Source organism: Trichomycterus rosablanca, chromosome 6, assembly GCF_030014385.1.
Source record: "Trichomycterus rosablanca isolate fTriRos1 chromosome 6, fTriRos1.hap1, whole genome shotgun sequence".
NCBI lineage: Eukaryota > Metazoa > Chordata > Actinopteri > Siluriformes > Trichomycteridae > Trichomycterus > Trichomycterus rosablanca.
The window spans coordinates 6641070-6785248 of NC_085993.1; the positions used below are offsets into that span (position 1 = coordinate 6641070).

Consider the following 144179-nt stretch of genomic DNA (forward strand, 5'->3'; position numbering starts at 1 on the left):
CAAAGTTTTTCTTTGTATAATTGGGTTTGCTATCTCCCAAATTAAATTACAATCAGCAATCTGCATCAAATTATGTTAATAAGCCCCTCTTTAAGTGGATCATTATCTGTGAGGCTTTTTTCGTAATAAGGTCTGGATTCCTCTGCTCATCTTTGTAGTGTACTCTATCTAATTGAATTCATTCCATCAAAAGCATTGAGGAAAAAAAAAGTTTATAATAAATTAAGGCATTTCAGGGAAGAGTGGGATGATGTGCACACAGATTTTTAAAAAAAGAGAGAGAGAGACTGATTTATAAAAGCTCAAATAAAATTTTTATGTTTTAGTCTGAGTCTTTCTGTCATATTAATAAAGCTGTATATTTAAAATATATTTTAAAGTGACTCTGTTTAAAGGTTTGTCCTAATTTGTAGTCTAGTCTTTACCTCTACAAGTATGAAGACAAAGAAGGCTGGAAACACTGGAAAATGAGCCACCGGCCATCATGATCACTCATTAATCACCTCTTTCATGAACCAACGCCAGAGCTCGACCCCTCTCCCACCGGGCTCTCTGACATGATGTTTAAACAAAAGACACCAAAGACATGACCTAATCACATGACTTAACTTGTACCTTGTATTTTTAAACACCCAGTAACAACCAGTACATGTTTGAGAGTGTGTGTAACCCCTGAATGGAATATATATACAGTATACATATATACTGTATATATACATACATACATACACACACACACACACACACACACACACACACACATATATATATATATATATTTATTACACAGATCAGCCATAACATTAAAACCACCTCCTTGTTTCTACACTCACTGTCCATTTTATTAGTTCAACTTACCATATAGAAGCACTTTGTAGTTACTGACTGTAGTCCATCTGTTTCTCTACATACCTTTTTAGCCTGCTTTTACTCTGTTCTTCAATGGTCAGGACCCCCATAGGATCACTACAGAGCAGGTATTATTTAGGTGGTGGATCATTCTCAGCACTGCAGTGACACTGACATGGTGGTGGTGTGTTAGTGTGTGTTGTGCTGGTATGAAAGGATCAGACACAGCAGTGCTGCTGGAGTTTTTAAATACTGTGTCCACTCACTGTCCACTCTATTAGACACTCCTACCTAGTTGGTCCACCTTGTAGATGTAAAGTCAGAGACGATCACTCATCTATTGCTGCTGTTTGAGTTGGTCATCTTCTAGACCTTGATCAGTGGTCATAGGACACTGCCCACAGGGCGCTATTGGCTGGATATTTTTGGTTGGTGGACTATTCTCAGTCCAGCAGTGACAGTGAGGTGTTTAAAAACTCCAGCAGCGCTGCTGTGTTTAAACCACTCATACCAGCACAACACACACTAACACACCACCACCATGTCAGTGTCACTGCAGTGCTGAGAATGATCCACCTACCAAACAATACCTGCTCTTTGGTGGTCCTGGGAGAGTCCTGACCATTGAAGAACAGCATGAAAGGGGGCTAACAAAGCATGCAGAGAAACAGATGGACTACAGTCAGTAATTGTAGAACTACAAAGTGCTTCTATATGGTAAGTGGAGCTGATAAAATGGACAGTTGTTATGGCTGATTGGTGTATATATACTTGGTCAGGGTCAGGAAGAGTTTGGTTCCCCATGAAACACTGGCTACAAGGCAAGAATAGGCAGAACGGCAGAACCTGGATCTCAGCGGTTGTGGGCTACTGTAATAGACCATTGCACCACCCAAGCACAACACTACTACTACTAACAATAATAATATTACACAAGACAAATAAAACCCTCAAAGCTAAAAGGCCAAGCTGCTCGCCTATACCACAGTTCAGGTGTTCAGTATCTGCTGAACTGTGTGAGACAGTGTAGGCCTGGAATGTTGGTGAGTTTAGGACCTACCGATGAACAGCAGTGGAATCATCCATGCCAGAACCAAATCAATACTACATTACTGTTGCTCATCCATTGGGTGTGGTGTGTCGGAGCCAACCTGCAGAAAGTACCTTATCAAGTTCTCTCCAGCCTCTCCTTTGACCTGGAAACACGCTCACATCAATAGCCAGAGCCAAAAGATAGAAAGGCATGCGACTGCACCCATCGTGGAAACATCACAGAGAGCCAAGATGGCAGATCTGCTCTTCATCGATTTCTTACTTATCTTTTATAAAGAGCCCATCGCCACTGTGCGCTCACTGCTGTGACCGGCAATCTCACAGAGGAGCGCCATCATCCTGAAGGTTAACAATGAGAGCGCCCTTTGTCTCCATTATCCTCAGAGGGAGCAGTCAGAGTCCACTTTTAAAAATGATTCATTAAGATTTTGATCATCTTACGGCGATGTTAAACTTTGGTCTGCATGGACAGAGTAAGGAAATGCCATCAGAAAATTACATTCACAATGAAATTAGGCACCATCCAATCCCATGTGTTTCTATCAAAGCATTAAGATCTGATATGATTTTGGGTTAAAAAAATGTTTTTTTTTCTTTTCTCTCCCATCTCAATAAAGCAATCAAATTTCCTTGATGGTCTCGGGGAGCACTTAGCTTGGAAGAATACACTTCCAAATCAAAAAGCTTTCAATCATCTGAAATCACATTTGGATGAGCGGGTGCTCCCAGGTTTGGCGATTGTTCTGGATGTGATTGAACGTTTGAGTGACTCGCGTGCACATTGGCCATGTTGGGAGGAATTAGGGTTGAGTTTTTGTAAGGCCTGACGATTGTCTCTGACGGCTGGACAGTTTGTGTACTGAGTGGCATGTCAAACACATGACAGGACAAGATCGGGGCAGGACAGTTTTCATTACCACCCTAACTTGATAAGAATGAGGTGGAACCGACAGGGACAGAGATGTAGAACGGTGGCCTGCAGAGGGACAGAATCCCCTCAACAATCTATATATAGCATCCTCAGATCTCTCCACAGTTCTCCCCCCTACTTTTTGGGGAAAGTTTTCAACCGGCAAGTTTGGCGATTTTGGCTGCATCCACCCACCCACTTCTCAATTTTTACCATTGTAGCTGTCCTTGCTACTGAGAATTACCCTCATAGCACCTTTCCCTGGTGCCCAATTTGACCAGATCTAGAAAAGTTCAAAATTGTGCGAAGATTCTTCTATTTCAAAATTATTAAGACCACAGTGGTCCTGGGAACACTCAAAATCCTAGATATTGTTTATTTATTAATTTTTAAAAATGCATTTTCTCCCCTTTTTCTCCCTTTTAGCGCGTCCAATTGCCCGATTGCGTCATGCTTCCTCTCCACCAATGCTGATTCCTGCTCTGATTGAGGAGAGCAAAGCTTACCCATGCCCCCTCCGACATGTGGGCAGCAGCCGTATGCATTTAGTCACCTACACTTTGACGAGTGCAGTGCAGCTCAGCGTTGAGTACGGAGAGACACACCCTGACAGCACTCTTTTCCCGTCTCTGTGCAGGCGCCATCAATCAGCCAGCAGAGGTCGTAATTGCATTAGTTATGAGAGAGTCCCTATCCGGCTTTTATATATATCCCACCCCTATCTGAACAACAGGCCAATCGTTGTTCATGTGGCAGCTCAGCCCAGCCAGCAGGCAGAGCTGAGACTCGATACGATGTATTCGAGATCCCAGCTCTGGTTCCAGCGTGTGTTTTTATCGCTGCGCCACCTGAGCGGCCCAGATATTGTTTATTAACTAGACCTTGATATTGCCCATGTTAATGATCAAGTGTCTACATACTTCTGTCCTTATAGTGTAACTGCAGAATTAAATGAGCAACTATTAAACTGGCAAATTCCATCACTTTTCTACACAGTCACCTTCCACTTTTTAATGCCATCAGCAAAAATTTTTTTGATTGAGCACGTAGCCACTGATGCACTGCTGCTTTCACATCATCATCATCACATGGAAATCTTCTTCCCCTTAAAGCTTCTTTAAGCATCCAAGAAGATGGAAATCAGATGGTGCTAAATCCAGACTGTCAGTCTGTATAAGCTCTATCAGTCTTTCAGACACGACAGATTACTGCTCCTCCCACCCTTACTGTTTATAACCAAAACATAAAAGTGCGGACACTTTTTGAAGATCCCTCATATTTCCTGTACCAATGTAATGGCACCACATTGCAGGGTGATACTGCTTTTAAATGGTGAGGTCAGGCAATGATGTTGGACAGAAAAAGCTTTGTTCCAATGCGCCCCATAGATGTTTCGTAGGGTTGAGGTCAGGACTCTGTGCAGGCCAAAGGAATTCCTCCACAACAAACTCATCCAGCCATGTTTTTATTTATTTATTTTTTCATTTATTTATTAAATTTTTTGCATTTTCTCCCTTTTTCTCCTGATTTTTAGCGCTTCCAATTTTTACCCAATTGCGTTGTGCTTCCTCTCTACTGGTGCTGACCCCCGCCCCGATTGTGGAGAGCGAACTGACACCCGTCTCCTCTGACACGTGTGCAGTAGCCGACTGCATTTTTTCACCTGCACGAGTCAAGTTTATATGCAGACCAGCCCTGTGCATGGAGAGCCACACCCTGCTCAGCATTATTCCTCTACTCTGTGCAGACCCATCAACCAGCCAGCAGAGGTCATAATTGCATCAGTTATCAGGTCCCCGCTACGGCTCCCTCCTGGGTGAACAACAGCCAAACATTGTTCATATAGCCGCCCAGCCCAGCCGGATGGCAGAGCTGAGATTTGATACGATGTATTTGAAATCCCAGCTCTGATATGCTAGCGTATTTTACCGCTGCGCTACCTGAGCGGCCATGTTTTTATTTATTAATGCTGAATCAAGAACAGTTTTGCTAACACTGTTGGCACAAAACTTTATTGACTTAATATAAGTACATCATTTACTTAATTTAACTGATTTTACACACCTGGTAGCAAAGTGTGTAGCTGGAACTCTTGAACTCAAATAATTAGGAGGGGTGTCTACATACTTCACACCTCTTCTTAAATTGTTCACCCTTTGATTCTGTTTTGCATGTTACAGTGGGCAAAAGTGCAATCTCTTTTCTCATGGTTTTGATTCCTAGAAAACCACCCAGTCATGATGTATTCAGTAAAACAAACCAGATCTGACAGGTCACAGGTGTTGCTGTGAAGTAAATGTGTTATAAATGTCCTTTTATAGCCTGATATGTAAATGTTGTAATTGGAAACAACGATCTTGACACTAAACCTGCCGATGAGGTATTATTTTGGAAAACGTTTCTTTCTTTGCCTCACTAATCTAATGTATGTCCACCATTTTTCTAACAGATGTGTTTGAATATACACAAACAGGGCAATAAATAAGTGGAACGAATGTTAGGTGGATGTTAGGAAACAGAAATGATGTTAATGCACATGGACGCATAGAAGGCCGGTCTGAGATGATAACACCGAGTGAGCAGTACCAGACAGACAGACAGACAGATCTGCTCTCAGTGCTAAACCTTACGTCTATCTCTAATGCTCATACGGAAAAACATATGCTAATGGTTTCCAATCCCATTCTGCATGCTTTTCTGCTATAATGACTTTGAATTTGATGATGTAGAATTAAGTACAGAATAAATCTGCTGGGCTTAAAGAAGTCTGAAACGGGAAGGACTGAGACGTTGTCGCTGGTAGGAAATGTACCGTCTGTTTTTTTTTTTTAAGATTAAGGGTGGTGTGAGTGTGATTAGCATTATAAAGAGGTTCAGTGTGATTTTGACATCCATCCGCTTTGCTGACGTGAGAAGAAACGGCTACAGTTGGTCAGAAGTTTACAGACACTTGTAAGGAACACGTGTCTCATTGCAGTCCTGAGATTTTTATGGTTTGTACAATGTTTAGAATAGAATAGAACACCTTTATTTGTCATATATACATGTACAGATGTACAGTACAATGAAATTCATTCTTCACATATCCCAGCTTGTCTGGAAGCTGGGTTGAGAGCACATGGTCAGCCATTGTACGGCGCCCCTGGAGCAGAAAGGGTCAAGGGCCTTGCTCAAGGGCCCAACAGTGGCTGCATGGCAGAGCTAGGATTCAAACTCTCAACCTCTCAGTTGATAACCCAAAGCCCTACTCACTAGGCTACCACTGTCCCTAATGTTTCTTTTCAAGACAGAATTAAATAATTCTTTGTCCAGAAATAATTGAGTGAATTAGATTTTGTTCATAAGTTTATTGTAAATATATTTTTCTAAAAATATGACAAAATCTGCTGGGTCATAAATACACTGTAAGTCAAAAAAGGATCTTTGTAGATTTGCCCATTCTTGTTCCTCAGCCTTTGTCCCATTTTTCGGTTACGGGGTCGGCATTTCCGGCTTCTTCCCGTTAGGGGTCGCCGGCGGGATTAGGCACAGTTTTACGCCGGATGCCCTTCCTGACACGACCCTCCCTATTTATCCAAGCTTGGGACCGGCACTACAATGCACTGGTCTGTGCATCCCAGCGGCTAGGTAAGTATGGGACAATTCAGTGTCACCATTTAGCCTAGCGGCATGTCTTTGGACTGTGGGAGGAAACCGGAGCACCCGGAGGAAACCCACGCAGACAAGGAGAGAACATGCAAACTCCACACAGAAAAGACCCGGACCGCCCCACCGCCCCCATTTTTTAACATTTGTGAGGTCAGGCACTGATGTTGGACAAAAAGGCCTTGTTTTGAAATCAACAGTCCAATGCGTCCCATAGATGTTTTGTAGGGTTGAGGTCAGGGCTCTTTTTTTCATTTACTTAATATAAGCACAACATTTACTTATTATAACTGATTTTAACTGAATTTAACTTAATTTATGTTTACTGTTAATACATTATTCTGACAATATGACAAAATCTGCTGGGTCATAAATACACTGTGAGTCAAAAACAGATCTCTGTAGCTTTGCACATAACTGTGACAAATGTTTATCAGTTTTTAAATTCTTTATCACAATCATTGTAACTTGCAAATGCAAAATTTAATTATCTGTGGGGTTTTTTGTCATAAATTGACATTTTATTGATTTTAATATAAAAATATAATTGTGAAAATTTTCATTTCACAGAGTATTGTAGCTACATGCTAATAATCATTTATTTCATTGTCTTTCATTTTTCATTGTCTGTTTTACCACTGCTTTATGTTCTCCAGTTGAAGCTGTGGACACATACTGTATGAGATCTGAATAAAAGAATATCTAGGCCAGTGAAGGGTCAATAAAAGGTTTCCATGAAGAAACAAGCCAAAGAAGCTCACAGTGACTCCACCTCGAACGTTTTGAACACTTTACTCGAGTTACATTTGTGCATTCATTTACTACATAAACCTCTCTGTGTTCGCTCGGCCTCATTTCCATTCTCTTATCATTTTTATTTATGGGGACGCGAGGACAACTCAGATGTGAAAACATATTTCACAATTAAGGGAGTGAGGCTCATTAAGGCGAGGTTGAAGGCGATGGAGAGAAGCGAGGCATGCAAAGCAATCTCTCCTCTGATGAACATATATTCATAGGCGTCGATTTTTATAAACTAACCCCGCTGTGACTCTCTGACTCTCTGTGCCTCGACCTACAGGACCTAAACAGGAAGTGTAATCGCTCACATGTGCGTTAGTGATGCTGTATTAGTCTTGCTTCTTAAAAAGAAATATGTAAATATATAAAGTTTGCTTTTGGTAAACGAATACTTTTCTAAGGAGACATACTTAAAAATTTAACACAGAGGGTCGGGTCGTGTTTGCCAAAGTGCTGCATTTAGTTACATTAGAGTAGAGAAAAAAATCAGATTTTAAGTTCAAATCCACAACACAATAATGAGCAAAAAAATCCTGGGGTCTGAATACTTTGTAAATTTACTGTAAATAAAAAAATACTGCTATGTTCACTGTCCAGTCAGTGTAAAGCAAGAGTAATTTAATTTAAATTTCTGCAACTAGGTATTATGTGTCTTTTTTCCTATACGGCATAAGCTTGTTAGATGTCCCATTTCAAAAACAAATCATATTAAAATAGAGTCTCTATGTGATCTTTTTTGCCCACTATTCTGAGAAAGCTCCTCACAAGACTTTAAAATATGTCTGTGAGAATTTGTGCCCATTTAATTACAATATCACTAGCATGGCTGGTTCATTCTGTTACGAATCAAGCCTCCTTGTGCTCCTTGAGCCATGTCTACATGCCACGCCCCTCTCTCCAGGAGCACATGTTGAAGAATGTTTGTTTAGGCTGTCAAGCCTACACCTCCTCTCTTTTGATTGGACTGAAGGCAATGAACCACAGCTGCTCCTGAAGGTATTTAAGGGAGCAGTTGGGGGTCATTCGGTGAAGGCTATTTTGACTCCTTATGATTTTGGTTCGATGCTTATGTTGGTTTGGTTTGTCTTGTCTTGTCATGACTGTAATGCTTTTGGTATTGTCATGTTCTTGTTAGTTCATGTTCAGAAGTCTTGTTAAGTGTTAGTCTTGTTCGTGTTCTTTGTTAGCAAGTGTTAGCATTAGCATAGGATTCCTGTGAGTTAGTAATGCTGTATGCTGTATTAGTCTTGTTTCAAAAAAATGCCTCTGTTATTACATTTTCAGCATTTAGCAGACGCCTTTATCCAAAGCGACTTACATTATAGTTACAGTATACAGTCTGAGCAATTGAGGGTTAAGTGCCTTGCTCAAGGGCCCAGCAGCAGCAGCCTGGCAGTGGTGGGGCTTGAACCAACAACCTTCTGGTTACTAGTCCAGTACCTTAACCACTAGGCTACGGCTTGCCCTAAACATGAAATATCATTTACATTTTCGGCATTTAGCAGACGCTTTTATGCAAAGCAACTTACAGTTATGACTGAACATGATTTTAAGGTCCTTGCTCAGGGGCCCAACAGTGGCAACTTGGTGGTGGTGGGGCTTAAACCAGCAACCTTCTGACTACTAGTCTAGTACCTTAATCACTGAGCTATCACTGCTTTGGTTACATATTCATAACACTACATACACATAATTTTATATAATTAAATAAAAGGAGTCAAATTTGGCTTTTTTAGGCCGCTCAGGTGGTGCAGCGGTAAAACATGCTAGCACACCACAGCTGACATTTCGAACTCAACATTTCGAATCGCAGCTCTGCCATTTTATTTTATCATTTATATTTATTATTTATTTATTGTTTTATTTATTTTTATTTATTGTATTATATCTTTGCTTTGTTCTTCCTCGCTATGGCCACAGTGTGTTCTACCAGTGTTCTCCCCTGCAGGAGGGGCGGCACGGTGGCTAAGTGGGTAGCACTGTCGCCTCACAACAAGAAGGTCCTGGGTTCGATCCCCAGGTGGGGCGGTCCGGGTCCTTTCCGTGTGGAGTTTGCATGTTCTTCCCGTGTCTGTGTGGGTTTCCTCCGGGTACTCTGCTTTTTAAAAAAAACAACACTATGTACCCAAATGTATGTAAACACCTGATTATAAGCCCTCTTTCCACAAGATGTTGACTTATGTCTGTGGCATCTTGTGCTCATTTAAGCAAATAGCATTTGTACGTTGAGGCACTAATGCTTACCATAGAGGCTTGGCTCACAACCGATGCTCCAATTCATCCTAAAGGTGGGATCAGAAGGCTTTTTGTGCAGGCCATAGCTAAACAGACTTAAGAATAATCACTGTACTGTTCACGTCTTCTACCCAGCTACACTTTTACCCTGGACGACCTCTTACTTAGGACTTGTAGATCAACCATACAGGACACAGACCTGAAATTTCACTTCACACCTCCTTTGTCCTTTATAGATTCCTCCGAGTGTCTCATACTTTCAAGTCGGGCCAAGTCCTAATGCAGTGTGTTTAAAGCCGAGCTCGGAGCTTCACAGCAGAACAGGACGGAAAAGGAAGGTGTACAGTGAGAGCTGACAGATCCTCTTCCCCTCACTAAGCCTCCGAAAATAAATCTCCTGTCTCTCTGTTTGACTTTTTGATGAGAAAGTGGTGTGCAATAATGCAATCCTGAAAGGAACGGCACTTAGGAGCCTGAGAGGTAGATTAGCAATTTGTAGGAGCTACGTGGAGCCATAAATCGTCGACTAGAAGGCCGAGCTTGTCCTCGAATTAGGGGGGTTTGAGTTCCAGCATGCCAGTTTCAGCCTGAAAGGTAATATCCACATCGTCCTAAAAAATAACGGCACCCTAAATGCTGTTTCAGTGCTAAAAGATGGTTGAAGAACTGTGTATTTAGCAGCTCACTAGAAGTCTTTGTTCAGAAGTGTCTAACTTTCTCTTCCTCTCCTAGAGAGTGCTAATAATCATATCAAAGGTGTCGTGTCACTCAGCAGATTTAAGTAAGTGGAGCTTTTCCGAGCTGCATTTGCATGAGCAAGCTGCCTGGGCTGAAAGGCTAATGCTACGAAGCCCTACGACGACGTGATTTAATGTAATCTGTCATGTCATATGCTAATATTCAGCTGCTTGTGGTCCACTGTAAGTAAGGATGCAGTAAAAGGAGGGATGTGGATGAAATAGAAAGAGAGAGAGATCGTTTTTTTCAGCCATGATGTACCCGCTGTGTTCGGCCAGCTCAAATTGGTTCTGAGCAATAAGCGCAGGAGTGCAGTCACTTTGATAAGGTCATGTCTAGACATGTGTCTCTCTTTCAGCTTCTTACATTCTCTTTCTTTTCACTCCTTCACCCCCGTCCATTTCTCCTCAGTATTATATCGGCGGTTTCTACGGAGGCCACGAGATTCACGTCGCAACATAAAAGCCGCAGTTTAGAGAAATCACAATGAAACCTGTTAGAAATCACATTCAGACTGGACTGGTGTATCGGGGGGAAACCAGTGGGGTTCCAGCTTTTACAGATGCTTCTCTGGGATTTTATTTCTGTCGCAGTGGCTCAGTGGGTAGCACTATCGCCTCACAGCAAGAAGGTCCTGGGTTCGATCCCCAGGTGGGGTGGTCCGGGTCCTTTCTGTGTGGTGTTTGCATGTTCTTCCCGTGTCTGCGTGGGTTTCCTCCGGGAGCTCCGGTTTCCTCCCACAGTCCAAAAACATGCAAGTAAGGTGAATTGGAGATACAAAACTGTGTTTGATATTAAAACTTGTGAACTGATGAATCTTGTGTAATGAGTAATCATGAATGTAACCAAAGAGTGTAAAACATGACGTTAAAATCCTAATAAATAAATAAATATATCTGTCTGAATGAGCTTATTTAATATTCAATAATCTTTTTGTAATAATCTTGCTGAAGTTGGCAGTTGTAGCCTAGCGGTTAAGGTACAGGACTAATAATTAGAAGGTCGCTGGTCCCACCACTGCCAGATTGCTGCTGTTGGACTCTTGAGCAAGGCCTGGAAGAGTCTCTCAACCATTCTTTTCTTCTGAGGGGTAGAACTTCATTCATCTCCTCTTTCTTAATATAAATAAAAAAAGACACACAGGTTCTCCAAGTTTCAGATAAAGTGTAACTGTGATTAACAAAACTGAATAAATAATTGTTATTATCTCATTATCATTTATCATTTACAAACTATAGTAATTTAAAACAGGGGTGTAAGAAAGGCAAGGGTATTGGCACTGAGGCTCACAGCATCAAGGGACAATTAAACCACCCACATCTTTATTGGTCGTACCTTAGTATGTAGGCACATTTTCACTACTGTGACTGTTGGGGTTCATCTTGTCCTGTCCTAAACATCCGCCTCTGTCACATCAACCACCTTCTCCTGCCTGCTGAACCTTTATTCCTCTTTTGCACATGCCCAAAACAACTTTGTCTCCAAGACATCCTACCTGAACTATTCCTCTAACAAACTAGTTTCTAATCCTGTCTATCTCTGACTGACTATCATCTTTGCCACCTCAGCCCAACAGTGGCAAACTGGGTAGTGGTGGGGTTTGAATCAGCAACCTGTTGATTACTAGTCCGGTACCCTAACCACTGAGCTACCACTTCCATTGTACATGAAAAGTGTTACAAGTTTGTTCTTTTACAAAGAGACACTATATGGATACAAATATGTGGATCATGGGCACTTATGTGGAGTTGTAATGGTCTTCACTCTTTTTGGAGGTTTAAACTGGTCAAACCATGCCCTTATGGACCTCGCTTTTGCACAGGGGCACAAATAATAGAACAGAAAAAGTGACTTCCCCAGACTAGTTTATTTTATATAATTGATTTTATACACCTAAATGTTATGTTAGGTTGAGGAGAGTCTGAAGGGATCGGCACCAATCCACAGCAGGGCTTTGACCACCCCCCCTTCCCGACAAACCCTATCATGTCATGTTACCATTATGCAACATGAAAATAAAAAAATCAAGATAATTAATTCATTCATTTATCTTCATTCATCTATCAGAGTCACTGTTACCCACAAGGCAGTAATACATCCTAAACCTGCACCAATCCATCACAGGGCATCACACACACACACACACACACACACACTCACTCACTCACACACTTAGGTGATTTAAGAACGGTCAGTTTTCTACTCGCATGTTTTTGGAAGGTAGGAGGAACTCATGGTACACATGGGAGCACACAAGAAGAACATGTAAAACTCCTCACAGACAGTTACCGATTTGAGGAACCCAGGACCCTGAAGCCGTACTCCACCCATACCGTCTGCTGCACCACCACTGTCCTGTTTTGTATTATTGCTCATCACTGCCTGTACCAACTTCATAACAATGTGTAGACTGTCATGTATGTGGAGTGTGTGTGCGTTTGACCTGGATTTCAGCTCCTCAGCTACAATTACTCAGTATGTGACAGCAGAAGCCCCCTGCCCCTCCACAGTGTCTTCTGAGTCTTCTTGGCTCTTTAATCTTAATTATAAAGCTATCATTACGGTGTGGACATGTGGGTACCGGTGGCCCGGCTGTGGGCATCCATGCTTGGAATCAATCACGCCACGGGAAGGTTCAGCCGTGGAGATTCTTCTCTTTTCATTTATTCTCTTTTCAATTTTCCTAATTGCTGCTGTCTTTACATGCGTGTACTGCACACACGCACACACACACACACACTTACACACGCTTACACACACACATACACTATACTATTTTGTCCTGCATTTGATAAACAGTTGTAGTAAAATTATGAGGACACCTGACAGCCCTTTCCAACTGTAAGCATCCAAACTCTCTTTCTGCAACAGCGACACAAGATTTTGAAGTGTGTCTGTAGGAATTTCTGCCTATTCAACCATTTGTGAGACCAGGAACTGATGTTGGGCAAGAAGTCCTGGCTACAACAGCTCTGCGACAGAGCAACCTAAGAGCAACAACAACACAGCGGCACACTAGCACAAGCTTTAAGCTCACAGCATGTTATGTTAACCTGCTCTTGGTTGAAAAAGCCACTACTGAGTTACAAACTGCCTGTTGAAGCAATATCAGTACTGATTATCAAAAGTACACTGGTACACTGATCAACCATAACATTAAAACCACCTCCTTGTTTCTACACTCACTGTCCACTTTATCAGCTCCACTTATTATATAGAAGCACTTTGTAGTTCTACAGTTACTGACTGTAGTCCATCTGGTTCTCTGCATGCTTTGTTAGACCCTTTTCATGCTGTTTCTCAATGGTCAGGACTCTACCAGGACCACCACAGAGCAGGTATTATTTGGGTGGTGGATCATTCTCAGCACTGCAGTGACACTGACATGGTGGTGGTGTGTTAGTGTGTGTTGTGCTGGTATGAGTGGATAAGACACAGCAGCGCTGCTGGAGTTTTTAAACACCTCACTGTCCCTGCTGGACTGAGAATAGTCCACCAACCAAAAAATATCCAGCCAACAACGCCCTGTTGTGACCACTGATGAAGGTCTATAAGATGACCAACTCAAACAGCAGCAATAGATGAGCGATCGTCTCTGACTTTACATCTACAAGGTGGACCAACTAGGTAGGGGTGTCTAATAGAGTGGACAGTGAGCGGACACTGTATTTAAAAACTCCAGCAGCGCTGCTGTGTCTGATCCACTCATACCAGCACAACACACACTAACACACCACCACCATGTCAGTGTCACTGCAGTGCTGAGAATGATCCACCACCTAAATAATACCTGCTCTGTGGTGGTCCTGTGGAGGTCCTGACCATTGAAGAACAGGGTGAAAGGGGGCTAATAAAACAGATGGACTGCCGTCAGTAATTGTAGAACTACAAAGTGCTTCTATATGATAAGTGGAGCTGATAAAATGGACAGTGAGTGTAGAAACGGGGAGGTCTGTGTAGACACTCGGCCAGCCAACAGCACCACTGAGATTCAGACCCTGATCTGAGAGGTGGTGGGCTGGTTTAACAGACTGCTGTTTCACTTGAGTGCCCCTGTATTTTGATGCATCCAAGAAATTTTAGATAAACAACTGTACAGCAAGTCTAAGAGTCTCTCCTCTAGCTTTGATGTGAACGGTACGATCCAGCTGAGCGTTAGCGCTGTTAGTATTTGTTCCATCACGGCTTAATGATGTTTCCAGAAGAGAGCGGCCGCATGAAAGTGAAGGCAGATGATGCAGTTAAGCCCAACATAACGTAAAGCATTAGTGTCTCTGCACCAATTTAGGGAAGTAGAAGTTAAAAAAAACCCAGCGGAGCAGAAAGCGACAGAGAGCTATTCATCATTTAGCATTATGCTCTTTTAATTTAATTCACACACAAATCACTCTTCAGCGGCGTGACGGTAACGGCTAAAATCCACTTTCTCTGAGAGTGTCGCTTCTAACAGTGCTTTTACACCCTATTAGGATGTTTTCCAGTGCACATCAGAAAATGAAAACAGGCCCATTTAGAATCCAATGGTCCTAAAACTACAGACTTTTGTGACTTTTGTACTGGAATAAAACTTTTAACATTCTGTATTCAAAAATAATTCTTTAGTACTGGAAGCTTTTTAGTATTTTCTTTTATTCCCATACCCTTATTTATTTATTTATTTATTTTTTATCATTTTTTAACCCCTTTTTTCTCCCCCAATTTCCTCCCCTAGTCTAGTCGTGTCCAATTACCCTGATTGCGTCCTCTATACTGATTCGACCCTTCACCGCTGACTGAGGACACCTCTCAACTGACATACACCCTCTCCAGCACGTACAGTCAGTACAGACTGCATTTTTCATACACCGACGGGCACTGTGTACGGAGGGCCACACCCCCATCAGCATTATTCCTTAGCCCTGTGCAGGCAGCCAGCAGGGGCTGCACCAGTTGCACCAGTTATGAGGACCTATGATCCAAATTTTTTTACCCTTTAACCCTATGAACAACAGCCAATCATTGTTCATACTCCGCCCAGCCTGATTGGAAGGCTGAGATTCGATACGATGTATTCAAAACCCCAACTGTGGTGTGCTAGCGTACTTTACCGCTGCGCCACCTGAGGGGCTCCCATACTCTCACTGATATTCTCTTGCTACTTGCACCACCTGACTTAGAAGAGCCATAGAATATCGCTCGCCCCCTCTGACACTACGACTTTTTTTTCACAGAGTCGTATCACATATCGTCGCTGTGCGATGAAAAACACGTATCTCCAAAAACCCAACCTTTCAGGAAAAGGAAAAAACTTGTTCCCTGATAGTAACGGTGCAAACAAACTACAGATGGCGCAATTTAGATACAATTCAGCACACAAATAAAAATATATCTTTATCAGGTCATCAGTCCGTTGGTTTCAAATGTAAAATGGACTTACGTGTATTGTAGACAGCAAACAGGAACATATGCGGATTTCTTTTGGTGAATTCCAAAGAGCACGTCCAACTTCCTGCACATCCTGTTGTACGTTCTTGTAAATACTGCCGGTATGAATGCAGCAGGGTCTAATATTACTATACTAGACTATACCTGGTCAAAATCAGCACATTTAATCTAGCAGCCAATGAAGATACTTGTTAAACAGATTGCGTGATTTTTCATCTTTTCATTGGTCATTTTAATATTCGTTGCTATGGACAGACAGAGATTTATACCCACAATCAACACGTTAAGAAGTGAAAACTACTAAAAGTGGAGATACGTGTTTTTCATCGGACAGCGATGATATGGAGAATGTGGCACCTTCCATGAATCATCCACCACATGTGCAGATGCCTCGACCAGACAGCACAGGATGCATACTGGGCCTGAAACCTTTAGTTAAGATGGCATTAAAAAGTTGGTACGACGCTGGAAAAATGCATCGTTATTTGTTTGTGAAATTCTTTGTGAAAAAAAGTGCGGAAACTTTTTGAACATTACCAAAAATCGTATATATATATATATATATATATATATTTTATATTATATTTATATTATATTTTATTTTATTTTATATATATTTTATTATATATATTTTATTTTATTTTATTTTACGTCCTGAAACTAATTAGAACTTGAACTGAAACTTATGCCACTAAAAACATCAGGTACTGCATATGGAACTGTTTAGTACTTTGTCTAAATAATTCAGTACTTAAAGCTTTAGGACTGAAAGAGAAACCTTTAATTCTGGACCCAGAACACTTGAGACTGGATCTGAAACTGTGGCAGTTGTAGCCTAGTGGTTAAGGTACTGGACTAGTAATCAAAAGGTTGCTGGTTCAAGTGCCACCACTGCCAGGTTGCTGCTGTTAGGGCCTTGAGTAAGGCCCTTAACGCTCAAGTGCTCAGACTGTATACTGTCCCTGTACTGTAAGTCCTGAGAAGTAGGCTGTTCGAAATCCCAGATGCCTTAACATGCTCACTAGTAAGGTATCTTAAAATTTCAATGCTATTTCCGATGCTGCCTTAGCAGTGGAGGCAATCTCAGCATTCAGTGCAGCACAACTCACAGAAAAATAACAAATATGGTGGCTGGTGCGGAGTTATTTTCAAACGTAAATAAATTATCATTGATTTTTAATTTGTATTAACTTGCACAAGTGTGTTTATTTGCAAATTCGGGCTTGTCAGTTAATTTAACCGTTTTCGGTAGACTTAGGGAGATGTTAGTTGACATGCTAGCGCATTGTGCCACCTCATCCCATTGGTTTGAATGGCATGAGGCTAACTGTGTTAGGTTAGTTCGCGAAAACTGATGGAATCGCTGTCTAAGTAGCGCGTTCAAATAACCTGCCTTATAAGTCAATTATTAGAATCCTCTCTACTGAGGCAGCTGCCTATGTAGGCAGTAAGACAGCAAGGCAGCTCACTAGGTTTTCGAACACACCCAGTGTGTGTGCTTGACTGGCCTGCCTGCAGTCCAGATCTGTCTCCTGCTGCAAATGTATACCACATCATAAAGAAAACAATGAGATAATGCTGAATGGGGATGGGAATGGGGATCGGTATTTATTTTAACAAAATGCAATTTCACTGATGAGTAAACTATTGAGATTTTTTGTTTGTATTTTGGCAGTTAAAGGTTTAAGAAAATAACAAATCACAAATTTACTGCATTTTACAAAATGCCTCAACTTTTCTGGAACTGGGATTTGTACTTTATATGGTGGGAAATACAGATCTGCAGCTCATCTGAATTCTTTTCTTATCCAACATGGTTATTCCCTGCACTCTTTGATTGTGAGATCATGGAGCGGATCTAATTTGTGGTAAATCTTGGTTTCTAATCAAGAAGCTAAAATTTAGGAGCAGTGAGAACATCAGAACCACATTACAGTTACTGATCAAAGGCCTGTGTCGAGCTGGACTCACCAGACGCTCCAGTGACTCTGATCCCTGTGCCAACAGTCTTGCTTCAGCGTTAAGGCAGCTTTATGTTTGAATTTTATGTGCTAATTAATTGGGTGCTTTCTAATATATGTCGAGAGAACTGTAAACTATTTAGAGTGGCTAAAGGCTGAGAGATCTGCTCTAAAGTTCGGGTGATTTATGACGGCCGGCGTTGGTGTTCAGTAAGCGGGAGACAGCTGAGAGTGCACGCTCGCCACGCTGGAAGCACTCGCGCTCGGAAGAAGGATTAAAATAGTGTGTCTTGAAGTCTAAATATTTAATTTCTTAATAGAGGGTATTAATTTTAGAGGAGCTGTGAGGACATTAATGAGTCTGATGCAGCATGGCATGACTGTGATGTTAATGTGACAGACAAAGAGGACAATCTGTGATCTCCTTTATACAGTGTTGCTGTAACTTTGGATGGGGGCTGACTTTTTGCCCTGTACTGGGACCAAAATACAATATTAAACGCCCGTGACCTTTGATCCCTCCAAGGCACTGCAATCGAAATTTCATTTTCATGTTTTACCAATTCTTTATCCTGGTCAGGACTGTTGTGGGTCTGGTTTCCCCAAAATCACTGGGTGTAATCCAGTAATACACCCTGGACAAGACGCCAATCCACCGTGGGACCTCAGCCAACCCCCCAACCCCTTTACGACCCACAGAAATAGCCAATCATGTCTGTATGTGGATGCCTGACTGGATAATAGCACAGCTGAGACTATTCTGGGTATTTGGTACAGATATAGTGTAATTTACTGTGCACCACCCATGTTCCCCCCAATGAATGCTTACATATTCAATTATTATAATGTGATCAATTTGAAATAATAGAATGATCAAAAACAAAACAGTCACTATTTAATACCACTGAATGTACAAATCTGTATAACTCTCTGAGTAATTTTATTAATTTGATGTTTATTTCAAAGCATTTTGGCTGTTTTATAGGTGTGAAGAATCACTTGGCTTAGAGCTCCAAAAATTGGCTTGGATGACATAATTTTTATTTTAATTCGACACTGAACGTATCTGACAGCTTGACACTCTGTCGGTGGCACAAGCCAAACTATATATAAAATTCCATGTGAAATAAATATCACCTCCTGATTCCGACATTCAATCCAAGGCTGTTTAATTTTTATTATAATAAAGTTATAAAAAATTGCTTTTCCACTCTTTTCACACCTTTACTTCACTTATGAGGCGGTTCACAAGGTGGTTTCATCAGAAAATTTGAGTAAAAAAAAAAAATGTTATAGTTCAATAATATCAAGAATATATTTAAAATACCAAGAAATAATTTTAACATATTAACACTGATAACCCAGCAAAATCGTGGGTTCGTTTCCCGTAATGGCCATTCTGGGTAAAGCTGTGGGCTGTCAATCAAAATGTTGAGAGTTTAAATCCTGGTTCTGAGGAAGGCCCTTAACCCTGTCTGCTCCAGGGGCTCCGAACAATGGCTGACCCCTGCGCTCTGACCCCAGCTTCCAATTAAGCTGGGATATGTGGAAACAGAATTTAATTATACTGTATACTTGTATCTGTGTGTGTATATATATATACAGTGGGGGAAATAAGTATTTGATCCCCTGCTGATTTTGTAAGTTTACCCCCTTACAAAGACTTGAACAGTCTATAATTTTTATGGAAGGTTTATTTTAACAGAGAGAGACAGAATATCAACAAAAAAAGCATTAAATAAAAGTTATAAATTAATTTGTATTTAATTAAGGGAAATAAGTATTTGATCCCCTACCAACCAGCAAGAATTCTGACCCCCACAGTCAATGATCTCAAGGGAGCTGGGAGCCGAGAAATGCTGGATATGACCCCAAGAACACCATCCCCACTGAGCATTTCTCTGCCTCCAAACACGGCGAGTGGAGTTGATGCCAAAGAGCTCAATTTTGGTCTTATCTGACCATATCACATTCTCCCAAGCTTTCTCTGAATCATTCAGGTGTTCATTGGCAAACTTCAGACGGGCCTGTACATGAGCCTTCTTGAGCAAAGGGACTTTGTGGGCACTGCAGGATCTCAATCCATTACGGCGAAGTGTGTTACTAATGATTTTCTTGGTGACTGTGCTCCCAGCTCCCTTGAGATCATTGACAAGCTCCTCCCGTGTAATTCTGGACTGACCTCACCTTTCTCAGAATCATTCTTACCCCACCAGGTGAGATCTTGCATGGAGCTCCAGAGTGAGGGTGATTGACTGTGATCTTGTATTTCTTCCATTTTCGAATGATCGCACCAACAGTGGTCTCTTTCTCACCAAGCTTCTTACTGATGGTCTTGTAGCCCATTCCAGCCTTGTGCAGGTCTACAATCTTGTCCCTGACGTCCTTTGATAGCTCTTTGGTCTTGCCCATGATGGTGGAGAGATTTGAACAGAAGAAACTGATTCTGTGACAGGAGTCCTTTATACAGGGACAGGACTAATTTGTGTGCCTCATGGGCACATAACCGGTCTGTGGGGGTCAGAATTCTTGCTGGTTGGTAGGGGATCAAATACTTATTTCCCTTAATTAAATACAAATTAATTTATAACTTTTATTTAATGTTTTTTTTCTGGATTTTTTGTTGATATTCTGTATCTCTCTGTTAAAATAAACCTTCCATAAAAATTATAGACTGTTCAAGTCTTTGTAAGGGGGTAAACTTACAAAATCAGCATGGGATCAAATACTTATTTCCCCCACTGTATATATACAGTGTATCACAAAAGTGAGTACACCCCTCACATTTCTGCAGATATTTAAGTATATCTTTTCATGGGACAACACTGACAAGATGACACTTTGACACAATGAAAAGTAGTCTGTGTGCAGCTTATATAACAGTGTAAATTTATTCTTCCCTCAAAATAACTCAATATACAGCCATTAATGTTTAAACCACTGGCAACAAAAGTGAGTACACCCCTTAGTGAAAGTTCCTGAAGTGTCAATATTTTGTGTGGCCACCATTATTTCCCAGAACTGCCTTAACTCTCCTGGGCATGGAGTTTACCAGAGCTTCACAGGTTGCCACTGGAATGCTTTTCCACTCCTCCATGACGACATCACGGAGCTGGCGGATATTCGAGACTTTGCGCTCCTCCACCTTCCGCTTGAGGATGCCCCAAAGATGTTCTATTGGGTTTAGGTCTGGAGACATGCTTGGCCAGTCCATCACCTTTACCCTCAGCCTCTTCAATAAAGCAGTGGTCGTCTTAGAGGTGTGTTTGGGGTCATTATCATGCTGGAACACTGCCCTGCGACCCAGTTTCTGGAGGGAGGGGATCATGCTCTGCTTCAGTATTTCACAGTACATATTGGAGTTCATGTGTCCCTCAATGAAATGTAACTCCCCAACACCTGCTGCACTCATGCAGCCCCAGACCATGGCATTCCCACCACCATGCTTGACTGTAGGCATGACACACTTATCTTTGTACTCCTCACCTGATTGCCGCCACACATGCTTGAGACCATCTGAACCAAACAAATTAATCTTGGTCTCATCAGACCATAGGACATGGTTCCAGTAATCCATGTCCTTTGTTGACATGTCTTCAGCAAACTGTTTGCGGGCTTTCTTGTGTAGAGACTTCAGAAGAGGCTTCCTTCTGGGGTGACAGCCATGCAGACCAATTTGATGTAGTGTGCGGCGTATGGTCTGAGCACTGACAGGCTGACCCCCCACCTTTTCAATCTCTGCAGCAATGCTGACAGCACTCCTGCGCCTATCTTTCAAAGACAGCAGTTGGATGTGATGCTGAGCACGTGCACTCAGCTTCTTTGGACGACCAACGCGAGGTCTGTTCTGAGTGGACCCTGCTCTTTTAAAATGCTGGATGATCTTGGCCACTGTGCTGCAGCTCAGTTTCAGGGTGTTGGCAATCTTCTTGTAGCCTTGGCCATCTTCATGTAGCGCAACAATTCGTCTTTTAAGATCCTAAGAGAGTTCTTTGCCATGAGGTGCCATGTTGGAACTTTCAGTGACCAGTATGAGAGAGTGTGAGAGCTGTACTACTAAATTGAACACACCTGCTCCCTATGCACACCTGAGACCTAGTAACACTAACAAATCACATGACATTTTGGAGGGAAAATGACAGGCAGTGCTCAATTTGGACATTTAGGGGTGTAGTCTCTTAGGGGTGTACTCACTTTTGTTGCCGGTGGTTTAGACATTAATGGCTGTATATTGAGTTATTTTGAGGGAAGAATAAATTTACACTGTTATATAAGCTGCACACAGACTACTTTTCATTGTGTCAAAGTGTCATTTTGTCAGTGTTGTCCCATGAAAAGATATACTTAAATATCTGCAGAAATGTGAGGGGTGTACTCACTTTTGTGATACACTGTATATACAGTGTATCACAAAAGTGAGTACACCCCTCACATTTCTGCAAATATTTCATTATATCTTTTCATGGGACAACACTATAGACATGAAACTTGGATATAACTTAGAGTAGTCAGTGTACAGCTTGTATAGCAGTGTAGATTTACTGTCTTCTGAAAATAACTCAACACACAGCCATTAATGTCTAAATAGCTGGCAACATAAGTGAGTACACCCCACAGTGAACATGTCCAAATTGTGCCCATATGTGTCGTTGTCCCTCCCTGGTGTCATGTGTCAAGGTCCCAGGTGTAAATGGGGAGCAGGGCTGTTAAATTAGCTGTTTTGGGTACAATTCTCTCATACTGGCCACTGGATATTCAACATGGCACCTCATGGCAAAGAACTCTCTGAGGATGTGAGAAATAGAATTGTTGCTCTCCACAAAGATGGCCTGGGCTATAAGAAGATTGCTAACACCCTGAAACTGAGCTACAGCATGGTGGCCAAGGTCATACAGCGGTTTTCCAGGACAGGTTCCACTCGGAACAGGCTTCGCCAGGGTCGACCAAAGAAGTTGAGTCCACGTGTTCGGCGTCATATCCAGAGGTTGGCTTTAAAAAATAGACACATGAGTGCTGCCAGCATTGCTGCAGAGGTTGAAGACGTGGGAGGTCAGCCTGTCAGTGCTCAGACCATACGCCGCAAACTGCATCAACTCGGTCTGCATGGTCGTCATCCCAGAAGGAAGCTGACGCACAAGAAAGCCTGCAAACAGTTTGCTGAAGACAAGCAGTCCAAGAACATGGATTACTGGAATGCCCTGTGGTCTGACGAGACCAAGATAAACTTGTTTGGCTCAGATGGTGTCCAGCATGTGTGGCGGCGCCCTGGTGAGAAGTACCAAGACAACTGTATCTTGCCTACAGTCAAGCATGGTGGTGGTAGCATCATGGTCTTGGGCTGCATGAGTGTTGCTGGCACTGGGGAGCTGCAGTTCATTGAGGGAAACATGAATTCCAACATGTACTGTGACATTCTTAAACAGAGCATGATCCCCTCCCTTTGAAAAAGTTTTCCAACAGGATAACGACCCCAAACACAACCTCCAAGATGACAACGGCCTTGCTGAGGAAGCTGAAGGTAAAGGTGATGGACTAAACCCAATTGAGCACCTGTGGCGCATCCTCAAGTGGAAGGTGGAGGAGTTCAAGGTGTCTAACATCCACCAGCTCCGTGATGTCATCATGGAGGAGTGGAAGAGGATTCCAGTAGCAACCTGTGCAGCTCTGGTGAATTCCATGCCCAGGAGGGTTAAGGCAGTGCTGGATAATAATGGTGGTCACACAAAATATTGACACTTTGGGCACAATTTGGACATGTTCACTGTGGGGTGTACTCACTTATGTTGCCAGCCATTTAGACATTAATGGCTGTGTGTTGAGTTATTTTCAGAAGAAAGTAAATCTACACTGCTATACAAGCTGTACACTGACTACTCTAAGTTATATCCAAGTTTTATTTCTATAGTGTTGTCCCATGAAAAGATATAATAAAATATTTGCAGAAATGTGAGGGGTGTACTCACTTTTGTGATACACTGTATATATATTAGGGCTGTCAAACGATTAAAATTTTTAATCGCGATTAATCTCAGAATTTCATATAGTTAATCGCGATTAATCGCATTAAAAAAAAATCTGTGTAAATGTTATAGAAAACAAGGATTTTTAAGTGAAATGTTACAATTAAAATGGTGAACACATTTTATGCTAAATGTACTTATGTTAAAAACTGCTGGGACAAGAGAAAACTGTAAGGGAGTTTTATTCACTCACATACTAGGCAGTAAATGTCAGATTGTAGGTTAGAATTTCTCCATCAGCAAACATTGTAGATCAGCGGTGCTTTAGGTGGGATAAGGCGTAGTTATTGTATCAGACTTGTCTGTGGTTGTATCGTGACGATGGTTTGATGGACGTTTCTACACGAAGTGAGTGTGTTTTGACCCTTTGGGGCTTCCATAGTTCATGAACTAACGTGCTCGACTCAGCTTTCCGGTATTCGGTACAGAAGAAGAAGTTAATTAAGTGTAATAAAGTGTTCTGCTCCCGACAACTTGTGAATATAGCGTGTATTTATTTCTTTATTATGCAAGTGCATCACTACCACGATCGGTTACATTATGTTAACAAACCGCAAATGAAAAACGGTGGCAAGTCCGACATTAAAACGTTTGTTCTACCAGTCAAGTGTCAACATGAACTAGAATTTGCGTTAATGGCACTAATTTTTTTAATCGCGTTAAATTGAGGTCGCGTTAATGCGTTATTATCGCGTTAACTTCGACAGCCCTAATATATATATATATATATATATATATATATACTGTATATATATATACACACACATATACACACACACACCGATCAGGCATAACATTATAACCGCCTCCTTGTTTCTACATTCACTGTCCATGTTATCAGCTCCACTTACCATATAAAAGCACTTTGTAGTTCTACAATTACTGACTGTAGTCCATCAGCTTTACTTCATACTTTTAGCCTGCTTTCACCCTGTTCTTCGATGGTCAGGACCCCCACAGGACCACTATATAGTACAGAGCAGGTATTATTTGGGTGATGGATGTTTCTCAGCACTGCAGTGACACTGACATGGTGGTGGTGTGTTAGTGTGTGTTGTGCTGGTATGAGTGGATCAAACACTGCAATGCTGCTGGAGTTTTTAAACACCTCACTGTCACTGCTGGACTGAGAATAGTCCACCAACCAAATATATCCAGCCAACAGCGTCTCGTAGTGTCCTGTGACCACTGATGAAGGTCTAGAAGATGACCCATTTAAACAGCAGCAATAGATGAGCGATCGTCTCTGACTTTACATCTACAAGGTGGACCAACTAGGTAGGAGTGTCTAATAGAGTGAACAGTGAGTGGACACGGTATTTAAAAACTCCAGCAGCGCTGCTGTGTCTGATCCACTCATACCAGCACAGCACACACTAACACACCACCACCATGTCATTGTCACTGCAGTACTGAGAATGATCCACCACCTAAATAATACCTACTCTGTGGTGGTCTTGTGGGGGTCCTGACCATTGAAGAACAGTGTGAATGCAGGATAAAAAGTATGTAGATGGACTACAGTCAGTAATTGTAGAATTACAAAGTGCTTCTATATATATATATATAGGTAATGTGTTCCAGATCTTTGGCACATAAACAGAATGCTGCCTTTTTACATTCAACAAGACAGAGTCTTGACAGAATTCAACACCTGACGTCAAGGGTGTAGCTCATCGCCTTTATCTAATTATTTTATTGATGTTGTTCTATCATATGTTCTATTTACTATTTATTGATGTTTTTATTTATATATGTGCATCTTGCAGCTTATAATTCCAAACTGACATTTTACTAAACTGACTTTACTACAGAAAGCATTTCTTCTGTCACATCATATAGACTCACTATTGTATCTGACAATCATGATTTTTTCACAGCAAATTAGTCTTTTCATTAATAAATTATGACTGTTTAAATGAAAGGAATGAAGGCCACCTCTAGAACCATATCTAAAGCATTTCTAATTGTTTTTTTATTTCTTATAGTGAATGCCTGTTTACATATGTATACAAATTGGCACTCTTACGCCAACACACACTCACACAGTATCTTTTACAAATACAGTCAGGTAAACAAAATACCATTTAAAAACACACAATGCCTACTTTTAGCAGCATAAATTACTCACACACTCACTTTCTTAAACGCTTATCCAATTTGGGTAGCGTTGGGGGTGGGGGTGTTGCTGGAGCCTATCCCAGTTTTTCAATGGGCAAAGGGCACACAGTAACAATCTGGATGGGGCGCCAGTCCATTGTAGGGCAGACACACACACATACACACACCCATTCACCTACAGGGCAATTCAGTGTCTCCAATTAACACTGTGCAGAACTGTGGGAGGAAACCGGAGCTCCCAGAGGAAATCCACGCAGACAAGGGGAGAACATGCAAACACCACACAGAAAGGACCCGGACCACCCCGCCTGGGGATCGAACCCAGGACCTTCTTGCTGTGAGGCGACAGTGCTACCCACCGAGCCACCGTGCCACCCACAGTATAAAAAAATCAATAAAACAAAAGCGTACCATAAATCATGGCACTGAAATACAAAGAAAAGAAATACAAAAGCTTACCCTAGCCTGTGTTTCTCAAAATTAGAGCAAATTTATATCAATGTGTTTTTTTTTTATATAAGTATTATATAAAGAAACAAATATTAAATATTCCACTATAAAGAAATAAAAAAGTAGCTAAAAATTCAGCATTACAAATGGAACTGCAATAATAAAGCCCACCCATTTAGAGAGACGATATGATTGGCCAACTTTACTGCTATTTAAAACTGCTCTCTTATTGAACCAAAGTTATTGATCCTGTATATAGCTGGACCACCAATTACCAACCAGTAGTTTACTAATCACCAACCAACATTAAGTAGTAGTAGTAAATGTAAAAGTGGAAATAAAATTAGAACTAGACACTTATGATATTATATTATTATATATTATTTTTTGAACATCTTAGGCCCACTCTGAGGAATGAATGACAGCATTCCAGTAGGATCTGAATGTGTTCTGTTAAATCTGTAAATTACTAAATAATTACTAAATAATTAATTTTAGATTTCTAAAATATTTGCTCATCTCCTTGGCATCCTAGAAGGATAAGAATCTGTTTCCCATTTTGAGTTCTGCAGTCGGAAATTGTTTAAGCCTCACCCAACTCGACCTGTACTCCGGCCCAGCTGATGGCAGTAAAGTGCACAACTGTTCTCAGAAAGAGGAAGTTCTTCATGTTTCTCTAAAGTGTTTGGTTTACCACAGTTTAAGACCTAATTAATGCCTATTCCTGGGCCTAATTCTTGTGTGGAGTCCCTGGTTCATGTGGAAGAATGTTTGCTGAGTGTTCCTTGATCCCATCTCTCCACTTCAGGTAAATTCTTCAGAAAAACTACAGTTGGATCCACTTATTTCTCCAGAGTGTTGAGTTACAAAGAGCTGATAATAGAAGGTATGAGAGAGCTGAGTTAATCCTAAAACTTCAGCGCAAGGGTCAAGTGTTGATCATGAAAAGCTGTGTGAGAACAAGGCCTTCTTTTAGTCCTTGAGTGGAAAATCTTGCATTAATGTGCCTATAAAGTGGGATATTATGGTTTGTGAAGGATGTAAAGACACACATAGTTAGGTGATTAGTTCATGTGATTAGTAATTTGCAATGATAAATGAAGTCTTAGATGCTTTACATTTAAACCCTACATATGTAAAATAAAGAGTAAATTGATCAGCAACGCTTTTATGCAGGTATTTAAATCACTTTATGAGTAAACTTTTTAAGAAATAGAAAAACTAATTTACAATGAGAAAGAAATAACTTAAGCACAGCTTTATTAAATATTTCAGGAACAGTTATTGATATTATTTAAAATACCAAACAACCACAACTACATTGTCACACCATTGTTACAGCCACAAATTTATATATAAATATAGGTTTTGTGACTGGTGAACACTGGTGAAGTTTATATTTAGTTTAGTTTATAATACAATAAGTTAAAATTTATTATAAACTTAATAGAAGCCATGTTACATAAAGCCATGTGAAGAACGCAACAATGCAAAACAAAACCTGCGTCCGAAATTGCATACTTAAACAGTACGTACTAGATTCAAGGCAGTATACACTGATCGGCCGGTAAAGCAGTTTGCTCTACATGTAGGCAGTATGCACGCAACCTCGTTGAGTATTACGTCCGACATCTTACCAACGTCACATCTCCACAGTTATAACAATTTTAAAATCAGACAAAATGAATTCTGTCGTTCTCCACAAAGCTACTAATAATGTTATTCAGGGTTGTACTTAATCATAACATTTTTAATGTTTGTCTTACTCCGCTTTCCGCCATCTTTCTTCTTTGCTATGAACACCTTTGCAGCTCCAGCTGAATTATGGGATAGATTATTGGACTGTAAGTGTGCATCGTTTGCATACTCAAAAATGGCTGCCCAGGGAGTAGGTAATCCGGGTACTTTTCACGTACTGTTTAATGTATAGTACGTATTCTGACATACTAACCGTATGGAAGTATGCGATTTCGGACATAGCCAAAGTCCTGTTTCCTTCACCAGAGATCTGTTTTTTTATTTTTTATTTTAATTTTTATTGAGAAAAGTCTTTTAAAAAGAAAGAAAAGCAAGTACAGAATTCACTTGTAACAAATCCAGTGTGACAATTAATGTTTTAAATATTGTAAACCAAGATTACAAATTCTGTTACAAACCAAACACACAGTTGGGGTAAACTGTAACAAAAAAAATAAGACACCAGAATTTTTGACTTTCCCTTGTGATTAAATCACAGTTTTAAATATAAAAACTTTTTACAATGTGAATGGGGAGGCTTACTTTTAACTAGAAACAAGAAGAAGAGGGTGGAGGTGTCATTAAAGTCTAAACAAAGTCTGGTAGTTGGGGTAATCTATGTAATCTAGCCATTTAGACCAAATCTGGTCAAATTTGTCCTTCTGAATTCTTAAGGAATAAGTTAGCTTTTCCATAACAAGAATTGCATAAACAATATCAATCCACTCATGTATTTGAGGAGGTTCAGTGGACAACCATTTTCTGGTGATTACTTTCTTACTTGCAGCCAACAAAATCGACAGTAATTTCTTATCATTGTGACACATATCGACAGAGAGGTTTCCCAAATATAGAAAATCAAAGTCAAATGGTATGTTTATCTTGAATATAGTACAGACAGCCTGGTGGATAGCTTTCCAGTACCCAGACAGAATAGTACACTCCCAGGAAATGTGGAAATGACCTGCACCGTCAGAACCACACATTATCCAACACCTGGATTCTGAACCTTGATACCGTTTCTGTGCTGATGTAATAAAAAATCTAAGGATGTTTTTCCAGCAGAATTCTCTCTAGGTTAGGCAACTTGTTGTGGCCCACTGAAATTTACATATGCGTTCTGCAGGTTGGCCAATCCGGCGTGAGTAAAGAAACCCTTTCATTCACCTGGGACAGGTAAAGAATTGTGGCATTCTTTTGTTTCTTTTTTTTGTTTGCTCCGATGCTCGGAGGAACGAAACTCCCAAGGACGAAAGTTTCATCAGGCGTTGGTGAAAACAGGTGTGTAACGGTCCTCACGCGGCCGTGACAACAGTCCCTCGGTCTCGGGTACCAAGAACCGGATACTGACGAAAGTCTAACGGTTATAGCCGTCTTCAATCGGCTGTACTTTTAAACGCTAGCTCACAAATTGCAAAGCTAGGATACTGTAAGACATATATATAGTAGAAACACGCTGCACTGCTTAAAAGTTATCGGACTGACAACATACGGCAGATACAACCCAGCACTATAATAAGGTAATCTAGCTGAAAACCTAGGACTGGTGTTTCACTTTTAATTTATTCCGAAAATCTCGGAATAATCATATCTTTACCATCTCATTCCCGTTCTCTCTTCACACACACATCTCCACACTCCCGCGCGCACACCCCCTCTCTTCCTCCTCACCCGCCTCCCTCTCATCCAATCACAAAAAGGCTCTATCCGGCTGAACATTAACCCGTCCAATCAAATGAGAGAGTAAAGGTGATTGACATAAAAAGGTAATATAGGTTGTAATGAACACATGGAAAGTTAAGCTCTTCAATCTAACTTTACACAATAATTCAAAGATTTAAAACTTTATCAAAACCAAAATGACCAAACTGTTAAATAATTATCTATTTAGTCAAAACTTAGTAATAACCTACTAAAACTTATTACTTACAATTATCTATTCAAGGGGCTACACATGGATGGATAGATAGATAGATAGATAGAGATGATGCATAGACGGATAGACAGACAGATGGATAGATAGAACAATAGACATATAGACAGACAGATAGAACAATAGACGTATAGACAGACAGATGGACTGATTGATAAACAGACAGACCGAGAGATAGATAGATGGATAGACAGACAGACAGACAGACAGATAGATAGATAGACAGACAGACAGACAGACAGATAGACAGATTTTCTTCTTTTTATTTATTAACATTTACCATGGGTTTACAATTAAATAATACAATGTATGCTCAAAGTATGAGGCCAGACGGTTTGTTTGCATTGCATTTATACTGCAGTATATATACTGTACATTGCAGTGTTCTGACCCTCTCTTTTGTCACTTCAAAGTTGACGATAGTTTGCCATAATACAGCGTTATAAAGTTAAGATGCCTGCTGATAAGCTATCTGCCATTTATTTTATTTTAGCCTGCATGGCCACCCTTTGATTTTAAAGAAAACCCTCAGTGTAAACCCTACAGAGAGAATGGCTAAGCTAGCTGACCTTTCTGAAAGGTCGAGTCCTGTTCTGTTTTGTGGTCTCGCTCAGTCCCTTTGCCCCTGGACCAGATGAACTCTTCGTTTACAGACCGCAGGAGAAAGAAAGCTCCGGGTGAGTTTTAAACAGCAGGGTTTTTATAACAGCGGGGTTTTTATTAGCCTGTTCAGCAGCTAGATCACAATCCTGAATGTGTCTCAGTTCTTTTTTTTCCACTAACAACTGTCACAAAATTGGGTGCCGGTATGTAACTGCTCATTTATCTTCTCAGTGTATGATATCCTGTCATCTCCTCATTTGTCTGAGAGTGTTTCTAATCGAAGATAATCCCAGTCAAATCTTTTGATTGTGTGTTTGGATGCGATCCATCTCTGAAGAGCCGATTTAATGGGGTTCGTGGCACATGGCACAGAGTCATTTATCTAGTGAAATGACGGGGGATGCTTGTTTTAATAAGAGCGCTCTATTAAAAAAAAAAAAAAGAGGAAAAAGTGAAGCTCTGCATTTAATTAGCTTGGTGAAGACAGTACTTACCTTGTGATCGAGCGGTTTCCAGGAGATATTGATTGGAATTTTCTACAGAATTTTTCTTCTTCATTCTTTCCATGATTGGAAAAGTTTTTTTCCTGCAGTGACTTGAAAAAGTAACTATTTTTATTTTGTTTTATTTTATTTGATTGCACTTTGCAGACTGTGCAGACTAATAGAGCTCCTTTATACTCATCAAACTCATCAAAATGCACCTACAGGGACACTATAGGGTCTATAGAAGCACAACCTTGCAGAAACAGGTAAAGGCCTTTCCTAAACTCCGGAAATATGGAATTTATATTAATAAAACAAATATGTATTAACTAATAGAGTTACTTTTGTGCCCCTCACCCATTTCATTTATTGATCCTCAATAACTGGTCCTTGTTCACTGGTCTCTGCCAATTGGTCCTTGTTCATTGGTCCCTGTTCACTGGGCCTCGATCATTGGTCCTTGTTTATCGGTCCCCGTTTACTGGTCCTTGTTAATTGGTCCCCGTTCACTGGTCCCTGTTCATTGGTCCCTGTTCATTGGTCCCTGTTTACTGGTCCTTGTTCATTGGTCCCTGTTCACTGGTCCACATTCACTGGTTCCCGTTTACTGGTCCCCGTTCACTGGTCCCCGTTCACTGGTCCTTGTTCATTGGTCCCTGTTCATTGGTCCCTGTTCACTGGTCCCTGTTCATTGGTCCTAATTCACTGGTCCCTGTTCAATGGTCTCTGTTCACTGGTCCTTGTTCATTGGTCCCTGTTCACTGGTTCCTGTTCACCGGTCCCCTTTCACTGGCCCTTGTTCATTGGTCCCTGTTCACTGGCCCCTGTCCATTTGTCCTAATTCATTGGTCTCTGTTTATTGGTCCTAATTCATTGGTCCTCGTTCATTGGTCCCTGTTTACTGGTCCCTGTTCATTGGTCCTAATTCATTGTTCCCTGTTTATTGGTCCCTGTTCAATGGTCTCTGTTCATTGGTCCTAATTCATTGGTCCCTGTTTATTGGTCTCCATTCATTAATGTATGCACTTTATTGACAATGTTAAAATCCCACAATCATAAAAACTAAAAGAAAATCAGTGGGGATTCTGGAGTAAATGAAGTAAAAAAATATGTTTTGTTATATAAATGTATAATTTATAAGGGAGGTTATTAAAACTTAAAAAGAAATGATCAAGAAATGAAGCAGCTTATTTTTAGAGATGAGTACAGTATGATACGTTTCCTATATGATTTCCAGATTACACCGGAGCTTATTGCTCTGTTGCAGCTGTCCACATGAGGAGTGCTCATCCTACTCCTGTCCACCTAAATCAAATTTCACCTCATGTTTGGGGAGATGCAATCTGCCACATAACCTTGAAATTGGTTGAGGTACCATCACTCAAAACCCAACGTTTATCAAGAAGCCCCTCACACTGTACCACACTCAGAGTTTAGGATTGTGTTTGCTAAAATTTATTTTATTTACACACTAGATAATAATATAATAACAGGAAATTAGAAACACTTTTTGTTAGCTGAGTGACGATAGCCTGGATAAAATGAGGGTTGGATCAAGAAGGGCATCCGGCGTCAAACTGTGCTGAGTTAGGAATGCAGACCAGACCGATCTCTTGTGGCTAGACCTAAATACAAGAGCAGCTGAAATGACAATATAGGGAAAAAGCTAATGAGTATATAAAAGGTTGCACTGTGGTGTTCGAGGCTGGCACTGTGGCTCAGTAGGTTACGTGGGTGCCACACCGTCCTAAGGTCCTGTAGAACTGGGTTAAGATCTTACTTATTTCTCAAGGCACTTTTGTTTCCCATCACTTCCCAAACCCAAGCAGAAGGTCACTGTCATGCTTTATAATACACTAAATTGCCCAAGTATGCAATGAATGACTAGGTATTTCAGCCACACCCATTGCTAATCACACCCAGTGCTAATTTTGTTATAATATAAAATAATATATTATATAATATAAAATATATACAGTTGCTATCAAATTTGAGGCAGTTTGGAGAAGGTCCTTTCCCATGACATTATGATCACCTCCTTGTTTCTACACTCACTGTCCATTTTATCAGCTCCACTTACCATATAGAAGCACTTTGTAGATCTACAATTACTGACTGTAGTTCATCTGTTTCTCTGCATGCTTTGTTATCCCTCTTTCACCCTGTTCTTCAATGGTCAGGACCCCCACAGGACCACTACAGAGTAGGTATTATTTGGGTGGTGGATCATTCTCAGCACTGCAGTGACACTGACATGGTGGTGGTGTGTTAGTGTGTGTTGTGCTGGTATGAGTGGATCAGACACAGCAGCGCTGCTGGAGTTTTTAAACACCTACTGTAACTGTCACTGCCGGACTAAGAATAGTCCACCAACCAAAAATATCCAGCCAACAGCGCCCCGTGAGCAGCGTCCTGTGACCACTGATGAAGGTCAAGAAGATGACCAACTCAAACAGCAGCAATAGATGAGTGATCATCTCTGACTTTACATCTACAAGGTGGACCAACTAGGTAGGAGTGTCAGAGTGGACAGTGAGTGGACACGGTATTTAAAAACTCCAGCAGCGGTGCTGTGTCTGATCCACTCATACCAGCACAACACACACTAACACACCACCACAATATCAATGTGACTGCAGTGCTGAGAATGATCCACCACCTAAATAATACCTGCTCTGTGGTGGTCCTGTGGGGGTCCTGACCATTAAAGAACAGGATGAAAGCAGGCTAAAAAGGTATGTAGAGAAACAGATGGACTACAGTCAGTAATTGTAGAACTACAAAGTGCTTCTATATGGTACGTGGAGCTGATAAAATGGACAGTGAGTGTAGAAACCAGGAGATGGTTTTAATGTTATGGCTGATCTGTGTATTTTACCACTGCACCACTAAAGCACCCAAAACAAAAAAAGAAATAGTTAAAGACATTGAAGACCTGGGAAAAGTACCAACAATGGACAAGGTTTTGTTTTAGACTGAGCAGCACAGTCACTTGTTTTGCTTTCCGTGCATTCAGCGTGACTCATGATCAGATGCTTCATGTGTAGGCTTGACTTTATGAAAGTAGATATCTGATTGGTTCCTGCTTGGTCTTTTCCCTGCATAAACAAAACACTGCGACTGGCGTACATGCTTTAAAATGTGTGTCTAAGTTGATTAAAAAATAGTATTATGTTTTTTTCAAGTGAGTCGGGGTAGAACGTTCTTGCTGCTAAGGATACAGGACAGGAAGTGGTAAATTGAAAGTATTGTGAAGGTTTACAGAGTCTAATGGGTTTAAATGGAGTCAAACAGAAAGCAACAACTCCATCAACAAAGTAATAATGGATAACGGCTACGATGATACCTGTACACTTCACATGGAAGGTAAGTGTACATGGAAGTATCCAAGATATTCACACTTGAGGAACAGTAAAGCAGGAGGAATCTACTCAATGAGATACTTATTTAAAATTATTATTATATTATTATTATTATTGAACTACTGAATTAGAAGATACATTGGTTAGAACTGCTACTGTGACAGGGCGGTAGGTTGCTCGGTGGGTAGCACTGCCGCCTCACAGCAAGAAGGATTCCCAGGTGGAGCGGCACAGGTCCTTTTTGTGTCGAGTTTGCATGTTCTCCCCATGTCTGCATGGGTTTCCTACCACAGTACAAAGACATGCAGTCAGGTTAACTGGAGACACTAAAGTTGCCCAGGGTAATTTACTACTTATACAATGACAGAACTCATTCTTTTTCATGATTCTTTCCCCAGAATCAATGAGAACTTCATATCGACACGCCTTAAACAGGACACCAGTCCATTACGGGGCCTTGGCCACTCCCCTCTGGACATAGCCAATCATGTCTGTATACACTGATCAGCCATAACATTAAAACCACCTCCTTGGTTTTACACTCCCTGTCCATTTGATCAGCTCCACTTACCATATAGGAGCACTTTGTAGTTCAACAATTACTGACTGTCCATCTGTTTCTCTGCATGCTTTGTTAGCCCCCTTTCATGCTGTTCTTCAATGGTCAGGACTCTCCCAGGACCACTACAGAGCAGGTATTATTTGGGTGGTGGATCATTCTCAGCAATGCAGTGACACTGACATGGTGCTGGTATGAGTGGATCAGACACAGCAGCGCTGATGGAGTTTTTCCAACACCTCACTGTCACTGCTGGACTGAAAATAGTCCACCAACCAAAAATATCCAACCAACAGCACCCGTGGGCAGCGTCCTGTGACCACTGATGAAGGTCAAGAAGATGACCAACTCAAACAGCAGCAATAGATGAGCGACCGTCTCTGACTTTACATCTACAGGGTGGACCAACTAGGTAGGAGTGTCTAATAGAGTGGACAGTGAGTGAACTGGTGGAATGATCCACCACCTAAATAATACCTGCTCTTTGATGGTCCTGTGGGGGTCCTGACCATTAAAGAACAGGGTGAAAGCAGGCTGAAAAAAGCATGCAGAGAAACAGATGGACTACTGTCAGTAATTGTAGAACTACAAAGTCCTTCTATATGGTAAGTGGAGCTGATAAAATGGACAGTGAGTGTGGAAACAAGGAGGTGGTTTTAATGTTATGGCTAATCAGTGTATATGTCTGTATATAGACTCCCACCCGGCTGATAGCACCGCTGGGGATTTGAACCATAGATTCCAGTTGTAGAAGGCTAGAAGGTCTTAAGTTCGATTCCCATGTGGAGCGGTAGGGGTCCTTTCTGTGTGTAGTTTGCATGTGCTCACTGTGTCTGCGTGGATTTCCTTCCACAGTACAAAGACATGTAGTCAGGTTAATTGGAGACTAATGTTGCCCAGTGTGTTTGTGTGTGTGTGTTTGCCCTGTGACGGATTTGCAACCTGTCCAGGGTGTTTCCTAACTTTCGCCCAGTGAATTGAACCGACTGCCAGCCTGAATAATATAAAGCAGTCATAAAACAGACAATGAATGGATGAATGTCTTTATGGCTTATTTGTTTTTCGCACTGCTGACTGTCTGAGCTCATTTTAGTTTGCTTCAAGTTTATATAACGATGCACACATTAATTATTATATTTGACTTCATTGTAATCGCCATCTCAGTTTTATATTTAACGCTGTTCATTATTAAAAGCTCAGACTGACAGATTTGGAAGTGAGAATTGCAGTGAAATAAATATCCGCGTGAACATTATTAATTAATATTCCTTAAAGCTTTAAGCCTGGTGTAATTGCATTTGCCTGTCTGGGTCTACTTTAACATAGCCAATGAAAACATATCAATTCCAAATCCAATCAATTCTGTAATTATCATGGCTAATAAACATAGTAATGAAAGTAATAATGAAGAGAAACATTCACGGCAGAATGAGCACTGTGTAAAGAGAAAATAATTGCATCTGCATTAACAATCTCTGCCTTGATTAATTGAATTTTTTATTCATTACTGTTCACCAAGTCTGTAAACTGTAAGCAAATGGTTTTGTGTCACTGTTAGGGAGACGAGAAGTTGAAGAATCCAATCTCACGAGACTGAAACTGTTTTTGTTTCTGTATTATTACTCAAACACGACTGAATTTCAGACTCAGTTAACAAAGAATGCAAAACTCAAAGCAGAGATTCAGCTTCATTAGAATGATTTCATCATTAAAACAGTATTACTGTGGGGATTTGTGACCAGATTCAGTTTCCCTCATGTGTTTCTCTATTATAAGCAATTTGCAGATAGTAAACTAGTAGTGAGCCTGGCCTTTTTGTTCCATCATTGCTTGACCTCATTAGAGGTCTTTTTCCCAAAGCACCCTGGAATCTTGTGGATCTTTCCATAATAGTGAGGACTGTAGATGGGAACAGTTGTTGCCTAGCCCAGAATGCGAGTGCCCAGGGGCCTACAAACTTTAGACCATATTGTGTACGATGTATTCAGAAAGTATTAAGACACCCAGTGCATTTTGTGCCGTGACTTTACATTTTTATAAAAAAAAATAATAAATAACGTGATGTTGTGGGCGGCACTGTGGCTAAGTGGGTAGCACTGTCGCCTCACAGCAAGAAGGTCCTGGGTTAAATCCCCAGGTAGGGCGGTCCGGGTCCTTTCTGTGTGAAGTTTGCATGTTCTCCCTGTGTCCACGTGGGTTTACTCTGGGTGCTCCGGTTTCCTCCCACAGTCCAAGACGTCCAAGTGAGGTGAATTGGAGACATTAAATTGTCCATGACTGTGTTTGATATAACCTTGTGAACTGATGAACCTTGTGTAATTAGTAACTACCGTTCCTGTCATGAATAAAACCAAAGTGTAAAACATGACGTTAAAATCCTAATAAACAAACAAACGTTAGGTAAAAAAAGAACAAAATCTAGTTTCAGGGGCTGAAAACTAAACAGTTTGAGCAAAACAGCAAGTAAAAAGTCTGGCAAATACCAGTCACTGCACATCGCCTGGTTAATTTCATTTCTACAGTGAAACACGGTGGTGGTAGCTTTATGCTATGAGAGTGTGTCTCAGCTTCAGAGACTAGAAGACTGCTAAAAATTGTGGGACTGATTGATGCAGCCGAATACAGAAACACTCTTGAAGAAAACTAAGCTTTGTGTGACGGTTCAACTTTCATCACAGCAATGACTCGAAGCATAGAGCCAAAACAACACTGGAGAGTCTGAATGACCTTAAGTAACCCTGCCATAGACGCTCACGTGTCAAGCTTTGCACATCCAAGAAGACTTCTACAAAGTTTTGAACTTAAGGTTTGGAATACTTTTGTGAATCTGTTGTACACTATTATAGCCAAAAGTATTTGGAGACCTGATTGTGAGCTTGTTGGAAATCCAGTTTCAAAAACAAATGCTATTAAATTAGAGTGACCTCTATGTGATATTTTCATCTACAGTATAACAAGAGCCACTCTTCTGAGAAGGCTTCTCACAAGACTTTGAAGTATGTCTGTGGGAATTTGCGCCCATTTGGTCAGAAAAAAAGCATTTGTATGGCTGGGTACCCTGAGTTGATGTTTCGATTCAATCCAAAGCTGTTCAAGGAGGCTGGGGTCAGGGCTCTGTGCAGAATTCTGGAGTTTCTTTAAACCGAGCTTTCATCATGTGTTTATAGAGCTTGCTTTGCTGGCACAGAAAAGGTCCTTCCATAAAGTGTTGCTGCAAAGTAGTAAGCATATAATTTGCCTTACATGATTAATCTATTACACCTACTAGCAACAGTTGTGACAAAGACACTTGAATTAAAAAACTAGAAGGGGTATTGGGACTTAGAAGTATTGGACTTAACTGTAGCATTCCTGACACCACATACATACAGTAAAAAATGAATAAATAAAATATACAATAATATACAAAATTAACCGCTCCCATTTTTATTGCCTCTGTTATTGCTTGTTTGTTATCCTGAATGATTCAGATAACATTCATATGAGCATCACATCACGTTTTTCCATCAAATAGGTCTTAATCATGCCACTCACTCACTCACTCACTCACTCACTCACTCACTCACTCACTTTCTTAACCGCTTATCCAATTAGGGTCACGGGGGGGAGGGGGGGGGGGGCCTATCCCAGCTTTCCAATTTGGCGCAAGTCACACAGTAACACCCTGGACAGGCTGCCAGTCCATCGCAGGGCAGACGCACATAAATACACACATACACACACGCCCGTTCACTTATAGGGCAATCATTGTCTCCAATGAACCTGACTGCATGTTTTTGGACTGTGGGAGGAAACCGGAGCTCCCGGAGGAAACCCACGCAGACACTGGGAGAACATGCAAACTCCGCACAGAAAGGACCAGGACCGCCTCACCTGGGGATTGAACCCAGGACCTTCTTGCTGTGAGTGTTGTGCATAGTAGAGCATTTGCAAGCTGCCATGGGAGGTGTTAGTAAGTACCGACTGAGGGGGTGTCCAAACTCAATTAGTTTAAGTAACTGTGCATTAATATTAGCAGAAAAAAATGTTTACTATAAATGTTATTGCTGAAACTGTTTCTCACAGTGGCTGTTTACTTCATTTCATATAAATAATGACCCAAAAAATGACACTAGGCCAGAAGTGCTTAGACTTTTGCAAACAACGGTAAAAGTTTACTCTCAGGCTTGTTACAGATCGACCTCGTCCTTGGCGTCTAGATGCCCATCACACTCTGTATACTCCTGATCCATTACATTACATCACGGAAAATTAAAACAAATTAACAAAATGGGCTGTTTCAGTGCAGCTGCGAGCCAAGTGCAGTTAAAGTGAATTTATGCCTTCCTTGCAAATTGAAAGTGCACTAATGTTTGCTAATGTATCGACCTCCCGAGTCGTTTTCCGTGGTGTGAACAAACTGAATCAAAGCTTCTCCTCGCTCTGCTGCTGCGGAGCAAAAAAACACTGCACTCACTATACACTGATCAGCTATAACATTAAAACCACCTCCTGGTTTCTACACTCACTGTCCATTTTATCAACTCCACTTTAACCTGCTTTTACTCTGTTCGCCAATGGTCAGGACCCTCACAGTGCCACCACAGAGCAGGTATTATATAGGTGGTGGATGATTCTCAGCACTGCAGTGACACTGACATGGTGGTGGTATGTTAGTGTGTGTTGTGCTGGTATGAGTTTTAAATAAAACTTACTGTCCACTCTATTAGACACTCCTACTTAGTTGGTCCACTTTGTAGATGTAAAGTCAGAGATGATCTCTCATCTATTGCTGTTTGAGTTGATCATCTTCTAGACCTTCATCAGTGGTCACAGGACGCTGCCCTCGGGGCGCTGTTGGCTGGAAATATTTTTGGTTGGTGGACTATTCTCAGAAATGGTTTGATGTGTGACCTCAGCCTTGAACACCTTTGGGATAAATTGGAATGTAGATTGTGAGCCAGGCCGTCTTGTCCGATATTGGTGTTTGACTCCACAAATGCTCTTTTAAATAACTGGGAATTATGGATTCACTCAGTGCACCCCAAAATGTTGTGGAAAGAAGACTGGAGGCTGTAGATCTGCTCTAAACCTTTATTTAAAATGGGACGTGCAACAAGCTCATGGTCAGGTGTTTACATCCTTTGGCTATGGAGTGTACACTATATGGTCAAAATTATTTGGACACCTAACCATGAGCTTCTTGAACATCCCATTTCAAAAACAGAAGTTGTTTAAATAGAGTAACCTTTATGTGATCGCTTCAGCTATAACAACAGCCTTTTCTAGGAAGGCTTCTCACAAGACTTGGAAGTTTATCTATGGGAATTTGTGCCTTTTCAGTCAACAGAGCATTTGTATGACTGGACACTGATGTAGGTCAAGAAAGCCTTGATTAATGTTTCAGTTCCAGAGCTTTTCAGTGGTGTGAGGTCAGGACACTTTGCAGGACATTGGACTTTATATATATGTTTATATATCTATGTATGTATCCTTATAGAGCTTGCTTTGTACACCATAATGCTGGAACAGGAAATTACCCTAAACTGTTGCTGAAAGTAGGAAACATATTAATTCCTGTTAGCAGTTGTTGGGGTTGAAGTGGTTTCCCAATACTTTCATCCATACAGTGTACGTGTCACTTTAAAGGTGTAACTGCGGGTTGTTTTGGCCTTTACCAGATGTTCACAACAACATACATTTTGACAGAAATGCCACATTTAAAAAAGACAAGACAGATGAGGCCATATGGCAGAAGCCCAAACTAATATTTGAATCGGCCATGACACCGTCCTTTTTTTCCCCAGCCCTCTTTGCCTCCTGTTTTGGCCAGATGGCTGTCACACAGGCTATCCCTCACACAGACCGGCCTAATTCACCATTATTCTTCTTTTAATGAGATCATTAACAGTGTTGGATTTAAATTCCTCTATTTGTCCTGTGTTACAGGATTTAATGGTGAACAGGAAACTTCCTCATTAATCGCAGGTTTAGGAAGTAGCTTTATGCGACACAATTTTTTTTTTATATTTAGTTTATATTTACTTAAAAATGTACTATATGAAGCCCTTGTATAGAGTTTATGGGTTTTAGCCACACTTATTGCTAACAGGTGTATAATAAATTATAATAATCAGCTATCTGAAACCCGGGTGCTCCGGTTTCCTCCCACAGTCCAAAGACGTGCAAGTGAGGTGAATTGGAGACACTAAATTGTCCAAGACCATGGTCAATATAACCTTGTGAACTGATGAATCTTGTGTAATGAGTAAATACCGTTCCTGTCATGAATGTAACCAAAGTGTAAAACATGATGTTAAAATCCTAATAAACAAACAAAACAAACAAACAAACACAAGATTTACAAGTTTGCAAGGTTATATCAAACACAGTCATGGACAATTTTGTATCTCCAATTCACCTCACTTGCACGTCTTTGTACTGTGGGAGGAAACCGGAGCTCCCGGAGGAAACCCACACAGGCACGGGGAGAACATGCAAATCACACAGAAAGGACTCGGATCGCTCCACCTGGGGATTGAACCCAGGACCTTCTTGTTGCAATCTGATTTCCATCTTTTTGGACGCTCAGAGAAGCTTTAAGGGGAAGATTTGTAATGACTATGTGAAAGCAGCGCTGCATCAGTGGCATTGCTGATGGCATTACAAAGTTGGTACGATGCTGGGAAAAATGCATCAGAAGGTTTTCTACACAGTGATGTCATTTGTTTTGTTTTGAAACTCTAAATAGAGTTTAAAAAAAATGTGTGGAAACCCTCATACAAATGCTCTTTTTCACTCAATGGACACAAATTTCTGAGAGCACACTTCAAAATTCAGTGGAAACCCTTTCCAGATGACTGGAGGCTGTAATATTTACTGGGAAAGAGGGTTGTGGTGGCAGCTTCATATATTTCTGCCCATGGTTTTGGAACAGGATGTTTAAAAAGCACACAGTAAGGTATTTACACTTTTGGCCACATATCATGACTGTCTTTGGATTTCAATTAATCTTGTGACTGTTCTTTTTCTGTGACTAAAAAAATTAAAAAGTCATTTATTTCTACTTTTGTGAGTTAAATAAAGGTTCATTAGAATGAACAAATCACAGATTAGTGTTTGTACTGCATTTTACAAAATGTCCCAACTTTCTGGAAATAAGGTTTGTAATTCAAACCACTCTATTTATTATAATCATTTAAAATGGAACCAGTTTAAATCAGAAAACATTTGCTTCTGGTAAAAAGAGCTTCTGCTTCTGTAGCATTGCCCGATACGTCGAGGCTGTTATTACACTGAATGATTGCTCTGCATGGTCGCATGATTTTCACAAGATGCTGCCCACACTGTTATGAATCACCCACTTTACTTAACAGTTGGCAGCAGACATTTTGGCTTAAAGGCATCCTTTGACTTAATCCAAACATAAATCTGTCCAGATGTTGCAAATATGGTAAACGTTGTCTCATCAGACCATGTTACTGTTTTTCCAGTGCTGGAGGGTGCAGGTTCTGTGCTCCTTTCACCATGTTATGTGTTTTTTCACATTGCTCTTTGACTTCCAGCTTTGTGAAGCTTATGATGAACTATTTTTGTTGGGTCTGGTTTGTAGGACTGTTCATATGATTCGATTTTATGTCGTGGCTGTAGTTTTAAGAAAATTAGGAACAACCCTGCCAAGCCTCTTCTATTCCTCTAACTATAACTGAGCAGTGCTTCTCTTTGCTGTTAATGTCCAACATGGTGTGTGTTCGAAAACCTAGTGATCTCTCTATATAGACGGCATTTTACGTCATCCTACGCGCGCTCCCGAGAAGGAGGCTGTTCAAAATCCTAGATGCTTTAATATGCTCACTATTAAGGTATCTTAAAATTTCAATGGTATTTTGACTCAAGAACGAGTGAGCATCCGATGCTGCCTTAGTGGTGGAGGCAATCCCAGCATTCAATGCAGCACAATTTTTCTCACAGAAGAATAACAAATATGGTGGATGGTGCGGCGAAACGTTATTTTTTAACGTAAATAAATAATTATTGATTTTTAATTTGTATAAATTTGTGTCGTTTATTAGCAAATTCAGGCTTGTCAATGAATTTAACCATTTTCGGTACACGGAGGGAGATGTTATTTGATATGCTAGCGTTTTGTGCCACCCCATCCCATTGGTTTGAATGGCATGATGCTAACTGTGTTAGCTTAGTAAGCGAAAACTGATGGAATCTAAGTCTAAGTAGTGTGTTCAAATAAACCTGACTTATAAGTCAATGACTTAGAACAGTGGTTCCCAACCGGTGGGTCGCGACCCCCTAGGTTTTTTAAATATTTAATTTTAGTCTAATAATTTTAAAGTAATTAATTTAACAATCATTAAATCATGAAAAGTACTTCGTAATATGACATGTATGCTTACTTAATGACTGAACCTCCGGACATTGTGTAGGCGCTGTGTAAACAGAAGTTGTCTAAGCGTGTTTTCCTGCATGACCCGATGCGTAAATCAGACGACAATATTACATTTTGTTATTTTTTTTAAAGTTACTTCTAAAGTCGGAACAAACAATTGCTTGTAAATTTAAATTGCATACGCTGTCATGGAAATGAACAGCAATGGAGAAAAAACTTAAATATTCGGATACACGAATACGAATGCTGGCTGCCAAAGTGCAGAGCCAAACATCTCATTAAAGATGATTAACTATGAATGATTAGTAGTGATTAGTCATCAATAATTACAATAAATGTTTTATTTATTTTTATTTAATTAATGTTAGTTCTGTTACAGTTTAATATTTGTTTTGAACTGTTAAATGAAAGAACTGTATTTTGAAAAATTGATTTCACTGTGTTTTTGTTTAGTTGCATAAGACCTAAGAAGGATTCCAAGTCTAAGACCTTTTCAGGATTTATTAATAATGCCTCTTAATGTAGCTGTGGCAGGGCCTACTTGGCCACTGAAAAAGGGGGTTGAGGGGGTCGAGACCCGGAAAAGTTTGGGAAACAGTGTATTAGATTAGAATGCTCTCTACTGAGGCAGCTGCCTATGTAGGCAGTAAGACAGCAAGGCAGCTCACTAGGTTTTCGAACACACCCATAGTGTTCTTTGTCAACGCTAAATACACTAGTTTTCAGGAGTGAAGCTCCTGCACTTCAGCACACACTGTTTGGTTTCTCAGGAACCTTGTTAGTTGCCTCACATTGCTGACACATCTTCTCAAGAACCTGTCTGTCTGTAGTGCAGTTTGTTTAATTAGGAGGAACTGAATCACAGTCTCTCACACACATGAGAGTCCTGAAAAATGACTTTTCATATGGTAAATGTCGTGTCAATAACTAAAAGTGTGAGCCCTCCATGTCCACTATTTTATCCAGCGATGCCCTATGGTGGGAGAAAGTTGACGATAATTCCTAAATCTGATCTGATCTCATCACTACCTTCTAACTATAACATAATTCTAAAAGAATACATACTGACTAATACAGTAGAGCTCTGAGTACGTCAAAGAGAACATCACATTGTGTGTTGGGGATGAAGGGCCCCTATTTCTTTTCTCCTTTGTATTTTTTAGACTTGGTCAGGAGTAACACCACACCAGATTTGGTGTAGTTAGCTTATAGCTAAGCTTATGTTGACTAGTTATTCATTCAGAGAGTAAAAAAGATTCACAGTTCCAGTTGTTTGTTAGCTTCATTCACCTCTTGCTTACCGTGTCCCCCCGTGTTACTCTATTGTTTTCACAAGCTGCTGGATTCTCTTGGAGTTTCTTTTTCTGCACTAAAGGAAAGCTCGAAGGTTCGCTGTAATGATGCTAATAAGTGAGAGAACAGGATCGTATGGGGAGTGGAAATAATTGGCACAGGTGACCTTGATGACATTTTTATGATGCCATTATCGTGTGATATAACCCCATCTGTTGCCCCACCTGCAATTAGTCTCAAGAATTAGTAATTTGGCCTCGTGTTTTGGTTTAGAGCACAACACATGTGAACCCCAGACTTCACATCAGTGTAAGAGTGTTTTATACACTTCAGTGTTAGTGTGACATGTAAGCTGATACTAGATGCAGTCATTAACATTACGTTTATACAAAACCTTTTGTAGCATAGTTTTTTTTTAATTTTACATTTATTTCATTGTGACAAGCTAACACTCGCAAACTCATGTAAAGTAAAACAAACACAAAACATCTATCATACTAATGATCAGGCATGAACTGCTTGTTTCAGAACACATCACAGCATCCTTATTGGGTTCCACTCACTATAAAATGTTAATTCTGTAGATTCAGATGTGAACTTACTTTTGTTTTTTTTAGATCCTTGTCCTGGTCCTTCTGAATAGCCTAATCACACCTCAGCTTTAGCTCACTGACAGATGACCTTACATTTTCATGTATAATTTTTTGTGAATTATTTTTGCTCTTATTAATAGCAACCGCAAACTAGCACATAGTACATGCCATGTTTGACTGCTGTTTATACTAACAAATGCTGTGTTCGCTTTTCACCAGGTAGAATTAGAGCCTTGTTATCCAAAACAACTGACCAAAGTATAGTATGATCAAACGGTTAATTCAGTTGCTTTTTTTTTTTTTTCTTTAAATGCCAGATGAGCAATGGTGTTTTTCATGGTATACAGTATTTTTTTTACCTTGGTGGCATTTTTTTTTATGTATTTATTTATTTAGTTTTTTTTTGTGTAGATACTTGCTCCTACCGTGGTTAAGTGGAGTCCTACAGCCTTTGTAGCCTTTCCAAGAACTGATATTTATAAACAAATTTTTGTATCTTTTTTCCCAAACCTTTTTTCCTGAAAAGTCTGGACGTTTTGTAAACAAACAAACATATAGGAACAATGCTGTAAAAATTAGACAGACAGGGCAGAAATGTGCAAGTTGCTGACAAACAATAAAATATAAACATTAAATTCTAAAATATAAACACATTTGGAATCTGATGCCTGCAACACAGTTAAGACAGGGGCAAAATAAAAGAGCATTCCATGATAAGCAGGTGAATTGGTACCTGGTGAGGGAATCATGATATAGCAGGGTATTAAAGGAGGATCAATTAAAGGCTTAGTCTTCTTTTTAATGTGCTTTTCAAAATGCCCCAACTTTTTCGGAAATGGGATTTATAGATTGTAGCATGGTGTTACTATAGTAACTGCATAATGGCAACTTGGATGGTAAAACTACAATTTACAGTGTTATTTTTATCCTACAAGACAGTCAGTCATAATAACTAGATTAAGAGATTCGAAATTTGGATGCAATGCTACAGAGTTAAACTATACTACAGAACTTTTTGACTATTTTTTTTCTATTTTATTTCTTCATTTTCTCCCAATTTATCGTAGTCCACTGCTGGGGGATCCCTGATTGCAGTCGAGGTGTGTATATTGCTGCTCACGCCTCCTCCAACCCGCGCGCAGCCCCCAGCGGAACCCTTTTTCACCCATACACTCTGCACAGGAGCCTTTCTATCTGCCAATCAGGGTCCTTACACAGCGTTTAAAGACCCCACCCACATAGTCTGGTCATCCCGCCCTAGCAGAACCAAGTTCAGAATCTCGGCGCTGGTGCGCTGCGCCACCTGGGCGCCGAACTTTTCCACTACTAATTCAATCATGTATAATAAATAACTTACTATTATCTTATTAACTTTTAAAATAACTGCAGTATTTCTTTAAATCTTAAGACTGCAATGTCATACATCTCTCTAACAAGTGTGTGTGAACTTTTGACTTCGACTGTAACACTACATGAAGACCTCCTAACACTAACCTAAAAGTGTCATTTAAATAAATAAATGTAGGGATACTTACGCTAAATGTTTTATTTATTTATTTATTAATTTTTTTTTATTTTTTTTATTATTATTATATTTTTCTTCAGAAACAATAATGACAAAGGAAATCATTGTAAATTTTCTTTCCCTCTGGAGCAGGTTATATAGTTCGAGGGCAGGACACTGCTTTTCTTGCTCAGTGCCAAAACACCGGTCTTATTATGGTAGTGATTTAGTAGCAGTTTGACAGAATTAGGCTCGTAGGATGCATTGTGATCACTCCGGATCATGTTTCAAGGGCACACAGACATCTAATAAGGCCCGAGTGCTGGTGTTAGCCTGTTCAGTTAGAATAAGTGCTTATAGAGATTCAGCGGTATTTAAATCACAGCTTGTACATCCTTGAATTACTTTTAGAGGCAGAAAATGGCTATCTGTGTTACATGAGGATGTAGAGCTTTACTTTAGACGAGAGATATGAGACAGCCAGGCTAAATCAGCACTTTATCGGGGCTGGAGATGAGTGTGCTGATGATGGGTATAGTCCCAGCATCTTACTAAAAAGCAAAATATTTTAGAGGTCTGACTATTTTAAGTTAATAAACAGAATGATGATGTTGATAGAGAGGTAGGTAGATTGGCAAAATATAACTTGTAAAAGTGTTTTGACTCATTTGGTTTGTTAGCATTACCATGCTGAAGTTCATACAAAACATTGTACAAAGCTTTCATTTATTTTCATCCTTTACTTTGCTCTGAGCAGTGGCAGCTCAGTGGCTACCGAACTAGTGACCAGAAAGTTGTTGGTTCAATCCCCACCACCACTGTTAAGCCCCTGAGCAAAGCCCTTAACCATGAACTGCCTGCATGGTATTCAGTCTCAACAGTAAGTCACTTTGGATAAACGTGTCTCCTAAATGCTATACATGTTAACTTTAAATGTAAATACAGGCAAGCCGTAGCCTAGTGGTCAAGGTACTGGACTAGTAACCAGAAGGTCGCTGGTTCAAGCCCCACTACTGCCAGGTTGCTGCTGTTGGGCCCTTAAGCAATACTGTATACTGTAACTGTAATGTAAGTCGCTTTGGATAAAAGCGTCTGCTAAATGCTGAAAATGTTAATCACTACTCACTGAGTTAATACCAGGACTATCAGGACAGACTCATGAAGCATGATCGGTCACTCTGTTTGTCATTGCACATCTCTGGACATTTAATGCCAAGACACTTTTGTAATTTTTCTATTATATTACATATTGCAGATAAATTTATTCCTACCAACATTGTACTGCAATACAATCTATCTAAATACACACTCACAAATACAGAAGGAACATGGTGCCACTAGGGGAACACGCATCAGTGCACCTTTAATGCTGCTCCCAAGCCCGGATAATTGGACCAAATATGGTGCTCCTAAAATATGGAGCAGCTGAAAGGAGATGTCATCATCATTTACAATTTGAAATACTAGTATTATTGTTAATAATAATTTCCATGTTAATATAATGTTATGTTAATTTAATATGACATTAATGGCATCCCACTTTTCCATCTTTGTTAATGAAATTAGGTATAGCTGAGCATTTACAGGAGGATGGTCCCCTTTAAATTGGTTACCGCTGAATGTTTGAATGTTTCTTTCTTGCTAATATCTTACTAGATTTGTTTATTAAATGTTTGACCTCCCTTAAAGCTTGGAGACTGTGTTTACTGTAAAAAATCAGTACAAATAAATTTGGTTTCAGACACACTTGTGGAGTAAATATTACCTTTAATACAGTAGGATGTGTGTCAGTACAAGTGCAGCAACAATAACAGATGACTTGAAACTAGACAGAGATTCACTTCTTCTGTTTTACACCAGATGAGACCTGCAGAACTGCAACTGAAACTGAGGCTTAGAAGCTCTAGGTGTGGGTTTATATGAGTATACTCCAGTTTTTGTGTGATGTTAGGTCTTCACATGGCATATTTATGTGAAGTCAAGTGAAATGCATTTATCTGTATGCATTTACAGTCGATTTTTGTTTTGTTTGTTTATTAGGATTTTTATGTCATGTTTTACACTTTGGTTACATTCATGACAGGAACGGTAGTTACTCATTATAGATTAATCAGTTCTCGAGGTTATATCAAACACAGTCATGGACAATCTAGTCTCCAATTCACCTCACTTGCACGTCTTTGGACTGTGGGAGGAAATGTGAGCTCCCGGAGAAAACCCAAACAGACACGGGGAGAACATGCAAACTCCACACAGAAAGGACCCGGACCGCCCACCTGGGGATCGAACCCAGGACCTTCTTGCTGTGAGGCGACAGTGCTACCCACTTAGCCACCGTGCCGCCCGATTGTTGTTTTAAAGCAGGTCCTTATGTGCAAACCTAAGACAATTGTAACAGAATGACACTAGCTAAACAGTGTGTGTGCTTGTATTTCTGGAGGTGTGTGTGTGTGTGTGTGTGTGTGGTTTTTAACCTTATTATGCTTGTGTACGTCTGTTCTAATGCCAGTGCTGAGCTGAGGTGAGTTGGGTCTGTGGGAGTTACACTCTCGTGGTCTTTTAGATCCTCTTTCAATGCCATTTACAATAACTAACAGCTTACAACAGCACCACACACACACACACACACACACACACACACACACACAGAGAGAGAGAAAGAGAAAGTGAGATCTGAGAATAAGGGCATTAAACCCAACAGAAAATACGAGTAATCCAGAGAATCAGCCACTATTCTGAGATTTTGAAGTGCATTATATGGACAAAAGTATTGGGACACCTGTTCTAATATTTGTATTGTATTTTTGTATGTGTTTCAGCCACAACAGTTGCTAACAGGTGTAATTATTTAACTATATAAAGAAAATGATGCTTTCAACTTTGTAGCAACAGTTTAGGGAAGGTCCTTTCCTATTCCAGTCATGAAGAATAGCCCGGTTTAAAGAAACTCCTGACCTCAGCCCCACTGAACAGCTCTGGAATGAACCGGAACATCAACTGAGGCTTTCTTGACCAACATCATTGCCCAGTGATACAAATGCTCTTTTGACTCATTGGCACTCAACAAGCTCATGGTCAGATGTCCAAATACTTTTGGTCATATAGTGTACGTCTGTGGGTATTTGTGTCCGCTTAGTCAAACGAACATTTGTAATGTTGGGCACTTGACTGGCACCCGTTCAGGGAAGTCCTGCCCTGTGGCCAGTGTTTTTTAGTAGAACCAGACCCACCGCAACCCTGACCAATGAGATGTAATGTACAGAGTGCTATTGTGACAGTTAGTCATTTAGAAACTATTTCTTAGGTCACTACAGTTTTGGAATTCACTCACTCACTCACTCACTCACTTTCTTAACGCTTATCCAATTAGGGTAGTGGGGGGTGCTGGAGCTTATCCCAGCTTTTCAATGGGCGCAAGGCACACAGTAACACCCTGGACGGGGCGCCAGTCCATCACAGGGCAGACACACACACACACCCATTCACCTATAGAGCAATTCAGTGTCTCCAATTAACCTGACTGCATGTTTTTGGACTGTGGGAGGAAACCAGAGCTTCCGGAGGAAACCCACACAGACGCAGGGAGAACATGCAAACTCCGCACAGAAAGGACCCGGACCGCCCCGCCTGGGGATCGAACCCAGGACCTTCTGGCTGTGGAAGTTTTGGAATTGTATTTAATATAAATTTCTACAGTTTGAACTTGTTTGCCAGCTCTTTTACTCTAATCTAAATGAAGTTTTGCTTCAAAAGTGACCCAGTATTACACCCCCCCCCCCCTTCCAAATCCCCACCCCACCAGTCACAACCGGGTGAAAATCCAAGTCTGAAATGTTTACTCATGTCTTCTGTCTCTGCTGTATGTGCACGCTCGAGCAACTGTGTACAGCGATGGCAGAAAGCCTTTAATGTCCATTAGTAGCTACATTTTCTCTTGTGACACTGGCAAAAAAAAGAAAACATACCTCAAATATTTACTTAGAGCTTAACCACGCTCATCTGTGCATGTTCCCTTCATGGCGTGATTAAAGAATAGGGAATGATTTTGATTTTCAACAAGCTTTGCTGGTAATTCTGAGGATTAATGCGATGATGGAAGACAGTGAGGCAAACAGCGGACAGGGTTACACTCGTGCAAAGCGAAATTCCTACAAGCGTGCGTCTCTCCGCTTATTTTATTGTATTGAGTTTTTGAATTCTGTGTGTCTTAGATCAGTGGGTTACTGAGTCCAGCTCATCACCAACAGGACTTGTGATATCTGTGGAACTAGTTTCTGAGAGTTTCTTTTCTCTCTTCTGAAAGCGAAGATTTTTGTTCGCTCACCCAATCACTTAGTAAAGACTCGTCTCATTTGAAGTCAGTTGACGTTTAGACTTACTGGGCCAATACGTAAAACATTTTCCTCTCACACTCGGCTCTAGACAGGAAATGAGGTCGGAGTCTGTGAAAATTGTGAGAGAAAAATGTTCATTTTTATACTAGAAGTATTAATACATAATCAATTACTACTTGGAAAATGTGATTTTAAAGAAAACGTGATTTATCAGACCAGGCCACCCTCTTCCATTGCTCCATGGTCCAGTTCTGATGCTCACATGCCCATTGTTGGCGCTTTCGGCGGTGGACAGGGGTCAGCATGGGCTATGCAGCCTCATACGCAACAAACTGTGATGCACTGTGTATTCTGACACCTTTCTATCAGAACCAGCATTAACTTCTTCAGCAGTTTGAGCTACAGTAGCTCGTCTGTTGGATCGGACCACACTGGCCAGCATTCACTTCCCACGTACATCAATGAGCCTTGGCCGCCCATGACCCTGTCGCCGGTTTACCACTGTTCCTTTCTTGGATCACTTTTAATAGTTACTGACCACTGCAGACCGGGAACACCCCACAAGAGCTGCAGTCGTCTAGCCATCACAATTTGGCCCTTGTCAAACTCGCTCAAATCCTCACGCTCACCCATTTTTCCTGCTTCTAACATCAACTTTGAGGATAAAATGTTCACTTGCTGCCTGATATAATATATCTCACCCACTAACAGGTGCCGTGATGAAGAGATAATCAGTGTTATTCACTTCATAATGTTATGCCTGGTCGGTGTATGTAATTAAACTAGATCAGTTTGACACAAACCAGACAATGTGGATTAAAAAAATCTAGGAACAGAACAATGAATGCTAGAATAAACTTAACTTATGCTAAGCTACACTAACCACTAATCATAACACAGAGGCTGATCTATGCTAAGCTCACCGCTAAAGCTAAACACTGAAAACAATAAACTAATCCCTGCACTAAGCTAATTGCAAAACAAGAGGAAAAAAATACACAAGACCCTGTACTAAATGCTGAATCTTAGATTAAACCTATCAAAACATGAGGTTACTAGGAAGTAACACCTGGAACCATTTACATTTGCAGCATTAAGCAGACGCTTTTATCCGAAGCGACTTACAGTTATGACATACAGTTCAAGCAATTGTGGGTTAAGGGCCTTGGTCAGGGGTCCAACAGTGGCAACTTGGCAACCTCCTGATAACTAAACTGATCAGTAATAACATTAAAACCAGCTCCTTGTTTCTACACTCACTGTCCATTTTATCAGCTGCACTTACCATATAGAAGCACTTTGTAGTTCTACAATTACTGACTGTAGTCCATCTGTTTCTCTGCATGCTATTTTTTTAATCTGCTTTCACCCTGTTCTTCAATGGTCAGGACGACCACAGAGCAGGTATTATTTAGGTTGTGGATCATTCTCAGCACTGCAGTGACACTGGTGGTGTGTTGTGCTGGTATGAGTGGATCAGACACAGCAGCGCTGCTGGAGTTTTTAAATACCGTGTCCACTCACTGTCCACTCTATTAGACACTCCTACCTAGTTGGTCCACCTTGTAAATGTAAAGTCAGAGACGATCGCTCATCTATTGCTGCTGTTTGAGTCGGTCATCTTTTAGACCTTCTTCGTTGGCTGGATGTTTTTGGTTGGTGGACTATTCTCAGTCCATCAGTGACAGTAAGGTGTTTAAAAACTCCATCAGCGCTGATGTGTCGGATCCACTCATACCAGCACAACACACACTAACACACCACCACCATATCAGTGTCACTGCAGTGCTGAGAATGATCCACCACCTAAATAATACCTGCTCTGTGGTGGTCCTGACCATTGAAGAACAGGGTGAAAGCAGGTTAAAAAAGCATGTAGAGAAACAGATGGACTACAATCAGTAATTGTAGAACTACAAAGTGCTTCTATATGGTAAGTGGAGCTGATAAAATGGACAGTGAGTGTAGAAACAAGGAGGTGGTTTTAATGTTATGGCTGATCAGTGTAGTCCAGTACCTTAACCGCTGAGCTGTTACTGCCTGGACCAAGAACTATCTTTGCTGAGGTATTACTGCCTGGATAGGTAGTTAAAGTTTACCCATGATTTATCAGTTTAAGTCTTTAATGTCAAACACAGTCATGGACAATTTTGTATCTCCAGTTCACCTCACTTGCACGTCTTTAGACTGTGAGAGGAAACAGGAGCTCCCGTAGGAAACCCACACAGACACGGGGAGAACAAGCAAACTCCGCACAAAGATCTGTACTGCTCCACCTGGTAGTCAAACCCAGGATCTTCTCGCTGTGAGGTGACGGTGCTACCCACAGAGCCACTGTGCCACACCGGAACTGTTAAAATCTGCACTTTATGACTAAAAGTACAACCTACACACCTCAGATTTATACAGTTCAGGTGTTTCAGTCACACTTACGGCTGATAATGGCCCAACAACAGATCATACACAATGTGTGTAAGTGTACTTGCAATGTTGTAAGGAACAGCTTCAGGTACTTTGGGAACATCCTCGTTAGAACATCTTACAGTCTCTGATGAAGAGACAGAAAGTAACGACAGAGAATAAATGAGCAGTTTTGGATTTTAGACCAACGTCACCTACGTGAGCTATTTTCTGCGCAGCAGCTCGCGCAACAGCTGAGGATTGTTGCTTTAAATGCCATTTGGTTTAGTCAGACGGCTGCGTGCGCGTGTGTGTGTGTGTGTGTGTGTGTGTGTGTGTGTACTCAGTTAACATGTTATTTGAGGGCCTTCATTAGCACTTCTGAGTCTGTGCTCATTAGTGGCTCCGTTCTGTGTGTATGTGTACTTTGATGGGGGTTAGTAGAGGACCTGTGATTTTTAAGTGTGGATTCTGATCCAGACTGACAGTATTTAACATAATTATGAAAAACTTCAGTCACGTTTCCTTTAAAGAAACACCTCTAAGTTAGAGAGGACCTGATGGGTGAGAGACATTGGGACAAAGTGAGTGAGATGGAGGGAGGTCACGAGATAAGAAAAGTGTGTGTGTCCCACACAGTTTCTCTCTCTCTCTCACTCACTCACACACACACACACTCACTCACCCACCATGCTAAGCTATGTGCTTGACAGCGTGACTTTTACTCGTTCGTTTGGTAAACATGTGTGAGCAATATAGTGAGCAAGAGAGTCAAGGCGTCCTCAACTGAAGTGTCACCACGGCAAAAAAAAAGCACATTACAATACACAAAGAAACATAGAAATGTGCCAACACTGTTATTAAAGCAGAAACACCACAAGAAATACTGATTAGTGATGGGAATTGTGGCTCTTTGAAGGGAGCTGTATCTTTTGGCTCCGTTTGTTTTAAAGAGCCGCTCAAAAAAATGGCTCTTCGTTTTTTTATTTCAGGCAGCGGGAGGGGCTACTGGGTCCCCCGATATTAATATAATTGATGAACAATCATGCAAATGTTGCCACCTTGCCTTAAATGTAGGCCTAATTCAAACAACACATAAATGACACAGCATGTAGGGCAAGTTTGCGCTCTCTCTGTGTGTGTGTGTGTGTGTGTGTGTCTCTCTGTGTGTGTGTGTGTGTCGGTCGCACTCTCCATTATACTGAATGCGTTTTTGGATTTAAATTTCGACAATAAATAGCTCTCATTATGATTGATTGATTCCTTCTACTGATGTGAAACGTAATGGGTGGATTACAGCCAATAAGAACTGCACAGAAATAAAAATATATATTATAACGGCTGCCAGAGGGGCGACTCGGTTCCTTTCGTTCATTTTAAAGAGCCGTTCAATAGAATCGGATCGTTCGCGAACGACCTATCACTAATACTGATAGACATCTTCACTCAAGGTGAAAAGTATCAGACTCAATCAAATCTGACCTTTCGTACCAAGAAATTGACACGGTCACTTTCACAAAAGTACTTACAGTGGGGTCAAAAAGTATTTAGTCAGCCACTGATTGTGCAGGTTCTCCTACTTAGAAAGATGAGAGAGGTCTGTAATTTTCATCATAGGTACACTTCAACTATGAGAGACAAAATTAGAAAAAAAAATCCAGGAAATCACATTGTAGGATTTTTAAAGAATTTATTTGTAAATTATGGTGGAAAATAAGTATTTGGTCAATAACAAACAAGCAAGATTTCTGGCTCTCACAGACCTGTAACTTCTTCATTAAGAAGCTCTTCTGTCCTCCACTCGTTACCTGTATTAATGGCACCTGTTTGACATCGTTATCTGTATAAAAGACACCTGTCCACAGCCTCAAACAGTCAACCATGGCCAAGACCAAAGAGCTGTTGAAGGACACCAGGAAGAAAACTGTAGACCTGCACCAGGCTGGGAAGAGTGAATCTACAATAGGCAAGCAGGTTGGTGTGAATAAATCAACTGTGGGAGCAATTGTAAGAAAATGGAAGACATACAAGACCATTGATAATCTCCCTTGGGGTCAAGATCTCATCCCGTGGGGTCAAAATGATCATGAGAACGGTGAGCAAAAATCCCAGAACTACACGGAGGGACCTGATGAATGACCTGCAGAGAGCTGGCACCAAAGTACAAAGGCTACCATCAGTAACACACTACGTCGAGAGGGACTCAAATCCTGCAGTGCCAGGCATGTCCCCCTGCTTAAGCCAGTACATGTCCAGGCCCGTCTGAAGTTTGCCAGAGAGCATATGGATGATCCAGAAGAGGATTGGGAGAATATCATGTGGTCAGATGAAACCAAAATGGAACTTTTTGGTAAAAACTCAACTCGTCGTGTTTGGAGGAAGAAGAATGCTGAGTAAACACCATACCTACTGTGAAGCATGGGGGTGGAAACATCATGCCTTGGGGCTGTTTTTCTGCAAAGGGGACAGGACGACTGATCCGTGTTAAGGGAAGAATGAACGGGGCCATGTATCGTGAGATTTTAAGCCAAAACCTCCTTCCATCAGTGAGAGCATTGAAGATGGAACGTGGCTGGGTCTTCCAGCATGACAATGATCCCAAACACACTGCTCGGGCAACGAAGGAGTGGCTCCGTAAAAAGCATTTCAAGGTCCTGGAGTGGCCTAGCCAGTCTCCAAACCTCAGCCCCATAGAAAATTTGTGGAGTCCGTGTTGCCCAGCGACAGCCCCAAAACATCACTGCTGTAGAGGAGATCTGCATGGAGGAATGGGCCAAAATACCAGCTACAGTGTGTGCAAACCTGGTGAAGACTTACAGGAAACGTTTGACCTCTGTCATTGCCAACAAAGGTCATGTTACAAAGTATTGAGTTGAACTTTTGTTATTGACCAAATACTTATTTTCCACCATCATTTACAAATAAATTCTTTAAAAATCCTACAATGTGATTTCCTGCATTTTTTTTTTTCTCATTTTGTCTCTCATAGTTGAAGTGTACCTATGATGAAAATTACAGACCTCTCTCATCTTTCTAAGTAGGAGAACCTGCACAATCAGTGGCTGACTAAATACTTTTTGGCCCCACTGTACATGCTCTTCAGTTTAGCAAATTTTTTTAAATGCTTTTTCTCCCGATTTTATCGCGTCCAATTTTTACCCAGTTGCGTTATGCTTCCTCTCCACTGGAGCTGACCCCCGGCCCAATTGAGGAGAGCGAGACTGTCACACGCCCCCTCCGACATGTTGAGCAGTAGCTGACTGCACCTTTTCACCTGCACGAGGCGAGTTCATTCATGGATCAGCTTTGTGCACGGAGAGCCACGCCCTGTCCACATTATCCCTCGACTCTGTGCAGGTGCCATCAATCAGCCAGCAGAGGTCGTAATTGCATCAGTTATGAGGTCCCTGCTCCAGCTCCCACCATGTATGAACAACGGGCCAATCATTGTTCATATAGCTGCCCAGCCAGAGCCGAGTTTTGAACCAATGAGTTCAAAATGTCAGCTCTGGTGTGCTAGCATGTTTTACCGCTACACCACCTGAGTGGCCTAGTTTAGCAAAATATAATTTTTTGTAATTCTGTAATGTGTGTATTTTTTGTGCTGCTGCGCTATGGTTTGTAATTGATCGAGGTGGTGCTGCTTACCTTGAAAATAAAATGACTTGGCTGATGTGGGGTGAATGGAAAAAAAATCAATAATGGTTGCTATAAAATACAATATAAAATGACAATACAAGTTCAATTCTGTAATTTTTATTGATGCTGAGAAGATTTCCGTCTAGTTAAAGTCTGTTTCATGTGTTTAAGGTGAGCACCATATTGTTTTATCCACTAATGAGAAGTACAACTTGGACTCCAGACTCTTCAATCATTTCCCCTTTAATCGCCGGCCTGGTCCTCTGAGACGGCAGCCTTGATAATCACTTGTTTCTACATCTTTTCTCCATGGATTGCCCTGTGATTATAACCATATGCTCCTGACATCCTCTTTAAAGATAAGAGCGTCACTGATGTCATCCACACGGACGTGTTTTCCCTCTCTGTCTAAGCACTGCACATTAGGAAAGCTGAATGATCTGTCGGGTAATTGTATTTAGAGAGTAATGACTCCTTTCTTTTCTTAAAGACGCGTCGGTGGCGCAGAAACGACTGCAGTTATGGAGTGGAGGTTGTGAATGTATGACGTGCCCTCGTAGTCGAAGGCCTCTTTCGCATTCTTTCTGGAGGTTAAACTGGATGTATGATGTACATGGCGTCAAACGTTGGGCAGCCGTGCAGTTTGTGGATGGGCTGAAGTGGGAAGTGACAAGGTGAAGAAAAACAGATGCTGGACTGGTACAAACTCATCTATAGAAGCAATTATGAGAACTGGTTTAGCTCGGTGCTTCCTCATGCTTTTAAATGTGAATAGAAAACAAGTAATAACTATTAAATTTAAAGATCTAGTCATTAGCTGTAAATTAACAATATTCACAAGCAAAATTGTTTCACTGAATGGACACTATATGAACAAAAGTATTGGGACACCCTGTATAATTATTGAGTTTATATGTTTCAGGCACAACAATTGCTAACAGCTGTAATTAATCAAATATATAAAGGAAATCCTATGCTTTCAACTTTGAAGCAACAGTTTAGGGAAGGCCCTTACCTGTTCCAGCATACAAGTAAGGTATAAAAAAGCCCCAGTGCGCAAGTAAGGTATATAAAGACAGACGGGAGGCTCGGTAAAAGCTTGGTTTAAAGAAACTCCAGTGTCCTGCTCAGAGTCCTGACCTCAGCCCCACTGAACAGCTTTGGAATGAACTAGAACATTAGTAAATGCCCAACCTCAGTGCCCAGCCATACTAAATCAGACCCCGTTCTGATTTGAGGAGAACAAAGCTAACCCACGCCCCATCTGACACGTGGGCAGCGGCCGTATGCATTTTGTCACCTACACTAGATGAGATCATCTGCAGATCAGCTCTGTGTACGGAGAGACGCACCCTGATCGACGCACTCCTTCCCCGTCTCTGTGCAGGCACCATCAACCAGCCAGCAGAGGTCATAATTGCATTAGTTACGAGAGAGTCCCTATCCGGCTAATACCCCACCCCTATATGAACAACAGGCCAATCGTTGTTAATGTGGCTGCTCAGCCCAGTCGCCAGGCAAAACTGAGACTCGATGCGATGTATTTGAGATCCCAGCTCTGGTGTCCTAGCGTGTGTTTTTACCGCTGCGCCACCTGAGTGGCATACTAATACTTTTTTGACTGAATGGGCACAAATTCCCACAGACACCATTTCAGAATAGTGGCTGTTTTTACAGCTGAGCAGATCACATAGAGGTCACTCTATTTTAATAGCATTTGTTTTTCAATGGGATGCCCAACAAGGCTATGGTCAGGTGTCCAAACAGTTCACAATAGCAAATGACAAATAAATAATAAGAAAAAATAAATGATACAATAATAAACTCTGAATAAAATATATATAAATAAATAAATTAGAATAAAATCATGAAAAAAGATAGTGCTAAATAAGCAGATCAATTGCTAAAGCGATTTAAAGAAAAAAGGTTATCACTTACAGTAGATGTTTTTGTTTTTAAGGATGACCTTTAAGAGTTGGTTTTACTGGGATTTCACTTCACCAAGCTTTGCTTTGATTCTGGGTGGTGCTTGCTTACCAGACCCTAAAGATGTAAGATGTCTACAGGACTGGCACACTATCAGATCTATTCAGGTCCTGAACTATTCAGTGATTTGTAAGCACTTTGAAATTCCTCCTGCTGCAGACTGGTAGCCAGTGTAAGGATTTAACTACAGAAGTGATGTGTTTACGTCTCTTTGTCATGGTTAATAAAACAAAAGAGAAGTGCCTGAATGAATGAGCTCGAGCTGTTTGTCGGACTTCTGGAGAAGATTAGTAAAGTGACCATAACTGTACCTTGATCTGTTGGTGATGGATGAGATCTCTCAGACCACTTTCTAGGTTTTAGGAAGCTGATTTTGTAATTTTATTTCTTTTAGTATGGTTACAAATAAAGTAACCTAAACAGACTAAAAGCCTTCGGCACCTTAATAGTTTCAGATTTAAACTGTAGTAATCACATTGATCAACAGCTCTGTGTTCTATGTTGTTTACAGTGAAATTAAATTGCAAGAGCAGGATTTACACATTTCAATTAAGTTCGCCTCAGTTGAAAGCTGCTGGAGTTTTTAAATATCGTGTCCACTCACTGTCCACTCTATTAGACACTCCTACCTAGTTGGTCCACCTTGTAGATGTAAAGTTAGAGACGATCACTCATCTATTGCTGCTGTTTGAGTTTGTCATCTTCTAGACCTTCATCAGTGGTTACAGGACGCTGCCCACAGGGCGCTGTTGGCTGTATGTTTTTGGTTGGACTATTCTCAGTCCAGCAGTGACTGAGGTGTTTAAAAACTCCATCAGCATTGCTGTGTCTGATCCACTCATACAAGCACAACACACACTAACACACCACCACCATGTCAGTGTCACTGCAGTGCTGAGAATGGTCCACCACTCAAATAATACCTGCTCTGTAGTGGTCCTATGGGGGCCCTGACCATTGAAGAACAGCATGAAAGGGGGCTAACAAAGCATGCAGAGAAACAGATGGACTACAGTCAGTAATTGTAGAACTACGAAGTGCTTCTATATGGTGAGTGGAGCTGATAAAATGGACAGTGAGTGTAGAAACAAGGAGGTGGTTTTAATGTTATGGCTGATCGGTGTAGTTCACTAAACTAAACTACTACTATACTAAATAGTATGGTAGTATGCAGTTTAAAATCCTGCTAGATATTTGAGTAAGTTCTCGGTTATTTTAGCTACTGCTATTTTTCCCTCTATTTCCAGCGTTTATATCTCACCTCATTAGGTTAGTCATTGTAAATCTCACTGTACCTGACACTGAAAACTCCATCCATGTTAGAAATGATCAGTCTTCATGACTTATTAGCAAACAAGAATTTATTTACTGACCCCAGGGTGTCACCTTGGGCTAAAACTGTGTAGATTAGACTAAGCATAAATTGTTTACCTAACTAAAAACTTAATTCTGCAAGGAGATACACACTGTAAGATCATTAACAGGTCATCAATGTCTTCTGCAATTCCAGTTAATTATTAGATCAATCTTACCCACTCTGAAGCTGAATATAGATCCATACTTGAAATGATTCTCAGAACTATTGACCTCGTGAACATTTCGTCTGTTTATTTCTCAGTTTTCCAGTCATTATTAACTCTAATCGGTGCTGAAGCTTTAGAATAGATGACTTATTTTGAAGCGCCGGGTTTGATTCCGCTTATAGTCCATAATATTTGTACAGCAAATTAAACCAAGATAATGATTTTTCCCCCCTGAAAGCACTTAGGTGTTCATGGCTGATGGAGTGTTCATTAAGGACCAGTCGTTGCCTATTGTAATTGCTGATTTTTTTTGCAGCAGATAGTTAATTTGTTCTGTGTTTACGACAGTTCCTGTATAATTTTCCGTTTAGATCCTATCGGAGGCAGCACCTCGAGTGAATGAGCCTGTTAATGACTTGACAAAAACAGATTCACATCAATCGCTGTTAGGTGTGACAAAATGACAAATTGACAAGGTAATAAGCAGCTTGCGCGAGGCGAGACGTACAAGATTTACTCCCACATCTCTCTCGGCATGCCCTAATCAAATAATTGCCTAGCGCATAGTTAATGTTGCACAATTTGTGCCTGCGTTAACCCAATAATGGACACAGACTACAGACGTCGTTCAGTGGAGTGTAATGAAGATTACTCTTTATATTATCTTAATGTCATGCTTTTATTTACACACCAGTGTTTAACTAAAAACTGTGGCTGTGTTTCACTGCACTTATGGTTACATTTAATGAGTGATTGACTTGAGGAGAGTTCAGGAATTGTATGATTTTACTAATAGGGTTTTCATGTTTTTCCACATATTTTTGTAATTAATTATACAATTAATATTAGATAGTAGGGGTTCTTTATCAAAATTGTATCAAATTTTATTATAAACATAATACATAAACATTTTAAGAGAATGAACAAATTCATGCATTTTACAAAATTTCCTGTTTAAGTAAAATTTATTTTTTAATTCTATGAATTACTGACATTTCTCCCTAATTCTTAATATTCTTTATTTTTATTTGTGTTTTTATTACCAGAACTGCCGGAGTGCTTCATCTGCAGAGATGTACAGCTGGTGGATGGAGAAGCTTTAAGGAGGTTTTGTGATTGTAAAAGCCTCTTCGCTCATCACGACTGTTTGGTTACATGGATCAGAACGGTAATGATATGATCTGTTTTGTGTTACTGTTTACATGTATTTACTGTGTATAGAAGGCGTGGCTCATGTTATACCACCACTTTATTATGGTCAGGGTTGCAGTGGGTCTGGTTTGCCCAGAATCACTGGATGAAGTTCCCCCCAGACGTAGCCAATCATGTCTGTATGTAGACGCCCGACCGACTGATAGCACAGCTGGGGATTAGCACCCCTGATTTCAAGCAGAGTAATTTACCACTGTGCCAATAGTATACTAGATTGTTGTAAGTTCATCTAATGTTGTGAATTCCAAAGTTTGTCCTGCTGGAAACAAGTTATGTTACTATGCATCTTTATTTTCATCTACATGTGAATTTCTGAAGCTGTTTCACACACTAGACCAGGGGTGTCAAACTAATTTTTTACCGAGGGTAAAGTATCCTGCTGTGATTGCAGTCTGCATTTTAAGTCTTGGACAATTTGTTGTTTTTCTTGGAGGCCAAATTCTGTGTTTGGTGTCAAAATGGCAATTTTATACTGTATATTTATAATCTACAGTATATCTACATTTATATTGTACTCCTTTACCACAGACACAGCCTCATAACACAAGAGACTTACCGTTTTTTTCTTCTTGAAGCACAAACTTGTGTTCACTTTCCCATCTTTCATTAAATTTCCTCCTTCTGCTTCAATTTTCTATTCTTGTACATCTTGTACGCGGGCCTTGAGTTTGACACGTGTGCACTAGACTCTGCACCTGTGTGAACACGTCACTGAAAAACACAATATTTACATTAAACAAGCTGTGATTAATGTATTTTTGTTCACTCAGTCCAGATAACGATTGCTTTGCACATGCACACCTGTGCTGACCCACTATTTAACGTATACATCATGCAGGTCTATTCAGGTGCATCTGGTCCTGCTTCAACCCTAAGGCATGCAAATTCTTCACTGAAAGTTTGGACCCATCAGCATGTGCAAGGGAAAAAATGGCAAGCAAAAGTAAGCTTTGCATTTTTGCAATTTCTCTTTTTTAATTAAGGCTGCAGACAGGCTGGTCGGAGGTATATGCGGGTGTTTCTGTCTTGCAGCCGGGCGTATGTGTTGGGTCCTGCAGGTGGAGGTGGTAGGGAAGCTGCTCTCGCTCCAGGCTTGGTGATAAATACTTGCGTGCCGTCGTCCATCATCGGCTTCATCAATAGCCCATCGTGATGATAAAGTGCAGCCAATAGGTCTTGTAGTTAGTTCTGTTTAATTAAACTCGCACGCTGGAAACACAAATGGATTTCAGCTCCATAAATAAAGAAGTGCTCTGAAAGTTTTTTTTTCTAAAATATTACTAGAAATTGATGTGGACACGGTGAATCCTACCTTGCGGCGGAGTTTTTATTGCTGCGATAGAAAAAGTGACTCGTCATGCATCTTCATCCGACGAGGAATGTGAGGCTGAGTGATTGCGGCGTGGTTAAGTAATGGAAGTAATTAGCTGGACCTCCCAGTATGAATAGTGTATAAAGTAGAATAAAATGAAAGCAAGTCCTCGTTCTGATTGGACCTGGCTCTGGTCTGGGCCGTGCTGTTTAGACTGTGACTGGGATCTGCCAACACAGAGATTGTTCGTCCCAAATGTTATTACGGCTTTATGGGCTTTGTGTCTTTTGATGAAAGCCTTGCATGATCCTGTTTATGCCGCGCTTGCTTCATAATCACTGGCTCTCGGATTCGGACCGCCACAAATCCTAAAACAGTCAGACGCACTCGTACACAGTCTAAATCAAAAGGTTTACTCACGGTGTAATGGACATTTTGTCATGTCTTGGGATTTTTAATGATTTCTGCAGCCGTTCATTTTCTCCGACTAAAACATACCACACGGCCAAAAGTATTTGGACACCTGACCATAAGCTTTTTGGAAATCCTCTTTCAGAAACTAAAGGTTTTGAAATACAGTGATCTCTGTTTGATCTTTCAGCTATAGCAACAGCCACTCTTCTGAGAAGGCTTCTTATGATATTTTACAATAAGTACGTCTGTGGGAATTTGTGCCCATTCAGTCAAAAGACTGTTTGTTTGGCTAGGCGCATTGGACACACCAGACTTACACACTCCTACTTAATAAAGGGGGGAGGATGCCCCACAATGTGAATCATGCCAATTACCCATCAAGATTAAACACATACTGAGTGCCCTAAATACAAGACAAGACAAGACAAAATTTTCCATAGCTGGAACAATGAAAGACATTTTTAACTTTGGAAAAACAGAAAAACTTCATTACAATGACTAAATTAGGAATATACATATAATATCAGAGACTACATATCGGATACAAAGCACCCACATTCCTGCCGTGAATGTAACTTACAAGAGTAAACATGGCATTAAAAGATAGATGGATGGATGGATAGATATATAGATAGTTTGGCTTGGCACTGATGTTGGTCAGAAAAGCCTCAGTTGATGTTCCAGTTCATGTTTAGTGGGGCTGAGGTCAGGGTTCTGTGCAGGACACTGGAGTTTCTCTAAACTGAGCTCTTCATGTCTTTATTGACCTTGATTGTTCACAGGGGCACAGTCCAGTTTTCATGCAGGGACAGGAAAGGACCTTCCCTAAAAGTTGGCTGCGTATAATTTCCGTTCTATACACCTGTTAGCAATTGTTGTGGCTGAAACACATGAATTAAAAAAATTTGAAGTGGTCTTCCAATACTTTTGTCCATATAGTGTACATTTTGACCAAAAACCCCGATATTGCACAAATATTGACGTGTAAAGTTCTATAATAACATTGAACTTTGCTACATGGCTTGTCAATTGCTTAAGACCATGAGAGGCACTGTCCACAGTCGAGTGGGTTTTAGAGTGCCATAGGTTTAGAGATTGCCATGCAAGTAAGTTGCTTGTTTTTACTTTTTATGTAAAATTAGCAACAGACTTCAGTCAAGCTTAAAAGTGACACCTGACTATTAAAAATTAAATAAATAAATCAATAAAAATCAGCAACACCTAATAAGTTTGTTGGTGGACCTATTTTTGATGGTTCTTGGATTAATTTCTGACCAGACAAAGTTTCTTTTAGCGTAAGGTTGCAGTTTGGACCACTGTTCCATGTACTCTTTTGAATTCTCTCAATTGTAACTTCCTGCAGGCACACACCCTGACCAAGGAGAGCTGCAGGCTATCAAAATCCACCTCCGACACACACTGGCCACTTCTTTTTCCCTGTCAGAGACGGGATCTCACAGGGAGCAGTAGTACGTATGGAGAGTCAAACACATTTCTAATGCAGGGACCTTGACCAGCCAGCATATTCACAACTGCAGCAGCAGTGAGGAGGGCGATTGACCACTTTTCTCAGAGACAGTCAATTCATAGTGCAGCTGATATTCAAACTCTGGAGCTAGCATGTTAGACCACCATCCAAGCATCCCATGTACTTTTTAATCAGTGCATACAACTAGGGCACAGGAAAGTAGCCAGTCATAATCACCAATGGCCACATCACAGCTATCTATTCCACATTTTATTAAAGTCACTGCATTTATGTATTTAACCCAGCAAACTTTTAGAAAATACACAAAAAACGTATTCATTAAAGTGCTCTGAAAGTTTGAATATATTTTTAATAATCATTTGATTTAATAAAGGAGAGTTAAACATCAATAAGTAAAGGATTTTCAGCAAAATGTAAAACAAGCAGCACCACATGCCACAGCTGCCAAATGCCAAATTAAGGAAGGGATGAGAAAGACAGTTATCAAAATGTATTAGCCATTTCCAAGGCTTGGAGACTCCAGTGAGCCCCAGTACACGCCATTATCTCCAAATGGAAAAAAAAATAGTAGTGAATCTTCCCAGAAGTGGCCAACCTACCGAAAATTCTTCCTAGAGCACATGCATTAATTATCAGGGAGGATAGTCTGCAGCTTTGTCTTAATGAGGGCATGGGTGGTGCAGCAGCAGAGGAAGCTACAGTTGGGAAATTGGACATGACTAAAACGAGAGGAAATTGGAAATAAATGCAAAAAATCGAACTCTAAAAATTTAACTACAGCTGCATCCGAAATCGCATACTTCCATACTGAACAGTACGCGAAAGCAGTACGCGAGAGCGGTTAGTGTGTCCGAATACATAGTATACATTAAACCGTATGCGAAAAGTACCCAGAGTATGCAAACGATGCATACTTGCGGTCCGCTAATGTATCCCATAATTTAACTAGAGCTGATAGATGGTGGAAAGCAGAGAGTCGGCTGTTTACAAGTGTAAGTAAGACAAAAATGTTAAATGTTATTATTGCGTATAACCCTGAGTAACAGTATTAATAGCTTTGTGGAGAACTACAGAATTAATTTTGTCTGTTTTTAAAATAGTTATAACTGCGGCGATGTGACGTCATGTATCACGTGACGTTGGTAAGATGGTGGACGTAGTACATCTGAGATGCATACTTGTGTACTGAAAAAGCTTACTGCTTTACTGGCTGAGCAGTGCAAACTTTCTCAAATCTAGAACGTACAGTAGACCCTTGACTTACAAATTTAATTGGTTCCAAAGGGCTGTTCTTAAGTCAAAATGTTTGTTAGTTAAACCTATTTTTCCCATAAGAAATAATGTAAATAGAATTAATCCGTGCCAGACCTCCCAAACCACCCCCTTACCTAACCTTTCTAATGTCTTAAATGGTCTTTTTTGTTATAAATACAAGTATATTTTCCCTTAAATCTTAAATTATAGAATAGACATTACTGTAATAAACAATAATAAACAATACACAGTAGTACTGTACATAAAACACACATCAGATGTCAGTACTGTACGTGTGCTTTACTATACAGTACATCATAATACATTTCCTTCTTCTTTAAAAAAAAGTATCTACCAGAAACAACAACTCTCATATTTCTCTATTATTTCCTTCTTTATTTGAATAGTATTGTATTTTGTAGTTGTAATTGCATAAAAGAAAGAATACTTTACTCAGTGATTTCCTTCTTCTCTCTCACTGTCCCCGCTGTCTGACACACAGTGATTCGAAATTAGTTCGTACGTTAAGTTGAAACAGATCGCTCGTAACCCAAAATGTTCGTATGGTAAACTGTTCGTAACTCAAGGGTCTACTGTTCTGTTTAAGTATGCAATTTCGGACGCAGCTTATGTTTACTTAAGACTTGATGGTTTATATATTTTGTTTAAAGATTTAAATTAATGTCGGACATGAAAGACATTACAAAAGAGACGCTCAAGTGCTGTCTGTTATGTTAGTCCACCAGATCCCAACGCTGAGATCTGGGTTTGAATTTCTGCCTTTTGTACAGTGTTTCACACAAAACTGGACCCACTATGACCCTGACCAGGGAATAGTGTTCGATGAAAATGAAAGAATGATGAGCCAAATATTTGTTGGCTTTTTCATGGCACTCATGCGCACACACACACAAACACACACACACATTCACTTTCATATATACAACGGGACGGTTGTTATTCCACATGAAATTGAAAGCAGAGCATCTTTCATCATCATGCTCAAACTATTCAGAAATGAAGGAGCTCAAATCCACAGTGAGATCATGATGATCAAAAGACACATTCTTCCAAAGTGACAAAAGCATTTGTTCTTGTTTTATACCCTGAATAGCTCAAGCTGGGGCATTCTGGTTTTTGTTCTTTATAATAAATTAGAAGTAATATATACATTTTTTTACATGAAGGTCACTGTTGTGCAAACAAAACGACACATCTGTAATATTTTTGCTTCATATATTACCACACACTGCTTGATTTAGCCATTAAATTACCTGAATGTTTGTATCTTGAGGCAGATTGTTTAAATGCTGAACAGTTCATGTGTATTTATAGGAAAAAAAATCACTTTTGGTATGTCATAGTTGTGCTGTTGTACATTTTATACACACAATACATTTACTACACACACTCGGTATTCCTTTCACCTCCCAAAAACGTCCAGTAAGTGAATCATGTGTAGTTCAGATTCAGGATCTGGATCTTTGTGTTTGTCATGTACTTGTGTGTCTGGTGAAGAGTACAACCACATACAACTCCCCACCCCACCCACACACCCTCCGTCCACATCCGAGCTCGAGGTAAGACAAATAGCACGACACATAAACTAATTAGCAGGCAGGAAGTAGTTAATAAATGCAGCAAAGCACCAGGGGCCTGATTTAAATATTGTGGTGGAGTCGGTGACTGAGTGGGCCGGGGAGATCATGATTCCTCCAAGCGTACTGCTCGCTGACCCTGACCCTCATTAGGAGGGGCGCTCCTGGTAGAATGAGACCCTCGGCACAGTACAAGGACGTACAAGGCATCGAGACAAGTGAATGAGGACCAGGAGTGTAGTATATCGGAGCATGTTGCGTCCTCTTGCAATGAGAATCGTACCAATGCAATGTGATTCACATTGTGATGCAATATAAGTGTAAAGTTTTTACATTTTTAATAATAACAAGTGAGTTTTTTTTTCCTTTCCATTGCTCCTGTATTTAGGGGTCACCACAGTCTGCATACCAGACTTTCTTTTCCTTATGTAGTTAATTGGTAGGTAGATATGAAGAGCCAGACATATGTACAGCTCTGGAAAAGCTGTATAGTTTACTTTTCATCATGATTGTAACACATCTTTAACAAGTGAGTCTGTGGGTGGTGTTTGAGCAAATAAAGGCTGGTTTTTGAGTCCCAATGGTTTAATCATGTTGTAACCCAACTTTAGGTCCTACAGACAAGCAGTAGGTTTTAAGATTAGCAGTATTATGTGGTGATTAAATAATTGTGACATGGCAGCATTAACAAAATATCCTGCTTCATTAAAATACTCTTTACTCTTTAAAATACATTCTTTATTTTCTTTATTCATTTACTGCATCATTTACCTGATAAATACTTTATTTAAAAACACAATTACTTGGCATGGTTAAATATTTCCAAATGCAACTGTGTTTATTATTATTATTATTATTATTATTATTATTATTATTATTATATTAATAATAGTAGGAGTAGCTGTAGTAGTAGTAGTAGTAATAGTAATAAAAACATTATTATATTATAAAAAAAATAATAACAGTTGAAGTAGTAGTAGTAAAAATATTATTAGTGTTATTATTATTATTGATATTATTATTATTATTATTATTATTACTAATCTAAATAATAATTCTACTATTTTAAATTACACTATTCTATACTATACTATTTTTAATAATAATAATAATAATAATAATGATAATAATAATGATAATAATAATAATCATAATCATATCCACTAGGAAACCCTGTTATTATTACTTTGCTAAAAAATAATAATATTATTAATAATAATAATAACAATAATACTAATAGTAGAAGTAGCTGTAGTAGTAATTATTATTGTTATTATTATTATTATTGTTATTATTATTATTACTACTACTCCTATTATAAACATTTACATTTTCAGCATTTAGCAGACGCTTTTATCCAAAGCGACTTACAGTACTGTGACAGTATACAATCTAAGCAATTGAGGGTTAAGGGCCTTGCTCAAGGGCCCAACAGTGGCAACCTGGCAGTGGCGGGGCTTGAAACGCCAACCTTCTGATTACTGGTCCAGTACCTTAACCGCTAGGCTACAACTGCCCTATTATTATAATAATAATTATTATTATAAACGATAATAATAACAATAATAATGATAACAGAAGTGGCTGTATTACTATTATTATTATTATTATTATTATTATTATTATTATTATTGCTACTATTCTAAATAATAATAAATATAATAACAATAATAATAATAATGATATCAGAAGTAGTTGTATTATTATTAATATTATTAATAGTATTATTAATATTACTTTTCTAAATAATAATAATATTAATAATAATAATAATAATAATAATAATAATATATACTTACTATATAATTACTATTCACATTTTATGTTGTAAAAATGCTTTCAGCATTGTCCCATTTTTCAGCATTGTCCCATTTAAAAAAAATAAAATCAGCCAGTCACTTTGAACTAAAAAGGTTAGAAGTGGATTGAGATGCTACAGAACTAGTACAACATCGACTATTACGTCTGAGCATAAAACTCATTTCAAAGCCACGGCAATCACTCGCTCCATATACCGACATATGAATATGTTTTCCATTCTTTTATGAAAGGCCTGCCATCTGTTTTCAGTCTGCGGCAGTTAATGGAAGTGATCTTATGTGAAAAATAATACTCTTTTCAAAATATGTAATTTAATCCAGATGAACTAGACCTCAGAGTTATGGAGCAAATGACAAGGGAAAAATAGTGGATATGATTATGGTTGGCCAGATGCAGAGCAGTCTGTAAAATACTAACAACTGCCTAAATTTAGCCTGGCTTCAGAGAAACGGCTTCACCATGTTTAGGATTTTTCACAGACCTGCTGCTGCTCGAGAGAAGAGTTTTATACGCTCGACTCTCCAACGTTTATGCTCTCTGTGTTCTGTGTATCGCCTTCGGAGATTAGCGTGTTCATCGAGTTTACATCTGCTTTATGTACATTTAAATAGGTTTTTTTTAAACTTGATCAAAATAAACACATTTTGGGGATTTAGGAGAGGAACTGGTTTATTTTACTGGAGCTGAATTACAGGGCTTACAACAGAGTTTCATTTATTTTATTTTTCGAAAAAAATATGCTGACGGTAATCTCCCTCCCTTTACTGAAAACACATGGACAGGGTTTGGAAAATCCCAAGACTTATTTCATAATTGTTTATGCCATGGTGGTACAGCTGGTGGAGCGTTTATGGCGAAGCACATGGATCCAGAGGACCTGGGTTTGGTCCTTGCTTTCAGTCAGTGTGTTATTGTTCACTCTGCTCCCGTCACTGAATGAAAGAAAATCCCTGCAGTTATGTTTTAAAGTCTAGCTGTTGTAGCAGAAAGGTAGTACCAACTCAAGATTAATACCCTTGGTTTTGTTTAGGCACATAGAAAGAGGTGAGTTATACACCAATCAGCCATAACATTAAAACCACCTCCTTGTTTCTACACTCACTGTCCATTTTATCAGCTCCACTTACCATATAGAAGCACTTTGTAGTTCTACAATTACTGACTGTAGTCCACCTGTTTCTCTTCATGCTTTGTTTGCCCCCTTTCATCCTGTTCTTTAATGGTCAGGACCCCCACAGGACCACCACAGAGCAGGTATTATTTAGGTGGTGGATCATCCTCAGCACTGCAGTGACACTGACATGGTGGTGGTGTGTTAGTGTGTGTTGTGCTGGTATGAGTGGATAAGACACAGCAGCACTGCTGTAGTTTTTAAACACCTCACTGTCACTGCTGGACTGAGAATAGTAGCGTCCTGTGACCCCTGATGAAGGTCTAGAAGATGACCAACTCAAACAGCAGCAATAGATGAGCAATTTTCTCTTACGTTACATTTACAAATAGAGTGGACAGTGAGTGGACACGGTATTTCAAAACTCCAGCAGCACTGCTGTGTCTCATCCACTCATACCAGCACAATATATATATATATATATATAGCTTCGGTTAGCTCCCACAGTCCAAATATGTGCAAGTGAGGTGGACTGAAGGTACAAAATTGTCCATGACTGTGTTTGACATTAAAAACTCGAACTGATGAATATTAGCTTGTTGATCAGAGACGCTTTATGGTGTTAGAGCATCTCAGATTTAGATTCAGATAGTGGTCAGGTTGGTACCAACATATCAATTTTGCCCAGCTTGGTGCGATGTGTTTGCGGTGTGGTCGTAGCGGGGTGGGTTTATGAAGCGTGTGTGTGGTTAAGTGGACCCTGTGTGCCGAGTGTAATCCTAAGTGCTCAGGTTTAGATGTCGTATTTCTCTCTCGCTCTCGCACTCGTGGCTTGATAATTCCCATCATCGCAAACACACATGAATTTCCATTCATTAGCCGAACACTCTGAGCAATCAGGACAGTGTGGCGGGGGGGCGGCCGGGCCCTTGTAAAATCACATTGCTTAATAGCACTGTTCTGTAATTATATGCCATTAACATCTATCAAAATGAGCTTGCACATCATCCATATAAGCTCTGGATTTAGCCCTTTTTCACCCTCTCTCACTCCGAGTGTCTTTCCATTAGACCTACCACGTCCAACATTTAAACACATAAATCTTTCTCTCTCACTCTTGTTAATTGCTAACGTGTAGCATTTATATAACAAAGCGCTTCATTATAAAAGTAATTAAATTATGTGGCGTGCAGTAATGATTCTACATCTTTATTGTGTTATGTATCTTTCCTTTGTTCTATTTGTATACGCACGTAAAGAAACACCTCCCTAATTTAGGTTGCCACTTACAAAGCCCCTGAACATGTCATTATAAACATACACTTGTAGGAAACAAGTAATGTATATGACCAAAAGTATTGGGACACCCCTCCTAAATAATACACTGCCGAGTCACATTCTTATGACCACTTCCTACATTCGACTGCTGTTCACGTAGCTCTTGGAGGAAGTCACATTTTGTCAGCTGGCTTAGTGGGTATATAAGGTGTGGAGGGAACTCTCAACAGATTTGGGTATGAATCCATCCTTGCAGATCACGTACACCCATACATGCTGATCGTCTTCCCTGAGCCGGATGGGTTCTTCCAACAAGACAATGCGACATGTCACATGGCTAGAAATGTCCAACATTAATTGGAAGAGCATGACCAAGACTTCCAAGTGCTACCCTGGTCCCTTAATTTCCCAAACTTGAACTCAATCGAGCATCTGTCGGACCACCTCAATTGGCACGTTTGCTCTATGGATCCTCCCCCACGCCCCCTCTAGTAGCTGTGAGATGCACTGCAGTCAGCATGGCTCCAGATATCTGTGACAACCTACCTGGATCTTATTGAGTCCTTCCCAACCCGTCTAGCTGCTGTCCATGCTGCACGTGGCGGCTACTCTGGATAATAGCTGGCGCTCATAATAATGTGACTCGACAGTGTAAGTTCGTATGGCCAGTTGTTTGGGACAACAGTTTGGGAAAGGCCCCTTCCTGTTTCAGCATGACTGCCCCAGTGCACAAAGCAAAATCTATACAGACATGGTCTGACAAGTTTGGTGCATAGAGTCTGACCTCAACTCCAATGAATCCCTTTTAGAAAAGTGGAGGCTGTTATAGATGCAAAGGATGAAAGAACTCAATATTAATCCCTGTGGTTTTGCAATAGTACGTACAGCAAGCTCTCATTCAAGTGTCTACATATTTTTGGTTATATAGTGTATATGTACACATCACTAGTAGCTTGCTGAATATCCTATTCAAAACCATTGGCACAAATATGGAGTTGCCCCCCCTTGCAGCTATTATGACCCTCACTCGTCTTTAAAAGACTTTCTGCATGCCTTTCGCACATGTCTGTGGGAATTTGTGCACATTCAGTGAAAGAAGCATTTGTTAGGTTATAAATGACATTAAATGACAAATCAACTCGAAGATCGCAGTCATGCTGGAACAGGAAAGGCCCTTCCCCAATCTATTGAAATACAACTGAAATTGCTACAATACTGAAATTAAAGTGTCCATACAGTCTAGGCCAAATATTGTAGATTCTCTGAAAATATGCCATAAGGCAGGCATCTTCCTACTAATTCATTTGGTAACTACGAATGGTGACAACTAGTGACATCTCTGTGCCCATACACACCGGGTTAGTTTTGCTGCACTCATTTAAAACGTAAATAAAAACTTTTACCAAGATAGAGATTTATTCCCAAACTACATGCTGAGTGGACATTTGTCTGGATCTTTAGATCATTGTTGAAAAGCCTTAGGAGTGTTCACTGAGTGTTAAGGGCCGTACTCAGGAGCCCAATGCTTGATCCAGCATCATTCTGATTACTAGTCTAGTACCTTAACCACAAAGCTACCACCACCCTTACCCCCTCTGTATTTACTTAATGAACTTAAATTACACAGTAAGGGCAGCACAGTGGCTCAGTGGGTAGCATTGTTGCCTTACAGCAAGAAGGTCCTGGGTTTGATCCCCAGGTGTAGTGGTCTGAGTCCTTTCTGTGTGGCGTTTGCATATTCTCCCCGTGTCTGCTTTGGTTTCTTCCCACAGTCCAAAGACATGCTGAGTGGACATTTTTCTGGACCTTTATATGTCATTGATGAAAAGCTTTAGGAACCTGAGTGTCCACAGCCATGGGACTTGTACTTCACGACGAAGGCTATTTTACATCCATAGAGACTTACAATTGTGATACAATGCAAGCAAGTTGAGTGTTAAGGGACTTGCTCAGGAGCCCAGTGCTTGATCCAGCATCCCTCTGATCACTAGTCCAGTACCTTAACCATAAAGCTACCACCACACACACTCCCCTCACTCCTGCACTTCCAGGCTACTTAATAAACTTGTTACATCATGAACTGCCAGATTCTGTTTGCAGCATAAATGTGTTGGTTTGTTGGTTTGAAAAGGTTTTAAATTCTGTTCTGTCTTCATTTCAGGGGCCTAAGAACAAGAATTGGTTCAGGTGTCGCCTCTGTAAAGCAAAGGTAAGGAATAATGTGTGTGTATGCAGCATTTACAGATGCTACAATTATGCCTGATTACAATTTGAGCAATCAAGGATTAAGGCTTGAACCAGCAACCGTCTAGGGCAGTTGTAGTCTAGCGGTTAAGGTACTGGACTAGTAAGCAGTTCAAATCCCACCACTGCCAGGTTGCCACCGTTGGGCCCTTGAGCAAGGCCCTTAAACTGTAAGTTGCTTTGGATAAAAGTGTCTGCTAAATGCCAAAAATGTAAATGATTACTAGTCTGGTACTTTTACCAATCAACTACTACTGCTGCACACTGCTGTGTGTGTGTGTGTGTGTGTGTGTGTGTGTGTGTGTGTGTGTGTGTGTGTGTGTGTGTGTGTGTGTGTGTGTGTGTGTGTGTGTGTGTGTGTGAGTGATATTTTCTGTACACTTACAACAGAGGGAAATCCTCATAACCCATCGTATGACATAAGATTTTTGTAATTGTGACTTGTCTGTGCACTAGTGTACAGGCGGCACGGTGGGTAGCTCTGTCTGTGTGGGTTTCCTCTGGGAGCTCCGATTGAACCTGAACTGATGAATCATGGGTAACCGGTAACTAACTACCTGACCTCTCATGAATGGAACCAAAGTGTAAAACATGGCATTAAACAAGCACTAGTGTAGGTAAGGTTTAGTGAGGAAGCACTATTGTAAAGTCGCTCAGGATAAAAGAGTCGCCTAAATGCTGTCATTTTTTGTCCTCTTTAATAAAGCTCATAGCAGTGAGTGTGTGTCAGCGAAGTTGCTCTGTCCTCTCCCAGCAGAGGGTATTTAAGTAATTAACGGTACATTGTATGTTGGAACAGAGCGGACGTTGGCGATTCAGCCCGCTAATAGAACTAATGAGCAATCAGCTCACTCTGCCACTCGGACTGGGACCGTTCTGTGAGCGGCCATGTTGCTTAGCTCTTTGATATGCCGTATGATTATCTGCTAATAATGTGCCAGGACACCCACAGTGGGAGGAGGAAAATAAATGATCATAATATTTGGCAGTGGAGGCGAGCGATGTAATTTCCCAATACATATTCAGCATGCAAGATGAAATTTAGCACCCGGTCCCCCAATACCTCCCCGATGCTAATTCTGAGAGACCATCTCGCACCGCACCGCAGGAACTCATTTGTGGGAAATGACAGATGTTGATGTGGTGACACACTAGCGTGTGTGGAGCTCGGCGCTCTGCTTTCCTGAGGTCTTGTGATGATTTTGGGTGTGTATTCATGCCAGCGTGCTGGTTGAACCCTGAGAAGGGCAGTAAACACAGGTGAATATGTGATGATCTCTAAAAGAGCTGTTGTCTTACACAGAGCAGGTTTGCTTTCATTCTCAGTAAGTACTGTAGATGGTAAAAGACACAAAGGGTGTGTTCAAAAATCTAGTGAGCTGCCTTGCTGTCTTACTGCCTACATAGGCAGCTGCCTGATTCTAATAAGTCATGAACTTATAAGTCAGGTTATTCAAACACACTACTAAGACAGCGATAACATCGGGTTTCACTTACTAAGCTAACACAGTTAGCATCATGCCATTCAAACCAATTGGATGGGGTGGCACAACACGCTAGCATGTCAAATAACATCTTCCACCAAGTACCGAAAATGGTTAAACTGTCCCCGACAAGACCGAACTTGCAAATAAATACACTTGTACAAGTTTATACAAATTAAACATCAATGATAATTTATTTACATTTGAAAATAACTCCGTTCGTTGCCACGCATCGTTCATCCATATTTGTTGTGATAAAAGTTGTGCCGCATTGAATGCTTGGATTGCCTTCATCGCTAAGGCAGCATCGGATGCTCCCTCGTTCTACAGGCAAAATAACGTTAAAATTTTAGGATACCTTTCTAGTGAGCATATTAAGGCATCTAGGATTTCGAACAGCCTCCTTCTCGGCAGCACACATAGGATGACGTAAAATTCTGCCTATGTAGAAAGCGCACCAGGTTTTCGAACACACCCTAAGATAAACATATTTGTTCATGGTTGGTTTTTATAAATTATTTTCTGCATTTACTTGATACTGCAGATCTAAGAATTCGAATCACAAGAGTCCATCAAGGTGACTTCTTCAGACAGTTGCACAGTTGTTTAAAGTGGGGTTTCCCAACCGTTTTATTAAGAAAAGCCTCTGAACTGGTAAACTGTGACTGTTAAAATATTTTTTAATGTAGTAAAAAAACTACCAAACTACCAAGTAGTAAAACATACACACACTTTTGTTAAAGTTTAAATCTTCACTTTCTAACCACACATCATTTCAGCAGTCTAGTAAAATAACAAATACAAAGTACCTCTATACACTATAAGTATTTTAATAAAAAAATAATAATTACCTATCTATCTGTCTGTCTGTCTTTTTTTAATGCATTTTCTCCACATTTTCCCCCTTCGATTTAGTGCATCCAATTTGTCTTCTGCTGCTGACAGACTCCAGATTTGCATCCAAGGAGAGCACGCCTCTGCCCACGCCTTCTTTACACATGCACAGCCGTCCTCTTCTCGTCCGTGCTTCCTGCACAGGCGTCTCTTCTGCCAATCAGGGTCCTTACACAGCGTATGAAGACCCACCCACATCCAGTCCCCCCCCCCCGCATCCAGTCCTTCCCCCGCAGATACGGTGGCCAATTAGTATCTGCTGCAAGCATTGCCAATAATGCCCACTAGATGGTGCCCAGCCGACCGGTGGCAACACGGAGCCTCGAAAAAGACAGAAACTCGGTGCTGGTGCGAGAGCGGAATATCCCACTGCGCCACCTGGGTGCCTGTCTGCCTGTCTTTTTGTCTGTCTTCTCTTAATTCTCAGGATTTGGATCATAATCTTACAAATAAAAAATATATTTCTCATAAAGTCAAATGACAATAAAAAATTGTCCATATTTTAAATTCAGCCGAGATTCACATGAAGTGTCTTGTGCTTGAATGACTTCAGATGAGTTTCAAACATCATCTCTAAATCATGTACAAAAATACACTCCTGGTAACATAACCCTCCCAAAAAAGCTTTTTTTCTAATCCTTAATTTTTTTTCCTAAATTATAATATTTTTATCGTGTCATTAGAAATATTTGCTTTATTTATGCAGAAAATTATTAAATGAATTAAGGATTTTAGGTGTGTATGTTAGCTTGTGTATTGTGTATGGTAGCAGGTGAGATTATAACACAACACAGGACTCTTTTACATGAGACATTATAACATTATATAGAATTTTAACCACTTTTATCTTTTAAAGTTCACCTGATTACATTTTGATTCAGTTTGCTGCTGATATTCGCGTGGTAAAAGTGACCCGGACAGTATAAACGCTTAACGTGAAAATAAAGTGTAATGTGGCTTGTTGTACTAAAACAATGACCGATGAATTTGGGCAGTACAGAGCACTTATAACCAGTACAGAGCACTTATAACCAGTGATGACAGAAAAAAATTTAGTGTTTCTGTGTCGTACTTTTAGTTCGCTACGCTTTTTTAGGTGAAGCTTTTTGCGGATTCAGAACCCCGAGCTGCAGAACCACCACACGTGAAGTTAATACGGCTAAACACAGATACATGTGGAGCTTTTAGACTGGATTTGATGGTTATTTCACACAAATGGATGTTCGTGTCGTGGAACTTTAGTGATGTTCTATCGCTCAAGTCGAGCGCTGAGCAAATTGGCTATTTGCACCGAGGGTCGCGGTGAGAGCGAAGCGCAAAACGCTTCTCACGTCAATGAACTAAAGAAAACAAGTTGTATTTAATCAAGTGTAACCCACATTACATACTACAACTCTTATACTGACACTTTGACCCTTGATTACATAATAAAACACAGATTCTTATGAATAACTTCAATAGCATTTAAAGTATTCAGCATATTTATAACTTCAATAGCTTTTAAAATATTCACAAAATTGCTCCAAAACAAGTTGTATTTTATCAAGTGTAACCCACATTACACAAACACGTCAACATCTCCCTATCACCAATAGTTGAGCGATGCTTTTTGCATAAAAACGAACATCTGTAACAACAGCACAAATGCTCGCAGGTAATCTAAATTCTCCACCATCATGATACTTCTCTTTACTTTTGTTGTGTAATACCCACCATGATGACGCAGGCTTGGTTCCCAAAAACTGGTGGAAACGCGGGTTGGTTCTCTAAAAAACACCAGGGTTTGAAGAAACCTGAACAGAACCAGTTCTAGAACCATGGTTCTTTTGGTAAAAAAGCGCTAACAGGGACCTGGGGTTAGGAGTACACTCATGTTTCCAGAACCCTTGCTGTGAGGCACCCAGACTACCTGCTGCGCCACTGTGCCGTGCTGATTAGTCATGCCCTTGGTAAACCGAACGCTAATGCCAGGTATGTTCCAAACACATATTGCAGTCACATTAAAGCGCACGTTCCTTCGATCCAGTGCTGTGTCTTTAAGGGCTTTTATGATGGTCAGTACAAAAATAGGCCTGCTTTATTTGATTATGGTCCATATGTTCCCATCAGCCCTGGGGCTCCAGGTATTTACTAAGTAACACAAGTCCTCTCTAAAAAAAACATTCTAACTATGACCTTTTATCGGAGCCGTACCAGTAGTCGTAGGCCTGGGTTATAAAGAAAATGGCATTTAAAAAGCCATGGCTGTCGGCTGGCTCTGGCCTGAGCAGACTTCAGTATAGATTAAACAATAGATTATGTGCCCACTTAACATTAGCATGCATTAGCTGCCTGATTATCATCAAGAAAAAACAAATAATGGCTCCATTTGGGTTGTGCAGCCCAGAGGGCATTAGAGAGGTTTTTTTTGTTAAATGTGACTTGACTAAATGATCTGTCTGAAGATCAGGAAACATTTAAGAGCGATGCAGCAGTAATATTAGCAGCATGACTGATCTCAGGATTCTCTCGCTCTCTATTTCCTTTCCTCTTTGTCTTTTTTTCATTTTTGTCTTATTTTGCGCCTCGCAGCACCAAGTGGCCTCCACAACCCTCTATAATGGCTCGCAGACTGTCCCACCTGACCAGGATAATGCAACCCAATACCCTTTAAATGGGAGTCATTTTCAGCTTTTGTTGCCTTGCTGAGCCTTGGGGGCAGCTGAGCGAGGCAGGCCGGGGACACTGAGAGAGCAAAACAATTTCGAGACGAGTGAGCAGTGCTCTTCCCTTCATCTCGCTCATAAGTGAACACACACACAAACACACACACACACAATGCGAGCACGCACGCATGCACACACTCGTACATGCAGACACACACTGCCTCCACTCAGGGGCGTCACGCACCATTTTTTTATTGTTACTTTATTAAAAAGGTACACACCTCCAGGATCACACACCCCAACACATACTAACACAATCCTAACCTGTATTCTCAAATTAGTGTTTCTCTGAACATTTGGTACAGTAGTGGATAAAATACCTGAAACTATCCGGAATAAAGATCCAATTCTTCAAGTGATGAAAAATCTACTTTGCAGTCTGCACTACAGTCTTCAATAAGCCTTTATTCATTCATTCATTTTCTTATCTGCTTATCCAATTAGGGTGGGGTGGGGGGGGGGGGGGGTGCTGGAGCCTATCCCAGCTTTTCAGTGGGCACAAGGCACACAGTAACACCCTGGACGGGATGCCAGTCCATCGCAGGGCAGACACACATACACCCATTCACTTATAGGGCAGTTCATTGTCTCCAATTAACCTGACTGCATGTTTTTGGACTGTGGGAGGAAACCGGAGCTACCGAAGGAAACCCACGCAGACACGGGGAGAACATGCAAACTCCACACAGAAAGGACTCAGATTGCCCCAACTGGGGATCGAACCCAGGATCTTCTTGCTGTGAGGTGACGGTGCTACCCACTTAGCCACCGTGCCGCCCCAATAAGCCTTTAATGATGCTTAAATCTGGTGATTAGTGAGACCGTTAAAGATGCCTTACTTCATCCTGATGCTTGTGATTCTGAAGTTATGAAACGTTATGCACCATAGGGTGTGCCTGACTTTGTGAAACTGCCTATTTTGTAATTTTTTATGCATTTCTCTATGCTTCCTCTCTACTGGTGCTGACCCCCGCCCTGATTGAGGAGAGCGAACTGACACACGCCCCCTCCGATCAGTTATGAGGTCCCAGCGCCGGCTTACCCACCCTGTATGAACAACTAGCCAATCGTTGTTCATGTAGCTGTCCAGCCCAGCAGGATGGCAGAGCTGAGATTCGATACAATGTATTCGAAATCCCATAATTTCTAATTCCTTAATCGCCTCTATGACACCTGCTGCATGCACAATACCCATGCTGAGAAGGGCTGTAGGCCAACACATAGATTTTTTTTTTTTTACACATGTGCTGGCGTTAATTGCATCTTTTCACCAATCAGCAAAAGGGCCCTAACACAAACATACAGAAAATCATGTGACCTCGCTTCATGTGACCCCACAGTCATGCTGGAACAGGAAAGAGGCTTCCCCAAACTTTTGCCACATTTTTTTGGGCATATCATTTTAGATATAATTAATTATTTACAATAGAAGTGTGGCTTAAAAACCTGATGAAAATAAATAGGAGTGTCCACTTGGCAGTTGTTTGGCACTGTTTAACCATGTGAAATCTGAAGAAAGGCACTTGGTTTAATTAATGCACTAGAATAATAACCTTTTTATAGTGCAATGATGGTGCCCATTTAATATTTACTCTTGGAGTGATGCACTTGTAGATGGGCTATGACGGCCGTAATGATAACGATAATCACGCCACGCTAAGCTATAAACCATTGCAGTTTTATATTCCACTCACTGGTTGTTACAGTTAATGAGCTATTATGGCTTTAGCAGTAAATGAGCATGTACATTTAATAAATCCTGCCTTTTTGTTGTTGTTGTTTTTCTTTTCCCAGTCTTAGCGAGTGGTTTGGTGCATTTGCATGTGTTATGCTAATTTGTTAGGGCAATGAATGCATTCATTTCATCAGCACACGGCCTCAAAGCAATAATTACCAGAGTAGGTGCGTCACAAGCAATCATGTTCAAAATTTGCCAGTTAATTATTAAGATTTCGTTCGGAGGGACCCTGATTTGACACGAGTAGCCGAGGGATAAAAAAAAGAGGTATGGAGGGTGGTCAGAAGTGAGCCAGTGCCCGCTGCAAGGTGCTTGTTGTAGTCTTGGCCTCCGGATGAGAAGGGAGGGATTTTTTTGCATGTTGACAGCACACATTGTGGACTAATTACCACGAATAGCGGCGGGCTCACTCCTGCTCTCCGAATCCAGAGGGGTGTAATTAGAAGAGAAAGCAGGGCACAAGCTGGTCATTGTCTTGTGCTGTAACTAGTTGAGGAAGGACATGTGGATTTGTGATAGGAGATGCTGCTCTTTTAGGTGAGGTGACCCAGGAATGCTGGGTAATGTATGCTCATGGGGGTGAGACTTGTAATTACAAGTTGTTAGTCACTCTAAACCTCATAACCTTTTTATGTCATGTATGTTTTTGTTCATTCCTTTAAGGGGCATTTATATACATGTACAAGTAAAACACAACCACGGAATGCACAATGCATAATAAAAATGTGGAAAAAGTATTTGCACCCTTCACAATTTCTTCTATTTTTGCTAATTTGTCATATTGAAATGCTTCAGCTCTTTCAACTAATTTAATATAGATAAAGACAACACCAGTAACACAAAATGCAGCTTTTAAATGATTATTCCATTCATTAAAGATACAAATTTACACTGATCAGCCACAACATTAAAACCACCTCCTTGTTTCTACACTCACTGTACATTTTATCAGCTCCACTTACCATATAGAAGCACTACGGTCAGTAGTACATACCTTTTTAACCTGCTTTCACGCTGTTCTTCAGGACCACCCAGAGCAGGTATTATTTGGGTGGTGGATCATTCTCAGCATTGCAGTGGCAATGACTTGGTGGTGGTGTGTTAGTGTGTGTTGTGCTGGTATGAGTGGAACAGACACAGAAGCGCTGCTGGAGATTTTAAATACCGTGTCCACTCACTGTCCACTCTATTAGACACTCCTACCTAGTTGGTCCACCTTGTAGATGTAAAATCAGAGATGATCGCTCATCTTTTGCTGCTGTTTTAGTTGGTCATCATAGTTGGTCTAGACCTTCATGAGTGGTCACAGGACCCTGCTGTTGGTGGACTATTCTCAGTCCAGAAGTGACAGTGAGGTGTTTAAAAACTCCATCAGCATTTCTGTGTCTGATCCACTCATACCAGCACAACACACATTAACACACCACCACCATATCCTAAATAATACCTGCTCTGTAGTGGTCCTGTGGTGGTCCTGACCATCGAAGAACAGCATGAAAGGGGGGTAACAAAGCATGCAGAGAAATAGATGGACTACAGTCAGTAATTAGTTAAGTAGAACTACAAAGTGCTTCTATATGGTAAGTGGAGCTGAGGTGATTTTAATGTTATGGCTGATGGGTGTATTTAAAACATGTTTTATTCATGTGAAAAAGTAATTGCCCCCTTAAATCTAATAACTGGTTGAGCCATTCTTTTTCAGAACTATAAATATAACCCCAATTCCAAAATGTCAGGAAGTTGGGAAAACTGTTAATAAATATAGACAGCAATTATTTGCAGGTCGCAAATTTTGACCCGTGTTCGATTAAAACTGAAATTTTTATGGTTCTTTTTTTCTAAAATAATTGATATTGCTTTTACAGATGCCACTTGCACTAACAGACCTCGATACCATGCCAGACACTTTGGCTTTTAAACTTTGTGTTTCTAACAATCAAGATGGTCCTTTTTATCTTTGACCTTAAGAACTCCATGTCCATTACTTGCAGAAACTATTTGACTGAACACAGGTTGATTGATTAGACCACAGCACACTTACATCAATCTTAGATAAGCTTGAGCTCAGAGAAGTTGGCGGCATTTCTGGATGTTGTTGATATACGATTCTTAACATGTATTTGTAGCTAAAGTGACTGTGTTTACTTTGTTTACTATGGTTTTCTGAATTATTTCAGAGCACATTTGTTTATACATAAAAATAAATTTATATTTAAAATGATGTTGATTTTTGATGTATTGACCTCTGTGTGATTGAAGGTCACTGGCATTCTATATTGGTTTTGTAGTTTTTCACTTTACATACATACATACATTTCTCAGAATCCTATAAATGTTTTAATAATGTTAAGGATTGTAGATGGCAAAATGCCTAAATTCCTTGCCTTACTATGGATCATGAAACGTTCTTGAATATTTTTAGACTATTTGCTTATGCAGGTGAGAACCTAAACCCAGCCTTGGTTGTAAATATGTAAATCATTTGTTGATTCTCCTTTTACACCTGTAACCTGTTATATATACTGTATATACAGTATATATACAGTATATATATAACATTGAAACCACCTCCCTGTCCATTTCATCAGCTCCACTTACCATATAAAAGCACTTTGTAGTTCTACAATTACTGACTGTAGTCCATCTGTTTCTCTGCATGCTTTGTTAGCCCCCTTTCATGCTGTTCTTCAATGGTCAGGACTCTCCCAGGACAACTACAGAGCAGGTATTATTTGGGTGGTGGGTCATTCTCAGCACTGCAGTGACACTGACATGGTGGTGGTGTGTTAGTGTGTGTTGTGCTGGTATGAGTGGATCAGACCCAGCAATGCTGCTGAAGTTTTTAAACACCTCATTGTCACTTCTGGACTGAGAATAGTCCATCAACCAAAAATATATCCAGCCAACAGCGCCCTGTGGGCAGTGTCCTGTGACCACTGATGAAGGTCAAGAAGATGACCAACTCAAACAGCAGCAATAGATGAGCGATCGTCTCTGACTTTACATCTACAAGGTGGACCAACTAGGTAGGAGTGTCTAATAGAGTGGACAGTAAGTGGACACGGTATTTAAAAACTCCAGCAATGCTGCTGTGTCTGATCCACTCATACCAGCACAAAACAAACACACCACCACCATGCCATGTGTATATCTATTATATATATATATATATATATATATATATATATATATATATATATATATAATTGTTGTGCGCACCCTCATCCTTTGTGGCTATGTGATGTAAAAAAAATCATTTTGAAGGTTAAGGTCAGGGTACACAACACTTGTAAACTTGTTTACAGATCTTGCTTTGTGTGCATGGAAACAGTCATGAAAGAACAAAAAAGGACGATCTCCACACTGTTGCAACAATGTTGAAAACAGATAATTAATTAGATATAATTGATTACCTGTACGGTCCACATACTTTCGTTTACATAGTGAATCACTACCCATGAGAACCAATTTACATGAGTGGCTTGTCGAGATACATCGTGTGCTGCCATTCCTCCAGCAACCTTGATACTCACTTAAAGCCAGCTAGCATGCTTCTCGGCTAACACGTCGTCCTCGCCTGGTCTGCCGTCTCTTTGAAGATGAGGTTGGCATCCACGCTCACCACTTAAACTATAAATCTCTGACTCGTCCTCTTTAGAGGGGTTTCTTCTTAATCCACTAACACCCCCTCAAACCCTTATTCCTCCCGCCTATCTCTCAAGTGCCTCCTCGAGGTAAACAAGCCCCCATCTCCTCCACTTCTTTTTGCACTTCAGAAAATAAAACGTATTAATCACGGCTCCATGCCAAATGAAAGGTGGCTCATTCACAACGGCGTGTGGATTCAGAGTTGAACTGGATGTATTGCCCTTTTATTTATTAAAAAAATAGCTTCATTATTTTGTACATCTCTTACAGTACCCATACTCAGACAGTGGGTATGCACTGGTTTGGACTAGTTAACATATCTAGACATTGTGAAGTTATTGTGATGATTAGTTAATACACTCAGTGTGTATGGTTTGGTTTGGACTAGTTAACCTACTAAGACAGTGTGTATGAATTAGTAGGGACTAGTTAACCTTATATTACAGTGTGTATGTGTCAGTGTAAACTACTTAATAGACTTTGACCAGCCCAGTTAGTTAGTTTTGACTAGTTCATCTACTGAGACAGTGTGTATGGATTAGTTTGGACTAGTTAACCCACTAAGACAGTGTATGAATTCGTTTGGACTAGTTAATCCAATAAAACAGTGTGTATAAATTTGTTTGGACTAGTTAACCCACTAAGACAGTGTGTATGGATTCATTTGGACTAGTTTACTTACTAAGACAGAGTGTTTGTGTCATTGTGAACTACTTAATAGACGTTGACCAGTCCAGTTTGTATATATGAATTGGTTTGGACTAGTTAAACTACTAAGACAGTGTGTGTGTGTGTGTGTGTGTGTGTGGATTAGTCCAGACTAGTTAATCTACTAAGACAGAGTGATTGGATTAGTTTGGACTAGTTAACCTTCTAAGACAGTGTGTATGTGTCCATATAAACTACTTAATAAACTTTGACCAGTCCAGTTTGTTGTATGAATTGGTTTGGACCGAGAACAGCTTGGGGAAGTACAGAGGTCACAGACAGAATGAACTTCTTGAAGCAGCTGATCAGATGTAATACATTTAAATTGCAGTTTTAATTTACATCAGGGTCCATATACCTCTGCCTGGCGTTTAGCTAAAGCTAATTTAACTTCATTCTTTAACCCCAAAGACCTTTTTTCACTCTCTGCATCTTTACCCCAGGATGAGCTGGATTTTGTGAGGTCCTGCGACTCAGTCGGACGTGGCTTTAATTGGCTCTGAGGCATTTAGATGGAAAGCAACAGAAGATTAATAACCGCCACGACTGGTTCCATTACTGCTCTGTAGCCCTGAAAACTGAGAAAACATTGCTAATAGTTGCTGTTCAAGGGCGCTGTTTGATAACAGATAGGCTGAATGTGAAGATAATAAAGAGCTTGTGCACACACACACACACACACACACAACAGATGTGTGCAGCTACTTCTTATTTTTTTCTAGCAGCTCTAAAGTGTGTATTTGTGTGTGTATGCTGCCTTGTGGCCAGTTCGGCCTGTCATCACCCTCCACCTTCTTGTTGTAGAAACACACAAACGCACACATTTGAAAGAACCAGCTGTTCTGTACTTGTAATGTTTCTTTAGTTGACACACACACACACACACACACACACACACAGAGAAGGTTCAGGCATGTCCCACACGCCACAACGCTGTGAATGTTTGCTGAAAACCTGCAGAGTTGAGTGATGTTTTACTGCACTGTGTGTTTTGACAACTGCGGATGAAAGAACGATGCAGGTGAGCACCCGGCGAGGCCTTTTTAAAACCGAAACATTCTTATTAAATGCTGGCACTGACCTTTGACCCCCTGCCAAATGGATAAACACATAGGAAACCCAAACAGCAACAATCTTCAGGGAAGGGATCACATTTCTAATTATTTGAAATTATGTGGGGTGACAATTATGCCATGACAGAGGGAGGCCATCAGAAAGAGGACAAATAATAATAATAATACTTATACTATTTGCACCTGCAAATACAAATACTAGACTAGTTTCTAGCAATGCATACACTGAGAGATATGTCCACTACCAGTCAGTTTCAGTACAACCCCATTTCACTTTTTGCACCCAGTTGAGTCATGGCGGATTGGAAGGCATTGCTCTCTCGTTGCTAAATAGGGACAGTGGTAGCCTAGTGGGTAGGGCATTGGGCTATCAACTGAAAGGTTGAGAGTTCGAATTCCAGCTCAGACTCAGCCATGCAGCCACTGTTGGTCCTTTGAGCAAGGCCTGTAACCCTCTTTGCTCCAGGGGTGCCGTACAAATGGCTGACCCTGCGCTCTGACCCCAGCTTCCAAACAAGCTGGGATATGCAAAGAAAGAATTTCGTTGTACTGTACATCTGTATTTGTATATATGACAAGATAGAGGAGAGCCGAGGCTGTCACATGCCCCCTCTGATCCTGCCAGGCGCATGTGGATAGCCATGCACTGCCATCCGCGATCAGCCACCCCCCATGAAGGCCTCTCGACTGGCAGCAGAGGCCGCACTTACCCCAGCAACAAGAAACCCTGTTTCAGCCATTGTCTCTCCATTACGGATGCTCAGCCAATCCTGTGTCTGTGTAGGCACCCAGCCGGCTGACAGCAAAGCAGAAATTCAAACACGAGAGGGTTAAAGCATCACAAAACAGCTTTATCATACCTGCTGGTTTACATCTAGTTGGTCAGGAGTGTATACCATATAGAAGCACTTTGTAGTTCTACAATTACTGACTGTAGTCCATCTGTTTCTCTACATACTTTTTTTAACCTGCTTTTACCCTGTTCTTCAATGGTCAGGACCCCCACAGGACCACCACAGAGCAGGTATTATTTAGGTGGTGGATCATTCTCAGCACTGCAGTGATACTGACATGGTGGTGGTGTGTTAGTGTGTGTTGTGCTGGTATGAGTGGATCAGACACAGCAGTGCTGCTGGAGTTTTTAAATACCGTGTCCACTCACTGTCCACTCTATTAGACACTCCTACCTAGTTGGTCCACCTTGTAGATGTAAAGTCAGAGATGATCGCTCATCTATTGCTGCTGTTTGAGTTGGTCATCTTCTAGACCTTCATCAGTGGTCATAGGACACTGCTCACAGGACGCTGTTGGCTGGATATTTTTGGTTGGTGGACTATTCTCAGTCCAGCAGTGACAGTGAGGTGTTTAAAAACTCCAGCAGCACTGCTGTGTCTTATCCACTCATACCAGCACAACACACACTAACACACCACCACTATGTCACCATCACAGTGCAGTGCTGAGAATCATCCACCACCTAAATAATACCTGCTCTGTAGTGGTCCTGTGCTAAAATGAGCTGGTCCCAAAGCTTATTTCTGTGGATTTCATGTCATGCCTCTTATAAGGAGGATGAATCATTGGACCAGTAATGCTTTGACTTACTGTTACACATTATTTTGATTATTTTTGTGCTTTTAGGAAACATAAAACCTTAATGATTTTGCCTCTATAGAAGAAAACAAAGCTTTTTTCACTAGGTCATGGTGTGCTAGACCCACTTGGTGGTGTACGTATGTCCATATGCATGCCATCTGAAGACACTCTTCTGCTTTAGTTGTTCTTGTCTGTACCAGCCTAACTGTACCTGACAGATCAGAGACGAGGACCCGCAGGACGTTTGTGTTTCCTGATGCGTGTGTTTGTCTGACCAGTCAGGCTCTGTCAGTGTGGACATGTCTGATTAGACCTGCTCTTTCAGTCCTCATATGCTAAGGTCACTGAGCATTAATGCAAACCGGTACAGGTCAATGTAGATCCTAACATTCCTGTACAACCAAACCAAGCTAATCTAGAACACAACTGTAGAAAAAGTAAATGTCACAAATCCTTGTAAAATCCAGTTTTAATCATTGTTTAATTATGTTGATTTAAAGAATATAATTGTAATACTGATCAGCCATAACAATAAAACCACCTCCTTCTTGTTTTTACACTCGCTGTCTATTTTGTCAGCTCCACTTACCATATAAAAGCACTTTGTAGTTCTACAATTACTGACTGTAGTCCATCTGTTTCTCTACATGCTTTGTTAGCCCCCTTTCATGCTCTTCTTCACCTGGTGGACCCCCACAGGACCACTACAGAGCAGGTATTATTTAGGTGGTGGATGATTCTCAGCACTGCAGAGACGCTGACATGGTGGTGATGTGTTAGTGTGTGTTGTACTGGTATGAGTGGATAAGACACAGCAGCGCTGATGGAGTTTTAAACACCTCACTGCCACTGCTGGACTGAGAATAGTCCACCAACCAAAAACATTTCCAGCCAACTGCACCCCTTAGGCAGCATCCTGTGACCACTGATGAAGGTCAAGAAGATGACCGACTCAAACAGCAGCAATAGATGAGCGATCGTCTCTGACTTTACATCTACAACGTGGACCAACTAGGTAGGAGTGTCTAATAGAGTGAACAGTGAGTTAGGGTTGGGCGGTATGACGGTATTACGGTATTCCGCGGTATTTAAAAATGGTGACGGTATTTTAAAAAAATGTGAAGCACCAAACTTCTGCTTCAGGTTTACCTTAAAAACGGAGACTTTAGGACATGCGCGCATCCACAGTAAGGGAGGGGTGGGAGGGGTAGGCGGTTGGAGCTCACTGATTGGTTGTGGAGGTGATCACTGAGGTGATAACACAAAAACTAGTGCGCGCTCTACATAGACGCGTTTTACGTCATCCTATGCTCGCTCCCGAGAAGGAGGCTGTTTGAAACCTTAGATGCCTTAATAAGCTGTAGTTCGGTATCTTAACATTTCAAGAACGAGTGAGCATTGGAAGTGTCCTTGGCTTAAAACATGGCTGACGGTGCGGAGAAACAGAATTATTTTCAAACGTAAATAAATGATTATTGATGATTATTGAACTTGTATAAACTTGCACATGTGTTTTTATTTGCAAAATCGAGCTTGTGAGTTGACATGCTAGCGCACTGTGCTATCCCATTCCATTGGTTTGAATGGCAAAATGCTAACTGTTAGCTTAGTATAAGACAGCCCAGATATTAATATCAATGATGAACGATCATGAACATTTTGCTACCTTGCCTTAAATGTAGGCATAATTCAAACACTTACATGAGAAAAAAGATTTAATTTAAAAGGAAACTAAAGGAAAGAGACAGACTGGTTGCATTGCATTAAGTTTCATAAAAATCCTCTCTTGTGCAGAGATGTGTTTGTGCCTGTGTTTGTTTCTGCTTTAAAACATACACGCCATGAACCAATCAGATTTAACATCATTAAACGAGTTTTTTCACAATTATTTGTCATAATACTATTAGCGCTCTATCGGCTGTATTTCACCCACTCCGCTTCGCATCAGTAGACGGAATTAATCAGTCATTATAAAATAAAAATATATGTAGAGAGCTCCCTAGCTTTTCGAACACACCCTATATAACAGCTCCCAGAGTTTGGTTCATTTCAAAGAGCCGTTCAATGGAATCGGACCCATCACTAACAGACAGACACGCCCCCTCCCCCTACGCGGTAATGTCATATACCGCAGTATTTTTTGAATACGGTATGACGGTATGAAAATCGGCAATATCGCCCAACCCTATGTGGGTATTTAAAAACTCCAGCAGCACTGCTGTGTTTGATCCACTCATACCAGCACAACACACACTAACACACCACCGCCATGTCAGTGTCACTGCAGTGCTGAGAATGATCCACCACCTAAGTAATACCTGCTCTGTAGTGGTTTTGGGAGAGTGCTGACTACAAAGAGCTTCTTAACTGACATCAGGTTCTGTGGCCGTATAAGACAAAGTGTTTTGGCAATAAACACTTAAGATAGGGTAAGTATACATAAAGACTGGCAACACAAATATGAAACTAACCCCAGTGTCAAGTATGGTGATGGATACAAAATTATGTGGAACCTTGTTAGGATACACATCATCACAGACTCCATAAAGATTTAAAAGATTTTAATTTAAAATCCAGCATGGTGGCTCGGTGGGTAGCACTGTCGCCTTACAGCAAGAAGGTCCTGGGTTCGATTCCCAGGCAGGGCAGAGTTTGCATGTTCTCCCAGTGTCTGTGTGGGTTTCCTCTGGGAGCTCCGGTTTCATCCCACAGTCCAAAAACATGCAGTCAGGTTAACTGGAGACACTGAATTGCCCTATAGGTGATTGGGTGTGTATGTGTGTGTGTCTGCCCTGCAATGGACTGGCGTCCTGTCCAGGGTGTTACTGTGTGCCTTGCGCCCATTGAAAACCTGGAATAGGCTTCAGCACCCCTCTGCGACCCTAATTGGATAAGCGGTTAAGAGTGAGTAATTTAAACTTTGTTAAAGACCCTAAAACTAGGTCAAATATAGCTCCAAAAATACACAAAAATAATTTAATAAACACAGAATCATGATCATTGTAGTACATGGAAATTCACTGAGGTTAACCCAGTTGCTGTAAAGTGAAGTGTACTTTCTCTAACTGTGCTAATCTTTATTTAATGACCACTTTGATGAGTTAGGATTAGCAGATCTGACGAGAGAGTCCATATAAACATTTCCAAAACTTGGCTAGAAAACAAACTGCACGAATGTCATCAATAATTCCACATTTAATATAATCTGGTTTAAATGTACTTCATTTATTACAAGCGTGACACTTAAGAAGTGTGTTGTCTGAAATGCCTTGTGTCCTCGCCCGACCCTATGAACAGTGAGGCTCGCGTAACCCAGACGGAAATGTCGTCGTCATCTTGTTAGGCTTGTGATGTAAGCCCGAGGCTCGGTGTCAGATGGTCTCAAAATTTACAGCTCAATTTAGAGGGCCACAGATCCAGCTGAGTATGGCTGTGGGCTGTCTTATAATGAAAATACCAATCCACATTAGTGCCACTTGCCACAAGCCAAATGTTAATATCAGAGCTGGGAAAAAATGCTCGTAAGAAAAAAAGATAGTGTTTATGATGGTGACATTCCAGTTTTAATGAATGTCTTTAGCTCATGGCTGGGCATCGGGTGGTTTTGTGAGGCTTTGTTTGTGGTAAAGGCTGACCACAGACTTGGCGCTTTGGGATTTGGAGTTTAGAGAAATGTCTTACGGCTTGAAGAATGCACCTAGTTTTATATTAGTGCCATTTCAGATTAAGATTCTGACTGGAAAGTGCAGATCTGTAGCATTTAGGCCATATTGCATGGTAAAACAGGGTGTGGGTGACTATCTAGCAGCTGGTGATTGTGCATGCCTTCTTTTGATGCCTCTCCCCTTTGCCCTCTGGCACCAAGTAAATTAAAGCCCTTTTCCTTTGCACTGATTTCCACCAATGTCACGCTTATTATAGAAGGATATTGCCATCGACTCCTACAAATGAAGGGAAATGAACACATTACTGTCTGAGTGCAGTAAAAACACATTTATTATTTCAGTTTCCAAACTACCTAAACTGCCCCCACTCTGTCTTAGTTTAAATGCATTATATACAGTATACTTATATAATAAATAAATTAATGATACTTCTAGATTCTGCTTATGAGTTGGCATGGCCAGAACAAACACCGTCAATGTGTTTTGTTCTACATTCCAAATTTCCTAGAGCTTCACATTGTAAAATGCCATATTTGTTTGACTTGGTTCATTTTTTTAGTATGAAAGTCATAGCACATGATTGAGGATGGGTGGGGAGTTAAACCCAAACCCCCCCATTTCTACCTAATTTATATCTAATTTAATTTATAAAGTAAACATTTCATTTTCATCAACCGATTGATCTTGGTCAGGGTCACGATTCCAATAGGGAAGATAAGCACAAGGCAGGAATAACCTGGACAGGGTGCCAGTCCATCACAGTGCTTCGGCCACATAGCCAGTTTTGTATGTGTAGCCGCCAGCCATGGCTGATAGCACCGGTTGCCATGGCCAGAACAACCAAAACACCTTCAATGTGTTTTATTCTAGATTCAACTTCTCTAAAGCGTCACATTTCAAAATACCATATTTGTTTGATTGGGCTCATCTTTTAGTATGAATGTCACAGCACATGACTTATGATTGAGGATTTTGACACCCATCAAACCACTTGGTTACTCATCATGACCTAGGAATAAACCTTTTTTATTCTGGAAGATACCACTGCCATCAGGAGTAAAATCCTTCATCCTTTTAATCAAGTGGAAAAATGTTTTTCTTTTTAAGTGTTTTCCCCCTTTTCCACCCAATCAAGTCATGGTGAGTTGGAGTTTGTCTCTCTCGTCACTGCTGCCACCTTCACCACCAATAGAGGCAGACCTAGACTGTCACCTGCCCTGCCTGACATGCATGCAGGTCGCTTCTGCTGGCGGCGGGGTCTCACAGAGCGCAGCATCGCGATTTGTACCATCCTTTTCAAGATCTTAGCACTGGTGGACTAGCGTGTGTTAAAGTACTTAGAAAATAATTAGTTCATTCATTTTCAATGAACAGTTTAATCCTGGTCAGTGTTGCCTTGGGTCTGACGCCATCTGGAAATACTGGGCACAAAGGTAAAAACACATCCTGGTCGCTCCATCAACCTACTGCACAAATACACATAACTCATTAATCACTTACAACTAGGGGCAATTTAAAATAGCCATTTTATCCCCTTGCCTTTTTGTGGTGTGGAAAGGGGGGGGGGGGTGTCCATGCGGACACTTAGAAAACTCCACAGCGATTGAATGTAAGAACTACGCACAGGACCTTAAAAGCGATACTGTTACTGTATGGCACCCACTATACTTGGTGCACCATTATGGAAAACAATAGGTGACGAGTTAAACCTAAACTGTCCTGCATAAAAAATATATGCCAAACAAGTAAAACCCAAATAAACTAGATTTGTAGCTATATGCCCCCTCCTTCCTTTATCCAAAATTCAGACCTATAGTAGCCAGTTTTCTGTTAGGGCATCGCTCCATGCTCAACAATCAAACTTGCCAAGTAAAACCACAGAATCATATTCACCTCTGCCAACAGCCACTTTTTTAACGAAGTCAGATTTCTCCGCTATGCGCTTTGTATTTTTCTGTCAGTTGCGCCACTGCCTTCATGAGACAGTAGGTGTCACTGTTTTAGTGACAAGAAAGCAAGTGCCCATCCAGCCTTCTCTTCCTCAGACATGGTCTGAGTGCATATGTTAAAGTATTTTAAGTGATTAATTTATTTCATTTCATTTTCATTTTCATAAACTGCTTTGACCCGGTCAGGGTCACGGCAAGTTCGGTTCCACTAGGAAACACTAAGTGCAAGGCAGGAATAACCTGGACAGAGTGCCAATCCATCACAGCGCTTTAGCCATAAGGCCACGCATGTCTGTGTATAGGTCTGGCTGGGCCCTGGATGATAGCACCACTGAGATTTAAACCTCAGCCAAACAAAGGGATGAAAAAAATAATCTTAAATAAGACTTTAAAGCATCAGCACTTTATTGGGGAAAGGGGGGGGGGGGGGGGGGTTAGTTAGATAGCTAGAAAGCTAGGCTTATTGCATAGGGTTACCAAATGCAAATTTGAGTCTAAAAATTACCCCCCAAATACAAGATTTTGCAAGTCTTTATCACACAAAGCATTAGTTTCCAGAAAAAAAGGAGGAGGGCAGCATTTTAACAAAGATAATAGTTTGTTACATATTCTAAACAGGAAATGTGGCTTCCTCTTGTTTTTTTATTAACCACTGCTCTCAAAAGCCATCAGTTGTCGCGCTGCAAAAGTAGACACCTCATTCTGAAATCATGTTTCATTTAGCAGTAGGAGTTCACATTATCTTCATGCAAATTCTTTAAATGAGAAGATGGGGAATATGGGTGACCCTAACTACAATATAACAGGGGGTTAATGTCGGTGCAGATGTGCAGTGTGGCGCATTATGCGCTTCACATATTGATAGATAATGATTTACTCAATCACAGATGAGCCTTCAGTCTGGTCTACATGAAGGTCCCCGGTGTCCTTTTTTCAATTAGATCCCCATTTTATGTTGTAACGGTCCATTTACTGAGGTTTATGCCAGATGAATTTAGGCCAGGGGTAATTACAAGGATTATTTACTTCTGTTAATTGAGGTCCCACATTTGCATGGGTGCTAAAGGTTAATGTCCTTTTGATATATATTTTCTTCATCCTCCACACACTCAGACTTTGTACTCCAAATGCTTTAGAGTGGGAGTGTTCACATTGTCTTTTTTAACAAAGTTAATTTTAAAGCGTGGCTGATGCTGTGACTTTTGTTTTGCACCAGGTTGTTGCAATTTTAAAACATGTTAGATGCTATTTTAGATACGTACAGATCTGATAAGGTCCAGATCCTTCTAACCCTCCATGCTGCTAAAGCTTGTGTTTATAAATGGTAGATGTTGTTGTAGACTTGAAGCATCTATTTTTTTTGTTTCAAATTTGATTAATTTATTGTTATTTATAATTGCTTTTTAGGTTAAAATTAAGGATGTAAAGCAGCCCCGGTTCTGGACTGCATTGCTTGGGAGGGGCAGTGAGAAAATCTGCCCCTATAGCACCGGCCCTGCTTGTGTTTCGCCCTAAGTCGGATTCGAACCTGGGGCGGAAAAACATGCGCTCTGCCCACTGCGCTACTCAAACAGCCGAGTAATATTGAGGTTGTTCTGCTGATATGCCTGCATACACACGGCGTTACTTAGACTAAACAGGAATGAGAAAATCTGGGACATTAAAATCCTAATAAAATAAAATAAAACAGTATAGAGTGTTATGATGTATAAATATGGTGCACATCAGGTAATAACATCCTTCTTATTATATGATTTGATACTTCTTAACCTCCTTTCTCTGAAGCATGAAGAAAATCTCAGATACATTGAGCTGAAACGCCAGACAGGCGTGATGAGAGGTGGGTGTTTGATGGAAACACTGCAGGTATTGGATGTGACTGTGTTAAGTGTGGATACTGTTACACTCTGTGATCCCAGTGACTCACCCATCTTTAGTTGTTAGTTTCACTGCGTATCGTCTCTCAGTCCTGCTGCTCCTTTTGAACCTGCCTGCTTTCAATTAAGGGATTATTGTACCTCAACATATGACTCCCCTTTATTGTGTGTATTTTTCATGCTACAAGCTGCGTTTCTTTTAATTAGTGCTTGCGTTTGGGATAATTTAGGACGAAGGCAGAGCAAAAGTATCAGTAACGTCTAACACTCGAGCAGGCAAGAGGAAACACAATCTTTACTTGTTTACTTTTATGGATTGGTTGGATGTGTTAGTGCACCTTGACACTTTTGGCCACTGGTCTCTGGAACAGGCCAAAAGAAAAATAAAGTGGAAAAAAAGTGGGTCGAACTTTGTCCGGGTGGGATTTGGGTGTGTATGGAGTGTGCACTGTCTGTAAGTGTGTATGGTCAATTATGTGTGTAGAGGGCTGGTAGCCTCAGGGCTTTAGCTAATGGGCCACCCAATTCCCAGCAGGCCCTGTAACTGCGGCAGCTCTACATGAGTGGATGCTCATTATTAACTCTCCAGCTCTGCTCGTGCTTTAGCCTGGATCTGTAAGTTCTGACAGTCACTATCAAATACCAACGATAATTACCCCCTTAGTTCTTTTATGCACGTGTAGAAAATATGAGAAACGAAATCTGTGAATCTGTGTAAGCCTGTTTCATAACACATTCTCTGCAATTCCATACATTCGGTCGCTCGTCTTTGGAAGCGGCTTCTTCCTAGTTTTAGTCACACAGGGTCAGAAATCTGTTCCAAAAACTTTAGGAGTAAGACAAAATTGCAACCTGGACAGGGTGCCAATCAATTGTAAGACATCACAGACCTACCCAATTACTCACTCATAGCTAGGGGCAATTTTGAGTACTCATTTCACCTTCTGACAGTAATTGAAACCAAGGTTTAAACCAGGTCCATAGGACACACTAGTAGCACTCCTCGTTATTTAACAACTCCCTTGATATTTAACAACCCCCTCGATATTTAACAACCCGACCTAAATTATATGTATTTAAAAAAAACATTGTTCATCATTATTTATTTTCATTAATATACATAAAAGAGTGTTTTTCAGTAAGATTATAACTAGTATATAACCAATAATGGAAAGACTTCAATCATCATATATACAAATAGATAGATAGATAGATAGATAGATAGATAGATAGATAGATAGATAGATAGATAGATAGATAGATAGATAGATAGATAGATATAGACAGACAGACAGACAGACAGACAGACAGACAGACAGAAAGACAGACAGACAGACAGACAGACAGACAGACAGACAGACATAGATAGATAGATAGATAGATAGATAGATAGATAGATAGATAGATAGACAGACAGACAGACAGACAGACAGACAGACAGATATAGATAGACAGACAGAGATAGATAGATAGATAGATAGATAGACAGACAGACAGACAGACAGACAGACAGACAGACAGACAGACAGACAGACAGACAGACAGACAGACAGATCAGTACAGGTACAAGGCAACGAAATGTAGTTAGGATCTACCAGAAGTGCAAATAGTAGCAGTGCGCAAAGAAAAACAGAGAATATCAGAAACATATATCTATAATTAATGTGAATATAAAGTTATAACTATAGCTATTTACATATATGGAATTATATCTATATACATAGTACTATATACATAATAGCAATAATAACAATAAGCATACAAATAAAAATACATGTGGACAGTATAATAAAATTCTTTTTTTTTTCTTGCATATCCCAGCTTGTTTGGAAGCTGGGGTCAGAGCACAGGGTCAGCCATTGTACCACACCCAAGATGCCATTCTGTTGGGCCTTTGAACCAGAATTTAAAACCCACAACCTTTCAATTAATAGTTTAAAACTCTTCCCACTAGAATACCACTGTCCCTTATACTAGAGAAAATTTGTCTGGAAGGTCTGATGTAATTTCAGAACCAGACCTCCCCTCCGATCCCCAAAAAGACTAGGACTGAGATAAATGAAAAGATGCTGACACACAGTAAACAAGCTTATGATGATGTAAAGTTTGCATGGTTGTTAGTAGGGTGACGTTAGGGTTTTCAACCTTGGCAAAAAGACTACTGTTTCTTCTACTTTATTTGTAGACAGTTGTTTGTACTGTATTTATACTGTAATTACTGCATATGTAGGCTGTATCTTTGCATGCTTTGTTAGCCCCCTTTCATGCTGTTCTTCAATGGTCAGGACTCTCCCAGGACCACTACTATTATTTGGGTGGTGGGTCATTCTCTGTTAGTGTGTGTTGTGTTGGTATGAGTGGATAAGACAGCGCTGATGGAGTTTTTGAACACCTCACTGTCACCACTGGACTGAGAATAGTCCACCAACCAAAAAAATATCCAGCCAACAGCGTCCTGTGGGCAGCGTCCTGTGACCACTGATGAAGATCTAGAAGATGACCAATTTAAACAGCAGCAATAGATGAGTGATAGTCTCTGACTTTACATCTACAAGGTGGACCAACTAGGTAGGAGTGTCTAATAGTGTGGACAGTGAGTGGACTCTGTATTTAAAAACTCCAGCAGCACTGCTGTGTCTTATCCACTCATACCAGCACAACACACACTAACACACCACCACCATGTCAGTGTCACTGCAGTGCTGAGAATGATCCACCATTTAAATAATACCTACTCTGTAGTGGTCCTGTGGGGGTTCTGACCATGGAATAACAGGGTAAAAGCAGGGTAAAAATGTATGTAGAGAAACAGATGGACTACAGTCAGTGATTGTAGAACTACAAAGTGCTTCTATATGGTAAGTGGAACTGATAAAATGGACAGTGAGTGTAGAAACAAGGAGGTGGTTTTAATGTTATGGCTGATCAGTGTAGATGCCAAGAATTTATTTTTGTAAACTTAGGGGCCTGAATCATGCCTGCACTATACACGGGCCATTTAATCATTCATTAATCAATAATTTCTCTTCATTTCATTTTTATCCTGATTGAAGTCAAGAGGGTTTAGCTTTGACCTGTGCATTAGTCCATCAAGTGGCTACGCATACTTACACATCATGCCATCATGCATTCACTTCTTCCCTTACACCCCAAAGCTGTTTAATTAGCCAAACCAACTACTGTTCAGGAGCTTTCTGGTGTCTACCTTGGTTAAGCATCCTGCACTTGGGTCCAATTTCATTCTCAGGTGCGGGGCTTCACTTTACACTTCAGTAGCGAAGCACGACCCATCCCGTTACATTTCTGTCTGGTCTGTTGTGTTTCCAGATGGCAACAGACCCACTGGTACTCTGTCCAGAATAAAGCCATTAGTAAAATATGACAGACACTGCATCTAATTCTGTATAGTGTTTATCCTGTAGCATGTTCAAACAGTGAACAACAACATAGAGCTTGTATACATAATATAACAGCATAGTTAACAACCTGTAATTTGAACACTAGGGTCAACACAGTGACCCCTAATATTTTTGTACCTTTTAATTGGATTAAAAAGTAATGAGTAAATCACTCTCTCGTTCTTTGTGGTCACCGAGTGGCATTCTGAATGCTCTAAATTCTCTCACCTACCAAGGGCACTCCAAAGAATCTTGTACTTAATGCATTCTTTTGTGACTGATGTCCTTTTAAACGCTGCTCATAATCTCCTTTCATGTTGGGTATTGATATCTAGCTCCAGGCGTGTTATCTCTGCATATAAACATGGGTAATGGCAGTCGGAGTGTTTCTCAGAGCCAGAGGGACACTCGCCACTGTATTTGCATGAGAATGTGACAGCAGCTCTAAACTGTATCAGCCAGGAAAGTGTGCAGTTTCAAGGTCAGCGCTAACGTTTCTGAGGGTTTAAGTTCATGCTTCTGTTGCTGTTATAAAACATAATGAATATACACTGATCAGCCATAACATTAAAACCACCTCCTTGTTTCTACACTCACTGCTCCACTTACCATATAGGAGCACTTTGTAATTCTACAATTACTGACTGTAGTCCATCTGTTTCTCTACATGCTTTTTAAGCCTGCTTTCACTCTATTTTTCAATGGTCAGAACCCCCACAGGACCACCACAGAGCAGGTATTATTTGGGTGGTGGATCATTCTCAGCACTGCAGTGACACTGACATGGTGGTGGTGTGTTAGTGTGTGTTGTGCTGGTATGAGTGGATCAGACACAGCAGTTGGTCCACCTTGTAGATGTAAAGTCAGAGACGATCACTCATCTATTGCTGCTGTTTGAGTTGGTCATCTTCTGGACCTTCATCAGTGGTCACAGGACGCTGCCCACGGGGCGCTGTTGGCTGGATATTTTTGGTTGGTGGACTATTCTCAGTCCAGCAGTGACAGTGAGGTGTTTGAAAATCTCCATGAGCATTGCTGTGTCTTATCCACTTATACCAGTACAACACACACTAACACACCACCACCATGTCAGTGTCACTGCAGTGCTGAGAATGACCCACCACCCAAATAATACCAGCTTTCTGAGGTGTTTTCAGGCCTCATGCTAGAACCGGCCTGGGAGAGCAAATCGTCTTCACCCAGGGCTGGACCAGTTAGTGGGGTTGTAGTGCCGCTCATGCCTTGCCATCGCTGACTAGAGCTTCCTATCTTTTGATGACTGGAGCGTGGCGCAGCGGGATATTTCACTAGCACACCAGCGCTAACGGTTGGCTGGGCGCCATCTAGCAGGCACAATTGGCAGTGCCTGCAGCAGACACAAATTGGCCACCGTGTCTTCTTGGTAGGAGAAATGACAGGACTAAGTGGGTGGGGTCTCTGTGCAAGGGCGTAAAGAAGGGGTCCGCTTAAATTGCACATGTGTCGGAGGGCACGTGAGCAGCAATATACCCTCTTCGAACGCAATCAGGGATCCACAGCAGCGGAAGACAAATTGAGTACAGTAAATCTGGAGAAAAAGGAAGAAAATGCATAAATAAAAAGAAAATAAAAATGACTAGTGTCTGTTCTGCACTATCCCTGTTCTATCCTCTTTCTCTATTGTGGGCTGCAGATGTTATTTGTGTTTTTTTATTTGCTACTTTGTTTCCATTATTGGGTGTTAAACATCTAAATATGAGACTGTAGGTTTGTTTTTAATGATCTTTTGATGCCATGAGGCAGTTATTGATTGTAGGATGGCACTTGACATGCCAACAGCACTTTAATTCCTACAATACCTTCATGGCTTGATTTTGGCTTGTTACTATAATTTAATCCTTGCTTTTGTTAAAACGGGTCACCAGTTACTCTGAAAATCTGTAATCCCTGGCGGTCTATGTGGCTGAGCCCTGCTGGAGGACCCACAATAGACCGCCAGGGATTACAGATTTTCAGAAGCCGCATGTGTTGAGCTAAATCAATAAATATTACAACCCGAACCTTAGCAGAAACCTCATTGATTAAACACCCTGTTTTCCTTTTGCTTCAGCTAGCTCTTTAGCCTGGGCGCATCTCCTCGTTAGGGTTTCATACAGATTAAGAGAACGAGTAAGTCCTAACTAACTTCCTCTCGCCCGCAGGGCATCAGCAGCACGCTAATCTGCTATTGCTGTGGCATTCTCATTTGGCTTAAGAGACAGGGAAGCTTTTATAAGCAGCACCTCCGGATACAGACCCGATTTCCATACTCGAGATGATAAACTTGTTCTGGCACCTGTGTAATTCACTAATGACACATTATTTTGGAATGAATTTATGAAGAAAAAAAAAGAAAAAAAATGCTGCACCGTCGCATCGGCCAGACGTTTCGGAGAGACGCCCGTGTTGTCTTGCTGGCTCGCCTTAACTGTCACTTTCTTTAATGAGGTGTGCTCAGTTTTTGGTCTTATTTGCAAAGATCACGGAAGTGCCTGGAGATGGGTAGATTTAATTAAAGCAAGTTGATGAAAGCACTAAGCCCTCGCTGTCTCACAAGTGTTTCCTCTGATAACGCACTGAACATTCTGCCAGTAAAAGGCTGAGCTGAAAAAAAGCTGCAACTGTCAGTGAGACTTGGTGAGAAGATTTTTTTTATTAATCCAAGACCTGTCATTTTAACTTTTTAAATATTATTTTTATTCTACGCACTGGCATCACAAACGCTACATGAGCTATCTCAGCCAAACATGACATGAAAAATTTACAGCTTTAATGATATTTTTACTATATTTTGATATGTTTTTCTTTTTTGAAAAAAGGCTTTTATTTATATAATTTATAAAAAAAAAGTTTTTATTTATATAATTTATTTTTATAAAAGATTTTATTTATATAATTTATTTTAGAAAAGACATATTTTTTATTTACATAATTTAAAAAACAGCTTTTATTTACATTATTTTATTTTTAAAAATAACTTTTATTTACATAATTTGTAAAGGCTTTTTTACATAAATATTTTTTTGAAAAAGGCTTTTATTTACATATTTTTGAAAAGGCTTTTATTTACATGTTTTTTTGGGAAAAAAAAGCTTTTTACATGATTTTCTTTTGAAAAAAAGGCTTTTTTTCATGATTTTCTTTAAAAAAAGCCTTTTATTTACATGATTATTTAAAAAAGGCTTTTTAAAACATGATTTTCTTTAAAAAAAAGGCTTTTATTTACATGATTTTCTTAAAAAAAAAAGCTTTTATTTACATGATTTTCTTTTAACAAAAGGCTTTTATTTACATGATTTTCTTTTAAAAAAAAATGCTTTTATTTACATGATTTTCTTTAAAAAAAAAAGGCTTTTATTTACATGATTATTTAAAAAAAGGCTTTTTTTTACATGATTTTCTTTAAAAAAAGGCTTTTATTTACATGGTTTTCTTTTAACAAAAGGCTTTTATTTACATGATTTTCTTTTTAAAAAAGGCTTTTATTTACATGATCTGTAAAGGCTTTTTTACATAAATATTTTTTTGAAAAAGGCTTTTATTTACATATTTTTGAAAAGGCTTTTATTTTATTTATTTTATGTTTTTTGGAAAAAAAAGCTTTTTACATAATTTTCTTTAAAAAAAAAAGGCTTTTATTTACATGATTTTCTTTAAAAAAAGGCTTTTATTTACATTGTTTTTTTAAAAGCTTTTATTTGCATGGTTTATTTCGAAAAAGGTGGTAGTTGGTAGTTGGTAATTGTACAGCTCCAGCTCTTTAGGTTTAGTCCTTGCCCCTGATTACTGTCTGGTGTTTTACTGGAGTTCTTCATCTTCTCCTGGAGGCCAGTGTTTCTGGAATAGGTTTTGGGTTTAACGTGATTAAGATCAAAACAGCCGATACTGAAGGTAAATGATAAAAGGAGTAAATAAAAAAAGACCTGAATTACTGAAATGATGGGACTTCAGCTCAGTGTGTAGACTAAAATCATGATGACAGGAAAGTACACTCTAACTTCACCATTGTAAAATAGATGTAGAAGTGGTGAACAGCGTTTGCCTACATGGATCAATAGAAAACAGCAAATGATCCAGCAGTGGTTCTTTAGAACTTTGTTGCTGGCGATGACTTTTAAAAGTACCTTGAACAGCAAAGAAGACAATAAATGGATCCTCGACCAATCAAACCGAACCTCTCACTCGAAGCTCAGATAACAAAACTGAAGCTTTTTTCTTATTTTGGACACATTATGAGAAGAACCAATTCAGTGCAAAAGACAATTATGTTTGGAAGAGTTGAAGGAAAAAGAAGAAAAGGACAGACAGCGAGAAGATGGATGGATACAATTAGAGGAACAATGAACACGCCATTAAGAAGCCTGAACACTCAAGTATAGAAGACAGGATGTTCTGGAGAAACACTATTCGTATGCTTGCCAAGAGTCGGAATCAACCTGATAGTTAAGACTTGGTACATTATTAATAATAATAATAATAATAATAGTAATAATAATTAATAATAATAATAATAATAATAATAATAATAATACAAATAATAATAATAATTAAAAATTATAATAATAATAATAGTAATAATAATAATAATAATAATAATAATAATAATAATAGTGGTAAACCAGCAACCTAGTAAGGCTGTGAGTTTCTGAGTTTCAATTCCAGAAATCCCAGTCTCACATTTAACTGAGTGTAGGGTAAATTCCCCCCACCACACACACACACACACACACACACACACACAGATAAGCTATCACAGATTGACTAATGACCCCATGTATTTTGATTCCCCCTTTTTTTTTTATTTATATAGTGTTTTTTTTTTTTTTTTTTTAAATGTCCTAATTTCCTTACTGCATCATTATTATCTTTTGATACCAGGTGCCATCTGGCCAATGTTCAACTGAAAAGAGATCTGAATGCATAATGACCCAAACTCTCTCTGTCTTACTGAATTTCTCTTTCCAGTCTGTGCTAACAATAATAGATTTCTCTAATTAGCACAGAGGCCACAGAGTGAAGATTCTTCCAATTCTTTTTTTTCACTAAAGCATTGCCCCTGGCATATCTCAAACAAGAGGAAAAGTTACTCACAATGATCTAAAAAGTATCATTTCCACTGGATTGTGGTGTTAGATCTCCATCATACTCTGATCAGCCATAACATTAAAACCACCTCCTTGTTTCTACACTCACTGTCCATTTTATCAGCTCCACTTACCATATAGAAGCACTTTGTAATTCTACAATTACTGACTGTAATCCATCTATTTCTCTACATACCCTTTTAGCCTGCTTTCACCTTGTTCTTTAATGGTCAGGACCCCCACAGGACCACTACAGAGCAGGTATTATTTAGGTGGTGGATGATTCTCAGCACAGCAGTGACAATGACATGGTGGTGGTGTGTTAGTGTGTGTTGTGCTGGTATGAGTGGATCAGACACAGCAGTGCTGCTGAGTTTTTAAATACCGTGTCCACTCACTGTCCACTTTATTAGACACTCCTACCTAGTTGGTCCACCTTGTAGATGTAAAGTCAGAGACGATCGCTCATCTATTGCTGCTGTTTGAGTCGGTCATCTTCTAGACCTTCATCAGTGGTCACAGGACGCTGCCCACGTGCGCTGTTGGCTGGATATTTTTGGTTGGTGGACAATTCTCAGTCTAGCAGTGACAGTGATGTGTTTAAAAACTCCATCAGCGCTGCTGTGTCTTATCCACTCATACCAGCACAACACACACTAACACACCACCACCATATCAGTGTCACTGCAGTGCTGAGAATGATCCACAACCCAAATAATACCTGCTCTGTGGTGGTCCTGTGGGGGTCCTGACCACTGAAGAACAGCATGAAAGGGGGCTAACAAAGCATGCAGAGAAACAGATGGACTACAGTCAGTAATTGTAGAACTACAAAGTGCTTCTATAGGGTAAGCGGAGCTGATAACATGGACAGTGTGTGTAGAAACAAGGAGGTGGTTTTAATGTTATGGCTGATTGGTGTATATTGATCTAGTGCTTGGGAATGTGTCCACATGTACACTAATGTGCAGTCTTAACGTCTGTATAGTGGATTTAGACAGGTGATAAAATAATTAGATGATTAGAAAAACATAATAAATGCAGATTTCTTCCTGACAGCTGCAGTTTTTTTAAGGTCAAATTAATTTTGAATGCCACACAAATGATCCTGATTTTCTACTATTTTAAGTATTAATCATCATTACTGAAATGCAAAATATGGTAACATTTAGTTTATCTTGTGTCCTGTACATTTGAACACTGTTGATGGGTTGATACTGAATACTGGAACTGCTATTCTGATTACAGATTTCATTTACTGTGCAGTGAAAAGGCCAGAGGCTTACAGATAAGCGCTTCAAGGCTGATGAGTACCATTAAGTTTGCATGGAGACAAACAAACCAGTAGATTGGCATGACATGGCTTAGCTGCTGATGGAGTCGTGTCTTTCTGCATTGCCTTTTTTGGTTGGCAGAGGAGGCACGAAGGTGCAGGTGATTGATGTATCGGGTTTCTCTTAATGGACAATCACTTGTGCAGCATTAGTGCTAATGTGCTTCAGGTGGAAGTTTTTCTATATATCACAGTTTCTTTTTTACAGATTTGCCAGCTCTTTTGTTTGGCAAATCTGCTTTCTCATGAAGCATGATACCCAGCTTGCCGTGATCTGGTTTTCCTCTGGCGTACAATGCCATCAGACTTATCTCTTTCTGGTAACTTACTTGATGTCAGCGCATTCAGGTCACATGATAGAACCGCCTTGTGAGAGCAACTTACCCCAGCTCCACTTACCATATAGGAGCACTTTGTAGTTCTACAATGACTGACTGTAATCCATCTATTTCTCTACATACCCTTTTAGCCTGCTTTCACCTTGTTCTTTAATGGTCAGGACCACCACAGAGCAGGTATTATTTAGGTGGTGGATCATTCTCAGCTCTGCAGTGACACTGACATGGTGGTGGTGTGTTAGTGTGTGTTGTGCTGGTATGAGTGGATCAGACATACCAGCACAACAAGTGGAGCTGATAAAATGGACAGTGAGTGTAGAAACAATGAGGTGGTTTTAATAATATGGCTGCTCGGTGTATATTGACATTATGTGTAGGCTGCCACTGATCTGCAGCATGCTTTCATATATTTGTAGACATTTAATTTCATTTACATTTGGACTTGCTGAGGGGCCCAACAGTGGCAACTTGACGGTGGTGGGGCATGAACCAGCAGCATTCTGATTACTAGTCCACTCACTGAGCTACCACTGCCCTACCCATGTATAAATAATTAGTCTGTAGTTTTTTACTTGTTTCTAATTTTCATGAATTAAAGAGGCCTAAGCTGTCTTTGTCACTTACTAAAAGACTTGGTACAGGATTGAGCGCCTTCCTTTGACATGTCAATTATTACCGCCATGGACCTCATGGCTCCAAACTCCTATGTGGCTTATTAGTACCATGCAGCTGTCTAACTACTTTTACACCACAGATTAATAGACATGAATGGCAGGATTTATCCAAAAACAAACGTTTCATAAGTAAATTAGGTGTGTGTAGGTGCATGTTTTTTAATAGCTAAATCAATATACAGTAATATAGTTTAACAGTATACATATCATGATACATCATTTTTAACACCATTTCTTCTGCTTCCTGCCATCTACATGTCAGATTTAGCCTCCTGTCACAGTGAATCCCAACTGGGAACCCCAGAGACCTGAACTTGTCAGGAACTGGTGCTGTGATTAGGAACTGTCACCTGCCACCTAAACTAGTAATGTGCTATACCAATATTAAGATTTCACTTATAATATTATCATACATAACCTGCACTGTTCTTCATGAGTATTGTTCCACAATCCAGGGTCTACCAAAAGAATGTTATGTTCTGGCATCCATTAAGGTTTCCTGCTTTTTATGTCTTTAATATGTTCATTTGGCAGTTTCAGAGTTGCAAAAAATAGCATAAAACCAATCAATTTCCATAGACTAACAGTTGGCAGTAAAATTGATTTATAATGAAGTGTTGCCAGGTAAACTGCAAGTGTTATTAAGATGCATAACATTCATTAGCAACAACAGCGCACTCATGTCACTCATGTTTTTATTTTTTATTTTCTATTTATGCATTTACTCCCAATTTTCTCCCAATCTAGTAAGATCTAGGCATGTTTATCACTGTGTTTTATCACCTTTCCTATTAATTAGACTTTTTAGTGGTTTGTGAACTGAGGAAACTAATTGTTGTACATAGTTTAGTGAGTAGAATTTTAACCCACCCTTGCTTGATACGAGACTTCAGCTGTGTGGCTTTTCTTTGCATAACAGAGTTTCAGGTTGCATTTCTTGATGCAACAGCAGACTGTGTTAATTGACAGTGTACTTCCGAACCCAAATGTCTCGATAGTTACTCCTTACACAAGAGTACAGTCGAACACAGTTTTGGACAATTTTGTATCTCCAATTCACCTCACTTGCATGTCTTTGGACTGTGGGAGGAAACTGGAACACCCGGAGGAAACCCACATGGACACGGGGAGAACATGCAAACTCCACACAGAAAGGACCCGGACCTCCCCACCTGGGGATCAAACCCAGGACCTTCTAGCTGGGAGGCGACAGTGCTACTCACTTAGCCACCGTGCCGCCCCAAGTATATTCTGTAAGTAGCTATTGTTCTATGTTTTTTTTGCTTACTTCTTGATCCTGGTCAGGGTTGTTGTTCAGGGGTTAGGGACAGAGTGCCAGTCCATGAAAGGGCATCATACAGTTACACGTTTAGGAATTAACATGCTGTTTAGTTGGCATGATTTTGAGAGGTGGAAGAAAGAAAGTACCAGGAGAAATCCTACACCGACATGCGGGTAGGGGAAAAATGCAGTGCTTCTGAACAAAGAACCATCTAAAACATCATTAATAGCCAGACTGTGTGTGGTCAGTAGTTTCTGAGAATGATTTGCAGAAGTGTAAATGTATTTTCTATTTTTCTTAATAACGTAGTAAGAGTCATGGGGCAGCACAGTGATGCAGTGGGTACAGCTGTTACCTCACAGCAAGAATGGCCTGGGTTTGATTCCAGGGTCCTTTCTGTGTGGAGTTTGCATGTTCTCCCTGTGTCCGTGTGGGTTTCCTCAGGGCTCTGGTTTCCTCTAACAAATACAAAGACATGCAGTCAGGCTATTTGGAGCTACTAAAACGTGTGTGTGTGTGTGTGTGTGAGTGTCCTATGATAGACAGGAAACACCCCAGACATGTTACCAGTCTTTCATTCAATGAATTGAACCCACCACGACCCTGACCAGGATAAAGCCGTGGTGAAACAGACAATGAATGAATAAATAAAAATATGAATAAAGCAGTTTGAGTAGAAAGCGAACACTGTAATCTTTTGCTGTAATGATTGCTATGTTTCATGATTGTATTTAGTAATATATCTTGGTTGATTTCATTTTCACTTCTGCTTTAGTGAAGTATAGAATGCATTTTAACTCTATTAAAACTCAGTTGTAATCTAATGGCTTGGTATTACACAGTGAGCGTATTGATCTGACTTTATAGCAGCGGCCTTGATTTTTCATTTCAACTGATATTTTCTATTTCTGCAAGCTGTAATAAATTGCCTCCTCTGTGGAACACCTGAAAATGTATTATGTAGGATCAAGTAGCAGTCCGAGAGTTTTTCCAGACTGGAAACTGCCGTGGTGGAGCTTTTGCTTTTTTTGCTGCACAGCAAAGCGATTTAAATTGTAAAATGTTCGTGTAAAGCAATTTGTGTGTTATCAGATTTGCACAGATATTGTTTTGAACTGCTCTGATAGGGAGAAATTTAATATAGTTTTATCATTATGTATTTTTAATTTGATTGCACACACCCCGACACATACAGTTTATATATTATATAGTTTATATCTATATTTATTATTATAATTATTATCATAATTTACTAATTCATTTATCTATTGTCTGTTTTACCACCACTTTATTCTGATCAGGGTTGCGGTGGGTACAATTCAGTGGGCAAAAGATAGGAAACAACCTGAACAGTTTGCCAGTACATTACAGATCAAATACAGACACACACACACACACACACACACACACACACACATTTAGGGCAATTTTAGTACAGCGATACCTTGAAACTCAATGTCAGTTGGTTCTGGGAGTGGCGTTGAGTTTCAAGGTATTTTTTCCAATAGGGATGGATGGAAAAACTGTTAATGTGTTCCATGGTCATGTGGAACTGCAAATATTTCAGGCTAATGTAAAATATTGGGCTTGTTTTTGACACTAATACACTGAGTAAGTAGGAGAGGTTTAGTGTTTCTATGACATAATTTTCACGTTAAGCTTTTTTTTTTTTTTTTAACAATAAGTGTTTTAGACTCTTGGAAAAGCTGCTTCTTACAATTTCTCACAACAGGAAAATGAAACAGGAGGAAAATCCATATAAACACAGATACATGTGGAGCTTTCAGAGTAGATTTGACAGTATATTTTACACAAATGCAGATTCGTCTCATATGCACACTTTGATGACGTCTTACCGCACCGCTCAAGCCGAGCGCTGAACAAAGTGACTGTTTATGGTTAATTTGAAATTAAATATTTACATAAAAAAAAAAAAATTTACACGTTGAGTTTAAGGGTACAAATTTCTTTGAGTTTTTAAGATTTTAAGTTTAGAGGACCTTGAGTTACAAGGTACCACTGTATCTTCAATTAACCTGACTGTGTGTCTTTGGTCTTGTGGGAGGAAACTGGAGCACCCAGAGGAAACCCACGCAGACACAGGGAGAATATGCAAACTTCACATTGAAAGGAACATGAATGCTTTATCTGGGAATCAAACCCAGAACCTTCTTGCTGTGAGACGACAGTGCTAACACTGAGCCACCATGCTGCCCCAATTATATTTATTATTATTATTATTATTATTATTATTATTATTATTATTATTATTATTACTTTTATTATTACTATTATTATTACTACTATTATTATAATTGTTATTATTATTGTTATTATTACTATTGTTACTATTATTATTGTTATTATTGTTATTATTATTATTATTACTATTATTTTTGTTATTATTATTATTATTATTATTATCATTACTATTATTATTATTGTTATTATTATTGTTATTATTATTATTATTATTATTATTATTATATACTGTATCCACATAGACTGTTAAAACCAAAAATTATTGATAACGTTAACAGCCTCTTATTGCTGTCATTTATTGTTATATTATTATTATAATATTGGTACTTTATGATTAATAAATCAGTTATAACACATTTTATAAACACATAATACAGTAGAACTACTGCAGTTAAATAAACTCTTCAGTAGTTTAACTGCAGCACCATAGAATCCGCATGGTGGCTTAGGTCACACGATGGATTGGCATCTTGCTCGGGGTGGGTTACTGCACTGCACCCAGTGAGTCCGGGGATATTGCACCCACCACAACCCTGACTAGGATAAAGCGGTGACAAAAGACATAAAAATGCATTACAGGGGAAGCCTTGCCGCCCTGTCCGGGTTTTTCCTGCCATGTGCCCAGTGTGTTCCAGTGAAACTGAACCGGTCTTGACCCTGACCAGAGTAAAGAGGTTGATGGAAATAAAATTACTCTTAAATAAGAGGAAAATATTCAGATTTTAAATAAGAGGAAAATATTCAGATTTGCTAAAATGATGATGCTTTTTCTTCCGTGTTGCCCAGGTTAACAGCACATTTAATTCATGAAACAAATGAACTAGTGTGATGAAAAAAGAGCAAAACATTAAACACAAGGACAACATTTGATTGCATATTATACATTGTGCAACTCCTACAGATTTGTCAGTTTTATTCTTCTTAAAGGCAGATCAGATATTAAGCTGAATCTACAGACTTCTGCACCGCCTCTAGTTGAGGTCAACATCCCTTGATCTGCCACACAATCATAGATTTTTTAAACCTTTTATTCAATATGCAGCTTCATTAATTTGATGATCCTCTTCACGCTAAGTGAATAACTGCACCATACTAGAATAAAAACCTCTCAAACAACTTACAACCACAGGGCTAATTTTCCACAGCTAATAACCCTAAAATAGTTGATTTAATATGTGGAACATTTCAAGACGCACGTTCCTCAGCTTTGGTCAAAAGCACGGTCAATGTGTTTCGTTACTGTGCTCATCAATCATGAGCCGAGGAGTGGATTACACCTTATAAAGGTGGCGTTGATAGCTGAGAAGCGGGTGCTGAACGCGTGGTTGCTGCTCCTCAGCTGGGAGCAAAAGTTTCCATCTGGATCTGATCAGCGTAAGGGCACAGGACCCGGCATAATCACCCCTGAGTAACTCAAGTAAACTATCACAGATGTGAGATAATTGCAAGGAGTGCACTTTCAGAACAACCCAATTCAGGAAATTTGTGAACCTTACAGCCTTTGCATCACTGCAGCTTTTTATGGAAACAGGAACTTGATTAAGAACTTTCAACAGAACTCTCTTTGTTTGAGTTGCTATTTCTGGAAGAAACGTATTAAGCGTTTGGGGGAACCTGTCAAGGTCATAACTGCTGGTCATGGGTATTTTTGGCAACTGGTGCTTTAAATAGATAAGGTTCAAATCGCAGGAAAAGGATTTAAATTGGTAACTTCTTGTGTCAATAAAAGTAGAAGCAAAACCCTTTTTGTTGTAGCCTAGTGGTTAGGGTACTTGACTAGTAATCAAAAGGTCACTGGTTCAAGCCCCACTACTGCCAGTTTGCCACTGTTGGGCCCTTGAGCAAGGCCCTTAACCCCCAAATGCTTAGACAATATACTGTCATAGTACTGTAGGTCGCTTTGGATCAAAGCATCTGCTAAATGCTGAAAATGTAATGTAAATGTTTGGATGTCACTTTAGTACAAACTATGTAGCCAAAAATATCAGGACACCAGACCATGAGCTTGTTGGACATTACTTTCCGAAACAATTGCATTAATATAGCCGCCCTCCATCATTATGGCTAAAGTCTTTACTTTTTTGGAAAAAGGCTGATGTTGGGCAAGAAGGCTCCAAATAAATGTTTTATCTTGGTTCAGGGGTGTTCAGCAGGATTGAATTTAAGGCTCTGTGAGTACCACTAGAGTTCCTGCTTACCTTGAATGATCTGCTATGGTGACCCACAAATCAACAGTTTGATTTTCTCTCTCAATACAGCATTAGGTCAATGAATTTTGAGATCATTTGTGTTTACTGATGTTTCTTTTGGTTAGCAGTAGTGTCCTCTATGCTATAGTCTTCAGAAACTAGAGACAGTTGGTGTTTTGTTGAATCTTTTGTGATAGCCCCGAATTAGTTGTCCCTTTTAGCAAAAAAAAAAAAAAAAAAAAAAAAAATAACAGCCCAGCTACCACTGTTGCAGGTTTCCTTTTGTTTGAGATGATGTCTCCCATTGTGGTTCATGGAGTCCTGAAGCTGATTTATTAAAAGTCCAGACTGATTTATTAAAATGTAATTGGACAAAGGCAGTGTTCCTATAGAAGTCTTTAAGGTTGACTCTGATTGTAAGTGTCAATATATACAGTGTATCACAAAAGTGAGTACACCCCTCACATTTCTGCAGATATTTAAGTATATCTTTTCATGGGACAACACTGACAAAATGACACTTTGACACAATGAAAAGTAGTCTGTGTGCAGCTTATATAACAGTGTAAATTTATTCTTCCCTCAAAATAACTCAATATACAGCCATTAATGTCTAAACCACCGGCAACAAAAGTGAGTACACCCCTTAGTGAAAGTTCCTAAAGTGTCAATATTTTGTGTGGCCACCATTATTTCCCAGAACTGCCTTAACTCTCCTGGGCATGGAGTTTACCAGAGCTTCACAGGTTGCCACTGGAATGCTTTTCCACTCCTCCATGACGACATCACGGAGCTGGCAGATATTCGAGACTTTGTGCTCCTCCACCTTCCGCTTGAGGATGCCCCAAAGATGTTCTATTGGGTTTAGGTCTGGAGACATGCTTGGCCAGTCCATCACCTTTACCCTCAGCCTCTTCAATAAAGCAGTGGTCGTCTTAGAGGTGTGTTTGGGGTCATTATCATGCTGGAACACTGCCCTGCGACCCAGTTTCCGGAGGGAGGGGATCATGCTCTGCTTCAGTATTTCACAGTACATATTGGAGTTCATGTGTCCCTCAATGAAATGTAACTCCCCAACACCTGCTGCACTCATGCAGCCCCAGACCATGGCATTCCCACCTCCATGCTTGACTGTAGGCATGACACACTTATCTTTGTACTCCTCACCTGATTGCCGCCACACATGCTTGAGACCATCTGAACCAAACAAATTAATCTTGGTCTCATCAGACCATAGGACATGGTTCCAGTAATCCATGTCCTTTGTTGACATGTCTTCAGCAAACTGTTTGCGGGCTTTCCAGTTGGATGTGACGCTGAGCACGTGCACTCAGCTTCTTTGGACGACCAACGCGAGGTCTGTTCTGAGTGGACCCTGCTCTTTTAAAACGCTGGATGATCTTGGCCACTGTGCTGCAGCTCAGTTTCAGGGTGTTGGCAATCTTCTTGTAGCCTTGGCCATCTTCATGTAGCGCAACAATTCGTCTTTTAAGATCCTCAGAGAGTTCTTTGCCATGAGGTGTCATGTTGGAACTTTCAGTGACCAGTATGAGAGAGTGTGAGAGCTGTACTACACACCTGCTCCCTATGCACACCTGAGACCTAGTAAAACTAACAAATCACATGACATTTTGGAGGGAAAATGACAAGCAGTGCTCAATTTGGACATTGAGGGGTGTAGTCTCTTAGGGGTGTACTCACTTTTGTTGCCGGTGGTTTAGACATTAATGGCTGTATATTGAGTTATTTTGAGGGAAGAATAAATTTACACTGTTATATAAGCTGCACACAGACTACTTTTCATTGTGTCAAAGTGTCATTTTGTCAGTGTTGTCCCATGAAAAGATATACTTAAATGTATCACAAAAGTGAGTACACCCCTCACATTTCTGCAGATATTTAAGTATATCTTTTCATGGGACAACACTGACAAAATGACACTTTGACACAATGAAAAGTAGTCTGTGTGCAGCTTATATAACAGTGTAAATTTATTCTTCCCTCAAAATAACTCAATATACAGCCATTAATGTCTAAACCACCGGCAACAAAAGTGAGTACACCCCTTAGTGAAAGTTCCTGAAGTGTCAATATTTTGTGTGGCCACCATTATTTCCCAGAACTGCCTTAACTCTCCTGGGCATGGAGTTTACCAGAGCTTCACAGGTTGCCACTGGAATGCTTTTCCACTCCTCCATGACGACATCACGGAGCTGGCGGATATTCGAGACTTTGTGCTCCTCCACCTTCCGCTTGAGGATGCCCCAAAGATGTTCTATTGGGTTTAGGTCTGGAGACATGCTTGGCCAGTACATCACCTTTACCCTCAGCCTCTTCAATAAAGCAGTGGTCGTCTTAGAGGTGTGTTTGGGGTCATTATCATGCTGGAACACTGCCCTGCGACCCAGTTTCCGGAGGGAGGGGATCATGCTCTGCTTCAGTATTTCACAGTACATATTGGAGTTCATGTGTCCCTCAATGAAATGTAACTCCCCAACACCTGCTGCACTCATGCAGCCCCAGACCATGGCATTCCCACCACCATGCTTGACTGTAGGCATGACACACTTATCTTTGTACTCCTCACCTGATTGCCGCCACACATGCTTGAGACCATCTGAACCAAACAAATTAATCTTGGTCTCACCAGACCATAGGACATGGTTCCAGTAATCCATGTCCTTTGTTGACATGTCTTCAGCAAACTGTTTGCGGGCTTTCTTGTGTAGAGACTTCAGAAAATGCTGACAGCACTCCTGCGCCTATCTTTCAAAGACAGCAGTTGGATGTGACGCTGAGCACGTGCACTCAGCTTCTTTGGACGACCAACGCGAGGTCTGTTCTGAGTGGACCCTGCTCTTTTAAAACGCTGGATGATCTTGGCCACTGTGCTGCAGCTCAGTTTCAGGGTGTTGGCAATCTTCTTGTAGCCTTGGCCATCTTCATGTAGCGCAACAATTCGTCTTTTAAGATCCTCAGAGAGTTCTTTGTCATGAGGTGCCATGTTGGAACTTTCAGTGACCAGTATGAGTGAGTGTGAGAGCTGTACTACTAAATTGAACACACCTGCTCCCTATGCACACCTGAGACCTAGTAACACTAACAAATCACATGACATTTTGGAGGGAAAATTACAAGCAGTGCTCAATTTGGACATTTAGGGGTGTAGTCTCTAAGGGGTGTACTCACTTTTGTTGCCGGTGGTTTAGACATTAATGGCTGTATATTGAGTTATTTTGAGGGAAGAATAAATTTACACTGTTATATAAGCTGCACACAGACTACTTTTCATTGTGTCAAAGTGTCATTTTGTCAGTGTTGTCCCATGAAAAGATATACTTAAATATCTGCAGAAATGTGAGGGGTGTACTCACTTTTGTGATACACTGTATATACAGTGTATCACAAAAGTGAGTACACCCCTCACATTTCTGCAAATATTTTATTATATCTTTTCATGGGACAACACTATAGAAATAAAACTTGGATATAAGTTAGAGTAGTCAGTGTACAACTTGTATAGCAGTGTAGATTTACTGTCTTCTGAAAATAACTCAACACACAGCCATTAATGTCTAAATGGCTGGCAACATAAGTGAGTACACCCCTCAGTGAACATGTCCAAATTGTGCCCAAAGTGTCAATATTTTGTGTGACCACCATTATTATCCAGCACTGCCTTAACCCTCCTGGGCATGGAATTCACCAGAGCTGCACAGGTTGCTACTGGAATCCTCTTCCACTCCTCCATGATGACATCACGGAGCTGGTGGATATTAGACACCTTGAACTCCTCTACCTTCCACTTGAGGATGCGCCACAGGTGCTCAATTGGGTTTAGTCCATCACCTTTACCTTCAGCTTCCTCAGCAAGGCAGTTGTCATCTTGGAGGTTGTGTTTGGGGTCGTTATCCTGTTGGAAAACTGCCATGAGGCCCAGTTTTCGAAGGGAGGGAATCATGCTCTGTTTCAGAATGTCACAGTACATGTTGGAATTCATGTTTCCCTCAATGAACTGCAGCTGCCCAGTGCCAGCAACACTCATGCAGCCCAAGACCATGATGCTACCACCACCATGCTTGACTGTAGGCAAGATACAGTTGTCTTGGTACTTCTCATAGACAAGACCAAGGAGATGATAGTGGACATGAGGAGGGAGAGGAGACCTCATCAGCCACTGTTTATCCGGGACCTTGAGGTGGAGAGGGTGAACAGTTTTAAATACCTAGGGGTCCACATCAGTGATGACCTCACTTGGACACTAAACACCACACAGGTGTTAAAGAGGGCTCAGCAGCGGCTGTATTTCTTGAGGAGGCTGAGGAAATTTGGCATGTCACCCAAAATACTCAGCAACTTCTACCGCTGCATCATTGAGTCCATCCTGACCAATTGCATCACCGTGTGGTACGGCAGTTCTACTGTGAAGGATCGCAAACGCCTGGAGAGAGTGATAAAGACTGCAACGAAAATCACCAGGACGGCACAACCCTCTCTCCAGAGCATCTACCATCAGAGAGTCCACAGGAGAACTGCGTCCATCATCAAAGACCCCACCCACCCCCAACATGGACTATTCACACTTCTACCCTCAGGCCGGAGATACAGAAGTGTGAAATGCAGGACAACAAGACTAAAGATCTCTTTCTTTCCCACAGCAATCAGACTCTTAAACAGCTGAGCTGATTATTCATTGACACTATCACACTTGCACACAATACTTGCACTATAACACATATGACTGTTTACAGGTCTACATACATTTATGTTTACACTACTGTCTTACATATGACTGTTTACAGGTCCACATACATCTGCACATGTATGTTTACACTACTGTCTTACATTTTGCACATGTAACTATACTGTCTGATTGCAATATATATATATATATATATATCTGCTCTTTTTTTTGCACAATGTACATACTTTTATTCATAACCGATTGCAATATATCTGCTCTTTCTTGCACAATGTACATAACTTTTATTTCTTAATTTGACTTTATATTATTATTACCTATTTGTACCTTGTTACATCATGTGTGGACAGCAAAATAAGAATTTCATTGTACAGGGAAACACGTTTCCTACTGTACATATGACAATAAAGCTTTGAACCTTGAACCTTGAACATGCTGGACACCATCTGAGCCAAACAAGTTTATCTTGGTCTCGTCAGACCACAGGGCATTCCAGTAATCCATGTTCTTGGACTGCTTGTCTTCAGCAAACTGTTTGCGGGCTTTCTTGTGCTTCAGCTTCCTTCTGGGATGACGACCATGCAGACCGAGTTGATGCAGTGTGCGGCGTATGGTCTGAGCACTGACAGGCTGACCTCCCACGTCTTCAGCCTCTTCAGCAATGCTGGCAGCACTCATGTGTCTATTTTTTAAAGCCAACCTCTGGATATGACCCCGAACACATGGACTCAACTTCTTTGGTCGACCCTGGCGAAGCCTGTTCCGAGTGGAACCTGTCCTGGAAAACCGCTGTATGACCTTGGCCACCATGCTGTAGCTCAGTTTCAGGGTGTTAGCAATCTTCTTATAGCCCAGGCCATCTTTGTGGAGAGCAACAATTCTATTTCTCACATCCTCAGAGAGTTCTTTGCCATGAGGTGCCATGTTGAATATCCAGTGGCCAGTATGAGAGAATTGTACCCAAAACACCAAATTTAACAGCCCTGCTCCCCATTTACACCTGGGACCTTGACACATGACACCAGGGAGGGACAACGACACATTTGGGCACAATTTGGACATGTTCACTGTGGGGTGTACTCACTTATGTTGCCAGCTATTTAGACATTAATGGCTGTGTGTTGAGTTATTTTCAGAAGACAGTAAATCTACACTGCTATACAAGTTGTACACTGACTACTCTAAGTTATATCCAAGTTTCATGTCTATAGTGTTGTCCCATGAAAAGATATAATGAAATATTTGCAGAAATGTGAGGGGTGTACTCACTTTTGTGATACACTGTATATATATATATTACATTTTTAGCAATTAGTGGATGCTTTTTGACCAAAAATGACAATTGTGACCTTATACAAGAAATTTAAACTGAAGAGCCTGTTGGGCTCAAGGACCCAACAGTGGAACCTGGCAGACATAATTCAGAGAGTAAATGTGACCCTTGCAGCCTCCTTATCACTGCAGCTTTATAGGAAACAGGATGTTGACCGAGAACATTCTACAAAGTTCTCTTTGTGCCCGGTCTCTGTTGCTTTTCTCAGAGGGGCATGCACAGTTTTTCGAGGAGGACTGAACATGCAAAGGTCATAACCACTGGTCAAAGCTATTTTTGAGAATTGCAGCTTTGAATAGGGGTTATTCAAGCTGCTGGAAATTAAGTACAATAATTTACTCTAATTGTTTATAATTGAACATTTTGTCCAGTTTTTTTCTCCTTCAGGAAAATAAATGCCATAATGACTTCAAATTATTGTTGTATTTTTTGGAGTTTTGCTAAGTAGTCATTTGATTTGGAATTTTACATTCAAAATGATGAGCCAAAACATTAGAACCACCCCCTCCTGCATAGCAATGCCTATTTGGTAATGCACAAGGCACTCAGGGTTACATTAAATGTTGGGCTGATGGTTGTTCCTCATAGTTCATGTGCTGGAATGGAGCAAATCTGATCAGCGTAAAGACCTGAGTGACTTCCATAAGGACCAAATTGTTTGGCCAGACAACTGGGTTGAAGTATCTCCAAAACACATGGCACAGTCCAAGGAAGGACCACAAACTGCTGACTGGTTGTTGGGCAGCCAAGATTCATTGATTCCAAAGGACATGACAGCAAGTGTGCTACACAGTGTGTAACTCCTGGTAGTGCACTAACTAGCCATACTGGCCATACTGGTTAGTACAGTAAGAAACACAAGTCACCTAAATCGTATTTGTTTGGATTGGCTGTAGATTGTCACAGTTAGTGAAGTGGGTGCTAAGAACATGAGTAATAAGGTCCTTGGTTTGATTCTCTTCTCTGGTCACTTTGGCCTCATATTTATTTCCTGTCTGTGTGGGTTTCCTCTGGGTTCCTCAAAAACATGCAGGAGGTGAATTGGCGGCTCTTAATAGCTTAGTTATTAGTTAGTTAATAATTTAGTTGCATCAAGGTGTGAGTGAGTGAGTGCAGAAGTGTCTTACACTGCAGTAGATTGGTGTGTGCACCTTTACAGGGCGTTTCAGCTTTAGACCCAGGGTTTCACTGCCAGACCCTGGACATCATACAAGTTGACAAGGAAGCACTGGTCATTCATACATACATCCATTCATTCATTTATAGTCTGTTTTACTATTGTTTATCCTATTTAGGGTCGCGGCCAGTCTGCTTCACTGGGCGAAGGGGAGGAAACACCCCAGACAGGTTGCCAGTTCATCAAACACAAACCTAGACACACGCACAACTATACCTATGGGGAGCTTTGGTATCTCCACTTAATCTGACTGCATGTCTTTTGACTGTGGGATGAAACCGAAGCTCCCAGAGAAAACCCACACAGACACGAGGAGAACATGCAAACTCCACATAGTAAGGACCTGGAATGCCCCACCTGGAAATCGAACCCAGGACCTTCTTGCTATGAGGCGACGGTGCTACCCACTAAGCAACCGTGCCACCCAAGGATGCAGCAGTGAAAATCAATCAATAAAAGATTAACAGATACACATACGTATATCTAGCTGTTTTTGACTCAGTCCTGCTGTTTGTGTATATTTTGGTGAAATCAGCCAGTGTGAGCAAGTATGAGCTGTAAAAGTAATAATTTGCCCATGATGCTATAAAACATTTATGTAGTCATTTGCCCTGAGCATCAGCAGCGCCCGGTAAATCCAAAAGAAAGGGGGAATACCCCAGGCTCAGAACAAAAACAGGTGTTGAGCAAATATAAAATGTGTTTTTTTCTTGTGTTTGGATCCAGCAATTACTTCCCCTCCAATTACCTCACTGCTTCTTTGCCTCAGAGAAACAGTTGTTGTTTGGCTCGCTGACTTGTAGGCACGCAACTTTCGGAAGGGCATTTCTTTGATCGTGCTTTAACAGAGGGTATGACTGGAGGGTACAGAGAATCAATATAATGAGAAATAGTCTATAAAATCAGAAAGAAAGAGGGGAAAAGGAGAGTGAGAAAGGTAGAGAGAGAGAGAGAGAGAGAGAGAGAGAGAGAGGTATTTTGAGTAATTGTAAATAATTGGTTGCTTTACAGAAAAATGACACTGGGTGCCAAGTCATGCCAGGCAACGTGGTTGACTATTCAAGCTAATTGGCTCTTTAAATAGGTCCAAGGCATTTTAAAGGTTTTTAAATTGGTCTTCTCCCCTTCTGAGAATGGCATGAGTGCCAAAACTAATTAGACTGTTCCTGATCGTTTAGGAACATGAACTACACTACGTCAAACAAGACAATAGTGAGAAAAAGCTTGATAGGTCTACTAGTTAATCTATTATTAATATTATTATTATTATTATTATTATTAAAAATACTACTCTTACTACTATTATTATTAGTATTATTAATAAAATACTACTCTTACTACTATTATTATTGTTGTTGTTAATATTATTATTATTATTAAAAATACTACTCTTACTACTATTATTATTAGTATTATTAATAAAATACTACTCTTACTACTATTATTATTGTTGTTAATATTATTATTATTAAAAATACTACTCTTACTACTATTATTATTAGTATTATTAATAAAATACTACTCTTACTACTACTACTATTATTATTAATGATAATAATAATCATAGTAATAATACAAATATTAATACTCTCTTACTGCTGCTACTACTCTTAATTATTATTATTATTATTATTATTATTATTATTATTATTAAAAATACTACTCTTACTACTACTACTACTATTATTATAAAATACTACTTCTACTACTATTATTAGTATTATTATTAAAATACTACTCTTACTACTACTACTATTATTATTAATAATAATAATAATAATAATAACAATAATTAATAATATTAATAATAATAATAAAAATAATACTGCTACTACTACTCTTACTATTATTATTATTATTGTTATTGTTGTTGTTATTATTATTATTGTTATTATTAATAATAATGAAACTACTACTCTTATTATTATTATTACTATTAGAGATGCATGAGTACCGATACCGCGCTCATTAACTTGTACTCGTACTCGCAAACGAGGCTCCGATACTAAACATCCGATACCGTGTGCCTAGTGCACGTTGCTGCGTTATGTTGGTTAGTTCAGGATCATCTGCTCTGACTGAGAGAAAGCTTTTAGCTACACAGGCAGAATGACTCTGAGTCGGCTCCCGCTCTGTGGTAATACTCAGTATAATTAAGCCTGAGCTTTTTATGGTAAGCGAGTCACACAAAATGTTCTGTAGTAGTTGGTGTTTATTTACAACCACAACATTCATTATAACAGTAAAAACGAAGAGATGACTGAGAAAAGAAACTTACGCTGCGCTTAAAATGAATCGACTCCTGAATCACTTATATCGATACAGTGAACAGAGCGTCTCTCTTAAAGGCACACACACGTCCTATAACAGCGGTCGTTGTTTTTGTCTGAATAACTGAATAACATTAAACTTGCGTGTGTACGCGTGGTCAGTAAGACTAATCAAATATGTCTCCCGTGGGTGAAAAATGAATTGCTTTAGTTTTACAAGTAAAAAAAATCTCGTAATGCCACACCACCCGGTCAGGCACTGGCGCCCCCCAGACAAGTACTCACGCCCCACAGGTTGAAAACCCCTGGTCTAACATGTCAGATATCTGATCCAATAGGTATTGGTATCGGTATCGGCAAGTACAAAAATACATGTACTTGTACTTGTACTCGGTTGGGAAAAAAATGGTATTGATGCATCCCTAATTACTATTATTAATAAAACTACTACTCATTATTATTATTATTGCTATTATTATTATTATTGTTAATAATAATAAAACTACTATATTATTATTATTATTATTATTATTACTATTATTAATAAAACTACTACTCATTATTATTATTATTATTAATAATAATAATAATAAAACTACTACTATTATTATTATTACTATTATTATTATTACTATTATTATTATTACTATTATTATTATTACTATTATTATTATTATTATTATTATTATTATTATTACTATTATAATAATTATTATTATATTATTATTAAATGTAATTTTATTAACAAATTTATCCTCATCAGGGTCACAGTGTGCCAGGGTCCACCCATAAACACTGGCAACAAGGCAAAGTGGATTAGCACCCTGTTACAAGAACACTTCTCAAAAGATTCTGAGGCATGTCTGTGGGAATTTGTGCCCATTCAGTCAAACAAGTATTTGTATGGTTAGGCGCTGATGTTGGTCAAGAAAGTTGTAGTGGATGTTCCAGTTCATTCCAAAGCTGTTCAGTGGGGCTGAGGTCAGGGCTCTGTGCTAGACACTGAAGTTTCTTTGTACCAAGCTTTTCTTCTTCATGTCTTTGTAGAGCTTGCTTTGTGTACAGTCATGCAGGAACAGGAAACGGCTTTCCCTAAACTGTTGCTGTAAAGTTGGAAGGACATCATTTCCTCTCTATAATTGATTTATTAATGAGTTTAGTTTAATAAAAATAATATGTTCCTATAACATATTATAACTATACAGTATATGTAATAATATATAACTTCCTGTAAGTACAGTATATTTACTTTTACGCTTAGCTGATGTACTGTATTTCTAATATTTATTTTGAGTTTTTTATTTCAATGTTTACATTCATCCCTGCACTAAACAATTGATTTAACCCTAGTATATTATTTAATTTCTTTATTATTACATTTACAGTGTCTCAGTTGGTGAGAGTAGCCGAAGTGGATCTAATTAAAGCCTCGCCTTGACCATATGTGCTGATCCTGTATTAAAAACTGTTATTTCAGGTCTTTAATTTGTGCAGATGTGACTCTCTCTCTCTCTCTCTCTCTCTCTCTCTCTCTCTCTCTCTCGCTCTCTCTCTCTCTCTCTCTCTTTCTATTGTTTTCTCATTTTTATTTCGGATATGAAGCTCTAGCTTTGCTCTAATGAGAAATGGATGTGGTTTGGAGATCTTGTATCACACACGATGTCACTAGTTTAATCAGAGATAGAGAATTTAGTTGTATATTTATCAGGCACTCTCACATGGGTTCTAGGTTTTAACAATTCCCCCATCGTTGACCTCTGTTCTCATCAGCGATCCTACAGGCTTCGATCCTACAGGCTTCTGTTTCTACTCCTTTCAAAAATTACTCCTCTTATTATTCACAGCCTGTTGCTCTTTAACAGAGGAAATTATCCAGTGCTGTTTTGACTATACATATTTCCCTTTTCCTAATTCATCACAGATGCTTGTGTTCTCTGTTTTCTCCTAAATTACCCACCGTACGTGCTTCGTTCAGCCCCCATGTTTTGGTGTATCCGTCACACTAAAGCTAGAAATGTGCATCGCATTAGTCGTGCCAAGTGCATCAGAAAAAGCATTCTCCATGGTGCAGCTGGTAGGGAGGGTCTGGTTTGGCCTGCCATGCTAAAGCAAGGCTTGGCGGAAGACTGATACAGAATTAGGTAGTTAAAAAAATGACAAGAATAGACAAAAACGACGTAGGCCGGTGTGTCCTACTAGCCTCATTCTCCATGCTAGCAGAGCACATCCCAACTGTTGTCAATTTATCAATGTAATGTGCACTAGTGGGCACAGTTTGAGCCTCCATTAGTGCAGGTGCCTCAATCCATCTCGGCTTTGCTCGCTCACTCCACCCTGTCACAGGGAACGGAACAGGGAACGTGAAGAAATGTAAACACGTCTCAGTGGACGACTGGAACGTCCTCAGGCCTGAACGCAGGGGAGGATTCAGGCCTGCTGTTCAACACAAAGACTTTCAAAATGCTTCATCTGGATCCTTTTCATCACTCATGATTCATTTTCTCACTGTGAGGAATGTCAGTGGTTTTTGCTACGCTGGTCTTTTTGCCATCTGTCATGTTGGTGTTTTATGCAAGAGTTCTGTTAGTGCCAGCACTGCCTGTTCATTACACAGTGTAAGGATTTCAAAGCTTCCCATCATGCAGTGCTTTGACAATTGTTTCTGCATTGTGAAAACTATTATGATGTTTAATATAGGCAACATAATTCTATTACGATGGAACTATTGTAATAGAACTATAATAGTTTTTCTTTTATTAAAACAATATTAGGGTGGCACAGGGGATTGTGGGTAGCCAGCAAGAAGGTCCTGGGTTTAATTCCGAGGTGGGGCAGTCTGGGTCCTTTCTGTGTGGAGTTTGTATGTTCTCCCCGTGTCTGTGTGTTAGTAGCAGCTTGGGAAGGGTGGGGGTGGTTAAAGACAGGTTGGTTAGCGCAGATAAAGGGCAAATAAAGATGTTCTTTAGGACTAATTTATGTCATAGATTTTAGGCATAGAATGGATGGCAACATACATTTTGTCCACACACTTTATGTGTGTTTACTAACAATATGACAAAATCTGATGGGTCGAATCTGAACATACAGCAACTAATATTATTACTTTGATGATGTTGATTCATCATCATCACTTTATATATTTATATAGTGTCATTCCCATGTTTAAGGGTGCTTTACATTTTACAAGAGGCTTACACAGATGCAGATGGGTTACCCAGCTAACTCACTAGCGCTGGGATCCAAGGTTTAAATCCATAGTTGAGCTTTTGGCCAGTTGGGCGTCTTCATACAGACATGATTGACTATTTTTTTGGGAAGGGTGGGAAAGGTTGGCTGAGGAGCTGCGAAAGACAGACTCTGCATGACACTGACCAGTATAAAGCTGTGGTAAAACATGAAAATGCCATAAAAACATTTACTTACTAAAACCCTTTATCAATGGGTATGGTGTAAACAGCTGAATAATAATAACTGAGCATTGTCCAAATACATTTAGTCACATACATTTACATTTGCAGCATTAGCAGATGCTTTTATCCAAAGTGACTCACAATTATGACCGAATACAATTGGAACAGTGTTTGGGTTAAGGGCCTTGCTTGGGGCCCAACTGGGGCAACTTGGCAGTGGTAGTGTTTGAACCAGCAACCTTCTGATTACTAGTCCAGTACCTTAACCACTGAGCTCCCACTGATCTGGTAAATATTGTTTATATTTATTTATTTATTAGGATTTTGACATCATGTTTTACACTTTGGTTACATTCATGACAGAAATGATAGTTACTCATTACACAAGATCATCAGTTAAAGTTTAATGTCAAACACAGTCGTGGACAATTTTGTATCTCCAATTCCCCTCACTTGCACGTCTTTGTACTGTGGGAGGAAATCGGAGAGCCTGGAGGAAACCCACGCAGACACAAAAACAGTTTGGTTTTTTTTCTACTGTGATACCAGTTATGCTGTTCTGTTTTGCACTATTCAAACACAGTTTATATACACATATCACCATGTAAAAACTATTTTACATATTTTTATCTTATTTTGTGTTGTACCAAGTTATTTATATTGTATGTTAGTATTGCTGCTGGTCTTGCTGAGAGCTACCAAACAAAGTTTATTGTCTTATCTCTAAGTGTCAAGACATTACTAAGTGAAAACAGACCTTCCCTCATTCGAGAATAAAAATCCATTCCATGATTTAATGACTGGTGAAGCTACGAAGCTACACTCTTCTCACTGGGTGCTACATTTTCCCCTTTAGGCAACTGTGTGTTCATTTCCATGCACTGCAGCTCCAGCAGTTGGCATGAACATAACTAGCTTTTAATTAAAACACAGAACTAAAATTAAAGCTAGAGGAGTTAGACTGGAGACGATTTGAAGCCGTGGGTTGGTTGTGACGAGTCTCATAAGGAGTCTTGTGATGGAATAAATGGGTTATTTATTTCTGCGCTTTTAATTTGAAGCTTGCAGCAATGGGGCGGCTTGTAGCTGGAAATAGTCACGCGTCGAGCTCAGTAATTAGCCGTAAAGAAGCTCGGTGTATCTTGAGCAACAGAAGGAAAAGCAATATTAATTTACAGCTAGTTGCACACTCTTTTTTTTAATCCTAAAAAAATATTCAGCCTCCAGGTTGTTTTGTTATATGAATAATCATCACAATCTGGGATTTGTGTTAGCTTTATTAGCAATTTATTTTCAATTTTGAATCTGAAACTCATTTTCTCACTGAAGATCAAAAAAGAAACAAAACAATCTACTTCATCTCTTTATTTAGTACTTGGTTGTTTGTTTATTAGGATTTTAACGTCATGTTTTACACTTTGGTTACATTCATGACAGGAACGGTAGTTACTCATTACACAAGATTCAGTTCACGAGGTTATATCAAACACAGTCTTGGACAATTTAGTATCTCCAATTCACCTCACTTGCATGTCTTTGGACTGTGGGAGGAAACCGGAGCACCCCGAGGAAACCCACACAGACACAGGGAGAACATGCAAACTCCGCACAGAAAGGACCCGAACCGCCCTACCTGCGGATCGAACCCAGGACCTTCTTGCTGTAAGGCGACAGTGCTACCCACTTAGCCACCGTGCCGCCTATTACTTGGTTGAACCACTATTAGTTGCAAGTACAATCAGTAGTATTGGCAAAGCAATTCTGGTTCATTTAGCTTTACCAAAGTTCTGCCAGTGCCAAAATAGGCTTAAACTTTCTTTCTTGCAGAAAAACACAGGTTTTCAGCACTGCAGTGACACTGACATGGTGGTGATGTGTCAGTGTGTGTTGTGCTGGTATGAGTGGATAAGACACAGCAGCGCTGCTGGAGTTTTTAAACACCTCACTGTCACTGCTGGACTGAGAATAGTCCACCAACCAAAAACATCCAGCCAACAGCACCCCATGGCCAGCGTCCTGTGACCACTGATGAAGGTCTACAAGATGACCAACTCAAACAGCAGCAATAGATGAGCGATCGTCTCTGACTTTACATCTACAAGGTGGACCTGCTTGGTAGCGATACAGTATTTAAAAACTCCAGCAGTGCTGTTGTGTCTTATCTACTCATACCAGCACAACACACACTAACACACCACCACCATGTCAGTGTCACTGCAGTGCTGAGAATGATCCACCACCCAAATAATACATGCTCTGCAGTGGTCCTGTGAGAGTCCTGACCATTGGAAGAACAGCATGAAAGGGGGCTAACAAAGCATGCAGAGAAACAGATGGACTACAGTCAGTAATTGTAGAACTACAATGTGCTTCTATATGGAAAGTGGAACTGATAACAGTGGACAGTGAGTGTAGAAACAAGGAGGTGGTTTTAATGTTATGGCTGATCGATGTATATTAACTCTGATAATTAATCGATTTCGGCCCCATAACCGATTGTTGATGTCATGTTTAATTTATGGGAAATCGGTTATTGACCCAAATATAATATAAATGTTCTTAGATTTAAATATAAATAGTGATCAGTTGTGAGTGTGCATTGTTCTATTTGAAAATTAGAAAATAAATAATGAATAATATTAAAAAATGTTACTGAATTTGGATATGCCTGACAGTCTACATGTTTAGCCCACAACCAACCACAGATCTGGATATTAATGGTAAAAGAAGGAGAAATTAAGCTTTAAGTAAAGTCCAGACTTTTGGGCAGTCCAGTCTGAATCCTCTCCACTGGTGTCTTGTCCACTGCACCACTTCCTGCACCAATCAGGACTTTTCAGCCTCTCAGAACCTTCTGTGAATTAGAAAGCTCATTCTCTTTAACAAGGTCATTGCTTAATGAGATGAAATGCTTGATGTAATGTAATGAGAACTAATGTAATATATCACAGTGTTGTTTGAGATCCATTTAGATATTGTGGACGTGCAGTCCTTGGTGGCTGGGACCGCTCAACGTACGGAGATGTTTGCCAACATAGCCATTTGCTTATCCTGGCAAAGCAGGTATCATAAAAGTAAGACTTATATAAATTAAAGGCATTGTGCTGTGCTATGAAGATCTAAAGAAGGTGTCAAAGTAGTGCAGTAGGTAGTGTTGGTGCCGCAGAGCTTCTCCCACAGAGACCCGCAGTTGTTTCCTTTTTGCACACCATCCAGTTTTGGCCAATTGAAACTCACCTCTTTCTCGTCATTGCCGCCACCCTTATCCCAAATCAAGACAAGCTGAGGCGATCATGTGCCCCCCTCTGACAAATGTGCAGCTGATCACTTCTTTTCACCTGCCAGGCCAGGAGCAGGGTCTCACTGCCATGTGTGATTATCCGCCTCCTGTGCATTTACACCGGTGACAAAGAGTTCTGTTTCAGCCATTATCCCTCCACCTACAAACACACAGCCAATCGTGTGCATGTATAGGAGCCCGGCCATCTGATAGCAGAGCTGAGAGACAAACTCGAGAGCTCGGGATCTCAGCACTGTTGGGCTAGTGTGTTATACCTCTTCACCACCTGAGCGTCCATTGTGTAGGTTTCTGTGTTATTATAGAGTATTGTAGGTTACAATCTTTTGACAGACCAGCATGTGAAAACAAAGCATGTTGATTAGCAACAGGTTTGCTAATGACCTCCATTTTCACGTTTCTGACATGTTGCTGCTGTTATTTTGAAAACACGCGAATAATGGGGTTAACCTTCCAAAATACTGCGACTGTTAAAGAACTCTGTTTTCTCGGAGCAGTAGCTCTTACAGTTTGTTCATACTGGAAGTGACGCAACAAAACAAAGTGGCCAGAAGTCCAAGATTATTCATGATAAATATGCACAGCAACAGAAAGTGGAAGAATTGGTAAAACGTTAAAATAATAATAATAATAATAATAATAATAATAATAATAATTATAATAATAATAATAATAATAATAATAATAATAATAATAATAATAATAATAATAATAATAATAATAATAATAATAATAATAATAATAATAATAATAATAATAATAATAATAATAATAATAATAATAATAATCACTTTTGTTTTCTATTAAATAAATGTTCCGATAAATGGGAATAATTTTCTGCCTTTAATATATTACATTTCATTTATTTTCATTTTCATCAATCATTTATCTTAATCAAGATTGAGGTGGGTCTGGTTTTACCAAAAACCACTAGACACAAGGTAGGAATACTCCTGGACAGACATAGGAATACTCCACCTCAGACACAGCCAACATGTCTGTAGATGCTGACTGGCCAAAAAAACTGCTCAGATTTGAACTGAATCTCAGCTGTAGTGGGCTAGCATATGAGACTGCGGTGCCATCCAAGCACTCTCATATGTTACTATACAACCAAAAGTATGTGGACACGTTTTTTAACATTTGCTACTTATTCCAAAAATACGGTTGCTCGGTGGGTAGCACTGTCACCTCACAGCAAAAAAGGTCCTGGGTTTGATTTCCAGTTGGAACGGTCCGGGTCCTTTCTGTGTGGAGTTTGCATGTTCTCCCCTCACTCCAGAAGCTCAGGTTTCCTCCCACAATCCAAAGATGTGCAAGTGAGGTGAATTGGAGCTACAAAATTGTCCATGACGGTGTTTGACATTGAGCTTGAACTGATGAATGTTGTGTAACCAGTAACTACCTGTTCTGTCATAAATGTAACCAAAGTGTGTGAAACATGATGCTAAAATCCTAATAAATAAATATTCTAAAGAATAGCCATCCCATAGATTTTGTACTATGTCTGGGTGAATTAGTACCTATTTAAAGAGAAAAAGGAGCATTTGTAAGGTCTGGTAATCAAACTAAATAGTGTCCAGTGTGGTTGAGTTCAGGGTTCTGTGCTGGTCACTGGAGTTCCTTCACATCAAACATGTCAAACCATGTCTTTATGGACCTTGTTCTGTGCACAAGGGCACAGTCATGCTGGAACATAAAGTTGCCATAAAGTTAAGGATTGATTCTGTGCAACTGTTAGCAAAACAAGCGCTTGGAAAACCTAAACTCAGTGATTAAGGGGGTTCCATGTTACATTTTAAGAGGATTAAATTGTAGAAAAAAAGCTGCTGTGATCATAAGCATCACATTTAAGGACAAGCATTTTGGGATCAGATGAAGCTGAATCAAGAATAAGTTTATTTAACCTGACTGCATGTCTTTGGTCTTGTGGGACAAAACCGGAGCATCCAGAGGAAACCCACACGAACACGGGGAGAACATGCAAACTCCACACAGAAAGGACCCTGTCTGGCTGGAAAATCGAACCCATGCCCTTCTTTTTTTTTATATTTTGTTTTTATGCATTTCCTTTTAACTTTAGTGCGTCCAACTGCCTGATTGCGTCATGGTTCCTCTCCACTAATGCCGACCCCGGCTCTGATTGAGAAGAACGAAGCTAAGCCACGCCCCCACGACACGTGGGCAGCAGCCGTATGCATTTCATCACCTACACTTTGACGAGTGCATATGCGGATCAGCACTGTGTACGGAGAGACACACCCTGATCAACACACTCTTTCCTCGTCTCTGTGCAGGCGCCATCAATCAGCCAGCAGAGGTCGTAGTTTCATCAGTCATGAGAGAGACCCTATCCGGCTTAATATCCCACCTTTATATGAACAACAGGCCAATCGTTGTTCATGTGGCCGCTCAGCCCACATGATATGACACGATGTAGTCGAGATCCCAGCTCTGGTGTGTTTTTACCACTGTGTCACATGAGCGGCTGAACACATGCCCTTCTTGATGTGATGCACCCCTGTGTTGTTTTTAAAAAACAAAAATGTTGTAGCAGGACTAGAGATGTACTTGTAGAGTGCATCAAGTTTGCTTTCTCTCTCTCTCTCTCTCTCTCTCTCTCTCTCTCTCTCTCTCTCTCTCTCTCTCTCTCTCTCTCCACACAGCGAGAAGTAAACACTTCCAGAGTTTTCACTGATGTTGAATCATGCGTTTTCAATTTTTAAAATTTTTTTCTGTTTTTTAAAGCCAACCACATTAATGCTGTTTGGTTCCTTTTAAATACAATAAGCAGTGTTTGATTACACATAACAAAGGCAAAGCTTTGTGCTGGGCCTGTAATAAAATCTATCCTAACGTTTCCTCCTCAGCATTGCTGCAGTACACGGCGATGAGCTGCATGCACTGAGTTGATATATTATAATCTATGCATCCTGCAAATGAGTTTTATTTAGTCAGGCTCCAGGACAAAAGCAAAGACTTGAAAGAGCACAACTGTCGTGCTCGTTCGGAGCCCAGATACATTTCATCTTCTCATTTAAATAATTTGCTCTGAAGTGAACTTGATTCAATGTGAAAGTAATTACGGTCTATTATATTCAAACAAGATGTTGTAAACCTTTAGTCGCACTAATCAAATCTCCTTTTATTCTGAATTAAGATTCTACTTTTTCTCTCTATTCCTGTTCCTTTTCTCTTTTTTTTTGCTACTCATTATTATCTGTTTTTTTCTTTTGAGGCCTTGATTATCCCTCATCTGAAAATGGACAATAATTACTGCCCCACTGCGTATGAAAGGTCTGTTTCGGAGAGGGGAAAAATAATTCGCATTCACCAAACAACAAAGAGGCCAAATGAATCATGCTCCCTTTTTTTCCAGGCGTCTTCTTTTGTACATGAAATCTCTCAAATGGATTTCAGGCTTATTATTTTCTCACTCAGATACACTGTATTGCCTAGAGTACATGGACATCAGACCATTAGCTTCATGGACGTGTATTCCAAAATCGTAGGCGTTAATATGGAGTCTATTCCTCGTTTGCAGCTACAACAGCCTTCGCTCTTATATGAAGGCTTTCCATGAAATTCTGAAGTTTGTCCTCATGTAGTTAAAAGACACTGATGTTGGACTGAAGAGGAATTAATACCAATGTGTTTGGAGTCGAGATCAGGGCTCTGTACAGGCCACTGGACTTCCACTGGACTACACGACTTGGAAAGTGTGAACTTGGCATAAGTGGAATTTAAATTGGAAGAAGACCAAAAATACCAAGTTCAGGACCAAGTCCAATCAAAAATCGGAGCACCCGGAGGAAACCCATATGGACTCCACAAAGAAAGGAGCCTGTCCACTAGTGAAGTGCATCAAGATTTTGACTTTGCCTGTATGTTTCCATGTACGTTTTGCTGGAATCCTTTTGTAATGAATGCTAACCTGTAAAAGCCCCACTTTAGTTTTTTTTAAATGTATTTATTTGTAAATAAAATGAATCACCTCTTCCTGAGGGTTGTGTGTGTATAAATAAATGTGAGGCATTGCATGACGTGTTTAAATCACCATGAAGAACCTCGGTGAGAATAAACAGTGTGAACATTTTCTGCTCTAGAAACAGGATTTCATTATCGGCGCGGCTGATCTCTGACGCCTCCCGGTGCAGGTACGAGGGCACGTGGAAATGAGCGAATACCCCGAAAAAGGTGGAAGAGGGGCAGCGAGGCGGTCGGGGATTCAAAGCAGTTGTTTTAATGCTTTAATAACAGCAGTGATAAGAGCAGCGTTTGATTTCCTTCAGAGGAAGGTTAACGATGCTGTTTTTTTAAAGATGTAGCGAGCAAGAGAAAGCAAGCGAGAGCGTCTGTCCATAACCGATAAGATTTACCGTTATCTGAACGCCACACCTCAGGCAAAACAGCTTCCTCTTGATTCTCTCCGCTTTACTTCATCACAGCAGGTGAGAGTCTCGGTCGCGTATGAAAGAACTTGTTGTTTATGTCAGTGCGAGCTCTCTCCCGAACTGAATTACTCCGATAAATCAAAACCAGAGCACAGAGGTATTGTCAAGACGCCACCGGACCGCCGGCGCACAACGGATCGCACGGTTTGATCTGTTTTTTCATCCTGCTTCGTACGGATGTGCTGATATTTTCTGCGCACTGTTCCTAATGGAGATTACAGTTTGCCACTCTGCTTAATTACATGAAGGAATTGAATACGATTATGCAGATGAATGACACAGTGCAGTACATCTCAGACTGGACCTCAGATGATTGATGTGCTAATAGATATTGTTTAACTTGTTGGGCCTTGAAAAATAATTAAGCTTTGACCTTCAATTTTTACAGAAATAACTGTCACAAAGCAGAATAATTAAAGATTTGAATGATTATTTCTTGTTTTATTTTTTAGCTTCTCTCAGTCCATATAGAAATATTCAGTCTGCACCTGGGGTGAGAATAAACATGCATCTTTTTCCTGGCAGATATTTAACAGCGTGTGGCACAGTGGCTCTCTGAGTAGCAGTGTTTCCTTACAGCAAGAAGGTCCTGGGTTCGATTCCCAGACAGAGCAGTCCGGGTCCTTTCTGTGTGGAGTTTGCATGTTGTCCCCGTGTCTGTGTGGGTTTCCTTCGGGTGCTCTGGTTTCCCATTCACAGTCATGCAAGTGAGGTGAATTGGAGCTACAAATATTGCGTGTGTGTGTGTGTGTGTGTTTACCCTGTGATGGACTGGCGACCTGTCCAGGGTGTTTCCCGCCTTTCACTGCAGTTCAGGGATGACTGTGTTCCTGAGAACAAAGCAAGGACAGGGTTGGACATGGCTCCATTAAGACATGGGTGGATGAGCTTGGTGCAAAGGAACTCCAGTGATCACCCTGACCTCAATCCCACCTAAAATATGGATACTAGTTTCGTTTTCACTATCCACTTTATCCTGGTCAGGGTCCCAGTGGGTCCGGTATACTTGGAACCACTGAGCGCAAGGCAGGAACACTTTGGACAGGGTGCCAATCCACTCACCTTCTTAGACGTATAGCCAATAATGTCTGCATGGACAACTGGCTGGCAGAGAGCCCAGCTGAGATTTGAACCAAAATTAGCGTAGGCCTTCAATTTTCTCCTCTTGTCACCCGAATCGCTTGTCGCCCTGTGTTCACACCAAAAGAGTCAGCATTGCCTATGGGCATTAAGTTGCCAATGATGCAAGTAAAAATGATAAATAGATTAACAGTAGTGCATACATAGTGTATATGGGGCGGCACGGTGGCTAAGTGGGTAGCACTGTCGCCTCACAGCAAGAAGATCTTGGGTTTGATTTACTTTTAATGGTAAGGCGGTCTTTTCTGTGTGGAGTTTGCATGTTCTCCCTGTGTCTGCGTGGGTTTACTCCGTGCGCTCCTGTTTCCTCCCACAGTCCAAAGACATGCAAGTGAGGTGAACTGAAGATCCAAAATCGTCCATGTCATGTTCCTCAGACTCAGACTCAGACTCTGCTTTATTGTCATTCAACCACGTACATGTTAGAACGAAATACAGTTTCCCAGGTTTCGGTGTGTGTGACATGCAATAAAACAGAATAAAATATAGAATAATATAGAATAAACTAAGATAAGTAATAAAAATTTTGAACAAACTGAGAGACTAAAACTGAGAAACTAAAATCCTGTCATGGATGTAACCAAAAAGTGTAAAACATGACGTTAAAATCTTAATAAACAAACAAACAAACATAGTGTATATATAAAAAAGTACTTGATCACAAATCAGGCTCCTTTCAATCCACTTTTTACCACAAATCAGACGTGTTCTTGCTAAAAATCCTGGCGTGAAATGTACATTTTATTCCTTTGTAGTCCAGTACTGTCAACATGACAAGAAATCTGCATTTGTTCTGTGCAACAATGAGTTTCTTTTCATCAACAATTATGAACAATTATCTAGGAACCAAAAGTGGAGCGTACCGTTTCACTGTGGCAAGGATAATGCCAGCTCAATCCTCAGTTCCTACTGTTAATCGCCACATCGCTTTACTCCTAATTCGCATAAAGTTAAACTTTTTCATGTTGTGTCGGGGACTCCACCCCCTTTGCGTTGTTAACATTTGCTCCGCCTTCTGTCGCCAGAAATGGGCAGTTCAAATTGAAAATGAATGACAACCGGATGCTTTGTTGTGTTGCTTTGCTGTCAGTTTGAACGTATGGTAATAGACCGCTGTGTAATCTGAGAGCCCTAGTGAACACATTTGGGATTTACTGCAATGTCACCTGCAAGCCACACCTTGTTAACGTAAGTGCCTGACATCATGAATGCTTTTTGAGTCCTGAGACACAAATAGGATGTCCAACCAGCATCCACAAACATTTGGGCATTTATTATATATCTAATCCAGGCATTTGCAGGTCTATAATAATAGTAACTTAATGATTAAGGTGCTGGACTAGTAATTAGAAGGTTGTTGGTTTAAGTCCTGTCACTGCCAAGTTGCCACTGTTGGACCTCTGAGCAGGGCCCTTAACCTTCAGATGCTCAAATTGTATTCAGTCATAATTATAAGTCGCTTTAGAGAGAAACGTCTGCTGAATGCCACAAATGTAAATGTAAATAATAAACTCAGTGTACAGTTATGATTTGTAATATTATACCCTTTTCTGAATTTTGTGAATAGGAAATTCTCAGACGCCTCTACACTCCTCCAGAGTTAGTATTTATGGTCCTAAGTAATTGCTGACAGACCCGACACCTTTCTGATTACCTTAATAACTCAGTGCTGACTTTTTCCATTCCGACTCATATTGCAATCTCACTATTATTGAGAGGATGGAGACGGAGACGCGTGCTCTATCAAGCCGGCAGGAACGCAGAGCGTATTACCACTTATCCCCCTCCCTCTGAATACAAAGACCCTGCCCGCATGCTATTGCAAAGAAAACAGCTTACTGGCCAAGTACATTTGTTTTCTGCCCGGCACTTTGTCTTGCCAATCGTTACCTGTCTGGGAATCAGCTCCTTCATTAAGGTCGGAGCTGCTGTCTGGGGCTAAATTGCAATTAGCGGCACGGAGAGTGAGCCTGGCACCCGTTAACTCGGGATATTGGAGTGCAGGGGCCTCGCAATCAGCCTTCGGTCATGTAGAACAATGCATAAAATTAAATTGACATTAATGAATAATTGTGTAATGGGAATGGAGGGGGCGAGCTAATTGCATGTTACGCAGAGTGTAATGCCCAGATAACCTTGTGTCTAATGCTAGCGCCGAAGCAGCCTGGCTCGTTCTCTCTCTTACTAGGAATCATTAGAGAGGAGATAATGCTGTGTGGCGTGTGGAGGGTCGACGATCCGCCAGCCCAAGTTATCTTTTTGTGTTTAAGTGTTAGCAAGCTGAAGTCATTTGTATAACGTGTAAGTAGAATTAAGTGTCGGTTGATGGCTGATTGGGTGGAAAACTTTTCATTCAGGCAGTGACCTGGGAAATTTTAAGACTATATATATATGTATATACACCGATCAGCCATAACATTAAAACCACCTCCTTGTTTCTACACTCACTGTCCATTTTTATCAGCTCCACTTACCATTTAGAAGCACTTTGTAGTTCTACAATTACTGACTGTAGTCCATCTGTTTCTCTACATACTTTTTTAACTTGCTTTTACCCTGTTCATTCTCAGCACTGCAGTGACACTGACATGGTGGTGGTGTGTTAGTGTGTGTTGTGCTGGTATGAGTGGATCAGACACAGCAGCGCTGCTGGAGTTTTTAAATACCGTGTCCATTCACTGTCCACTCTATTAGACACTCCAACCTAGTTGGTCCACCTTGTAGATGTAAAGTCAGAGACGATCGCGCAACTATTGCTGCTGTTTGAGTTGGTCATCTTCTAGACCTTCATCAGTGGTCACATTACGCTGCCCACGGGGCACTGCTAGCTGGATATTTTTAGTTGGTGAACTATTCTCAGTCCAACAGTGTCAGTGAGGTGTTTAAAAACCTGTGGGGGTCCTGACCATTGAAGAACAGGGTAAGAGCAGGCTAAAAAAGCATGTAGAGAAACAGATGGACTACAGTCAGTAATTGTAGAGCTACAAAGTGCTTCTATATGGTAAGTGGAGCTGATAAAATAGACAGTGAGTGTAGAAACAAGGAGGTGGTTTTAATGTAATGGCTGATCGGTGTATATATATATATATATATATATACAATATATAGGGTTTGATGATGGATATGATCATGTGCTTCCAATTTGCAGCAGCAGTTTAGGAAAGGACCTTTTGACAAAATGGGCACAAGTTAACACAGACATACTTTAAAGTCTTGTGAGAAGCCTTCTCAAAAAAGTGGCTATTGTTAAAGCTGAAAGATCACATAAAGGTCACTCTTTTTTAATATCATTAGTTTTTTAAATGGGATGTCCGAGAAGCTCATGGTCAGGTGTCCAAATACTTTTGGCCATAGTATATAACTCTTATATAACTATAATACAATGCTGTTATATCAAAAGGTTAAAGGCTAAAATGGGGAGGGGGGGTGACTAAATAATAATAGATCATATTTTTATGAATTTTTAAATGTAACTGAAAAAGGGAATTTGGTGGCACGGTGGCTCAGTGGGTAGCACTGTCGCCTCACAGCAAGAAGGTCCTGGATTCGATTCCCAGGTGGAGCGGTTTGGGTCCTTTCTGTGTGGAGTTTGCATGTTCTGCCATGTCTGCGTGGGTTTCCTGCAGGAGCTCCGGTTTCCTCCCACAGTCCAAAGACGTGCAAGTGAGGTGAATTAGAGATACAAATAGTCCATGACTCTGTTTGATGTAACCTTGTGAACTGATGAATCTTGTGTGATAAGTAACTACCGTTTCTGTCATGAATGTAACCAAAGTGTAAAACATAATGTTAAAATCCTAATAAATAAATAAATGGATGTTTGTTCTTTAGACAGTTACATTTTCAGCATTTAGCATGGGCTTTTATCCAAAGCGACTTACAATTGTCACAGTATACAATCTAACAATCTAAGCAATTGAGGATTAAGGGTTTTGCTCAAGGGCCCAACAGTGGCAACCTGGGGGTGGTGTGGCTTGAACCGGCAACTTTCTGATTACTGGTCCATTACTTTAACCACTAGGCTACAGCTGCCCTTTAGAATCTTTAAACATTGAACACACAGTCACAACACAATGTTTACACAAGGACTTTTCCCACAGTCATGCAGTGGATTATTTCCCCTGTCAAAAAGTACAAAAAACTCAAGAATCCCCCCATAAAAAACTGAGCTGTCAGCCTGAATTCCCACGCTACCTGAAAGTGTCGGTGTAAGAAGCTGTCTTGACTTCTTCCAAAAAGCCTCGTCTTTAAACTTCATGTGCTGTTTCATCCCCTGTAATTAACGCCGAACTGCCATGAGAAAAGCCGTTCTGTCAAACCCACGCTCCGCTCCAGGTCACCGTGGCCGTTAATGGAGGGCCGGCGACCCCGCCAATTACTGACCTGCTGACAAGAGGGGGGATGTTTTAGAGCTGCACTCGTGTACATTAACCAGAACGAATGAGTTTTTGTGGAAGATAACGGCTGCTCATTAGCGCTAGATGTTGGTGAAACTCTAGGCCTGTCTTTGAAGTAATTAGGCAGACAAATGAATCGTACCAGAGCCCGGCTCGCACCTGCTCCAACTTTAAAGCTGAGTTTGCCTTTCATTTCGCCGCCAGTGCTGAAGGGGATCGTTTCGGGTTTAATTCGAAACCCTTCACTGCCGACCCAGGCCTGATTAGATTTTTAGGTAACGCCCTAGTTTATCAGAACATTAGAACAAAGCTATCAGAGGACAAGTTTATATAAAAAATCATTACTTCTAAGCCGAATACATAATAAAAAATGATCATATTTATTAGGACACCCTTCCAACGTATTGGGTTTAGGTGTTTTAACCACGCCCATTTCTAACAAGTATAAAATCGTTGATGCTATCTATACTATATACTTCTAACTTTATATAATAACAATCTAAAGAAGGCTATAAATCATGATCCATAACGGCATGGTTTAGTGTAGAGAAGCTCCACAGGCCTGTTCCCAATTTAGTAGAGGCGCCTCCCAGAACAGCGGTATAACCATGGACGAGGTAACATTACCATTAAAACCACCTCCTTGTTTCCACACTTACTGTCCATGTTATCAGCTCCACTTACCATATAGAAGCACTTTGTAGTTCTACAATTACTGACTGTAGTCCATCTTTTTCTCTGCATGCTGTTCTTCAATGGTCAGGACCCCCACAGGACCCCCACAGAGCAGGTATTATTTAGGTGGTGGATCATTCTCAGCACTGCAGTGACACTGACATGGTGGTGGTGTGTTAGTGTGTGTTGTGCTGGTATGAGTGGATAAGACACAGCAATGCTAATGGAGTTTTTAAACACCTCACTGCTGGACTGAGAATAGTCCACCAACCAAAAATATCCAGCCAACAGCACCCCGTGGGCAGCGTCCTGTGACCACTCATGAAGGTCTAGAAGATGACCAACTCAAACAGCAGCAATAGATGAGCGATCATCTCTGACTTTACATCTACAAGATGGACCAACTAGGTAGGAGTGTCTGTAGAGTGGACAGTGAGTGGACACGGTATTTAAAAACTCCATCAGCGCTGCTGTGTCTGATCCACTCATACCAGCACAACACACTAACACACCACCACCATGTTATTGTCACTGCTGTGCTGAGAATGATCCACCACCTAAATAATACCTGCTCTGTGGGGGTCCTGACCATTTACGAACAGAGTGAAAGCAGGCCAGAAAGTATGTAGAGAAATAGATGGACTATAGTCAGTAATTGTAGAGCTACAAAGTGCTTCTATATGGTAAGTGGAGCTGATAAAATGGACAGTGAGTGTAGAAACAAGGAGGTGGTTTTAATGTTATGGCTGATCAGTGTATATCTCTAAGGTGTTTCTCCAGGTTTCTCTATTATATCTTCTATTCAAAAGTATGAAGAAGGAGAACTGGCTACTGGGCAGCACTGTTGCCTCACAGCAAGAAGGTCCTGGGTTTGATTCCTAGGTTGAGCGTGGAGTTTGCATGTTCTTCTCGTGTCCACATGGGTTTCCTCTGGGTGCTCTGGTTTACTCACACAGTCCAAAGACAGTCAGGTTAATTGGAGGTACTAAAGTCCCACTAGGTATGAGTGTGTGTGAATGTGTGTTTGCCCTATGATTGACTGGTGACCTTTCCGGGGTGTTTCCTGCCTTTCGCCCAGTGAATCGGACCCACTACCACTCTGAATAGGATAAAGTGGTGGTAATACAGACAATGAATGAATGATTGATTTGGCTACTCTAATTGGTTATAGGTCTAAGTAAGTGAGTAAAGGAATGCTCCTGGTGTTTTATGAAGGTTCTAGACCCATCGCCACACTGATCTGGAAATCAAATAAAAAATGTTTACATATATGCACTAATCATGGCATACTGTCAAATACTGGCACTATTTCTAACCCTTGGCAATTTTAAGTAGTACCTTTTTACACTCTTGAGCTGATGCACTGCATATGTTAGGGACCCGGTAATCTATTGTGTACCCCATATAAGAGAGAAGGGGCTTAGCTCCGTCTCTCTGGCCTGGTTTAAGTTGTTAAGCTTCAGCTGTTTGGTGCGCCAAGTGGATCTGATTTGATGAAATTGATGTGCTGCTCTGAGCCACAGGATTACAAGCTGGAAGTGATGGGAAGGGAAAAGGGGGGTAAAGTTTTAAAAGGTGTTTATGCGTTAAAACCTCTGGCTTTTATGATTAGAAAAATACCACAGCCACACCACTACAGAGTCCATCTGTAAGTTATAACATGTAGTTGAGTCCGAAAATAACAGGGACAAAATGGACAGCAAAAAAGAGGGTCGGCGACAGCGTGACAAGACTCCAAATGCCAAACCCTGGTGAAAATCCACTCAGTCTATTCAAAGCGCTCATCCTAAAATGTCTTTATGTTGTTGCTTCATTTTGCCATGCTGAGTTATCGGTCAGCTGCATCAAACGGTCGAGCAGCGGTGTTGGATGGGCCGCCCACTGTTTTCTTCATTCTGTCACAGCAGGACACAGTGGAGTCATTTTTGTTTACACTCTACACTGTCTTTCGTTCTCTCGTCCTCTTCTGACAGGCAGCTGGACTTCAGAATGCCACTCTGACCTATCAGATACTAGAAATTAGAAGCTACACATGATTGTTCTGAACTTATTTGAAAATACCTGGTGGTTGGCATGGCATGCATTCTGTCTATGCCTGCTCGGAGAATCCACTGTTGGCTGGTGGAAAGACGCGTGCCGTGGGAGGCAAGTGCTATAGGGCTAGCGTGGGGATGGTTCAACCAGCAGATGTGGGAAATTAAAATGACTAGATAGGATCATTTTCTTTTTATTTCATTTTATGTTTACCACCTTTTTATTCTATTTAGGGTCATAATTCCAGGGTTCTTCAAAAAGTTTTCACACTTTTAAAACTGTATTTATTAAGAATTTCAAAAACTATGACATCACTTTTCTACACAGTCACCTACCAATGCATTTTTCCAGCGTCATACCAACTTTTTAATGCCATCAGCAAAAATTTAGCCACTGATGCAGCACTGCTTTCACATCATCACATGAAAATCTCCTTTCCCTTAAAGCTTCTTTGAGCATCCAAAAAGGTGAAAATCAGATGGTGCTAAATCCAGACTATAAGCTCTCTCAGACACGACCGATTACTCCTCCCACCCTCACCATTTCCAACCAAAATATAAAAGTGAGGAAACTTTTTGAAGATCTCTCGTACGTCCGGTTTTCCTGGAATCATTGGGCGCAATGCAGTAACACACCCCAGATAGGACACCAATCCATCACAGGGCCTTAGCCAGTCAGTCAGAGAAATCCCAATCATGTCTGTATGTGAATGTTCGATCGGCTGATAGCACTGCTGAGGATTTAAACCCTAGATCGCAGATACAGTGGGCTAGCGTAATTTACCTTTGTGCCATGTGAGCACCCAAAATTCACAATATATAAGATCATTTCTGACATCTGACCAGGAACAGACATAACTGGGAATTCCTTGAACCAACTTCCTTCAGTTAAGCTCGGCATAACATGCATTACTGTTGGTTCTCATTTTGGGAACCACTAACACTGAGATGCAAGGTTCCAAACTCAGCTGTGCAATCAGCCAATCAGGCATCTCCACAGATCATTGGCTATGTCTGAAGTGGGTGAAGGTAGAACAGCCTAGCTTTGGGAAGTGCACTTGTCAGTGCACTCTCAGTACTGGTCCCAAGCCCAGATAAAATAAGGAGGATTGAGCCATGAAGGCCATCTGGTCAACTGTGCCACAAAATTAGGTATGTGGATCAAAATGATCAGCCGTGATGACCCCTATATACAAAAACAGCTAGGAAAAAACAAAAACAAACTTTTTGTTATTACTTTGTTGACCAACATACTGATACTGGCTGCTTACGTACACTATATGGCACCTGAACCCAAATGTATGAAAGTAAACTGACCTCTTTGTGATCTTTTCAGCTATAACAACAGCCACTCATCTGAGAAGGCTTCTCACAAGACTTTGAAATATGTCAGTGGGAATTTGTGCCCAGTCAAAAGAGCATTTGTATGACTGGGCACTTATGTTGGTCAGGAAAGCCTCAGTTGATGTTCTAGTTAATTTTAAAGCTGCTTACTGAGGCTGGAGTAAACAAACCAAGCTTTTCTTTATATAGCTTATTTTGTGCACAGGAGCACAGTCATGGCTCGTCTCAATTCATTTGATTAGTGACTCTATTTGACTCTGCTCCTCATTCTGAAGCCCCTGATTTCCTGCATGGCACTTTCTAATCTTATGGTGACATAAAGCTTGCATGACTGTGGACAGTGTCACTTGATTGTATAACTCAGAACGGGGTTACAGTTGTGTAGCTGGTAAAGTGAGTTTAACACCACAAATTGGTCCTAAGGACCTGGGTTCAATCCTTTCCTCTAATCACTGTTGGCTTCCCACCATGCACGTTTTCCTTTCAACTCCCAGAAACATGCAGAAGATGAAAGGGCTACTCTAAGTTCATGTTTTCACCTAGAAGTCAGTGTTTCCGGGTGCCACCAGATCTACCACGACCCTTATCAGGATTAAGCAGTTAGTAAAAATAAAGTAAATAATAATAATAATAATAATAATAATAAGTTAAACTTATATAGCGCCTTTCTCAATGCTCAAGGACGCTTTACAACATTTTACAATACAATACAATACAATACAATACTTTTACAATACAATACAAAAACTATGAAAAATGCTCAGTAAAGAGAAGTGTTTTAAGCAAAGATTTGAAAATAGTGAGGGAAGACGCAGAGCGGAGAGCCGGAGGAAGGGAATTCCAGAGGCGAGGGGCAGCACAGGTGAATGAACGGCCACCCATAGAGGCCCGCTTGAACCTGGGTACAGCCAATAAGTCAGAGTCAGAGGACCTAAGACTGCGACAGGGAGAGTGATACGTTAGTAAGTCAGCTAAATATACCGGGGCCAGGCCATGTAGCGCTTTAAATGAATAATTTACCCAGGATCCATCAAATAGTTTCTAAAAATTAGAAACTAAATTGGTCCTGGTGGTCGGAGGTCGTTTAAGCTCTGCAGATGTGCCTGAAATCCGGGAAAGAGAAGCTCATCCGTCGGGCCCCCGAGGTGTTCGTGATTTGGACTGGAATACTTCTGCAGAGTTGCTGTGTATATCTATGCCCCGGGCTGCGTGGGCTTTACCTGTCTGAAAGGAAGCATTAGTGAATCATTTGCTAGCATATTTCATTTTGCACGCGGCGCTGAACAAACAGGAATCTCTGATTAACAGTTTTAATTAGGATCCTAACGCAACAAACTCCGACAGGCTCACAACACGCGGCTCACGAATAAATCATCGCGCCCAGTTTGTCGAGCTGCCTGCTAAGATCCTCGGCCTGTGATGGGGTGCGTGTTGTCACCCTATTGCTTTACATCTTTCTCTCTGCTTTGTTTACATTAAAACGTTTAGCAGATCTTTTTATCCAGAGCATCTTTCAGTAGGTGCAAACAGCTAAAGGTACAACAGGGGATAACACTTATAACACTTTATGGCTATAATTATGTGGACAACATCCTAATTATTAAGTTTAGAAGTTTTAGCCACCATTGCTAATGTGTTGAAAATCACAGCCATGTAATATACAGGACACACATACTGTACATTAAATATAATTTATAAATAAGTGATTAAAGCCCAAGTTGAAGCAAAAAGTCTGGAAAGCAAAACTGGTCAACAAT

The 144179-nt window shown here is 40.3% G+C and overlaps 1 long non-coding RNA gene across 2 annotated transcripts; it reads left to right on the top strand.

The window, feature by feature from the left end:
* Nucleotides 1-61604: 61604 nt before the first annotated feature.
* Nucleotides 61605-119546, top strand: LOC134316220 (uncharacterized). 2 transcript variants are annotated; one of them, XR_010013062.1, is made up of 3 exons: nucleotides 61605-61709; nucleotides 74192-74239; nucleotides 119520-119546. It is a non-coding gene; the product is annotated as an uncharacterized LOC134316220 (long non-coding RNA). The 2 variants fall into 2 exon arrangements; XR_010013061.1 differs by lacking the exon at nucleotides 119520-119546 and adding an exon at nucleotides 76674-77081.
* The last annotated feature ends 24633 nt before the right edge of the window (nucleotides 119547-144179 follow it).